The following is a 120540-nucleotide window of genomic DNA, read 5'->3' as shown; positions in this document are numbered from 1 at the left end:
TGCTATGTTTTATGCTATGCCTGTTTGTTTGTGGAACATTCGGGGATGAATGTTCTTAAGGGGGGAAGAATGTAATACCCGGCTAGATTCCGGCATCGGAATCTCTACCTTCCGGCGGAATCTCCGTTGGAATCTGGAGTTTCGGGGATGCCAGAGGCTTCTAGAGGGGTAAAATGTGTTTTCTCAAATGTCTTTACTGATTTTTGGGTTTAAATGGAAAAGAATTGAGTTTTGAAAAGGAAGAGACCAAGGAGACATTTGCCAGGTTCGACCGCCGAAAGTGAAGTTCGGCCGCCGAACATGGAAAGGCTTCGGGAGCGCCTTTGGCCTCCGAAAGTCTTGTTTGAACGAGCCAAGGTTCGGCCGCCGAAAGTCAAGTTCGGCCGCCGAACATGCATGAGTTTAGGGGGCACGTTAGGCTGCCGAAGGTCTTCGACCAGGCCACCTATAAAAGGCCCTCAGATCGGAAATGGGCGAGTTTTCTCCCCATTCTCGAGCTCAGGTGAGTTTATGCCTTCCTTTGGTCGTTTTCGTGTTTTCTCTACCCATCTCTCAAGTTTTTCATGACTTCTACCCTTGTGTTTGAAGATTTAAAGCTTAAAAGGGGTTTTGGGAGCTTGGAGCTTTGGAACTTGGATTCTCCACACCTCCGAGTTAGGGATTACACAACCCTCGATCTTCAAGAGGTAAGTGTAGATCCTTGCTTCCCTAGTGTTTTCATGAAGTTTTATGAAGGTTTTGATGGTTGAGTATGGGTAGATATGCATGTTTAGGTTTATGTGGGTTTTATGCCCAATGTATATTATGTGATGTTTGTGTTGAGGAGTTTATGTTAGTTTATGCTCCTTTATGCTTGTGGGAGTGAGTATGCATGTTTGGGAGAGAGTATGTGAGGATTTGGGTTGTTTTGATGGTTTTGGCCTATGTGGGTCATAAACTATCTAGGTATGTTTTGATGTTGTTTTTGGAGTTTAAACTAGTTGTTAAGCTCCTTTATGCATGGTTAAGTGTTTATGCCTGTTTTGGTTAAGTTGGGTGTTTGTTTTGGGGTGTTTGGAAGGTTTGGGAGGCTTGAATGCATGTGAAGCTGAGTTCTGCCCTTCTGGGAAGAACTCAGGTTCGGCCGCCGAAGGTGGTTTCGGCCGCCGAACCTGCCTTTGGATGCATGGTTTGGCCGCCTAACCTTGCCCCCGAAAGTTGAGTTTTGGCTTGAAAGCAGACTTTCGGCCGCCGAAGGAAGGATTCGGCCGCCGAAAGTGCCTGACTTTCGTCTCTGAAGTGGGACTTTCGGCCGCCGAAGGTGCCGCCGAAGGTGCCCGAGTTTCGTCTCTGGAGGGAGGGTTCGGCCGCCGAAGGTGCCGCCGAAAGTGCCCTGTCCAGCCGTTTCTTGGTTGTTTTCTATGCATGTTTTAGTGATGTTTAGAGGAGTTTTTGGGGGTATGTGTATGAGTTGTTTAGAGTATGTTTGGCACCTCATTCGAGTCCACCTGTGTAGGATCGGACCCGAGAGACCGAGGAGGCCAGTAGTGTTAGCTGTGCAGAGCAAGTTCAGCGTCTGCCAGAGGTGAGTAGAACTAACTAAATCTTTTATTTTATAAAATCAAATGCCTAAAGCATGTTCATGCATCATGATTATATGTAATAGGCTGATTGCACTAGTTTCACGAATATGGCGCATTGCATTATTTGATGTTGATTCAAGAGGTTTGGACCAAGGCGACTTCAATAGCCCATTTCTGTCATTGAGTCTTGGGTAAGTCCTTTGAGAGCCGGACAAGTACATATAGGAAAGTCCTGGTGAGCTCTCTGTGGATTTGGTACCCTGTCATGTATGTGAAAGTCTTGTGTGAGCTTCCTTGGGGGAGCCGGGCACCGACAGAGGGATTTTTGAGGTCATGTCTAATCCTTGAGAGTAAAGGATGCTAGCAAAGAAAGGAACTCTCAAAAACAGTCCGTGGGGAATATTTATTTGCATGAACCCCGAGACGGACAAGATACAGTTATGTGATTTCTTTGTGATATGATGCATTTCATGAGAGCATGTAATTAATGAACTGTTTTCTATGTTTCTACTCACTGGGCTTTTTAGCTCACCCCTCTCCCCTAACCCCAGTATTGCAGGTTTGAAGTCGATCGCGAAGTTCCAAGAGTTAAGGTTGTGCTTTTGTAATAGTTATAGATTAGTACTGTTAGTGTGGACATGATATAATGTAAACTGAGGTATAATGATTTGTAAGAGAATGTAATATAAAGTTAATTGGAGTTATGTTTATGGTTTAGTACTGTGCTTGGCCCTAAGACTTGGTTAGTCCCTGTTTAATACATGATGTATGTTATGTTTTAGATGTTGAGTTGTGTTGAACTAACTTGTGGCATGTGTTGTTTACCACGTTATGTTAATGGATGAGGACCCTAGAGGAGGTCTTATGTTTGTGGTTTGAGGCATGCACAGGTTAGGTTCTAGTTCTTTGGATGTAATCCCAGCTTGATGTATGTTATGTTGACCCAGCTAGAGTTTTGATGAGGGCTCTAGTAGGGGGTCCTTTTATGTTTCAGTTATGTTGCATACAGGTCGAGCTCGGTAATTACATCAGATGTTCCAGTTTTTATGTTAAAGTTTTGATCATGTATGGGATTTGACCAGGTGATAGGAGGTATGTTTGGCTTGCTACGGGTCCCGGCGGCCTTAAGCCGATCTGGATCCTAGCGCCGGTGGCGGTTCGGGCCGTTACAGAGGGGTATCAGTTCCCGGGCTGTTACACTATGGGTACACCACTTCCTAATAAACCCGGCTTCCTCTAACTTCTCTACCTCTTCCCTCGTAGCCTGCTACTTCTCCTTCCTGAAGACTCTATTTTTTTGTTTCACTGGCTTGGCTCCGAGGAGGATGTTTAGCTTGTGGCTCATTACTTCTGGATCAATCCCTAGCATATCCGAGGGCTTCCATACAAAGCTTGAGGCGTGCCTCCAGATTAGGGCCATCGCAACTTTTGGTTTTCTCCTAAACTCGAATTGATGCTGAAGACCTTATCACTTTCTTCTTTGGATAATGAGAAGGTTTCTAGCTTGTCCACAGGCTCAGTTCTGGTCTCCTTTTTTTCATTTCAAACCTTTACAACTTTGGACCTTATTTCTTCTGTTTGGGCACATTGTTCCTCCACTGTGGTTAGGTATACAGCTCTAGCCTCCTTCTGTCTTCCCTAAATGACTCTAACTCCTGCCTCTGTTGGAAACTTCATGGTCAGATACTGAATGCTGATCACTGCTTCAAAGTCATAGAGTATCAGTTTTTCCAGAATGGTGTTGTAGCTCAGAGGTAACTTGACCACCATAAATACAGCATAGTTGTAATACCCGGCTAGAGTCCGGCATTGGAATTCTGCTTTCCGGTGGAGTCCGGGATGTCAGACGTCTCTAGAAGGGTTAGATTTATGTTTTTCTATAATGTTTTGATATGTTCATTAAGTTTTATGCATAAGGAAATGAGTTTTTGAGTGAAATGAACCAAGGCAGAAAAGCCAGGTTCGGCCGCTGAAGTTGAGGTTCGGCCGCCGAACATGCATGGCTTTCGGTTTCACGTTTGGCCGCCGAAGGTGGTCTGGCCAGCCACCTATAAATGGCCCTCAGTCGGTTGAAGCGGTAAGATCATCGCTTCCTTTGTCTTCTGAGGTGAAACTCTGTCCTTTGTGAGTATTTCTTCATGTGTTCATTAAATCATGCAAAGATTTGATTAGTTTTCATGATTATTTGAAGGTTTTAAGTGAAAAACTCAAAGTTGTGAAGTTTGGAGAGTTTGAAGGCAAGTTGCCCCAAAACTCCACGTTAGGATCCTTCCTCTACTTGTTTTCAAGAGGTAAGTAAAGATCCTGAGCTTGTTTTAATGTTTTCTGAACGTTTTATGGGGTTTATGGAGAGAGTGGCATGAATAGGGTTTTTTGTGAGGTTTTGATGATTTTGTGTATAAAGCATGTTTGTGTGTTCTATGTTTTGTGTTGTTGGGGTTTTTAGGTAGTTTTGTACCCCTTTGAGCATATACATGAGTATATGCAAGTGGAGGAAGTGTGGTGTGCAGTTGGAGAGGGTTTTGGTGCGTTTTGGCGAGAGGCAGGGCAAGTTTTTTGCCCTGCTGATGAACTCAGGTTCGGCAGCCGAAGGTACATTCGGCCGCCGAACCCCTGAAGAGGTGTGAGGAGGTGGCTTCGGCTGCCCAAGCTTGCCCCAGAGCTTTTGGACTTTCGGCTCTGGAGGGAAGTTCGGCCGCCGAAGGTGCCGCCGAAGGTTAGAGACTTTCGTCTCTGGAGTGCCTTGTGGCCTCCGAAACTTGCCCCCGAAAGGGTTCGGCAGTCGAAAGTGGAAGTTCGGCCGCCGAAGGTGCTTGAGTTTCGTCTCTGGAGAGGACTTTCGGCCGCCGAAAGTATTCTGTCCAGCTTTCCTTTGCATGCTTTGCATGGATATTAGAGTGAGTTTAAGGGGATTCTTGGGGAGTTTAATAGAATTGTTCATAAGCTAGTTTGGTCCCTCATATGAGTCTATCTGTATAGGTACAGACCAGAGGAACCAGAGAGAGCAGCAGTGAGTACTGCTCCAGAGAGTATAGCAGGCTTGCTACGGGTTCTGGCGGCCTTAAGCCGACCTGAATCCTAGCGCCGGTGACGGTCCATTTTGGGGTCGTTACAATAGTGAGTCCGTGACAAGGGTGACTCCCCTAGGGTGAGGGCCACCTTTAATTTTCCTTCAACTGTATTGGAGTTCCCCCTATCCCTTTGATCGGAGCTCAATCTCTGACCAACTATTTTTCAGGTATCTTCATCTACTGGAAGACCCTGTAAGGTAGTAGATTTACTTTGCTGCCATCATCTACTAACACCTTTTGAACCCTGATGTTATGGATGACGGCCTCGATGACTAAGGTGTCGTCATGAGGCATCTACACTCCTTGCGCATCCTCCAGGAAAAAAGAGATAGTTACTGGAGAGTGATCGATGACTTGCATAACTTCGAGACCACTTTCGTCTTCATTTCTGCTTCTCTTCTTTCCCCTCCTACTCATACGACTCCCAGTTCCTCCTACAATCATGTTGATGGTCCCACTGAAGCCATCATTCATTGGTGCCCCAGTCTGTCTTCTGAGTCTCTCCCCAGCTGTATTCTGTTACTACCTCTGGCCCTCTGCTTCTTCATGAAATTTTGGAGGTGGCCTCTTTAATGATTCTTTCTATCTCATTTATCAGCTGGTCAAAGTCATTTGTGTCATGGCCATGAGTCATGTGGTATTGACAATATTTGTCCGGGTCTCTTCTGTTTGCTTCTCCTTTTATGGGCTTGGGCCATTGTATGAAGTCTTTGTCCTGGACTGCCACGAGCATTTTAGTTCTGGACATGTTCAGGGGAGTGATCTCGATAGGGAGCTGGAGTTGATAGGGTCTTTACTCCTTTCTCTCCCACTTGTGTTTGTTTAATGCCTCCGGTCCCCGATCTTGCCCCCTTTTCAGCTTGTCTTGTCTCTTGTCCACCCTGACCCGTCCTTGGTCTCTATCATCTTTAGCAAACCTGCTTGTAGTTAAGGTGTCGTGCTGCCTTATATATTTCTCTGCTCTTTTCATCAGCTTTGCTAAGGTGGTAGGGGGCTTCCTACATAATGACCCAAAGAACTTCGGGGAGGTAGTGCCCTTCTGCATAGCTTCTATAGTTATTCCTTCATCAAGATCGGATATCTACAAAGCTCAGAATTGAACCTAGCCACATACTCTCTTAAGGATTCGTTCCTTCTCTACCAAATAGTCTTTAAGTAGCTTGTCTTTCTCTTCGCAGGGACCCTAGTGATGAATCTGCTGATGAACACGTTGGCCAGATCGATGAAGCTCTTAATACTTCCTGCCTCCAAGCTGTTAAACCACGCCCGAGCTGGTCCTATTAGGATGACAGGAAAAACCTTGCACATCAAGACATCCGAGTAAGTTTGTAATTCTATGAATGTCTTGTAGTTCAAGACGTGCTTCCTAGGGTTTTTTGTCCCTAAGCCGCCATTGTTGGCATCGTGAACTTCTTGGGGATAGTCTCTTGCTGAACTCGTCTCACAAATGGTGATGAGGTTAGTAACAGGGGACTGCTGCTGTCTCGTGCTCCCAACTTCGTTAGTAGTTATTCTTTCAGCTATAGAATTGTGCTTGGCCCTAGTGTATGTTTATCCCTTTGCACATGATCATTTTATGTTTAGCTAAGCTTGGTGCATGGTAGTTTTCTATCTCTGTAGTTACTGTATGGTACCATAGTAGGTATCACTCTCTGAGTGCATACAGACAGAGCATGCATAGTTCCAGCTTAGTGTATGAGAAAGTTTTATAGAAAAGAAAGAGAAAAGTTTCAAGAAAAGAAAAGTTAGAAAAAAAAAAGTAACAGTTCAGTTTTAAGTGTAAGGTTGATCATGTATGGGATGTATCAGGTACACAGAGTTCACAGTAGGCTTACTACGGGTCCCGGCGGCCTTAAGCCGATCTGGATCCTAGTGCCGGTGGCGGTCCGGTAAGCGGGCTGTTACACATCCTTTCTAACTTCTGATCCACGTCTACGTCCTCCCTTCTGGGCCTCTTCTCTAGGCGGTAGTTTCTTTATAGATCTTCACTCTCCGACCTTTCCACTGGTTCGAAGGAATAGCTCTCAACCCCATCATTTTCGATGAGCTCTCTCACTACCCTACCTCTTGTTCTGGCTATCGGCTCATTTCTCTGAATGGCCTCTCCATCCCCGTCACCTGTTCTCTTACTGTTTTGTTAAAGGGCTTGATAGTTTAACGTAGGTTGGGGTTCATTGATGTTGACCCCTCAGTGGCTAGTGGTACGCTCAGTGGGGTGTTGAGCCCTCTTTGTTGCAGCATCTGGCCTAGCCAGTGAGTAGTGTTCTATAGCTGGAGAGCCATATTCTCAGCTCTTAGTCAAATAAGATAGTTCGGGGCATAGTTCCTGCTGAACTCGACGAGGGGTTAAATAACGTGGCTGGCTAGCTTACTGGAGCGGTCAGGTTAGAAAATGAGAACCGTGGTTCTTCCTAAGTTGAACTCGGGTTGTTTAGGGTGTTTTCAGTATAGTTTTTACCGTGATTAGGCATGTGGATCTCAGTGGGTGAAATGAGGATGAAAACTTCGGTAATGAAAAGATCTCATTCGTTTCCACAGACGACGCCACTTGATAAATAGTTTTACTCTTGCTCTATTATAAGGGTCTCTCAATACTTGATTTGAGGAAAAGATCTACAAAATAGAGAAATATGGTCAGGGGTCTAACGAGAATGCCTCGATGGAGACCCTTTTACGTTTAAGTCAGATTTATGAATTAGAATAATAATGACAGGCAAGAGACACAGAGAAATAAAAAATGGAAAAGAGAAAAAAAAGAAAAAAGAAGAAGCTGTCCTTAAAAAGAAAAAGCCCCATTTTCTTTTTACCTATTTCTCTCATTTTGTTAGGAACGTGAGAATATACCTTGATATATTTTTAGGTGAGTCCACACTTTAATTAAAATAAATTTATAATTTTTTATATATTATCAATAACCATCCACTTTTCTTTTTATATTTCTTAACAAAACTTTAGAAAAAACATACAAAAGAAAACTATAGTGCAAAATGTTTAGAAAAAAATATATTACAGGATTGAACACAGAGCGATTTACAATGATTTAAAGTTGCTAAGAATGAAAAAAGAGTTAGATTATGTTGACGAACATCTCATTTTTTTTTTTTTTACCTTTATTTGACTATAAATACTTTTTTTGAAAAAAAAGGTTGATTAGAAAAATAGATTCGAAATTACCTATAGCTTAAATTGTCAAATCTGACCCGATTTCTATATGGCTATCCAAATACTCCATTAGATTTTGAATTTTTTAACGACATATATGGAGATGGTACGTAGGTACACTTTTATTTGGGAGAATCAAATCAAGAGAGATCTTCTCAAGCATGCCCAACATGCGCATGCATTTTCCTCACATTTCTTTTTCAATGTTCTTTTTTCTATTTTCCCTTTTATTAAAGTTTTTCTTTTTAACATTGATTGCATACTGCACTTTGCAATGATAAGACGCAAAATATTTTAAAGGAAAAACTTAAAATTCAATTATTAAAAACGACAGTGTTAAAAAGGCTATATCACGAGACACTAGAAATAACCTATTAAGACTAAAATTCCTTTACATATATATTTTTAGTTTATTATAGTTTAACTAATAATTTAACATTAAATGATTAGTTTTTGATATTTTGAAATCCAGAAAAAAAGTTTATGTAATTTTACATGGAGAGAAAGACGCTCTTTCTCTTTTATTCATTTTCCTTTTGTCCGCTAGTGACGTCTAACAGTCTCTCTGCTACAGTGCCACATGTGTCTGTCACTCAAGTCTATACGTACGGACGTATTATACCCCTCTCTATGTCAGGCGGCCATTTAATTCTCTCGGCGTGCATGCGGGCAGAGCTGTGAAGTAACTAGTCCCGCTGTTCTTCTTTATGTCACATCACCGGGCTGGATTACCTTTTGCTGAATCTAGATTCGTGGTCGACCCGACCTGCCCCGTGTGCCTGGATCAAGACTTGAGATGCTGGATGAATCAGTTAAAAAGGGGGCTTCATAGGTTTTGGGCTAGCGTTGTTTTATTGAACCCGACCTTACCCAGAGTAGATAAGACCCGACGGTCATCAATTCTTAATATTAATTATTTAATTATTTGAAATTTTAACGATATATATATTTATATAATTTATATTGAATTTTCAGTTCAAAATATTCTCATATATAATTTTATTTTCATGTTAAAATATAATTAAAATATTTATATATTTGTATTAAAGAAAGTAACAATAGTACGGTATTCAATGAAACTAGAAAAAATGAGTAAATGAGGACTGTCTCTATTTTCACGAATGAATAGGAGGGTCTCTGGGACCCATGAATTCACTTTGTCAAAGGTTTGGAAGAGATTATCAACAAGACAATCATAAAATGTGAGTGGAAAAAATGAAAATGGGAGGTAATAACATAGGGCAGGTAGCTAGGGTTTTAGACTTTGAAGACTGAAGTGCCATTTATTTTAGTCGCTTTCTACTTTCTCTTGCACATTATTGCGGATTACAAAACAAAAAGCTTTAAGCATTTGGTTGCTCACAAAAATATAAGTATATGAGGTGATTCGAGTTCTAGATAACCAAATTCCTTGATGGTTTTACGAGAAACAGGGTCAAGTTTAGCCTTTTGGGCTCAAATGGGAGGAGGACCACCCTTGGCGAAAGTTGGAACAGTAGCATCAATCCCATGACCAAAGAGCACCAAATTAACAAGAAGAATTCGAATTCCAAGTTGAAAGCAAACTGAATCCGATCCTTGTCATCTACATGAGTATCCAGTACAAGGGCAAGCGCCAAAACAAGAAGACAAACGATTGTCAAGGAGAAAGAGCAACCGTTAGTGTTGGCCATTTCGCTAGCTATGTAGTTGATATCCATTGAATTATTTAGCTCGTATATGGGCACAGAACATGATCCCTATGGAAACCTGGGAATTATGAAAATCAGACAGACATGGAAAAATATGGGATGTTAATACGCTAATTAAGCACGCAACGGATGTAGTCCAGGCGTCCGTTACGTTGTGGTTAATCACTTCCTTCTAAATTCCAATTGATGTGGTTAACCCCTTCCTTCTAAATTCCAATTTCCAATTGATATGGCCAAAGTTATATCTGCTGATTATGAACATTGCTCTTGTAGGAGAAAATATGTATACATATCCTAAAATACATTTGGAAAATGTAAGCAGAAAATTATGAGTAATTCTCGATTGGAAAATCGAGCTAACAAAGCAGGGCCAATTTTCAGACTCTGTAACAAAATAATCATAAAGAAAATGCAACTAATCTAGGGACTTATTATTTTCCAGGGTGATTTCTCACTTAAGAGCATATCTAAATGAAGGTAAATGTATACGGTTTAATTATTTTTTTATATAAAATTCATCATAATTTTATATATATTTTGAATCCATAGATAGGTTTTTTCTATTTTTCAACATGCTCCTAAACTTTGTAAAAGCTTCTTGCAATGCGACCATTTGCACCATGGGGCAAAAAACCACCAGGCTCATATTCGCTACCAGTTCCATAGATTATCCTTAAAATCTCAAGTGGAGTGCGAGCATAGGAAAGTGAATTAGTATCGGCCGATAAGATGTTACTTTCAGTCATGTTCTCAGCTCCATATTCAAGAGGCACAATTAAACCTTCATCTTTAATCCCACACATGGCGAGCTCGTTCCTTAGACATGATATTTTATTAGTGAACTCTGCTACAGTAATATTGTAAGGATACACTTTCTCATAAGCTCTCTCATAAAGCAGCGCTCGAATCACTGCATCTTGCCCTGCCTCCACTCCCAACAGTGACGCAGCAAGCTAAAAAATAAAAAACAAGAGAAGTTAAATGTAAGCTAGAACATGTATATGAAGCTATGTATTTCAATTTTTCCCTTTTGGGTATGCTAGATATAGTATCTTACTCTTTTAGTAGGGTAGTATTTCAAGTTGGGAATGGTCCCAACATATCCTACCAGTCCCACATAAGGGAGAAGGTATGCTGCTAAGAAATAGTTGACTGTGCTAAGGTAAGGGTTAAATGGAGGGACCAATTTGTAGCCAATTGCTCTATCGAACACTTCCGCAAAATTTTGAGGGCTGAGATCATATAGAGGCCTTGGAAATCCACCAACCGTTGTTATAATAGCCCTGAAGCAAAATCACCCGTTATATGAACAAAGAATTAATATCGTAATCTACTGGAATTAAACAAATAACCGAGACAACCTGAGGTGGCCGATTTCTTGATAACCAAATTCCTCAACGATCTTACGAGAAACAAGATCAAGTTTGGCCTTTTGTGCTCCAATCGGCGGAGGACCTCCTTTGGCCAAAGCTGGAGCAATAGCATCGAGACCGCAACCAAGTGCACCAAACAAGAAGAATTCTGTTTCAAAAAATTCCAAGTTCAGAGCGAACTGAAGTTGATCCTTGTCATCAGCCTCTATCGGTCCACAGTAAGCATTAGCCAGCGCAAGTGCAGGAAACAGAGCAACAAGACAAACGAGAGCGAAGAATAAATAATATCGATTACCCATCTCGCTAAGGCGCTCAATCAAAATAGAAAACTGCCTCAGCTCACTGGTCTACATAGGTGCATGAATCGAGGAGTTGAGACTGATATTTAAGGACGTGTACTTTTTTCTCGTCGTAAGAAAATATACGGCGGGAATTACGCTACGTAAGCATGCATGGCATGCAAGGAAACGAATCCACATGTCGGTTAGGTTGTTACTGTAAGAACAAGTAACCTCTCCCCTTCCAGTTGTTGACGTTAGGTAACTAACGTAAGTGCTGATCTACTTGTAAATATCCTGCTTCAGAAGAAATACAAGACGGCCATGACCATCTCATTAAACAAATTCGTCGATTTTATCACCACTTCGACAGGTACATCGTAGCAAACATTTGATCGAGTTTTAGCAGGATTAATTAGAAGGTGTAATATTTATAGCAATCTTGGTGGGAAATTAAGCTAGTTTGTGCTTTAATTTCTGTAATTAGATAAAGGTTAATTAATGAATACGAGATTAATTGGACATGTATGAATTATATACAAGAGTCAAGATATCGTTAAACCCACATGGAGTTGGTACTCGAAAGTAATTGACCAACAACCACTGCAAAATTATAATATTTCGTACATAATTTAAATAATAATAATAATAATAATAATAATAATAATTGAATTTAATATAATATAATTTGGATTTATGTGGAGATTAGCTTCTAAATTATAAAAATTTTAGGTGAATGTTTGATACCATTATTATTTTTAATTTTTTTGCTTTCAATTAAGATGGAAATCATAATTATAATGATAATTTTAGTAGTATTAATTAAATAAATACTGAATTGATAAGGTTTCATACTGTCGTTTTGCTTATTTTAATTTGAGTTTGTGTCTAATTAACTGTCAACGTCAAAATATGAAATTACTTATATTTTAATTTAGTAAAATAAACATTTATGGACAACTACTATTAATATATAGGAAGCGACAAAATAGGCTTTCACTAGCTTATTTCATTTGGGTCAAGGTTGGTGCCTCCTTGTTGTGGCAAGTAATTACCATAAAGGGGAAAAAATTATTTAGTTCAACTCAAGAAATAAATAATTTATAGAATTTGAAAAAAATTATGAATAATTTTATAAAAATTTATTTAAATTTATTTTTATAAAATTATTTATGCGAAAAGCAAAAATTGATGTCACAGTACATACAAGAAAGAGAGATAAAACTCGAATTTGGACCTGAATTAAGCGCTATATCTTGGGGAACCAAACTATGATATAGTCGTGTTTCTTAATGTGTAGCAAGACTTGCATGGTCCCACAAAAAGAAAGCAGAATGTCTAAAAACTAAGAATTAGTTACTAAGTTTCGGTGAAATAGGCGGGCAAGCACTCCTCTGATTGGACGGACATGTACTAGTCCGTTGAATGGTTATGTATTGGGTTGAATTAGTTGTCAGGTTTAGATGGGATAGATATGTTGGAAATATTTTTTTATTCAAGTAATTTTTGTTTTTATTTTGTTATATATTATTCTTTTATAGAAAACAATATTATCTTTCTTCTTATATTTTATTAAAAAAAATAAAAATCAAATCTAAATCCGTCAACTCAATACATATATATATATATATTTTTTTTCATATCCATCTAACAGCTGGAGCAGGGACGTAGCCGCGGTGGGACACCTTTTTCTTTTTCTCCAAGACAACAAAGAAGCTCTAAACGAGGGTTATCCACCCTGCAATTATCCGACCAGCTCCAAAGGATTTGACATAGAAACCGATGATCTGAGATCCAGAAAAATAAGAATTTTACAATGTGTTCTGTAAAACTTCCAAACTTAAATTTAAAAGAGAGTATTTCTCATTTTATAGATTTCTTTTTGTCTGCTAGTGACGTGCCAAAAGAACGAGTACCAGTGGACCATCTGTCCCTGTCACGCTGATTCGGACGTACGTGGAAATCAAATCTCTGCCCCATGCGTAACGGCCTCTGATTCTCCTTAGACACGGATGGACGGATCTGCAAGATGAACGGATGGGTCTTACTATGGGTTTCTGATTGGGCCGGCTAGGCGAGGTCGGATGAAGGGAACAAGATTGGGCTGAAGAGGGACTCCCCTATGGAACTGGAGAATGAGCCATCCTAATTGAGGCGCGTCAGGAGGGAGCCCGACCTTACCATTTGAATGAACTAGACCTTATTCATACTAAGGGCTCGAAAATATCTGAGTAATGGGCCGATATCGTGGGCCTCGTCTCTGATGACCGCGAGATCTCTGATTCGGACGAAGAAATCTCGCGGTCACGAGAAACATTTTCTTGTAAACATTTCAAATAGTACAAAAAAAAATTAGTATACTACTCCAATAAATTAGTTTAATTTTATATTTTTTATGTTTTATGTTTTAAAATTTCAAATATGGAGTAATTCAGATCTGTCCCTATATTTGAAATTTTATATTTCTTCCATTTTTTTCCAATTAGTTTAAAAACCCAAACTTTTGACAATTTGTCAAGGTTTCCATAAATTTTATTTTTTATTTGAAATCACAGTTGGGAGAATATATTATTGATTATGTGATACTACAATAACTTATTATTATTATTATTATTATTAAATGTGACATATAAGCAAAATACAGTTAATTTAAAAAAATTAAATACTTACGTAGTTTTTATAATTTTATTTAAATTTTATAATTTTAATTATTTAATCTGAAACTTTTTAATTTTAATACTTTAATTTAAAATTAAAAGGTTTACGTAAATTTTATACAAATTTGAGCTCGTATTTAGGGAGGGCATAACTTTACTCGTGTAACGTGATACTCTATTTTTCTTTTTTAATTATCAAATATGAGATCTATTTGACACTTGTATAAACCTTGCAACATAAAAAAAAAAAAAAATTAATTAATGCTAATGTAATGTGTTAGCAGGTTTTGCTGACCTCCCGGTACAGATAATATCAATAATCTTAAAGAAAGGACAAGGTTTTTGTATGGGATTCGCAGCTATATTAGGACATACCAAACGATTTAGATACAAATATAATACGTCCGAGATTCAGTGAGGCAAGAAGATATAGACACGTAAACAAAAATTTAATTTTTAAAATTTAATTTATGAGATAATTAATTAATGGCTCTGATTAAGAGTCAGTAGGATTGATTCTTCTGATTCGAGGAGGTTGAAATTTTTAAAAAATGAAAGTTTTTTTAACTTGAAATGGATTAAAATTTATTTTTTAACGGGATTAATCTATAGATATTAATATCTTGACTATATATGAATATTTTGACAGATTGTAATCTATAGATATTAATCTGAGATAGATTAAAATTTATTTCTCAACGTGATTAATCTATGGATATTAATACCTTGACTATATACTTTGACTATATCAAGATATTTTGACGGATTGTCTTATTAGATACGATGATGGCATGCCGTAATAAATATGTCAGACGACTTATTAATGGTGAATAATCGACTAATAAATATTGAGTCGCTTTATTCATACTCTGTCCATCAGACACGTCTTTTCTATCAGTCTTATTTTTTTATCAACCTTACTTTTTTATCAGCCTTACTGTACGCGCAATTATAATCTTAAGGAGGCCTTGTACATTTTAAAATGGTCAATCTGCTTACTCTAAGCTCTAAGTATTAGTTAGGTCGATTTTGCTTATTTTGAATATTGATAAAGTCAGAGATGTAAGAAGTCTGGTATGCACACTATGTTAATCAAGCTTCTATTGCCCGCATCCTGATATGGGACTTTTCTAAGGAGGCTCTGTGCAATTTAAAATGGTCAATCTGCTTACTCTAAACTTTGAGTATTAGTGAGGTCGATTTGCTTATTTTGAATATTGATAAAGTCAGAGATGTAAGAAGTCTGTTCTGCGCACTATGTTAATCAAGCTTCTATTGCCCGCTCAGACTGAGTGTCTTGATATGGGACTTTTCTATTTCTCTTGTATACGTTGTCACGATCTCATTAGGATCGATCATTATTATGTTATCAACGCTCCACAAACACCCATATTCTGAAGGTCAAATTATTAGCAAACAACGGAAACAAAAGCAAAATCCTAAGAGTTTTGCAAAGCATATCCAACAAAAGTATGCATGATTTCCCATAAAATCGGGAGTTAATTAAGATGTGAAGACAGAGGATAGGGCTTATGAAAAGCTATTGACGAAAGTATATTTGAAAGAGAAAAATACATGGACTATTACTGCATGAATACACGCTTTGCACCATCCAAGGTGTTCTTGAGTAGCATTGCAACAGTCATTGGTCCTACACCACCTGGAACAGGGGTGATCCATCCAGCTACCTTACATGCTTCCTTGTAATCTACATCTCCCACTAGCCTATAGCCCGACTTCTTACTTGGGTCATCAATAGCATTTGTTCCAACATCAATAACTGCAGCTCCAGGTTTAATCCAGCTGCCCTTGATCTGAAAATTCAGATAATGAACTAAATCAAAAGATTCTCAACATCAAAGCCAACAAAATAAACATATTAGGAGCCGTAGACTAGTAGAAATTATGTTTGTAAAATGTTCCCAAGTAACAGATATATCAATCCATAATCTGGAATAAACAATGGCTCTGTTACAACTCACACGCAAAGGAATGCATACAAGAAGAGAACAGTTAATTCATAATGAAACTATAACTAAGCAAGCATGAATTCTAAGTGGTTACCATCATTGCTTGCCCAGCGGCTGCGATAATGATGTCAGCTCCACGAATGATCCTCTCTTGGTCATCAGAACGGGAATGGACAATGGTAACAGTAGCATCAGCTTTCAGAAGAAGCAGTGACACTGGTAATCCAACTATGTTGCTGCGACCAACAACAACAGCATTTTTTCCCTTTATGCTTATACCACTTCGCGAAAGAAGTTCCAGGCAACCCTGTAGGCAAAGAAGCTTATTAGAAAATATATGAATTTCTAAGTATCATTATGGAAGAAGGAAAGAAAAATTGATCACAGTAAAATGATTAAAAACATAATTAAATCAAAAGCATTTTAAGAAAAAATAAATTGCCTTGGGAGTACAGGGAACAAAAAGAGGTTCTCTGCCTTTCATAGCAAGTTTGCCAATGTTGAGAGGATGAAAACCATCCACATCCTTCTCAAGATGGATTTCACTCAAGACTTTCTCTTCGTTAATATGCTTTGGCAATGGCAGCTGAACCAATATTCCTGTTAATAGAACAGAATTGTTGCTTTAAAGAACTGAAAGTGTAGAATAAATGAATATTATGATAAACAGAAGCAAAGAAAGCTTGCTTGCAACTGGCCTATCAATTTTTTTTTCCACACTTAGGCTTAGTTTGTTTCATAAATATATTTTTCAGAAAAAAATTTTCCACATTTTTTGATATTTGAGGTATTCGAGAAAATTGGTTAATGTAAAGTATTTTCTTGGTCAAAAAATTACGCCAACTTTTAAGGAGAATGACTCTCTCTTCAAAAAAGAGGAAGTAATTTTTTGAATTTGGATAAGTTTATTAACACCATTAAACTTTCTATGCATAAATTTATATCTTCCTTTATTTTTTAATATTGCAACTAAACAATGGAAAATAATTTATTTTCTTGAAAAAAATTTTTTACTGGAAATATTTCTATATATATCGATTATTTTTCATGGAACAAACAGAGCCCATTGTTGAAACAAACAAATAGCACAAGTTCATTAGATACCAAAAAATAAATATGCAAGTAATTCCAAGGTTCTGAATTTGTTGCAGTGAGTTTCAAACTTTATTTCTCTCAAATGTATGAAGCAAGGTACTACAATGTTGAAATGGATGGCTGTTTTCCTACAGTTTGTAAACATGCATGTGCCTTCATATTATCATGAGAACATTAAAATATAACTTGTATGCTAACAGTTGCCCAAAGGTAAATACAGTTAACAGCAGACCAACCATGTATATAAGGATTTGCATTCAACTCATGGACCTTGCTGATCAGCTCAGCTTCAGATATTTGTTCTGGGAGGTCTATATCAAATGACTTTATACCAACTTCAGCACAAGCCTTTCTTTTCATATTTACATAGCTTTGAGAATCCTTTCTGTTGCCTACGATGACAACAGCCAATCCTGGAACCTAAGCAGATTGAAGGATGAAAAGCATTAAAATCCACGTTTCGCACGAAAAAGATATACAATTTTACCCACTACTTTGATAAATTTAGCATCATATTTCAGAAGCAAGGATCCCTCAGCAGATAGAGCAACACAAGTTTTATCCAACTCATTTCACAGTCTCTAAGTATACATGCGAAAAAAAATTCCAATCTATACAAATAATTACTAGGAATCTAAATAGACGGCAAAACTATGAGGCACAAATCAACAGATAAGGTATATTATTAGACGAAAATGAAAATCCCTATAATTGAAAATTAAAATTTCCAACTCTGCAGTGGATATGGCAACAACATTTTCTAATATCAAAATCAGAATCTTTTCATTCTTTCACAAAAAGAATAGGAATGGAAACATTTACATGGACTTGAATTCACCAGCGATCTGACTTACTGAAGGATGCTACTAAGAGTTCAGATACTAACAGGAAAATACCTTGCCGTATTTCTCAGAGAGTTGACGGACTTCGTCGGCGATTTCAGATCGGACGGTCTGGGCTATGGCCTTGCCGTCGATTATGGTGGCCTTGTGATCTGACGGTGACGCCATATGTAGAAATGGGTGTAGACGGCGTCGCTTAAGTGGTTGGTCTGTGACAAACAGTTACTCACAGACACGATAGGAGTTTAGCAAAGTGCTGTAGTACTGCAGATTCTCAGCAGCCTCACGTGTTCACAAATCAAAGCAACACTTCCTAGTTCCTATATCCCAATCCATAAAGGCACACACTTCGGTGACCAACAGACCTCAATTTACCCGAGAATAGTTGGACACGTGGATACCATTCATGTTAGGTAATTGTGTATCACCCGCACCCACCAACTGGACAGCGAATAGCAATAATAGGGGATACTGCTGGATAGCATCTCCATTATTATTATTATTATTATTATTTTTGTTTTATATATTATTTAAAAATTCATACATTTAACATAGTTGAAATAATATGAATTACATAGCATCAATCAACAGATAGAATAAACTTTTTTTTTCTTAATATAATTATTTTTACACTTTGTAATTAATAGTCTGATGCATTAACTTGTCAACCATTATATTGTATAAATTTAATTTAAAGTTAAAAGATATGGAGAAGTCAAGTGTGGCCCCAAGAGGCAAAGAACATCATAGTTCTGATGGGGTCTTCGGCGACATAGCTCCAGTTCCGTCTTTGGTTTTCGTTGGAAAACAGAAGACTGCAACTACTAGTACTAGTGTTTCCCTTCCCAACTACTCCGTTATTTCTCCCAGCATCACAAGCCTGTAGCTTGAGCTTCTCTGCAACTCCAAAGGTTCTCTTGGACTCATGGGTTAGAGAAGCATGATCGCCTGAGAGGCTATGAGGCTTCATCTTTGGTAGAGAAAATAAGTGGGTATTGTTTTTATGAAGAAGGGTGGGATTGTGGAGGTATTTATATACAAGAAAAAGGCATCTACAGGCTAAAAATAAATGGTGTCTTATCAATTATCTTGTCTAGTTCTGTTTTGATGGGCCTGAAATTCCTCTCTTATTGTGGAAGACAGATCAGCTTAGCTCTATATAATGGTGATATATGTTGTTATCCAACTATAGTTAAATACTTTTTTTAACATTTTTATTCTTATTTTCTTTTTAATTCATCATGTTTTACCCTTTTATTTTATTTTAGTTTTCTCTTATTGGCTATGATTTATGAGGTTTTATATGTTTATTAGATAAACAGAACACATTGGAAAGTGGCAGATGAGACTTTTTTTATATTATCCTCTAAATAATAAAAAAATAGCTCAAATAATGACTTGTCAATATATAGCGTGTCATTATATTAATAGTAAGTAAACAATTTGTTAAATTAAAAATAAAATCAGAAATGGGTAACAATTATTAATATATCATATAATCAAATTTTTAGGCTTTAAATAATTATGAGAGATATTCTTTTTAACTTTGTAGACAATAATTTTCTCTTATTTTTGCACTTTATTTGTCTTTATCTCTCTTGGCTGAACTCAATTTTCCTAATGGTTTCCTTTTATCTTTTCAACATTACAATAATAACCACTTATCTTCGAATTCACTTATCGTTTTTTTTAAATTCAAGTGACTAATTATTTTATTATTAATTGATTTGATTTCTATGAGAGATTCTTTATTTTTATAAATCAAACATATAGTTTAGCATTTTTACTTTAAATTTAGGGACTTGCACTCTGAAGATATATGAAATTGAGAAGCAGATGAGCTCCGCTCCGTCACTCTGTTAAAAATTAGGCATTGTTTGTTGAAGTCTAGGATTGCACATTTCTTAGGTCTGTTATCCCTTCAAATATTACTCAGAGAAAGGAAATTGAATTATAGGAGTTGTCGTTTTTGTTTTCAAATAACGGATGTTTAGTTGGCCGTAGAGCAGTAATATAGTTTAGTTGTTTCATTTTTATCTTAGAATTTGGATAGAACGGGTTCAGTTGGATTGAGAATTATTTATGATTTGGTTGAATTTATTTTTCTAAACTCTATTTATTTTAGATCCATATAGTGTATTTTTACTCTTGTATTCACAGTACAGTTGAAGAAAAAGATGCTTAAAAATTATGAAAGTTATTCTCAGAAAAAAAGGTAGGAATATAATAAATAAATGCAAAGGTTGGATGGCCATGCCACTTTAGAATCAGAATATGTTTTTTTGAAGGAGATTTTGGATTATTATTCCAAAATGCAGTTGCAGTTGATAGGATTAAAAGTTTAACTTCACAAAAGCAGCTACACCCATATATGCTTGTGTCCTTTCAATCATCAACTTTTTTCTTTTTTTTTTTTGCCTCTTTCTTACCTTCTTAACCTTAATTCAAATTAACGATTTTTACAACTCTACTTGTTATTTCATACTCCGTGCAATTAATTTTTCTTTTAATTTTGAGTTAATTATACTTTTTGGGCCAAGATACATGAAAAGTTGCTTTCAAAAAGATTGGGTTGGTCATCGAGGCTTAAGCCTAGTAGCCCATCTATGTCTCCTTGGGCCGCATGCGAATACGAAGATCGCCCGCTATTCTTCCCCGCCCTCGCGTTGCTTTTATACTGCATAAGATTCTCTTTAAATTCATCTTTTTCTTTTATAATGAACAGTCCGTCGTTTGTCGTCTCAGTTCATTTCATCACTTTCACATCAACTATATCCCCCCATCTTTATTTTCTCACTTCAATTCTTTCTTCTATCCCCAAAACGTGTGAAGGTGATTTTGAGCTTTTAAACCACTCCTCTCACTCACCAATTCTAAACTAAATCAAATATCATCTACTTTGCAACTGAAACTTTTTATCTTGTTAGTATAAAAAAAAGTGTATAAAATAAAATTTTAATTTTAATAATTTCTGAGATGTATGAGATTGGTCTCGTTGACTGGCCAAGTATTGGAATCGAAATAATAGAGCTTTTCTATAATCTGAAAAGGAGAAAATAATTAAAAAGGAGCATAATCCATTCCCATCTCTGAATATTCTACCAAGGATGGCCATAATATCCATTCCCATCTCTGAATATTTTCAAAGTAGCTAGGATATTGAGAGTCAGCATAATCAAATATCCTCAACAAAAGTAAGAATAAGATAGACTATATATATTCTCCATCCAGTAGGAAACATCACCATATATATTCCTCTTAAAAGAGATGGACATTTGTTTTTCTGTGAATATCGCCTTCACTAATTTAATTAATTTGAATTCTAAAATTTAGTTTCATTTCCTCTTGAGATATTTAACAGTCTAGACAACTGTAAAAAAGAACTGGCGACGTATAATTGGTCCCAATTAAAGCAGTACCCAGTATAAAGACTAAAAAGAGGAGGCAGAAAAAAGAAAAAGTAAAAACCTACCACCTTTTTCTATTGAAAGCTTGGCCCCCTCTGTTGATGTCCTTCACATTGAAAGCAAAAGACATGTACAGACATGTTTTAACCAAAGGGAAAGATTACAGTTTAGGAGGTAAGCATTTCCCAAAGGGAAAAAAAAACTCTGTAGATCAAATATCCATGCATTATTCCAAACAAATTTACGGAATTTCTCTTTCGGCATTCTCATCATGATCCATACACATCATTTTCCATGTCTCAAATAGAGAATATCATGAACAAAAATCTCCTTTACATATTAAACAGAGAAAAAGGAAGATTTTTTCCATTAAACCAGAAAATAACACTACAAGGCTATTTTTATATATATAAATATTTAAACAAAGACAAAATTGTATATTATATTAATGAAGCACCTGCAAATAACCCACTCAACCATTTTTTTAATCACTAAACTTACTGTAAATACAAGATTAACTATAATCCCTTAATTATCCTTCTTTCCTGCAATTGATTAGTGCGAGATAGATTAACTTTACGTACGTATACCAGTTTTCTCACATAACTGAGCACCCACCATCATTATCATAATCATGATCATCATGAATCATCCTATTGATTGGTTCAGATGGTGGAGGTGGTGGCACGTGCCTCTCAGGGTGAGAATACAGATGAGCTTGCATGGAAGGAGTATAGTACGACGCACTGGCACTAGGATATGCTGTGTTGTAGTTTACTCCATAAGCTGAAGGAGCTGCATAATACATTGGTAGATGATGTGGATATACGTGCTGATCTGGAAGTCTATAATCCACTGACGCCTTAGGTGGAGCTGGGTCTGTAATAGCCGCCGGAGATTTCCCGTCTGCTGGTGCGTCACCGGTACGATCACAACTGCTGTTACCATTATTAGGATTATTACCATTTTGCCCGCCTTTCTTCTTTTTCTTCTTTTTACCTCCATTTCCACCTCCGCCAGTAGCTGCAGCAGCGTTTTCTCCGCCACCGCCAGCCTTCTCGCCCTTGGCATCCACTGATTGGTCATCACCACTGCCACTTTTTGCGACGGTGTCAGGCTTTTCTTTTAGATTCTTTTGAACATCCTTGTCGCTATCATCATCAGCACCAACTTCCTTGCTATCTTTAGGATCTTGTGCTCCATTGCTTTTGGATTTTCCTGACTTGTTATCCTTCTCTGGCTTTTCAGGCCAAAGTTCTGCATGTTTCCCTGACTTTGCCAGTTTCTTGATAAGAGTCTCGGCGACGACATTGCCCGTCACGGTAACCTTATGCTGCTGAGAGTCGATCTGTGTCATATAAACACCTGGTAGCTCAAGGGATAACAAAGATTTATACACACGTTAACTAAAAGAAAGCTTAATGATCACAAAATATATGCAAAAGCAGAAAGAAAAGAATACCATCGACTCCCTGAAGAATTTTTCTGACTTTCTTCCTGCAGCCTTCGCAGTGGATTGAGACTTTCAAGACCCATGTCTACGAAGCAATAGAGAAAAAGGGATGAGTGATGAAAAGCAGCCAATAGACAGAGAGAGAGAGAGAGAGAGAGAGAGAGAGAGTAGATAATCACCTGGTATTTTAGCTGGTCTGGAGCCGCTTCAGCTGGTTTTGTTGCCATATGTGAAATAGAGAGCGAGAGAGAAGGCTGGTTGGTTGTGGTTGTAGCCGTCTATCGATATATTGGAAGTATATATATATTGCTAAGAGGAAGAGTATTATATACCAATGCTTTATTTCAGTGATACTGAGCGAGCAGCTCCTGTTTGAGTTTTATGAAAAAAAAATAAAGAGAACTGTAAAATTATAAATCAAATTTAAGGGTCGATTGTTTCCGAAAAATAATAGAAAATATTTTTTTTCAAAATAAATTAATTTTTATTGTCTAATTTTAATTTAAAAATAAAATATATTAATAAATTTATATATCACGTGATAATAAGATTGACAAAATGTATAAAATGATTTTTTTTAAAAAAAGTAAATTATTTTTTTAAAAAATAATTTAATTTAATTTTAATTTGAAAAATATTTTTTATTCACTAATTTTTTTAAATGTCTCAAATATTAAAAAATATAAAAAAAATATTTTTCTATAAAATAATTTTCCTGAAGCAAACGGAAACTAAGTTTAGGTTTCGAATATTTTACTATCATTCAATTTGATTATAATGTCTAACTTCAATCGTTTAAGTGAATTAAATAATATATTAGTATAATTGTATTCATAATTTGAAAAGTTTTTACAATAATTTCTATTGAATATATTGAACCTAAAGATAATTATTTATTTATTAAAATATTTTATTTAATATGATTAGTCATTAAATAATAATTAATTATTCTATTAATTAAGATGGATTCGATTAATTTCATATAAATAATTACGTAACGAATATACAGAATAGCTCGTTTATATTCTAATTTCTATTTATTTTTTTTAGTAGAGGATTGGAGTAGGGAGACTCAGAATCTTATTCTTACAGGTGGGTGATAAACTTTTATTTACTGGATTAAATCAGAATGAACATATTATAATTTCTAGTTAATTTTATATTATCCGTGAAAGGATGAAGTGAAACTGGTTTCGTCACAAAAACAAGTACTAAACTCGGTCGGCCTTTGGGTTATGCAAGTTTTTATGTGTTGTCTAGCAGGCTTCGTGTCTTTTTTTCTACAACAATTAAAGTGAAACTTTTCTATTAGCAAGATGGGCATTGAAACCTCCGTGGTTGTCGTAGCCAAGCAGCAAAGGAGAGTTGCCCTATTGTTTTCTGAAAGCAATGTCCCATTTACCCACATCTGTTTCTCATCTTTTCAACTTATTGTGCTACAAGTTGCAACCCAATCTCACTCTGGCTGCTACTCCAATTAGCTTTACCAATATTCAATTGGACAGAACCATTGCCTAGCTGGGGAAGAGTAAAACTTAAGAAAAAAATAAAAATTCAGTAACAAAAAGGACTGCATAAAGGCATAAAATAATTAGAAAAAAACAAGAGAATGAGTAGATGAAAGTTGAAACCAAAGACATTTGACAAATGACGAGCATAGATAAGACACATCACACTGGTCCCATTCTACTGAAACACCATCATTATGAAAGCAGTATAATGATATTGTACTAGGTAGAGAATTTATATGTAATTAAACTGAAACAATCTAATTAAACAATAATCAGATTCCTAATATTAATTAGCATAACCAAGAAATAACAATCTCACTACTTGATGTAAAATGCTCCTATTGTGGAAGCAAAAACCCAACATATTCCCTCCTTGACTGTTCAAAAAATCAGGCCATTCAGCTTTAGCCAGTACATAAAGTAGATCCCTTTAATTTAATGCAACACTATGGAGGACTTTTGGTACAGAATTATCATCTGTATCTTCAGTACTTCAACAATTTCTACATGACCTGTAAATTAGCACTAATACTAATATTGTAACATTTCTACGGGGTTCTCTCTCTCTTTTTTTTTCACCTGTTCTGTAACTAAAGACATGTAGTTGCTGCAAAGACTAGCTGCTACTGCTTCTTATTCTCATTCTTCTTTTCTGAAAGAAAAAAAGAGAGGAGGAAGAAGAAGAATTAGCTATAATGTATAGTGCTATAGTAACAAGAAGCAAAGCTTTAGTCACAAAATACCATACTATTTAGGTAACTCAAATATCAGATGCTGAAGCATGATTGAAAACATATAAAATAGTTAGCTTAATATATGTGCTCCCATAAAAAATTTAAAAAAAAAAACTCCTACACTTAGAATATGCTAATATACTTGTTTTTATAGAAGATACCATTAAATATACCCCCATTACTTTCTTTATATAGAGGGACAGGTAAGGAGGAAAGAGGAATCCTTCCCCCTCTCTTTCATTTCTTTTTCTCTTTCTAATCTTATCATAGCTACTCTTTATCAAAAAGTAATACTCTTTCTGATTTGAGAAAGATTTGAGTATTGGAGGATCTTCACCAGAAACCTCCCCAGTGGATCCCTAATAATTTTTTCTATGATTGCAAGTTCCTCCTAGCTAAAAGATCAAATCATGGGACTCCCTATTTGTTAGCCATAGTATTAAGTTTCATCAATGAGTTTGCATAGGGTAAATAACAGGTTTCTATCTGGACCTTAATAGTTTAAGGAGAAACATATGCACAATCAAATTTGCTGAATGATCACAAAACAAAACTCTGTAACATTGTTCTTTGAACTGCTTTCGTTAGAGAGATTAAAGTAAAAGCAAAAGGATAAGGGAAAGAAAAACACACCTTCAACCTTGATTGGATTAAAGAATGATTATGAACTGATAAGCATGTTGTATGCACAATATAAAATTATAGCCATCACGTACCAACTTTAATACCAAGCAGGACAAGCAGGCTTTTAATATGCAATATCTGGCATTTCATGTTTTCCAATTTTTTAGCTTTGAGGATAGCATATTTTCTAAAAGCTACATGCAAAAGCTATAATAAAGCCAATCCTGCTTATTTGCCACTTTGCATAAGCCAATGGCCTTCAATGTAGAGCTTATGTGGATTGTGACAACACTTGGCACTCACAGTAGCTCTTGCTTTAAGTTCTTTGTAAACTAGCCAGGATTAAAAAAATGTTCAGTATCATTAAAAATATCATGAAACAACCAAATCTATATAAGAAATCAATAAAATCTGAAGTCTATACGAATCTTAATGCAGTACACAACCTCATTGGAATAGATTTGGCTCACTATGGATTGGACCATACATAGAGTTTTCACTTTTTAATAGCCAATACAAAAGGTACTACCACACACCCCAAAAGTGAAAAACTCATATTCAGCTTGACCAATTGAAACAGCAGCTTAGATGTGGATGTGATTTTCAATAATAAAGAGAACAAGAATTTCAACTTAATGGGAAATGACTGCAGTGTAAATCATATGAGATTACAGCCTATAGAAAGTATATATGTTGAAGGAAAAGGTGAATCCAGAGATGTAATAATACTAAATATTGCAAATTTGAACTACAAACAGGCTATAAACAACATTGTGCTCCATGGAATCAAGAAAAGTGCATTTCTTCCTTATAAGATTAGTGCAACAGCAAAATGGAAAGAATCACAAGTAAAAGGCTAAAACAGAAAAAATCTCAATGAATTCCTCAACAGTCCTATCAGCTCTGGAGGGTTTTGTTTCCCCAGCAATATCCTATACCAAGAGACATTAGATTAGCGTATCCTCTGCTAGACTTTACATGATGCAAGATCAATTAGCTGAATCCTTATTCAGAGTTCACCAGGAAAAAAATTGTTAAAGCCTCCAAAATAACCATTCTCAACATCCCCTCAACAAAGCAATATTAGCTTTCTCATGAATAATCTAACTAGGAGTACATTTTACTTACAAAACTGAACTTGATCAATTCCTATGGATTTGACTTTTAGATAAGAAAGGCTTTTGTTAAGTAATAACTTCAAACATTTTTTTTTTCTTTTATTTGTCGAAGATAGTAACTTCAAACAAATTAGGGTGTTTAGTTTGTGAATATTACCATCGAAGAACAATTTGCAAATTATGAGAATACTCTGAAATTTTACTTTTCAAAAGATGAGATATGCTTGGAAGTGTCAAGCTCTACAAGCACAACATTCCCTATAAAGATATCTCATAAACTCCAATTGTAATGAAAACCAGAGCTCTGAAAACTGTCTTGAAAGTCAGAATTCAGCCCATGTCAAGGGCCCAGTAACCTGGAGTGATACTTTCAGAAACTGTATTTCCAACTCCTCTAGTGGACCTTAGTTTGCTTAATTTAGATCCACAGACATCTGAGCATTTCTACTAATTCTTTCATCCTCCTACTAACTGATTGTTTTTCTTGCCATGAGTCACTCAAGCTGAGTTTCAGCATCAATCCATACAACAATCTGGGCTTCGTCCATTTATCCATCTTGGCCTCAAACCTAATGCATTTATTTATTCTTTAATTTGAAGTGCCTTTCTTATCATGCAAAGCTTATAGAGTACAAAACTTCTGTTGTTGATCAAACACCAAACCACAATATCAGTATTGATTAAGACGTTGAAGTTTTGCAGGATCAGAGAATCCAATCTAGCCCAGTTTTGGCCTATCGGCTTCTCCATTAGCTAGCAATATATCTTCTCCACATGCTGCTATAACCTTATTCTAGCACCAGTATCTTTCTTCAGAACATCCTGCACATGGTACTAGATGCTAGTGTGATATAAAAGAGAGTTCCAGGATAGATGTGAAAAAAGGAAAAATTTCAGTAAGAAAACAGAATATGAATCAATAGACAAATTCAATGATCATAACGTTAAATTACCTCGCAGACATTCAAAAAATCTATTGAAAAATAATTAGCAGTCAGGTCTCACTTTTTCAGTAGTTCAAGATATCAGCAAACCAATTTCACTTGTCAGGGACAATATCTAGAGTCATTGTTTAGCCGAAAACGTAATAATATAATCTCAATATTCAATAACTCAGGGCATTTTTGTTAACCAAATTCCCTCCCAGCACCATTATCATAATTGTTGAGTTTCACATCTAGAGAATGCATAAATATGTAGAACTAACTAGTTAGTTCTAACCTTTTAGGAATGGCTGTGGAAGCCCAAATAAGCCCAATTTCACTTCAGCAACTCCTGCGACTGAGCTCATTCATTCACCTCCGTGGCTCCATCATCGATTCAAAAACTTTAATGACGCGATTACCTTCATAACCATTGATAAAAACACGGTTCAAATGCTTGCTTCCCGGTAGGTTCGCGCTTTGAAAAGACAGAATCTCTAAAAAGGACGAAGGACACCAGACGCCAGCAGCGCATCTGGTGTAGTGGTATCATAGTACCCTCCCACGGTACTGACCGGGGTTCGATTCCCCGGATGCGCATGCCTCTTTTTATTTTTGCCATTTTAGTTTTTGCTGCCCCAATAAAGTCGTCCTATTTAGCAGGATAAAGTTTTGCTCCGTCTAAGATTTGCAGCTTCTCTATGAACTCAAAGTCTTGCACTTTAACCATTCAGTGATGATACCTAACCCTCAGCTCAGCGTCACAGCTGAAAGAATCATTCTTCTTCTACAAAAATGCATTTCTCAGACTCAAATCCACCAAATCCAAGCCCAACTCATCCTCCATAAACTCCATTCTAACACCACTGTTGCTCATCATTTCATCACTGCTTGCCAGAATCTATCCCTCTTGCACTCCTCTCTCCCACGTTTCTTCTTTACCCACCTCCCTAAACCCCATGTTTTCATTTGTAATAATCTCTTAAGGGCCTTTTCTCACTGTCAAGTTCCTTATATTCCTTATTCAATATATTCCCACATGCATAACAACTCCATTCTTCCTAATAACTACACCTTCCCTTTTCTTCTCAAGTCCTTGTCCGACTTTAAGGATTTCAAACAAGCCCGATCGGTACATACCCATGTTATAAAATTTGGTCACTTAAATGATATTTATGTCCAGAACTCTTTGCTAAATGTCTATGCCTCATGTGGTCATATGGGGCTGTGTCGACAACTGTTCGATGAAATGCCTGATAAAGATGTTGTCTCGTGGACTGTTTTGATTATGGGGTATAGGAATGCTGGGGACTATGATGATGCGCTGATTGCTTTTGAGCAGATGCAATATGCGGGTTTAGTGCCTAATCATGTTACCATGGTGAATGTGTTGGGTGCTTGTGCAAGTTTTGGGGCCATTGAAATGGGTATTTGGATACATGATTTTATAAGGAGGAATAGGTGGGAGATAGATGTGATTTTAGGGACTTCTTTGATTGATATGTACATGAAATGCGGGAGAATTGATGAAGGTTTGAATGTGTTTAGAAGCATGAAAGAGAATAACATTTTTGCTTGGAATGCGGTTATTAAAGGACTAGCTTTTGCTAAATGTGGGCAGGAGGCTGTTCTGTGGTTGAATAGGATGGAGGAAGAAGGATTAAACCCGGATGAAGTCACTTTGGTGAATGTGCTTATTGCTTGCAGCCATGCAGGGATGGTCGATATGGGCAAACAGATATTTAGGTCATTGATCAATGGGAAATATGGATTTCCACCTAATGCCAAGCATTGTGCATGTATGGTTGACCTGTTTGCACGAGCTGGGCAACTTGATGAGGCTTTTAAATTCATCAGAGAAATGCCTTTTGAGCCTACAATTTCTATGTGGGGATCATTGCTGGCTGGCTGTCGAGCTCACAGAAACTTGGAATTAAGTGAATTTGTGGCTAAGAAGCTTGTGGAACTGGAGCCAGGGAATAGTGCTTATTATGTAGTTCTCTCTAACGTGTACTCAGAGATGGGTAGATGGACCGACGCTGCAGAAGTAAGGGAATTGATGAAGAAAAAGGGACTTAAGAAGGACTTGGGCTCTAGTTCTGTAGAATCCAAACCCAGGGATATGATCATGAATTACTAGTCCGAGAAGTTCCATTGTGTTTGAAGCTTGAATACATAGAAAGTGAAATCCCTTTTGTTGGGATGGATGTTTGATAGGCTCATTAAATGTGATCATGCTGGCTCCAGGATTGAACAATTGATAGAAAACGTTTTCTGGATCCTCTGGTTAACGGGTTTATGAATATAGGGAACGAGGGACTGATCTTATTTTCTAACTAATGCTGCCTTGCTGGCGAAACAACTTCTCTGAAGATCCTATTGATGTGTAAATCATTCTTTCCTACATAATTCTTAAACTCTTTGATGGATCTCTCAATTTAGGCTATTTTAATGTTTCCTGCTATACCTACCTTTTTATGACTTAATTTCCATAGTTCATCCAGTTCTTGTATTTTCCATAGTTCATTCACTTCTTGCGAGGTGGATAAGTGGAGATAGGTGTAGCAATTGCTCATCAGCTTAGTTCATTTGCCTAGCCATTATACTGTTCCAACAGTTCATCAAGCCTGTCATCTCTTTCCACAGGCTAACTTTCCTAGTTCAACAAGCAACAATGTCGTGTGTGTTCTCATTACTCACCCCAAATCTCCTAATTAATATTCAGCTGCAACGCAATCAAATTTTCTTTTGAGTTTGATTACATCAGATTCCATTGCAGGCACCAAATGTAACCCAGGTCTTAATGCTTGCACTTTTGTCATAGTAATTTGACAAGTTGTAGTTATGCTTTAATATACAGGAAACTTGGATGATAGAAATTAGTCATTACAGCTGCTTATTTACAGTAGCAAATGGTCCCATCAGTTGAAGGTCTACTTTTGAAAGTGTAATTGCATTGTCCAAAACAAAATTGGAGTATATGGCAACAACAGAAGTTATTAAGGAAGTATAAACTTATATAAAATGAGAGATATTTTTATAAAATAATTATTTTATAAAAATATATTAAATTAACAAAAATTAATTGTTAAAAATAAAATATATCTTTTTATAAATGAATATAAAAATTTGTATAAATAATTTTTATTTGTAAAAAAATTTAAAAATATTATATTTCTATATGTTTTCAATTATTATCAATTTTATGTTAATGTGATATTTATTTAATATAATTGAATATGAAAAATAATTTATTTTAAAAAGTTAAAATAAAATATAAATTTTTTTATATTATTTTGTTTTTAACAAAATGACGGGATGAGTTGCCATTCATTTTGGTTGTCATTTGAGATATGCATACAATGTGAGCTTATGATTAATGGGTTTGGGCCTTCTTTTCTTAATGGATTTGAAGATGGTCCAGGACGACTTAGTAGAATTTCTGGCCCACTTATATCTCGTTCATCGTTAATTGCATATCACAGTTAAAAGCTATTCATATAACGAAGACAAAATCACAATCAAGAAGGAAAGCAAAACCATTCAAATTGAGATATGATTAATATAATTTTGAACAATGATATTACCTCAAGTATCGAAAAAATTAACCATGTAGAAGAGAATTTTTTATTGGGTACAAATCCAACACATTAAAACCACAATTTTAGAAAAGCTAGCTAGCTAGCTAGCTCTTCAAATACTCGAGTCTTCAAGTTTCATTTCTCACCAAAAGTCATACCTTCTGCAGCTTTCTTGGAAGCTGGCCTGGATGAAATGTCCTCCCACCAAGCCTTCACATGGGGACGTTCATTTATGAGTGAAGCTGCAGCAGTTTTCATGAGATAATAAGTGTATGGAAGGTGGTGAAGATCAGCCAAGCTGTAGAAATCCCCTGCGAGGTACTTGGAGCTACTCAGCCTAGCTTCATATATGTCCAGCACCTTCCCTAGCTTCTCTAAGTTGGCGTCGATGATTGCTTGATCAGGGGAAACACCATTAAGCGGATCCACGAAAAATTGGTACACAATTGGAGCTATTGCAGGGTGGAACTGCTGGGATTCTACCTCCATCCATACCTTCACTAATGCAGCTTCTTGCAGGTTTTGGTGCCTTAATAGATCATAGCCAGTTTCCTTGTATTTTTCAGCTATGTATGCTGAGATTGCTCTAGATTCTGACCAACTCATTGATTATATATACTTAATAATCAGTTATTCAAGAAGGAAACACGAAATTTACTTAAGCTTACCAAATAAAGTGAGATCACCATCTTCAAGTACTGGGACCTGACCGAAGGGCTGCATGAAAAGTACACGCACTTATTAAAAAGTTGAAAACTGAACCAGAAGAAAACAAAACCAAGAAGAGAAAAACCCCAGCTTTGAGAACCTAATACAGGAGAAAACGAGAGGCAGCATATAAAGAACAAAGATAAACAGGAAAAATATTTAAATATAATAATTACGTACGTTCTTGGCTAGGAAATGGGGGTGCTTATGTTCGCCGGAGAAAAGATCAAGAGGGACGAGCTCAAAATCTACTTCTTTCTCATGGAGACAAATTATGACACGAGAGGTGTTTGTGGAAATGGCTGGTCCATGCAGCTTCAGTGCCATTATTGTGTTTCTGTGTAGACGAAAGAGAGGGAAGCCCTTCGCTCCTGTTTTATAGTGAAAATAGACTTCCCACTATAACCTAGCTTTTGATTTTTCATTCTTTTTGTTTAAATAAATATTTGCTTTGTTTAGCTACTTATCTTCAGTGACAAAACCGATGCTTCTGCAATCTGGTGCAATTTACCAACTGAAATTAAGGAATCCGATGCACCAGCTGCACTCTGACGAGTTCTGAATCGATTACCTGAGGTTTTAAATTTTCTTATTAGTCATTTATTTCATTTTCCCTTTAGAAGGTTTTTTGAATGCCCAATTATAAGTTATGAAATGTATAATATAATGAGATGATTGATCTATAATTTTATTTACAGAAAAAGAGAGTACTTGAATGAAAGATATGAACCACATGATCACAGAGCGGCATCATTGACCATTGTCGTCTAAATCACATGGGCGGTGGAACCCAAAAACTGTCAAAAAAGTAAATAAATAAAACCACAATTCCCAGTGCATTAATATTAAAATTGGTGGGTAAGGAGTAGAACCTTGAGATTTGCATCACATATGTGTCGCAGAATTTCAAGTAAACTTACCTTTTGTTTGTAGTCAAGGTTCAAGATTATGAGCTTACAATAATCAAGACTTAATCCACCATTAATCTCCAAGTATTTAATAAATCAATCATAGCGCCTCAATATTGATTGAAGAAATCTGAATATGATCTCATACTCAAAAGTCTTCAACTCGAGATTTGTTTCCAATAGAAATGTGGTAGTTTGGTGTGTACTCCTCCAAAGCTTAGACTTGGAGAAAATAGCCATAAGTTGTTACAGAATTCAGAGTGCCAAATGCAAAAGTCCAAGTTTAATATATCTGTCATGTCCGAAACAATATGCCTCACAGCTCACGTGCAATATTTGTCTGATTTCATCCAGAGCAGACCCCATATTTCCCTATATGAAAAATGGCAGGCATATAAAAGAAAGATAGATACACGAATGAAGTGACCATATATGTTCTACCACCACTCCTTGAGCAGTTGAAACAAAACAAACACATCCAATTTTCTTTGAAATTTAAATTTAGGAGAAAATATAATTGAAGTATCGAGTCTGCGCATTTTAATATTTAAAAACATGTAAATGTCAACTTCCTGTTAGTTTTTAATGTTTAGAGTTTTTTTTTTTTTTTTTGTTTTTTTGTTTTTACGGAGGGGGAGGGGGGATGGTGGGGGGTGGGGAAGGGGTGTTGCGACTGTATTGGCACGCCATTGGGGAAAAATTAGCAACAAAGACGACAAGCATCTGGGCTTGAAGAGGCCACTGACATAGAGAAGGAAAGCAATCGTGCGATGAGGAGGCAAGGAGCATATACTAGTGTATATGTAAAAGAGCAAGCGGGATCCAATGCCGCCAGGTGCAAATAATCAGAAAGGTGAGAGGATTTTGAGAGGATGAGGGTGAGGATTGAGAGGAAGGAAAACAAGAGATTGATTTGAGCTTCCGTTTGGAAATTAAAGATCCGTTATTTTCTTAAATTTTATACATTTTTTAATTTAAATAATTTATAAAAAAATAAAATTTTTATTTTTATTTTATCTAAAAAATTTACGACTACTTTAGATTATCACATAATAACATAATATTAATTTAGATAGGTTATCAAAGACGATACTTATATATATATATATATATGTATATATATATATGTATATATAATTGAATTTTAAAATAGACTTCAGAGAAATTGATATACATGTATATATAATTGAATTTTAAAATAGGCTTCAGAGAAATTGATAGGGGCACTCTTAGATTCATATAATTATGTCAAATGCATTTTTTAATTTGTATATTTATAACAAATAATATTCTTAATATGTTTTATTTTTATTTTTATTTTTAAATTATATTTTCATATTTATTATTACATATTAATAATATATAATAAAAAGTATTTAAATTTTTAATTTTTTTGTTATAATTAAATTTAATATTACATGAATTTATACTTAATTATTATTTTAAATTTAAAATTTTAAAAGAATATATTTTAGATATTAATATTCGCACACAGTGTGGATAAGCGAATAGGTTAACATAAATACTATGTCCATTTGAGCCTTGGTAATGCATATTTTATTGCATGATAAAAAAAAAATTTAACATAAAATAAACTTGCTCTTAAATGACAAAGCCTAAAAATTTAAAAGATTTTGCTGCAACACGCCCACTTCACCCTGGAATCGGAAGCTTATAACAAATTTCACCCACATCAGCCAGAAAATACGAATCCAGACGCTTCCTAAAGCAAAATCATGCCTCCCAACAAATTCTTGCTCGATTTGTAGAGAATGAAAATTATAGCGTAGTATCATATTAGTATATAATGCAAATTTTAGGGCATAATTGTTAAACAAAGATCATCTCCTCAATTTTTCTCTTTCTTCTTTTTCTTTTCCTTTTTTTCTTACATGCTTTACAAATGCATAGCTACATATTTACAACATGATGCGGCCATTTTTAGGATAAGTTAATTGGGGGGAAACACGGAAAAGAATATTAAAAAAAAAAAAAAGAAAGAGAAAAACAGTACACATTATATGCGCATCTCCAAGATACTGAAAATATACACGCCCTTTCAGAAGGTTGCTTCTGGCTTCAAGAAGTTGTGATATTCCAGTTGGGTCATCTCTCCGCCATTCACTGGGTCAAACTGACATCGATAGAAGCTGCAATCACAATCAATTCAAATCAAAATTAGCTCCACAATTTCATCCTCAAGAACATAATCTCACAAAGAATTAGAAAAGAATAAAGATGCAAAAGCACATTCATTAAGACAAATTCTTGCAAATCATGTTAGTTCCATGAATCTATCAGTGACCAAATAGAAAAAATCAAAATAAAACAATTTCAAAACAAAATTTACTGGGCAACTCTCAATTATTGTTTGAACTACCCCCCCCCCCCCCCCTCCTTCCTTTTCCTATGATCCCACAACCATCATTTCCATACCTTCCATCCAAGCCAAGAATTACCACTGTACTCTTTTGGTGACCAAATGCAACAACGTACTGAGAACCCTCAACTAAGCGAAACTGAGCCACTGACCACTCTGAACTGAAATACTTTGGCAAAACACCTGCAAGTGGGAAGCAATTTAAGATCCAAGGATAATACATTGATGACCATCAGTCATTACTAGTCCGCACTGTTCAGAATAAAATATACCATGGGTTATCCCTTTTTATCTTTATATATTGCAACATGGAGTTGAATACCTGTATTTGAATGTCAACGAGGCAATTTATTCCCTCCTCACCAGATGGGGAAAAGCAGCATATGCAACAAAAAAAATATCAATTTTGGCAATTGAAATAATCCCATTGAATATCAATTTTGGCTGACATTGTGCAGACAGAAGTACATATCTAAGCCTTCAGATGATAATCATGGTTGTGGATTTAAGGAAGGTATATTACAGGATATCAATTTTGGCAATTGAAATAATCCCATTGAATATCAATTTTGGACATTGTGCAGACAAAAGTACATATCTAAGCCTTCAGACGATAATCATGGTTGTGGATTTAAGGAAGGTATATTACAGGAAATTCCACCCGTAACTCAGTCACCAATAACATTAAAAAATGACATCATTATTTATAAATACTATGTGCTGACAGGGAGAATCAGTGATCTTACCTTTAAAGAAGGACAGAGATGAGCTAGGAGATGTAACTGCAGCATTATGATCAGGTGTATTTCGTGACTTGTCAGTCACTGGGGATCCAGGATTAATCTTAAGGCTGAAAACATGGACAGTACCCTTGTCACTTGAGACTGCCAGCCACTGGGCAGTTGAAGAGAATGCCAAACTATAAATTTCTGCTCTATCAGCACCCCTTCTTACCTGCAGTTGAATACTCATAACGTTTCAACAGATATGGAATTTCATGAACAGCATCATCCACAAAAAACTGAAACAATGAGACATATTATCTAACTTTCTATGTATTCAGCAAGTAGAAAGCCCAGACACTCGACCTTTCAGGAAGGGGGGCGCAAGCCAAGATAAAGATATGAAAATATCAGCAATATAAACTATCACAAAAAGCTGCCATTAGACCAAACCTCAAGATCTATTTGTTTAATCAAGGAGTCCAAAGTTCACTTCACAATTCCCATAGATAAAGCAAGAACACAGAAAGGAATTACAAACTTTCTCGTTCTCTAACCTTGAATAGCAGAAAAATGATTTCATTAATTCATGACAGTCAACACATTATTCCCAGGAGAAAAAAAAAGGATTCAAATTCATAACAAAATATGTGCCTCTATTTTGACTAATAAGAACAAGGGGATAGAGAGAGAGAGGCAGAGAGAAAGAAAATTGTATAAACCAACCAACATAAATATTTGTCTACCTAAATTAAGGTTTCTTTTTAGCTTGAATGTTGCGTAAGCGAATGACACCAAACATAGAGTCAATAAACCAATTGATGTTTGATGAACTAAAGCTTAACTAAAAGATGTATTAACAAGAGTACACAATTCAGCAAGTCTTTGACTACAAATCAGACAGTAAAAAATTCAAGCATTAAATATGGTAATTAGCTAGTCTAATAAGAACATAAATGTTCTCTCTATCCCAACTACTTTGATGCGACACAATATCCCTCTTTGGCGTAACCATCCTGAGAATAATTGTCGTAGATAGTGAACATGAACCAGTTTCAAGACTCAAATCCTCAAGCGTTATACCAAATTTGGCGGTATCAATGCTTTATCTCAGGACCTTCAAGAGCTATTAAAATTAAGCATCTCACAGATTCTAAATCCCATATATCTTATCACATCACAGAAAGTAATTATTTACCAGAAGGCCTCAGAAGGAACTAGGGTAAAATTCTCACAACAGCAAAATGGATGCTGAAAGCTGCGTGATGTTGCCAACATAGCAATTGCCAAAACAGTTAAAAGTCGCAAGGGGAGGAAATCTTGCCGTTGAAAAGAACTCCCAAATCTCTATGCATATAACGTGCCATAAAGTAGAACAACAAACTCTCAAATAAAACGCTTTACAGCATCTTACTGTTTCACGATGTAGAAATGATTATTGATCCTGAAATAGATGCTAAATATATTTTCCTAAATCAGGATTCATATATGACGATCTAATTCTGCCTTCTACCCTCACTTCTATTTAAGTTTCTATTGGTGGTCAGAAGCTTCAAACTGAAAGTTCAGCTCTTTCATCAATGATACAAGAAAAGTACTAAAAAATAAAAATAAAAACAATATACCTCTTGAAGCAGAGTACCATCAGCCGTGTTGAAAATTCTAACCAGAGTTCCCTTTGTGCTGGCAGTGGCAAGCAACTGCCCATCCTGCGTGAGAGCGAAACAGGCAATTCTCGAATCATGTGCCATAATAAACTTGGTCCGTTTCGACGCGTAATGCTCCACCCTAACCTGGCCCTTCTGCAACCCTGGACAAACCAACACCAATGAACCCGCCCCCTGCGACACTGCACAGAGCCCTTTGGGATTTGCAATCGTCTCAATCTGATGCAATAGCTTCAAATCCGCGAAATTATACACAAAAATCTTCTGCTCCAGGACCACAATAATTCTATCCCGTCTAAGCTTCACTGATCGAACCTCAGACCTGAACGAGAGCTCCCCGATGCAGCGGCTCTGATGGTCGTCCCAGATCATAACCTTGTTAGGAGGATACTGAGGGTCGGACCCACCGCCAACAAGGGCCAAAATATTACAACGGAAAAGCATCTCTACGACTCCGATCCCACCTCCGCCACGATCAAAGTCCCGGCGGAAGATCTCCCGGAAAGGATCACAGTTGTAGATGCGAAACCCGTGGTCCGTGGCCGCCGCGAAACATCCAAAATCTTGATTGAATGAAACGTGAAGTAGAGAAACAGTCGCCGGCGCGGAGGTGGACTCAGGTGGTGAAGACACAGACACAGACACAGGGGCACTATAACTGGGGGTAGGATTGACTGGAGTTAGCTGATCCGTAAGATGATCTTGAGGCATAATTGAAGAAAGCGAGTCGTAAGATTGGGATTGTGATACTGACTCGAGTCCTTCGGCGGCATCTTCCGGAGAGAGAAGATTACCGTTAGGGTTTGCATTTGGCCATGGAGGAGAATACGCGGAGAGAGTCGCCATTGATCGAGGATCTAAAATGAAGTTTGGATGACTTTGGGGCCGATTGTCCGATTGCGGAATGGACGAAGATAGTTATCATAAGCAGAGAGGAGATAAAATCGCGGAGAAAATACAGTACTGTCCCCGTTATTGGGAATAAATTTCTCGTGAAGGCTAAGATAAGGGCAGGGAGAGATTTGTCCTTAGATAAACTCGTTGTATTAAAATATTTAAATCAGAAATAAAAAGAAGGCAAAGCCAACGATATGCATTTATTCGTTGATTCAGGGACACGTATCGTATATGCGTTAGGCTGACTTGTGCTTCGTCCTCACGCAAAGTTTCTCTCGAAGTTCCAAATCCATCTTGTTCTCCTGATGGCTATTTCTTCATTTTCCTTTGGACCCAGCCACTGCTTCTTCTTCTTTTCAAAATTCAGGCTCCTCCACCACTAACCTTTATGCTCAGCAATTAAGCTGTTCTCATTCAGTCCATCGACGAATGACGATTCTTCTTCTTCTTTATAAAAATTTTATTCCCAACGGTAGTTTTTTTTTTACTGTTTTATTTTTTACATGATCATTATGTCAAAGTAAGGTACTTGGAAAATTTTTGCTAGTGAATAAACATTATACTAAATTAATTGGTAAGAGTTAAATATGATTTGTATATTAACTATATAACAAATTCAAAATAAAAATTATTAAATACAGTAGATTTATCATTATTGAAGGTAAATATTTTTAATGTATTAATTATATTTGAATAATTATTTAAAAATCAGAGTTAAGTCATTTTGTTTTAAAATCCACGCTGATTAAATTTAAATTATTTAAAAGTACGATTTAAAACAATGCACAAGTAACCCATATCCGACTCAATAAGAGTATTTGAATTAAAAATTTAGTGCAACTATTAAAAAATTTCATACTAAACAGCTACTCCATACTTGACTAGTAAAACCATCAATCAACTGTAGCTAATTTGATAAAATTGTTTATCATCAACTGCTACTGTTTCAAAATAAAAAGAACGCTTAATCCTTCTATATATATACAAGTGCACTATTATTTTTTATATTCTTTAATTTTTATTTATCAATGTTAATAATAAAATAATATATGATTTAAAAAATTTATATATTTGTTATAATAGCAAAACAAATTATATGATATATATCTTTAGGAATAATTTTTTCCATAACAACAATTGCTATATAAAAAATTTTCAAACTTTTAACATAAATCAACTACCATTACCATTAGTAATTAGTTATCAGCTGGACCTTCAAAATACTTTGTAAGATGACACATAGAGACAAAGAGGAGCATATAAAACATCTTTTTTAAACAAGATCGAGGATCAGAAAAATTGATTAACAACACCATGTCTCTCATCACTGGTTAGATAATGAGGTTTGAGACAACAGGTGATTTTATCACTAATTTTTAATTATTGCTTTCCTTCCAGACTTTGGAAAAATATGTAGATAGGATAACGCTATTGTCATTTCCCATCGCTTGAACCTCCTTCCTGTTCACACAAGCCCACTATCAATCTTCATTGGTTAAGTAATATAAATGATTTTAACTGAATAGCAACAAATAAAAATATAAATAAAATAAAATTGTAAAAATCATATAATTTCAATTGATTTGGTTGCCATTTCAATAATTCCGCTACCGTGCCGAGGAATTGCATTAAATACTTATCTTTGAAGGAACAACATGTTGTTCATACTTTTATCACAAGGAAAAACAAAGAAGCAAAGCTCCATGTAATTAATGGTTCTCTAATTAGATTTGAAAGAAGGTGTGTATCTATCTATGTGCATACCATGGAGGATGAATACAAATCAAGCTCCCAACCTCGAGGTCAACATCACCACAAATTCTTGGACTAAATATAACTGTTCCTTCCCTTTCTTTATCCACCAACTTTTGGGAGCCCTGCAGACATACACTTTTAATAAGTTGGAGAAACATAAAATGACAAGCAAATGCTAGCACATTCATCTAATTTTCATCCAGGGAAAGCAACAGTAACCACAAGTTTTATTGACAAGCACACAGAGCTCCTAATATAATCCATAGCATAGGCTTGTTATCACCAAGCAGAGGCATTATAGCGGGAATTGATGTTAGTAGAACATTTTAGGGAGGGGGTGCACGTGTACACCCTCTTTCCTTCCCCTTTGTACAAGACCACAAGTGGAACTCCAATCCTTCACAATTGTGAACAAAAAACATCAAGCATGTCTTCCTAAATGGAAAGTACTTTAAATGTGTGGAAACAGTAAAGTGCTGACAAATAGGCACTTATGTCCCTCCAATAGCTAGTCCAATCAACAAAGCGAGTGAAAGAAAGGAAAAGCCAGTGTTTCCTACTAGCCAGAGCCTCCAAAACAGAGCATGACTTGATAATGAATCCTATAATAGTCAGTCCAATGCTAAAATATTCCATATATGACTTGTCCCGAGTTTAGAGCACAACCTCTATATTGCTGCCAAACAAGCAGCGACAAACTGACAGCTTTGCTTCCAAGTATATTGAAAGGATCTTTACAACATTACAACGTGATTTATCTGCATCCAACATTTTCTAAAGCTAAGTACTGGGTTAAGAAATCCAGATGCAAAAAATCTATTGGTTATGATTGTAAATATATGCATGTCAATTGGAGGAGATGCATTAAGTACAAAAAGTAATACATAACCAGAAGGCTTTACCATTGGGGCTAGCTCCCATCTGTATTTTTTTCAGAAAATCCGTATCTCTTTCCTTTTCACTCTGCATGACCTGCTGCAACTTCCCAAACAATCCAATACTGCAAAATTGAGGAAGCAAAAAGTTCTGTTTCACTCAATATTTAGTCACACTTCAAATTTTGGTCACCAAAAGTTTGCCTTGTAATAGGATAAATGTATTTCCATCACTTACCCTGACAGTTTGGCAGCTGTGACAAGGGCCCCGTCATTGCTCAAAGAGGTAGCAGCTAATGCTTCCTGAAACCGATCTGCCACACTCTGCCCCTTCATCTCTGGGTTTGCAAGATTTAGGTTTGCATAATTGGCCTGAAAGATAGAAACTGAACAAGCAGTAGACAGTCTAGAACAAACAATTAGAAAGCAATTCAAGCCAAGGAATACCTCATCATCACTTGATGATCCAGTAATTACTTGCTCAGGTTTTTCTTCATCATCAATGTTTCTGTCACCCAATAGTGATATATTTTTCTTCCCCATTAACTGTGCCCTTTTTTTTCCTCTTGTTCTTCTAAACTGCAGTAAACACAGAATCAAACTGGGCGTATAAGGTTTGTTGAGGAGTAACTTATTGCTAATCAGAGAAAGCAAACCATTTTAGGATTTCCTCTTAGCTGAACATTCCTATCCTGAAGCCCATCTAATAGCTCAGTCATTGAATGCTCAACAATTCCATTCCCAAGAGCTTCATCAGCAGGTGCAATTATTAATGGCACTTCAGTTTGACCATGAAAATCTTCAAGAAACTCAAGGTTTGACTTTTCTACGGCTTCATCCTCAATTGGTTCCAGTTGTTCAGGTTCATCAAGAACCTTGGATGACATCACATCTTCATCCTTAGAAGTCAAAGGACGAGAGAGACCAACTTTATGTGACTTTATATGCAGAGAGAATTTTGGCTTAACTTTGTCTCTAACACCTGCAACCCATGAAGATACTCATCCAAACTACAAGAAAATCAACTCAAATAACAAAGCTTTTACCAAATCGATTAAGGTCAAACAACCAGCAGATTTAATTTCTACCCATATATAAAACATATATCTGGTATACAAGCAAGTTTGTAATTATCTATCTTAGCAACTGAATGTTACACAATCTGAATTAGTTGGGTTTGAATTATGACCTTGGCTATTTTCTGATAAGTTATTAAGTTTCCATGTGAAAGAAACCAGAGTCAGCTCATTAGGTGTAATGTAACCGGAATGTCTTACTTTGGTTCATTTCCCAGTTATATTCTTTACCAAACTATGTCTACCCAGGTTCATGGCTGTCTCACAACTCAAATAACATATGAAGTCAGAAACTTATGTTTTTCATTGATTTATAAAAAAGATAAAGACAAACTTTTGTTTTTCATATGATAAATAAAAAGCTAAGACAACTTATGCTTCATGCATTGATGCAAATGATACATACTTAACAAAAGCATATAAACAGTGAAAAAGCAAAGATCAACGATAAGCAGCAGTTATCAACTCAGAAAACTACCTTTACAAGATTTGTTCCCTCTGGAGAAGGCAGAAAAGGAAGACAAAGACTGTTTATTCAAATGGTTTAATGCCTTAGCTTCTTTACTTATCATGGACCATGTGCGGGCCTCATCTTGCTTTTCCCTTCTAAAACCATGGAGATTACTATCTTTGTTGAGCTTCCTATCACCACGTGTAATTGAATTTGCAAGTACATAATCATCCTGTTTAAACACACATCATATAGCTGTAAAAGAAGCATAATTAATTAGGCTCCATTTGTTTTATGGAAAATATTTTCCAAGGATAATTTAATTGTTCAGGCATTTGGTGTGCTCAGGAAAAAGAATAATAAGTAATTTTGTTAAAAAATCCCTGGAATAAGTTATTTTCTCTTAAACCAATAGAGCCCTAATACTGAAATGATTTCTAGATAATCGTATACCTCATCATCAGAGATGATTTCCTCATCCGGATGGTGCTTAGATTCCTTCCTTTGGGAAAAGGTTAAGCCACCGTTTTTGGGGAAATCAAGCATTTTAACCTTGTCTCCAGCAAAGAAGCTTGTTTGGTCCTGATCACAGCATCATCTAACATTATTCATTAAAATTTGACGTGAGAAGATTATTACTATAACTGAACCGTAACTGCACATGCCTCATGTGTTAAATTTCCAGCTTCCTTTTCCATACTTCCATCGTTCATTCCTGTGAAAATAAATATTTGTTAGAAGTCTTTCTGATGTTTGGTACCAAACAATAAGGAAAATAACTTGAATTCAGATTTAGAGAAGGCACTTGCTTAGTTTCATGTTTAATGCAACTTGTAACTGACTAATTTTATCAACAATATGATGAAAGCATACACCCCCTAGATGTCTTCAGATTGAAAAGGGGGCAAGAAAATAAAAAAATTAACTAACAAAATATTAAAAAATTGCATAATGGAATCAATAAACTAGATCACAAATATACCAAATTTAACTTGATACCTCTAAGTATCTCCAGTCGTGATTGAAGCAGCAATCCTTGCTGCAGATGTACAAAACCATAGTCAGAGTACAAATAAATATCAAGAAGAAAACTTAATAGCTCTGTTGGAAAACAAAAATTAAAACTAGTGCCGATGTGCACAAAATCTAGTTCAAGCTTATCAAAAGAACTCAAACTTCCGCGAAACCAAATTGAAGATTTAATTATATGCATTGCTTAACTGGAAATGCTGTGGTTAGGATCAAAATTGCAAAATCGGACAGAGAAATAGAAAGCTAAGCACTTGCCTCTTTCTCTGCATTCGTATTCAAAGAAAAGCAATTATCTGTCATATGGCCATTTAATTCCTCCTCATCTGTCATGTTATTACAGAAGCCAAAAATCGCTTAAAAAAAAAAACCTAACATAACACCGATTCATTCGATAAAGCTAAAATTACCAGAAATGCTCTGATCAGAATCCGAGTTCCCCTGAAACAGATAAACAATTAGCATGTAGTATTCCCAAAAAGGAAATAAAGTGAGAAGTTAGGTTCGGAAGGAGATTTTCACCGGAAAAACATTTTGCCGCCACATTTGGTATGAGCGATTATCACTGTAACTTTCGACAGCCCGCCGGCTAGAAACCCGAAACCGATAAATGCACTAGACAAACCCGATTGCCTTTCTGGGCCTCAATGCCTTCTACAATTGTTGGGCTCAACGATGAAGATACTAGAAAAGCGCGCATTACTACAGAACAGTCTACCTGGCATTAGGACTGAGGAGTTGAAGAAAAACTTAAATAATACGCGATACAGAGTAGCCAATCATATCATCGATTTGACCATGATAGTGATTGGCTAAATCAATCAAGTCGAGTATTAGACGGAAAGGATTCGATGTTAGAGTAGGGCTTACTGTAGTCCTTGTTTGCTCCGAGTCTTGCCAAAGAAGACTGCGAACCCGCGTAATTTTGAATTGAGGAAAAAGGGGAAAAGAAAACAAAAACCTGCTTTCTATATTCGGAGAAGAAGGCGGCGAGCTTTAAATATAATTAACAAAAAGTAGAGAAACAGTGACTGTGGCGCTCGCCGGCAGTGGTATGAAGAGGAAAGTCCTGAAGGGAAGCAATGGGAAGAGGAGGAAGAGCAGTAAAATGAAGGGCACTTTAGCAAAGCACTTGCAGGTTCAGCTAGGAGAAGTCTCCGTGCTTCCGTTCCAGTTCCAGCAATCGTCTTCTTCCACCACAGCGGTGTCTAATTCCTCTTCTCTCCTTCAGAACCTTCTAGACTCCGAAGCGTCCGATCCACAGCTCCATTACTTGAAGGAAAACCCCAGTATTGGCAACATCGATATCGATGAGAAAGATTTCATTCTAAGTCAGGATCTCTTCTGGTTTGTCTTTCTTCATTTTATACCAGATTTAAAATTTCTATGTTTTTATCCAGTTTTCTGATAAGGAATCAGTGTCGCTTTACACATTTTGTAGGATTGGTTAATTTCGCTTCCGAAGTTGAGGAACCTTATTGTATGTTCATGATTGTACAATGGCAATGTATGATTCCCTCGTACACCAAATTCCCGAATCAATTGTAAAGTCGAGATTATGTTTAGAGCTACTCAAATGCAAACCTGATTTTGTTTTATGATGCTACTTCTGATGGTTTTTGACATCAGATGTAACCCATTTGCGGCCCAAGACTGCTGTATGATTCATCGACATGCTTGCATATGCTTAAACTTAAAAATTAGACTGCTTGTGAGGAAAGTACCTCACTTTGTTCTTGTGGGTAATCTTATTATTCCAATAAGATGTCAGTGATATGTGGACATTTGAATTTATAATCTCGTAACAATATTCTAATTTGCCTTTTCCCCTCTTCATTATGGATGCAGCACTCCAGATTATATAACACCAGTGGATCAAATTTTGCTTAACAGCTTCGATTGCAATAAGGTTATTGTACTGAAGGATTGAAAATTATGCATCATTTGACATATGCTAATATCTCAAAAATTGAATTTCTCCACTTTGGTTGTTGCAGGAAAACGTATTATGCCCCGAATCACCAGAGAAGCTAAACACTATTAAAACCAAGAAACTTCGACAAGGTGAGATATAAGTTGCTCCTTTGAGCTTGAGATTTAATCATGGTCTTGATTAGCATGTAAATGCTTTTCAGATTTCAAAATTGTAAGCACGCTATTTTCATCTGTGCATTATATGGCAAACTTTGTGAGTTTTGACTCGTAAATATATGTCAAACTTTACTGAGTTTTCTTCACGTAGTTATCAGGTACTAATCATCTCCTCTTCTTCTGTCTTATTTGAAAATCCAATCTGCTGCCAGATGTTATCTCAGTCAATACTCTTACCCCTGCCTTGTCTGAGAATATAGAAAATTTGGAGATAGCTAGAGATGCGTTTTGTTCGGATGAACTGAAAATTGAGAAAACAACAGTACCTGGAACTCAGAAAAATTATGTATCACAATCTGCTGTTGCCTTGCGCTGTCGGGTTATGCCCCTTCCTTGCATTAAGAACCCATTTCTAATGCATGCTTCAGATGTGGATATAGATCCATTTGGCAATAAACGATCAAAATGTGCAGGTGCAGTCCTCGATCATAAGTGCAAGTTCTGCGTGCAAGAGTATTGTAACTTTTGTTTTCCTTTATTCTTCTTTCTTTCAGTGGAAAAGTTGTTGCACCATTGAAAGGTTGCAGGGATTTTAATCAATCAATGCTACAAACTACAGGTTTTTTCTCTGCAATTGTTCGTGGAGGTGGCCTTTCACGCTATCACTCTGATTTTCATGAGATGCAGGTATCCAACCAGGAAGCAAGGATTCTCAACTCTTTCAGAATCAACACCTTTTGGTTCTTGCATTAATTATTGTATTTTTGATTTCCTTTCTAGCAAATTGACAGTGGAAGCTTCAGCTGTGCGTTCAAAGTTTTGAAGAGAATTGATGGTTGCATGTATGCTGTGAAACACAGCACAAGGCAGTTACATCAGGATTCAGAGAGGTAAATACTTTTTTTTTAAAGATATGTCCATCATTTGTTCAATCAACTAGCTTAGGCATCCTGTTTGCATTTTTCAGGAGGAAAGCTTTGATGGAAGTTCAAGCTTTGGCAGCTTTAGGTTTGTATGTAACTATTATATGATTTGTGCATATTCTGCTTCGTATATTTGACACCAAAATTACTTTTCTTTGTGTTTTATGATTTTTCTCTTTATCTTTGTAGGACATCATGAAAACATTGTTGAATATTATTCGTCGTGGTTTGAAAATGAGCAAATATACATTCAGATGGAACTCTGTGATTGCAGCCTATCCATTCACAAATCTTCCAAATCATTCACAGAGGACGAAGTGTTAGAAGTCTTGCATCAGGTTAGCAGTTTTTGTAACATTTAAATGCATAATAATGGAATATTGGATTTTCATGTGGAGAACGTGTATAGGAGCACGAAGTCATTTTCTTATGAAAAATATTTCTAAACTCAATGGAACTTATTCTTCTCGTTTTGATGCAATTTGATACATTAAAAACAGAAAAAGATGATCTTTAGTTCTTGATCAATCTCCTCGCCTTCCTATGTAATTTCTGAAGCGGTTGCAAGAGGCCCAACTTCTCATGTTTACATGCAAGATTTCTAGGTTTTTTAGGCATCTTGAATACCTTGTATCATGAGCAAATTATTTTTATTCAATTTTAAGTGGAATTCAGAATTGTAGATATTTTATTTTTGAATATTGATATGGAATAATCTCAAATAAAACTGAATGGCAAAAAATAATTGACAATAACTAGTTTGGAATTAAGGTTTAGTTGTTTTTGTTATATGATACTATGGTTATTAGACAAAGAACTCTACAAGAAGAAAAGGGGAGGGAGAATCAGAAATGCATGATACTGTTTTCGTTATATTTCATTGCCTTCACTGTTATTAATGTAGTCTTCTGCATGTTTGATCGAACTATGAAGGAGGTCCACATTGTTACTATGAGCAGAAGTTAATTTTTTTACATGAGAAAGAAAATAAATAAAGTTTTTGTATTGTTCAAAATGATCTGAAAATGCTTTTGGCAATTTCCAATTTATCTAATTAGATGCGTTTTGATGTTGGACTTTTGACAGATTGCTAAGGCATTGCAGTTTATACATGAAAAAGGAATTGCTCACTTAGATGTAAAACCTGATAATATTTATGTCAAGAATGGTGTTTATAAACTTGGTGACTTTGGATGTGCAACGCTCCTAAATCAGAGCTTGCCAATTGAAGAGGGTGATGCACGTTATATGCCTCAAGGAATCCTGAATGTGAATTACAATCATCTCGACAAAGTTGATATCTTTTCCTTAGGAGCTGCTATTTATGAGCTTATTAGAGGATCACCTTTGCGCCAATCAGGATCTCAATTTCTTAACCTTAGGGAGGGAAAACTGCCACTTCTTCCTGGCCATTCATTGCAATTTCAGAACTTACTCAAGGTAGCATGCATATTTTCTTTTTTCATAATGCTTGTGACTTATTTGTTACCGTGGAAGTTGAATTTTTTTAGACGTGTTAAGCAGCATGTTTGGTGACAGCTACTCGCTTCATGATGTTAATCCGATGACTTGGTAATTTGATCAGGTCATGCTAGATCCAGACCCAGTTCAGAGGCCTTCTGCCAAAGAAATAATAGAAAACCCAATATTTGACAAGCTTCCGAGAAATCTCAGAATTTAATGGATTCTTAGCTGGATTCTTGGGACAGTAAGTTTTGCATATTTAAGGATAAGCTGTTGTATCTAAGAGAGAACTGCCAAGATACTGCATGGATAATTTTGTTACAACAGTTCCTTCAGTAAATGCATCAATTTTTCTAAGTAAATCTGCATTCTGGACTGGAGGTATGAAATTTAATGAAATTCCCTCTTTTTTTCTAGTAATCGGTGTATAAAATAGGGCAATGGAAAGTGAATCAAGCAGAAATAAGTATCAAATTAAAAATTGTTGAGAACTTGAGCTAATTATTAGTAAATACAGATATTGTTAGATAACTTTTGCTTCTCATCTGGTAAAGATCACCATTTGCTTACAACACAATCTCATTTCTTTAAGCCTGTTTGATAGAGAGAAAGGGAAGGAAAATGTATTAGTTAATGATATGTGCAGGGTACGTGAAATCTGTTGAAATTATTCTTATTATTAGAGATTGTTCAAATAATGAAAATCCTATAGAGCATCTGCTAGATTATTGAACTACTAATTAAATTTGGCTGAATACATATTTTACTACCTTACTTTTTCATAAAAAAGTTATTTCACTGGAGTAGGAAACCTAGCTAGCTGCTCAAAGATTGAAGCCAATTCTGCCAATGTATAATTTCCATGAGCCGTCGAATTTGATTTTTTTTTTTTTTTTTCCAAAGATTGTTAGCTGCTCTTTGAAATTGGCAATTATCATGCCGTGGAAGATTAGAATTTCGATTTTAGTTTTATTTCAGAAATTTATTATTGTCAAATTAATAACAGTATTAATTCACATACTTATGTTTTTTATTATAATAAAATTTTATTGTTAATGGCAACCTTGTAATGCAAGTGTAATTTCCAAATGGTATAATTCTTGTAAATCTCCGGGACACAGATTCATCGAATCCTTAGTTTGTGAAAATGACACACCTACACGTGTATTCTCGTGATTGGATATTAATTTTCAATATTTTATATAATTATTATACGTGTGTTTAATATATTATGAGATTTATATAGTAAATTTCTTCATAATTAGCTTTAAAAAAATATAATTATTATACCCAGAATGATTTCGTTGAATTTTTTTTTCCTGTGTGAAGTCCAAAGTCAATTATTGTATGTGAATTGAATAAATTCACTGCCCATTATATTAAATATTTATATGATTATTACATGAATTTTAACTAATTTTATATAAATAATTAATAATTTATTTTTATAGGAGAAGTAGACGCGTTTTAATGAAATTTAACATAATCAAAATTAAAATTAACACAAATAATATCTATAACCATAATTAAATATATAAAATACAAAAATCACACTCACAAATTTAATTTTAAATTTTATTCTTTTAATTTTTAATTTCTTATTTAAAAAAAAAAAAATACAAAAGTCAGTTAGTCAAATTGGAATACGTGAGAAGCGCATTCTTGTGAAGCAAAAGATGAAAGTGATGCACACGCTGCACGTGACGATGACAGTCCACACGTGAGCAACTTCAATAATTGCCGTGTTCTTTGGCAACTGCAAAAATAAGCGTTCACACTGTATTTGGAAATGTGAAAAATATAAGAAAGGAAATAACCAAAAAAAATATGGGGTATTTTTACTTTTTTTTTTTTAATTTGAAAAGAGAAGAAAAAATAAAGACAGAGAAGGAAATAATTTTTTAAATTATATTTTCTATAATTTAGAAAAAAAAATATGCTTTTATTTTAAATTTACATATATATTCATAAATAAATAATAAAAATAAAAAATATAAATATATAATTATTTTCCTCTCATCTTATCTCCCTTTCTCCTCTATAAAAATTTCCAAACAAAGTGGGTCAGTGTCAGTCTGTCACCCGTTTGCATGGCTTCTCTGTATATGACTACAACTTGTTTTCTCTCTATTACGCTTTTTGGCGAAGTGATGACTGATGCTGCTGAAGTGCCAAATGTCAACCCAAAGACTCGGGTGCACAGGATTTATGTACACTTTTAGATGTGTTTTAGCATATCCCTACGCCCACCAAATTAGAAAGCACACGTGTCCGTTCTGTCATCACAGCCTTGTAGGTTGCTGTACGAGTACTGGAAAATAGAGGGAAATTCTCACTTTTGTCTGTTTGGAATAGAAGAGGAAAACAGATAGAAATAAAAATAACGATTATTTATTTTCTTTTTAAATTCAAAAGAAGTAATAAATGGGAGATTTTTAATATTTAATTTTTAAATATTACTATTAGTGATAAATTATGTATTAATTTTAAGAAATTTATTAAAATATTTTTTTAATAAAATAATTCTTTCATTTAATTTTATTTATTTTTATCATTAAAAATATAATAAAAAATTAAATTATTTTTTTATTTTTTTCTTATTTTTTAAGAAGTATGAAAATGAAGGTTTATTTTATTAATAAAAATAAAAATAATATTTTAATAAATTTTTAAAAATATAGAAATTGAATTATTAAAAATAATAATATTCAAAAATTAAATAAGAGAATTTATTCAGTGTGAAATTAAATTTTAATTTTTTTTATTTTTTATTTATTTTTAACAAAAAAATAGAAAATTTATTTTATTAGTAAAAAAAATATTTTAATAATTTTTAAAAATATAAAATTAACTTATTAATAATAATAATACTAGAAAAAAAATAAATAATAAATCTTACATAATAATAATAATAATAATATATATAGAGAATTTTTTTAAAATATGTGAAATATGATATATATATATATATATATATATATATATATATATATATATATATATATATATATATATATTATTTAAATTGTTTTATTTGTTCTTATTGAGTAAAAATGTTATAATAACTTATAATGTAATGACAATATAGTAATTTTAATTATTTTTCCCTATTTCTATTTTTAATATAAAAAATAGTTTTATTATAAAAAATAGTTTTATTTTCATGTTCATTTTTTGCTCATCCAAATACTAAAGAGTATAATAAAGAAAATGAATTAAAATAAATATATTTTCTCTCATTTATTCTTCTTGTTCTCTTTTTAAATTATTCAAACATTATGTGTACGTATATTTTCGAAAAATTTTATTAGAGGCATAATTTATATACACTAAATTTTATTTAACGCATAATTATTAATATAAAAATTATAAATTTTAATGGTAATATTATTACAACAATTTATTGAAACACTAACAAAAATCACCAACAAATAAAAATTCATTAATAACAGTAACAAAAACACTAACAAATATTGTAAGACGAAGATTAAATCCGTTAGTAAGCAAATTAAGTACTAATGTACAGTGTCGTTGATAATAAATTCGTCAGTGAAGAAAACGGTTTGCATTTAGTATTATCTCTTACGGAAGTTATTCATTTGTGAATTTTAAATACAAAATAAATTCATCTCCTCATCCGCGTCTAGAAATTGTAAAATATGTAATTCCTAGCTGAAATTCCTTTCTTCTTTTTCATTTCTAAAATTTCTGTTAGTTTGCAATCCTTCACTGCGAGCGCTATCACCAGTCAAGTGCATCACCACCATCAACGCCATCACCAACATCACCGGTCAACTGCACTATCATCATCACCGCCATCACCAACGTCACAGATCAATTGCAAAGCCCTGGATTCTGGATTTCAGCAAAGTAATTAGGCTCTTCCATTATTCTCTCTCCAACGTTTCCTGCTGATGGAGTTTACTTGATTTCCATAAAAAGCTTGGGGTTGTTAAGAGCTTTGCAATTGTTATAAATGGTCTAATGCCAATAAATCTGTGACAGAGAGAAAATGAAAAAAAAAACGAGTAAGATATTGTAAGTTTTAAATATATTTTAAAACTGTTATATTAAATTAACATTATAAAAGATATTTTATTTTATATAATGATTAATTTGATTCTTATATATATAGTTGAATACTGTAAAAGGTAATGATGGATATATATGAAAATATAAAGATGATGAATAATATACAGGGTGATAGTGAATACATATGAAAGTATAAGGATGACGTTGTTTTTATATGATTTACTAACGGATTACTAACAAAATTTTCATTAATAATCTTAACGGAAAAAGTCCTTTTAAATAGAAAATAATATTATTTTTATTTAATAAAAATTTTGTTATAGCTAATAACAGATAATTCAGTCCGTTAATAAAATTTATGTTAAAAATTAATTATATCACTAACGAATATTTTGTCCGTTAGAGATAACAATAGAAAAATTCGTTATTGATCCGTTAATAATATTAAAGGATTTTAAAACCATTGATAAATAAATTATTAATAAATTTTTTTATAATCAATTTTGTCCGTCTAATCTGTTAATAAAATATTTTACTAATAAAATTTCATTATTTATTAACAAAAATTTTCATTAGTGATCCACACATCCAGCTAGGAGGCAGACTTGTGAAGACAGCCCTAACCCAAAACCCATGAAGTTTTCCTATCGGATCGGTCCAATTTCTTCAACCTTGATTTAATCCCACAGAACTGACTGGTTCACTCACAAGCCTAGATCCATCAATCACGAGCTCAACTCAATGACGTGATATGAGGAAAAATAGTAGGCCCAGTCACCTCGTCGCTCAGCCTGCAGGTGCGCCGGAGGGAATTAAATGATCGCCTAGCGCGGAGAGAACGTTTGATACTTTCGTACGTACGGACCTGCACAATAAAAACAGGTGTTACGGTAGCAGAAAGGCCGTTAGACCTCACTAGCAGATAAAGAAAAAATGAATAAAAAGAGAGAAACCTTTATCTCCGAAAAAGTTTACACAACACTTATAAATTCTATTTTCTGAATTTCAAAATATCAATCAATAATAATTAAAAATCTCAATAATTAAAAATCTCCTAGCTAGGACATACGATTTTCATCTACAGATGAAATGCAATTATTTATTAAAATTATATATTTATATTTATTTTCTTTAGAAAAATAATATGTTTCTGTGGAATTAAATTATTTTTATTAGGTCTTTAATTTAATACAAATGTCATAAAAATATGACTATTACTTTGCCATTGTCTTTAACTTAATAACTCAAAAAAAAAAAAAATTCTTGAACTTTGCAAAAGAAAAAATCTTTAAAAATTCAGTTTATAAGAAAATTGTTTATAAATTCAAACTAAATTTATGAACACACTAATTTATTTATTTATTTATCAAAATATTATAGACACATCAGATTTAAAAAGAAGGGTCCACGAACCATTAAAATATTTTAATGGAGTTTTACTCAACCATAGAATTTATAAATAATTAAAGACAGTGCAATTTTAATTATCAATTTAATGTTATATGAAAATAAATTGATTTTTTTTATAAATTATATACTTATTTGACAATTTTAATTAATTTTGTATAAATTTAAATATAAACTAATTTATATTTACTGTACTAAAAAATATTTTAAATAAAAGGAATGATATTTACAGTTAAGAGTTACTAATTTGGGTAAAATGTTAAAAAGTTTCCAGTAAAATCAAGATAAAATTATTATTTAGTTTGTATGATTACTAATTATTCTCTATATTTTTTAACATTCATTAAGTAAATTTTTATGGTTTTGAAAATTCAAATAAAATATTTATTTGGTTAAATTTTAGTAGTGTTACAATTAGTTTATACGATAAAGTGTAAAACTAATTTTAATAATGCTAAAATTTTATGGAATAATTTTTTTATTAAATTTTTAAAATTATAGGAAAATTATTTAAAATATATAAATTAATTAATTAAAATATTTATAAAATTATTCATATTAAGCTATTTTAACTAATAGAGTTTGATCACCGTTGAATTTTAAATGTCCGACATGAAATTTAAAATAGAAAAATTGAATTATTTAATTTTTTAGACAATAAGATATAGGAAAGTTATTTTTTAAGAATATTTATTGTAATTTCGTAGTCATTAGTATAATAATTTTATCTAAATATGTACTTATATATTTGACAAGACTTGACGTTGATAATTACCCTTAAAAAGAAAAAGTTTAGGAAAATAAAAACTATAAATTGTTAAAAAAAAAAAAAGAAAGTTAACGTACAAACTCAAATAATATTTTATTATAAGTAATAAAGAAAAATGAAGTTAAAGCTTGATTAAATGAGAGTAGAATATTGAATTAAGTGTTGATCGAATAATTCAATTTTATACATACGCATCCATATATTTTTATTTAATTTTAAATTAATATATAAAATTATAATAAATTTCCAGTTCAAAAAAAAATTATAATATATTTTTTAATTGCGTACATGTAAAAGTCAACGCATACCACAATTTTCCATTTTCATAAAGCCGACGTTCTTCTATTTCGTCTCATTTTCCAGTTTACACTTCTCCTCTCCGCTTCCATAAATATCTGGCTAACCCTCATCTCTATGCGCCCGAACCCCCACCCGTCCACACCGCCTTATATATATATATATATGTATATGTATATGTGCATTGGAAGCCAAACCACCAGAGTTTGACTCCTAATTAACATATCCTTTTACCCTTTTAGAATTTTGATCACTTCATCTTCTAACCAAAACGGAAGCTAAAATGACTGAAAATAGTAATATAGCAGCCCAAATTAGCATCAATACTGGAGAGAGTTCAGATCAATTCTCGAAGCCCCTCAGTGGAAAGAAACTTTCCTGGCAAAAGTTGCGCCGGAATGATTCTCTGGAAATCGAATCCAGCAAGTTCCCTGGACGTCAACTCCATGGCTCTAAGGTCTGTATATATCTGTCTGCTTGATTTTACTTGCACCACTTTAATTCTTCATTTCTCATTAAAAATATCCGTTGTTGCCGCCGTCTCTCCCACCGTTGACGTATATATATACATCTTATATTCATACTTTATATATATATATATATAATCTCTCTCTTTGAAGGCTGTGAGTTGGTCGGTTATCTTGCACTTGGCGTTCCAGAGCCTCGGGATAGTGTATGGAGATATCGGTACATCACCGCTGTACGTGTACTCGAGTACCTTCACTGATGGTATTCTCCACAACGATGATATATTGGGTGTACTCTCTTTGATTTTGTACACCATCACTCTTATCCCTCTCGTCAAGTACGTATTAATCGTCTTGCGTGCCACCGATAATGGCGATGGTTAGTAACTTCTTTATGTATTTTGTTTTGCTTTTCTTAATTTCTATTCAACTACATGAGTCTGAGCTTGGAGAAGATTGATTTTTTTTTTTTTTCTTAATTGTCAGAATAGCACGTGAAAAGGTTTATTAATATTTATGTTAGAGATCTCAATTTTCCTTCATAACTAATTAGAAAATAAGAATAATGATCATAACATGTTTAACATTTGCAGGAGGAACATTTGCTTTGTACTCGCTGATATGCAGATATGCTAAAGTGGGTCTAATCCCAAGCCAACAAGCTGAGGACCACGATGTTTCCAATTTCCAGCTAGAGTTGCCAAGCAAGCGTCTGCGGAGAGCAACAAAGCTGAAATCTAAGCTGGAAAACAGTAAATTTGCCAAGTTTTTTCTGCTCTTCGCTACCATGCTTGGTACTTCCATGGTCATCGGAGATGGGGTCCTTACTCCTTGCATTTCAGGTTATTTTTAACAATTTTTTAAAATAAATAATTACACAATAAATAAAAAAGTCGATGAAAGGAAAAAAAAAAGTCTTAGGGTGACTCAAGCAATGATATCAATTTGCCAGCATAAATGGTCCACCCGTATGTTGTTGGATGAAAATTATAGAATATAATGTAAAAGTTAGTTATAAATAAATAAATATATTAATTCTGAGTAAATCTGAGAGATTTAAAATTTTAACTTTTAATTTTTATTTTTGTAAAAAAAATTTAATAAATAAAAAAAATTAAATTTTATTATATATATATATAAATCGTCTTAATATCTCTTAATTTTATAATAAATCAGATTCACTAAAATTTTTAGTATATATTTTTTTAAGATTCACTTATTTTTAGTATATAATTTCTCTTGTTGAATATTTATTCAAAGGTGGGCTGGTTAAAGTCTTTCTTTGCTTGGAATCTCTAGCAACTTCGGAAAAAAAATTTAAAATTTCATCTCTCCGTATTGTCCAATTTTGACTGACGAATAATATGTTGCAGTTTTATCAGCGGTGGGAGGGATCAAGCAAGCCACTACAAAAATGACCGAGAGTACGTTAACCTAATTCCTTTATACATTCATTGTATGATGTTTGTGTTTTATATTTATAATTATTTATTTATTTATTTTTATAATTATTAAAAGGAAATGTTTAGATCCACCAAAGTGTATTTAATTTAGAATGTTTTAATCATATCAATCTTATGCTTGAATATGTTAATTTATTACTTTATTTATTTTTTTAATCTATTTTTTATTATTTTAAAATTATTATCATTTTTTACATTATAATAATATATAAATTAATTATTATAATTTTATTTTATTTAAAAAAACTCTTAAAATAATGTTTTTAAAATAAATATAATTAAAAGATTAATATATAAAAAAATAAAATGAATAAAAATTATAGGAGAAATAAAATAATTTTTTTAGCAAATTATGGAATCTTGATAAACTTAAAACCCAGATAATAAATAATGTTTTATTGTTTCAGTAGATTTAATTATTGGGAAATTATTAAATTTTACTTTCCTTGAGAGCATTTTCTTCGTCTCTCTTCCTTGGTCAATGGAGCCGCTGCAACATTGCTAGCTTGACGCAATTGAGCTATTACATAAGATTATTAATTATTAAATAGAAGGGAACCAACCAGCAGGTTAGTTTTACTTGAGTAATTTTAAAATTAATAAAGTCTTGAATTTTAATTTTTCACCTAAACCCAATTAATTAAAAAAAATTAAGTAGAATATTGCAAATAATTGAGGTACTCCCATTAAGCTTTTTCCTGTTTCGAGGGTTCCAACAAAACAATAAACCTAATTTGGCTTTGCTTAAATTTGAAAATTGACACTGAACATTTGATCTATTTATTTACTTAACAACAAATGTTTTAATAAAAATAACCTAGTATGTCCAAATCCAAGATTTCCACGGGCAACAATTGAATTAATAGAGTTGGGTTTATTTGAAATGTTTGAATACAGATATGATTGTTTGGATATCAGTAGCAATCTTGATCTCCCTGTTCATGGTTCAAAGATTCGGAACTGATAAAGTGGGCTACAGTTTTGCTCCAATCATTTGTGTTTGGTTCGCAATGAATTGTGGTATTGGCGTTTACAATTTCTTCAAATATGATCCTGCCGTTATCAAAGCTTTAAACCCAAAGTATATCATAGACTATTTCACGAGGAACAAAGATAAAGCATGGATTTCTCTTGGTGGCATCGTCCTTTCAATAACAGGTTTCTTCCTCCTCCTCCTACTATATATACCTCTGATGCATAATTTTTAACCGTTTACTGTTCTTGGAAATGCAGGAACTGAAGCCCTGTTTGCAGACGTTGGCCATTTCACTGTTCGATCAATTCAATTAAGTATGTGCACTGTGACATACCCAGCTCTTGTATGTGCATACTTTGGACAGGCTGCTTTCCTTAGAAAGCACAATGATCTTGTCTCGGATACCTTTTATGAATCCATACCAGGTTTGAGTCCATTGCTCTGTTTTGTCTTCATTTTCACTGCTTTCTCTTATTTCTACAATTTATGAACTACTTTGATCAAATCGACGCAGACCCTCTTTACTGGCCCATGTTTGTGGTGGCTGTGTTGTCTTCAATCATTGCAAGTCAAGCCATGATCTCTGGAACTTTTTCCATTATCCAGCAATCCCTCTCACTTGGATGCTTCCCTCGAGTGAAAATCGTGCACACATCCTCTAAATATGAAGGACAAGTCTATATTCCTGAAATCAATTACCTTCTTATGATTGCTTGCGTAGGAGTTACTCTTGGTTTTAGGAGTACAACCAAAATCAGCAATGCTTATGGTAAGCCACAATTTTAACATATTAATTATAGTCATTTCTCAACTATAACTTTAACCAAACCAATGAACCAACTGCTGCGTATGCAGGGATTGCTGTGGTGTTTGTGATGACTCTCACATCAGCCTTTCTAGTGTTGATCATGCTGATGATTTGGAAAACCAACATCCTTCTTGTAATTGCCTATGTGCTAACCATTGGCGTTGTGGAGCTCGTTTACTTAAGTTCTGTCCTTTACAAATTTGATCAAGGAGGATATCTACCTTTAGCCTTTGCTGCAGTTCTGATGACTATAATGTTTGTCTGGAATGATGTTTACCGAAGAAAGTACTATTATGAGCTTGAAAACAAGATTTCTCCTGATAAGTTGAAGGAGATTGCTGCTGAGACCAATTTTAGTAGACTTCCAGGACTTGCCATGTTCTACTCCGAGCTTGTTCATGGCATCCCTCCCATTTTCAAGCATTATGTGGCCAATGTGCCTGCACTTCACACAGTCCTTGTTTTTGTCTCCATCAAATCACTTCCCATTGGGAAGGTTCCAGTGGAAGAACGATTCCTTTTCCGCAGAGTAGAACCAATGGAGCTCAACGTGTTTCGTTGTGTAGCACGATATGGATACAAGGATGTGCGCAATTATCGCCATGAGCCCTTTGAGAGAATGTTGATTGAGAAATTGAAGGAGTTTGTGAGAGATGATTACTGGTTAAGGCAGGCGATTCTGAATAAGGGTGAGATTGCCAATGATCAAGAATCTGATAATGGACAAATTGATGAAAACAGAGATACAAAGCAAGAAGATTTAGAGGATTTGGATAACCAGATTGACATGATCGACAGAGCATGGTGTACCGGTGTTGTTCACTTGATCGGTGAGAATGAGGTGGTTGCCGGCGAAGGAGCAAATGTAGGCAAGAGAATTCTGATAGATTATGCATATAATTTCTTGAAAAGAAACTTGAGACAAAGTGAGAAGGTGTTTGATATTCCTCAGAAGCGCATGCTCAAAGTAGGTATGACTTACGAGCTTTAGCAAATGATAAGGTGATATACCTTAGAAGTAATAGAAGTTGTACTACGTAGAAGTTCGAACAAGTAAACAAACGGGAAGGCAAGTAACTGAAGAACAAAGCAGAAGTTCGATTCATGCATGTAGCCATTCTCTTTGTAAAAAATAAAACAAAATGTTATACATATATATATAGGTGTATTTATAAAGTTTGACTAACTACTATTAAAATAATAAATATTTTTAAATATTACGTAAATATATTTATTAATTACACGTAAATTTCTTATAACAGAGACAAGACTGTCATCAGAAAAACTCTCTAACATATGAATGAATTAAACAAGATCATAAAAATCGAAAATTATGTTATGTTGATTTTGAGCATCTCTCTAATGTAAGTACTTGAATTTCACCATGTTGAGGCATGCCTTAACAGTTTTCTATACAGCACGACAAACAACCTCAAATTCAATTAGAATAAAGGTTGAAACAAAATCAAAAGGATTGAGGGAATCGAACTAAGAACAAGTTAGCAATAAATCCTTGTAAACAATCATAGCAATAAGCCGTGAAAAGTTTATAAATAGGGATTAAACTAGATAATACACACAACCATTACTCTAACAACAGCCAAATCAGAAGACAAATCAGAGAAATTTTAAGCCCACACCGATATGAAACAACTAAAATCCCCCAGAAAACTGCATATTCTTCACACTTACAGTATCAATCTCTTCATGTAAGGCCAGAGATATATATAATCCTTGATGGAGCATCAAAATCGCCGGGAAAGAGAAGTGTTGCTTCTTTCAACCACTTGGAAATTCAACGAGGCAGCAGATTTCATCGGCAGATCACCTCTATAATCCAACGAATCGTCTCTTTCTTCATTGTTGCTTGGTCTATGGCTTCCTCTTTCTCCTTCCTGATCCCTGTATTTATATAAATACCTTTTCAGTGGCTCAGCATAGTCATCAAACCCTAGAGTAGCAAGAGCCCAGCAGATGTCGTCCCCATTTACTGTTTTTCGTTTTTCTTTATGACATTTATCGGATGCTTCGCCTGTGACGAAGCTTATGAACTCCGACACACATTCTTGCATGGTTTCTTTAGCTTCCTTGGATATTTTTGCATTCGGAGGCAGAATCTGCTTCATGATTCTCCCCACATTAGCTATTGGAAGCAGCTTGTCTTGCTCTTTTATGATGCTATCCTCACATGAAGCATTACAAGCTCCTGCAAAATTGTACTTTTGGCTTGCTATCTCTGAATTATTGCCTATGTTATCCACCATATCTCAATAAAGAGAGCAAACTAATTATATCTCGTTAAATACAAATTCAAACTAATATCGTAATAAATACAGATTCATAGTAAATCCCACATCATTGTACCTGAAAAAAACATTATTAGCATTAAGCTGGAAGGAATTAGTAGTCGTAGATAAAGAAAAGGACTAAAAGAGTAATTTTCATTTGAATATGATCCCCTTCTCTATTAGTTTATATTTGGTCCAATAAGTTTGAAACAAGCAAATGTTTAAATAATAATGTGAATTGAAGTTGTGGTGTGTTGATGGTGCACGTGTACATATGTACATACAACCAAATTAAGACCTAAAAAGAAGGAATTTAATTAATTTTATTAATTAAAAACCCTATATAGTGTTGGATTACCTACCTTAATTTTAATTACTTATTTAAATATATATATATTGAAGGTTTTCTTTAATAATTAAATATATGAATTACTTAAAAAAGCAGATGCTCATATATTTTAATTCCAATACAACATCTGTCATATCTAACACTCAAAGATTCTGACAAAAACAAAGTTGGTAGTGTAATTTGATGTATTTTTTTTATTAATAAAGAAAATCTAAGGTCATCTACTTGAAGACAAAAAATATTATAATTTAATTAAATACACCCTATTTCAAGGGAGCCGATCTAAAGATCAGACCATGTGCTGTACTAAACGACAACAAAACCCATAAAAAGAAGAGTTGCCAATGGTTAACACTGTGCAATCTCATTAATATTTTGTAATTAATGTTTAATTAGATTTATAATTAAGAATTCATGCTCTAACTCATAACTCTAACTCTAACTCTATCTCTAACTTAGCCGGCCTAAGTTTCAAAAAGATTTTTTTTTTTTTGAAACGTTTCTCGTCCATATATTGATGGATTCTTAGGCCTCCATTCAGCAATATTAATAATTATAATAGCCGTTACAATAGTAAATAATTATTTAAATAGTAATTAATATAAAAAATATTTTTTCATAAATTAGTGAATATTACTTTGAAATTAATTGTGGCAAGTAATATAGTTGCTCACTCTCTCGTAAAGACAGTTATTTTTAATACTAATCCATGTATTTAGAAGTCGTCTCGTAATTATTTTTATTTTATTTTCTTATTTTTAAGTTAGATATGTTTTAAAAATTTATTAATTTAAATTTAATTGAATATTGATGTTGTGTTTTTTTTAATATAATATTTTATTAAAAAGAAGAATTTAGAATTAAAATATCGTATATATATATTCGTTTTTAGGAAATTAAGGTTCAGACATATGCTGTTGTAGATATATTGTGAGAAATATTTAGGTTGTTAAGGAATATATCCCATTTCCATTTTCATATATTTAATTAAAATATCTAGGAATATATATATATATATAATTGGGCAGCATCTAATCTGTAATATGATTTGTGGTCCATATTTAGTAAACAATCACAAACTTCATTAAAGAAAATTGGCCTTAAAATCTTAATTAGAAACCCCTTTCTACCTTTAGTTGCTTTTTATATATATCATGTCATCCATATTCAACATAAACTTAATTTTATATAAAAATAAGTTTAATAACATGATTTAGCACTCAAACTCAATCTCACAAAATTTAAAAATTATATACATTCTATTTCTACAGGTTTTGTTGAGATTCCCCCTAAAAAAAATTCCCACCTGTAAGATGTTAGTGGGCATCTTAGCTGATCTAATAAAAAGATTTTGTGGATCTAACACTTTTAATTCAGTGGGGCTTTAGACCAATCCCACAAAGTCTACTCAGAAAGGGCCCAAAAAAAAAATATTTGTCTTTTGCTGTTTCCCCTTTGAGTTTGTTTAATCACATATAAATCATCGATAATTTTATAAAAATTTAATACACTTAATTTATTTTTTAATAATTTTTATATTTTAAATAAAAAAATTTAATTTTTTAATTATGAAATAAATCATACTAAGCGAAAGGATGAAAGATTTTTGTATTGTTTGTGTTATTCCCTGTGTGTAAAGAGATATTAAAATACTGGAAATTCAAGTTTGTTTATAGGATGCCTAATTATTTTTTACTAAAGTTAAACCTCAAGTCTTTTAAGATCCGAAGATAATTTTAATATCAATAAATTAAAATTTATTAATAAAAAAAAATCTTTTACTTATACAGTTTGAACATTTTTTATGAAAAAATATTAACAGAATCATCAAATCTTAAAATGTATTGGTGAGATTAAAATCATCCAATCCAAATGGCTAAGACATTTCAGTCCAGGGATCGAGTCTCCCAACTTCAGGGAATGCTGCGAACATTGTCAAAACTTTGATGAATAAATGTTGTTCTTGATCCTATACAAGTAACAGGAGAAGGGAAGGCGTTCGATTTTGGTTAGCTTTTTTTTGGCGTGGAGGGGAAAGGAAAGTTAAGTTACAATCAGAATCTAACCTCTCACTCGCATACAATTAATATGAACAATGCTGTTGAGCAGTTTGAGCAAATAAGGGACCTGGGGTTTGAATAAAATGCACAAATACTTCATCAAGATAAATGCTTCAAAGCCCAGCGTGTCGGCAGCTGGAACTGAACTGCCCCAGTTGCTGAACTTGAAAGCAAATTTCTTTTTTTATGGCATCAAATCAACTGAATTATTGCTCATCATTTGCAGACTGAAAATTGCGCTAGTTTTGACTCTGCTTGGTCTAATGCACAGTGGAAGCCGAAGAGGGCACAGGTAGCTGCTCCTGGAATAAGATTCTTCAAAAATTAACCCAGTGCCTGCCATCAAAATCAAATGTCATTCAAGCACATCATTATAATACCAAGATAAATCTCTCAGCATAATCCAGTTATTTGCTCTTGCAGGGAGAATCACAAACCCATTACACAAAAATCAAAGCCACATTTGCTGTGAAGTTCAATAAAAGAAGACGATAGCTCTACCTTTATAAATCATCATCCGTTGACTGATGGTATGGTCGTGACACCCCTACCCCAAACAGGGGGGAAGAAGGAAGAAAGAAAATGAAGCTCACGTTGTTGCTTAGCCTGATTGTATACAAACGTATAGCCACTGCAAATTATAAAAGAAAAGATTCAGAGACTCATTCCTGGTAGAATGGTAATCAATCCAATTAAATTCTCAAAGCTACTAGCAGTCCACAAACCTTCAAAGAAAACAACTCAGGCAACCTCATGTGGCTGCATCATTATTTTTTTGAATATACAACTTTTCGTAACTTTCTTGCTTGTCTATGTTAACAACAAAAAAATTGTCTGAACTGCAACTGTCAGAAGCTCCTGAAGACAAACTGCAGAAGTAAAGAAATTTTTTTAAAATTGATCATTTAATGATAAAATGGAAGGAAAGTAAAAGAGAGAGTAAAACAAAAGTAGACTACCTGAGACTGCCAAATCATTGCCATCTTTACACATATCCTGAACCAAGAAAGTTGGTGCAGTCTGCAATAGTAGAACTAAGATTCATTACAATGCCTGTATTTTTACAATCCCCATCCTTACAGGGTTCAGATGTCTCCAAACAAGTTGCCACTAACAAAATTAAAATGACAGCTAAACTAATTTCCGTCCGGAATAACCAATTGCCAGAAAGATAGCACACTCTGGTATGAGAATTCCACAACCCCAAGCCTGCTTATATTGGGGTTCTCTTAACTTTATTCACTTATTTCTTCAACCAAAGTCCTGCTTCACCACAGAACTGCCACTTCCTACAACCTCAGAATTATTTCTGGAGAAGTCGATGAATAAAATTTCCTTGTCACCAGTACAAAAATTTACCACAAGTATGGCCCTTGTCTGCATCAGAAAGCCCCTCAATTCTGACGAAAAATATACTCAAAATTCCAAATTCTTTCTGTATCATACACATGTACATAAAACACTGAATTGGCGAGATGGCAATGACCAGTCTTGCAGCAGAATAGACAGAAAGAACCAGGTCACAAATATCTAGGCTCTTCTATTTCCTCCCAAATTTGGTACAATCTCCACAACAACTGGACTCTTCAACGGCTAATAGCTTCAATTGCAAGCCGTACCAGACGTAGTAGTCCCTCTACATCTTGGAAATTAAAATCAAGAGCTGTTTTGATGGAAGAAATACCCTCTCTGCGCTGGGTTTCTCCTAAGCTTGCATTAGCCGCCGCAAAAGCAATCCGTGATTTTCTTGAGGCCTCCATTGCAAAATTTACATCCTGTGCCTGCAAAATAATAGCACTTGATGATTCCGATACTTATGAACACATAGATAGGAAGCAGACAAAGAAATACTGAATAGTGTAACATATAATGGCAGAGCTTTTACATGTTAGTTGGCACCAAATGAAGTTGCTAAAAACTGATTTTCAAAGCATATGACAAAAACCAGGTAATAAATATCACAATTTTGCATCTACTGCATGAAAAAGGCAAAGAGCAGGTAATTTCAGATTTTATCCTTCCTCATACCCATATGTGATGAAGGTCCTAAAGTGTAATTTCCATGTAGGAAGACTTATCTTAGCCAGGGTCTTTATATCTCATTCTCAAAGTTACATTCTTGGAAGAACTTACGCAACAAGGTCAAATAATTAACTGAAATCTCTTAATGGAATACAAATACACTTACAAAATTCAGCAACCGCACAAAATTCGGACGGTTTCGTGCAGCAACGACATGGCTTCCTGTCACTTGAGGGGAGCTAATACCTTTGGCTAAGAAAACCTTGTCCACTGTTGCTGGGTGGTTCAAGTTATCAACATCAGATGCAGAAGAAGAAGGTGACTCACCTGATAAAAATGCAACAAAAGAATGACATCACAACAAAACAAGTAGCCAAAGTAACAGGAAAGTTGCTGTTAGATGGGGAAAAAAGGAGAAAAGGCATTGAAGAACTTCAGTAGTTATGCATGACTAAAATACACACTTAAGGGCTATTTTACCACTTTAATTTTAGATAACAGAACACAGGTCCCAAGAAGACATATAATGTTAAAATAAATATTACTTCAATCACCTGGAGGAACTATTTGCAGGGCTGTCTGCAATTCTTGTCGATCTTTATTTGCACTGGTGTGTGAAGAATAAATTACCCTCATGTATGCCACCTCCATGCACTTATATGCCAGGGAAGCAGCAGCCATGTCTTTGGACTTCTCATATTCATGGGCACAAAACCTAAAAATATAGGCAAGTTTAGATAAAGGATGGCAGCAAGATTGCAAATGAATTGATGCATGAACCACATAAATAATATAACTCCAGAAGACAGAATGATTTTCGCTAGTCTTAGAAGATTCTAATCTATACTTCGGGGTAATTGAAAAACAAACTAATTACAGCAAAATATGATATAATAACATTGTAGAAGATTTTTTAGAATTGACAAAGGAAAAAAAATGTTGAACCAAGAGAGTGAGGGGGCTTTGGCGTAGCAGCCTTAACATGCCTACTTCAAGTAAAGTAAAAAACTCCGGTAGGAACGGCACTTACAACCTCAGGACTCAATATCATACAACAACATACAACTCAGGAATGGATAAATATAGGGTTTTCCAGATTTTGCTGCCAGTAGTAGTGATAACTTCAGCAACAAGAGCTGCCAATTTGCAAGATTACCAGTCACAACAAAGTAACTTCACACAGAAATATTTTGACTTACTCGCAGAGTTTTGCTGTACTACTGTATACTTGCATAGACTGAATCATTTCTCCAGTTTTCGCATTCTCACTGCTGCAAGTTTCCAACAGGGAGGCTCCATGAAGAAACTTGAGGGCTGCCTCAAAGTAAAGTTTTGTACTCTCAAGATTTGACCCAGCGTTCTGCTTAAAAAAAAGAAAGGATTACCAACTTTTGAAAGCAGTAGGGTAGACTAGAAAAAAAAAATGATAGTACCAAAACTAGAAAAACTAAAAACCTTAAGACGATCAGCCAGGTGTTTTAGATTTTTAGCTTCTTTTAGTGCATTAGTAGCAGCCTGACTGGAGGAATCCCTTTTAACTGGACTTGGGGCATCAAGATCCCTGCCCCTATGCCCATTTGATATGGGATCTCTTGAACTGTTGTGATGAATCCCATTTGTATGATCAATCTTTCTAATTTGTTTATGTGTCCTTGATGCATTATCACTTTCAGAGGCATTAATGACTGAAATTTTTGCTATGTTTCCTTTCTGAGATCCAGAAACTGGTAGAGGGCAGTGAGATGATGTGTCATTTTGACCACCTCCAGATGGAGGTAATGATGGTGACTTTCCTCTCCCAGAGACTGCCTCACAATCTAGCAGCAGACTCTGCTTTGGTGTAGAGGTTGCATCATGGCTAGGAACAGCTCGTGCTTTAATATCAGGACCATTGTGTCCCCGAAATTTAGACTGACTCCCTTTTTTACTGCTATCACTTGACAATAGCCCTGTGGAGTCCTTTTTAGCAACATATATGTCCTCATTTTCATCAGATCTGACACCAAGCTTCTCTTCAATCTTAACTTTGCCATCTGTTGGTTTTTTTTCACAGGAAGGTGCTTGCACATTAATCAATTCAGAATCTGTAACTTTGCTGTCAAGTTCAGAATTTGGATTTCGATTCTTATCTTTGGACCTTGATGAGGATCCCTTACCACATTTCCTTGGACGGGACCCATTCACATGATAATGATTCTCATGTTGTCTATCATTTTCATGCCGTCGATCTGCAGATGTAGTTTTACCAGGATATTGAGTGTCTTGGCCCAAATAATCTGCAGCACAATTTGCAGGGTGGTGGTTTGTGACATCAGGTGAAGGCACAATCAGATGTTTAGCTTTACCACCAGAAACACGAGTGAAGTCCTTTTCCTGAAAATCAAGGACAGAGGATTCAAGGGAACCATGACGAGCCACATCAAGAATTTTATCCTTTGCTGTCCCAGATCGATCGCTCCCACCATCATCTTCACCATCTGAGCATCTTCTTAGACCACCTAGGGCAAAAAAACCAGCATCAGTAGAGTCAACCTTCTCAGTGAAGTTCCTTTGTGCAGGCGTAAGCTTACCTGGCTTTGAAACTCTCAAAGGTGATGATGAAACTGATTCTACTGGAGACCCCTTCGTCTCCAGGAAATTGACTTTGGTTTTGTGGGAACCAGAAACCTTAGAAGAGCTAGAAGTAGCTGCCACAGAAGGATGCAGAGATCCAGAATCCTTTTTCAGAGAATCCACACCATCCAAGCTCCGTTGAGAAACAGTACTCCCAACATCTTTTCCTGGTTGCCGATTCTTTCTATGACTACTTTTTTTGTCCGATTTACTATTGCCTTTACTTGCACTGGACTCCTTTCCATCAGACCTGGATATCCTGGCTTTCTTCTCTTTCCTGAACTCATTCTCACTGAACTCCTCCTTGGCCTGGAGATTATGCCCTGTATTTGATAGGGTACCTTGATTAGCCTGGCCATCACAACTTCCCTTTACTTTCCTCTTTTTTCCAACTTCTCTATCAACCTGCTTTCCCATATCCATGGTCACATCATCCATAGAAATCGGAATTTCATCCTTTGGTTTTCTAGCAGAAACTTGTATCTGATCCATAGAAGAAGTGCGGCTATTGGTTTTAGGCATATTCTTTCCTGATGGCATACTAGGCAGACGATTACTTGAACTAGGACCTACTTTTTCAATTGTTACATGATGATCAGACATCCAATCTTGTGGCAATCCTTCAGTCTTCATTTTCTTTGAGGCCCTCAATATATCTTGCTCAAGATCCCTCTTGCCCTTCATCTTTGATTGCGTAGTATCACCTGTGCACATGTTTATCCACAACGTAAATTAAAAACTTCAAGAAAAGGAAATTCAAGAGGATAAACAGAAAACCCATTTCTAATATAATACCTCCATCAGAACAGTTGTCTGATACTTTATGCTTCTCTTTCTGCTTATGTTTGTACCTCTCTGCAGCCAAGTCATCAGACTTGCTCACTTTCAGAAAATCAGGTTCACTTACAAGAGGTTGGTTCTCATAATTTAAGCTTCCATTCATCAGTGATGACTGTATGCTCTTCTTTATAGGATTTGATAATGGAGCAGAAGCATCTCTGTAGGCCTTCTTCTTTCCAGCATCAGGCATGACATGCAAACTGAAGTCTTGGTGGTTCTGATCAAGCTGGTCACCAAATAAGGTTGCTTTGGATTTAACCCCACCAGGATTGATTTGCAGATTATTTTGACTTACTGGAGCAGGGATTTGGTTCAATGCCATAACAGCATTTGTTGTTTCTTCCTCAGTAAAACTACATCGATTCATACCAGGCCTAAAGCATATACAATTGAAACATCAAACTTTAGAGACACAGAGAGAGAGAGAGAGCTGCATTGAAATTAACATGCTTTTTCTAGCCACTCATCTGGATTGGCTATTTCATCAAGTTATCAATAGTCGAAAATATGATCTAAATGGATACTGGAAAAGAACTTACAGCCAATTAAGCATGCTACACAGCCACTTCTCCGGTAGGTCATTAGGGTTTTTACCAAGAGGAAGAAGCCGCCATTTCTGACACTTGTCACAACAGACCCAATTGTCTTCTGTTGCAGCAGGGGCTGTTGATGCAGGACCAACATCAGATATAGGGCCATTTCCAGAGCCAGGAGCAACTCTCAGAGTTGCTTTAGGATGCAGCTCAGATGTTGACAGCTTATTAATTTTCTTACCAATTGGTCTCTCCTTCAATGCATTATTAGAGAAACATGTACCTTTTTCACCCATGTCAGAATCCTTCTGCCTATCTTCAAAACCTATTTCCAATGGGCTCATCTGTTTTTCTTCTTGATCTAGTTCAATATCCCCAAAAAAGTCTCTATACCTATCCCCAGATTTTACAGCACTCTTTTGCGATTTTGAGTCTTCCAACTCCCCTTTACTACAGTCATCTGCATAAGCGCTCTTCTTCTTTTTGGCTACCAAAGAAGAGCCACCTGTCAAGCTATCTTTTAGTTTCTTTTTCCCCTCAGAAGATGAACGCTCCTTAACAGAAGGCAACTTGGTACCTACATGGGATGTAACTTTCTGATCAGCTTTCTTCTTGGGAGTGTCCATCAGTTCACAGCTTACAGCTTTCATACCCTTTGTAATATTTGAGTCACTTCTGACAGAGCCATAAGGTGTTTCCCCTTTTCGATTGCCATCTTTCCTAGGGTAGACACAAGCACTGTCAAGAGAACTAGCTTTATTGTCATCCCACAGCTTTCCAGCTGAAGTGGCTTTGGGATTCTCAACCCAGGCATCCTCATGTGTATATGACAACCCCGATGGCTCCTCCTTTGTTAGATCAGAAAATCCTTTGTCCCTCACCACAACCTTGTATGCTTCCCTGGAAATATTAGATTCCCTAATTCTGCCTTTTGCCGCATCAGTAACAGAATATGAATTGGAGAGAAGTGGAAGCTTTAGCGTGTTAGAAACAAGTTCCTCACAGGCCAAATTTTCAAGGTCCATTTCCTTCTTTGGGAGAATATCAATATCACTCCGAGAACCCTTCTTACTTTCTCTTTTTGATTCAGAAGATATTTCATTTCTCTCTAGCGACTTCATTTTCTTCTCTCCCAATATTTTTCCATCACCTTTTACAGAACCAGACCCATTAACTATGCTGCCATAATTTTCTATGCCAACTGTTCGGGCATGCAATAATCCACTGCCTTTGTGAAGCTTTTCCTTTTCTACCAAGTGAATTAACTCACCAGGAAGAGGTGATAGCAACACACCCCCATGAACAGGAAATGAAGTCGTCATCTGCTCCAACATAAAATCAAAATAAATATATCTTAATCTCTTCCTAAAACATAGGAAGAGGGAAAAAAGGACTGCAAAATTATGGGAAGACAACTCACCCGAAGAATATGAGCTGGAGATTCAAAAGGAGAATCTTGAGGTCCATGAGACATCCCTTCACTTCCAGAGGGGCTGTCATCTAGTGAGGAAGATGGTGACACATCAAGGCCAAGACCACTGTAGATTGCAGCATTTTTCTGTGTTGGCAAACTATCAGAACCCATTTTGATTCGAACCTTCAACAGTTTTTGGTCTGGTAAATTAGTAGATTTCCTGTTTACTGATTCATATCTCAGAGTATGTTCCTTGGCTTGATTATTGGACGACATGTCTGCTTCTTGTTTAACTGAAACAACCTTGGAGGATGATGCTTTTGATGCAGTCAGCGATGCTGCACTGGAAAAAGCAGGTTCCAGCCTTACTGATTGAGGCACAGTAGATGAAGGAACTGAACCATGACGGCTACCCTATTTAAGAAGAGAATATAAATAACTCAAGATAGAAACTCCAAAATTAACTAAAATATCCACAATACTGAAAATATATATCTACCTCGAGTTGTGAATTATTTGGAGATCTAGGCGAGTTGCAGTGCTGGACTTTTGGTGGTGTCCTTGGGTGAGACCAAACTGGAGAACGCTGATAGGCAGGTAAAAATGAACCATAACCACCAAACTTGGCCCCTGTTTGAAAGGTAAAGCCCTTGATAATCAATATCATGGCAGGGACACGAATAATTATATTTCTGCTGTTTTTAACTTACCCAAATTCTCTGCCGAAACTCCCCCTTCAAAATCTTTCTGAAAGTGTCCCAATACATCCTGAAGTTTTTCACCCTACAAAGTTCAAAGGAAAAAATAAAAAACAATACTAATTACCCATCACGAGGCACTTGGCTGATATAATATATATGTGTGTGTGTGTGTGTGTGTGTGTCTAGAACAAATACTGACAGAATACAACTGTACAACACGAACTGAAAGACCAGAGTTTAGATATAATGTTGTATGGCTAGTTACTATAACTTCAAGAGAAATCATGTTTCATAGTCCCACTATAAGATAGTTAAGAATGCTAGCTCTTAAGAGTCAAATCTAGGGAGTTGTAATTCAAATTATCGTAATGACGAGTCCTGAAATGAAAGCTAAAATTTCAAAGACACCTCACAAATTTGAAAAATGTTGAAGCTTTTGCATTACACAATCCATACAAGCATATTTGGCAAAATATAGACAACTAATTATATGCTCAGTCTCTTCGGTCTTTGGACTTGATATTGCATCTTGGATCAGTGCCACACTAACAAACCATTTGAACTTATAATTCAAGTCATTATAACACTAAGAAACCAAAATACAGATATTTCTCCAACCATCTGGTAGATCAGACAAAAATCACAGAAACATGTCAATGCTTATACAGCTAACAAAACCCCAGCATTGGAAAAAAATTTCATACTACCAATTTTGTCTCCATATCCGAACACATTCAGAATATGATGCATAATTTCCATTTATTCCCTCCTTTTGAACAGCAATAACATATTAATCAAATATAACCAACCTACACTCTGCATTGTAATCAATAAAAAAATAAGACTCAAAATCCCACGATATTCACAGTTCGGATCTCAAACATACCTTCCCAACAAAAAAGGAGAAAAAAAAAAAGTCAACATGTGATGTCTAACACAGCCAAAATCAAAATTCCACCAAAAATAAAAAGGAGAAGAAAATTACTTATCAAGGTTATTTAACGAGGAAAAAAAAATCTTACTATGTAAGAGAGAGCAATATCTGGGTCCATGCTTGCATCATAACCATCATCTTTGTTGTTATGGTCCGAGCAAGCCTCCCCTTCTTCAAGCTCAGTGTCCTCCATCTCTCTCCCAACGCCAAACCCTATCCCTAGCTCCTCAGTCGCATTTCTCCTCCCCAAAGAAATCATCAAACAAGAATAAACAATAATCTTAAAGGGGACAACCAATTAAGCTTACAAGCTCTGACCCATCTCTCAGCAAAACCGGGCCCGACCCATTTCATATGAACAAAAACCCACCGTGGATTTCCAATGAAACGATCACAATCAGACCCGATCACCAGTATTCGGATGGATACCACCGAACCAGAGATTGGAAATCAAAATTCCAGTAACTGAAGCAAATTTCCACTAAAAGATCTTTGGCAAACCCCGAATGATTTTCTGGGACCTGCAGATTTGCGGTCGCTTTGGTGCGATCTCTATAAGCTAGAATCAATTACCAGGAGGAGTCTCTCTCTCCGGTTTTTGGTGTGTACAGCAGCCGCGTTTTTTTTTTTTTTCTCCGTTATTTTATTTTTTCTTTTTTCTTTTGTAATAATTTTTAAAATTTTTATTTTTAAGTCCACAGAGAAACGGGCCGACCTAAGCATAAAGCCATAGACCGATTGAGAGTTTTATTTATTTACCTCATAAATTTTATTTTTTTTATATATTTTTATTTTTACTCTTTTAACTGCACAAGCTCTTCTGGAAGTGACAATGTCGTGCAGGGCCGCCCATAAGCGCGTGCAATTCACCTTCTCTCTCTATTTTAATTTGTAATTAAATTAGATTTACCCCTTTTCTTTTTGTCTGTCATGTGTCCTGCAACAATATCTTTCTTAATTAAGATTGAATAGTTTAATAATTGCGTTTTATTCAGATAATTTATTAATTAATAAAAATAAGTTATTACTTAAAACAATTGACAGAATGAGATGAACATTCTCTCAACTTTTCTTTTCCCGGAAAATCTCCTCATAAAGTAATATGGTGTTACAAAATGGTTTATAAAATAAATCAAAGTATACAATTTTAAACGATAAAATTTGTGTGATCACTATTTTTTTTCTATTATTATTTTTGGCTCAATTTTAATATGTCTTTAATAAGCATTTTTCTATTATTAATTTTAGCTTTTATTTTGATATGTATTCAATAAGCATTATTATTATTATTATTATTATTATTATTATTATTATTATTACACTAATTGGCATAAAACTTGCTTATATAATGAATGTTTGATGTTTTATAAATATAAGGTAATCTTAATAAGAATAAGTAGATCGAGCATAATTTGATTCAATCAAAGATAAATACATACTTCTACTACAATGGTTGACTCCCCTTATTCACACTGAAATTATAAATACGCATTTTAAAAATAAAATCGATATAATATGAATAAATAAACAGATAATCAATTAATCGACTCCATATTTATTAGCAAATTGCTCACCATTAATGAACGCTTCATATATTTCCTAAAAAATGTTTCTATTCGATTTAATGGGACGCGTCGCAAGATTACGATCAGAATGTATATACTTCTGATCCAATTCGACATTCTTAATTCTATCATAAAATTTTATATTTTTAAATTTAAAAAATTTTAATATACTCAAATTCAAACACTTAATTCTATTAATTCTTCAATCATCAATCTTGATATATTAATTTTTTTTAATTAATCTAACTTTTTATCAAGTATTTTCATCTCATCATCGTGCAATTGAATTATATATAATTGTTGTGGTATATTAAGGAGCCATTTTATATTAATTTAATTTTCATATTTTTACTCTTTTATTATAATAACATAAATAGTAACTAAGTAAAAAATTTTAATAATTAAAAGTTTCAATTTACTTTTGTCTAACACTTTTAAATAGGAGTGAGTTGCATGGGGTAATAAAGGCAATTTAAAGAGCGCGTGGCGGAAGGCGCCTAGAATTTCATCATGTGCCGAAATTCATTATCTTAAATGAAATCTTACCTTTCACAGTCTCTTTCTCTCTCTAGTTCGGATAATATTGGAATATTTTTCATAATTACATAAATTCCACATAAACATATTAATTTTTAAAAAAACAAAAAAAAAATTAACTGGCGAGGAAACAAACATCTCCTACTTCTGCTTGGCTTGGACTTGAGCTTGGTTGACCTGAACAGCTATATTTTTACAATGACCAAAATGTCCTCAGCGTTTGTGTGGCTCTAACAAAGAAAGGTTATATTTTTCGTCAACAACAAGGTATATTATTATTATTATTATTTAGGATTAGAACAAAAGAAATGTTGCCATGTGTCGACAACACGCTCGTTAATGTACTTTTGGTCTGTATTAATCTGATCACAGCCGTCCATTCTCACGTGATAGATTTTATATATAGAAAGAAGGGGTCAAAAAGATCTTGGAATGGTATAAGTAATATCCGATTGATATTATCCATTACTTAATTTTAAATTATTAATTAGTTTCAGAAAGGCAGAATTCCTATTTTGAAATTTATGTTAATATGAGTCCAACACAACACGTCACCATCAATTCTCTTATTTTAACTTAATTTGTTATAATTAAGATTTAAAATCAGATTAATTTATTAAATTATAATATGATTAAATTCAGATTTATCGGATTATTATTACACGTGTTTATATAAATTTGCATGTTTAACGTTTAATAGCATTTGGTTTTATTTTTTAATATTTTTTAGAAGGAAGTTTTTTTTTTCTTAAATGACAGCAAAATAAGAACATAAATGTTGTAGATAAGACTGATAATTGAAAATTGAAATTAGTATGTTATAATTCAAATATTTAATTTGATTTTAATAGGCATATAATTTTGCAAAGTCTTAATATTATATTTAATTATATATAATAAATAAATAAAACAACAAGAAATAAGTGAAAGTAGTATTTATTTTTAAATATACTCATTTATATATATAATTAATGACTGATAATTATATGAATATATATTTTTTTAGTTTCATTAAATAAATAATGAATTAGATATTAATTTACATGATAATAACTATATGAAATTATTTAAAAATTAAAATTAAATAAATAAAGAATTAGAATGGATTGAAATTGGACTGCATTCCACAAATAGGGTGAGAATGTTGCCTAATTATTATTATTATTTTTTTACCATTTTGGAATTTTGTTTTTTTTTTAAATAAGTAAAATTATTATAGCCATAGAAATTGTTGTGCCGGGATGACAAGAAACATGCAGGCAGGCAGTAATAGGCTGTAGGCGTAGCCAATCATGTCAAAATACGATCTTGTCTTTTCTCATGTGATTATGATTTATGAACTATGAGTTATGAACTTATGATGGATGGATGAAAACCTTTTTTTTTTTTTTAATTTTTTTTTCTTCACGTGTATATCTTCTTTTAATTTGTTATAATTCCTCAATTATTTTTTATTTATAATATTAGGGACATAAAAAATTATTCTAATTGTACTAATAATCTAATTAGTGATATAATTATCAATGACTCGTTGTTGGAATTTCGATTTCTAATTGTAGTGTCTTGTTCCTTCAATTTGGAATGATAAGGAAGGAGTTAGACTTGTGAATGCCAAATATTCTTGGAAAATAACACAATTTTATTATGTCAAAATTTAATTCAAATGGGAATTATTATCGTAAATATTATAATTATGTAAAAATATAATTTCTTTTAGTAATGGCCTTTTGAATATTCATGCACATAAAGTAATAAATTATAAATTAACAATAATGAGTTACAATCATCTAGATATTTTCATTTTTTTTTGTGTCGTATAAATTTTAATTAATTAACAATTTATATTTTTTCTGTAAAATAATACATTATTATTTGATTATTGGTTTGATGTTGTCCATGACAATTCTGTAATTTTAATATGAAAATTTATATAGTTTTACGTTTTAACTAAAAGATTTACCTCTTGGTATAATTATTTAATGTTTTGAAGTTCAAATAAAATTTTATCCAAACTGAAAATACAACAAAATTTTTTTTGCTAATATCACATTTAAACCAAATGTAGTTAAAAAAGACAAAATAATTCTTCAAACAACAATAAGGTCCTTTTTTATTTCTTTAAGAAAAAGGAATGAAATGGGTCCTACTATTTAATAATAATAATTTAAAAAAAAAAAAAAAACACATAGCACACTCTCTCTAATTTGATTTTCGATTTTAAAATTTAAATAATTACACCATTACTTTAAATACGAACGACAAAACATGCAAAACATTTATCATGAAAGTGCAGTGATAATTAAAAAGGTAATTTACATTATCACATCTCTGATTTCGAATGGAATCACACTTTACAATTTAAGAGGGAAGTAAGATATCAAATGCATACAGGGTTTTGATTGCGTCGGCTTAAATACAAATCAGTTTGCTGTCAATAGACGTCTTAAGAACGTTACTGGGAGAAAATTATATCCCACAAAACATCACATATCGCCAGCAATTTGCTTAGCAGCAATTCCTCCTCCACGGTGTTTTCCCCAGTTCAACAGCTCCGAGAGTTTGCGTAACAAGTGACGAAATGTTGCAAATTAATTAGCCTGCGGGAGCACCAACAGACCCTGCAAGTTCTTCCAGGAGTTCCTTCTGCTCCATGGCAGCACATGCCTGCAACAAACAAGCATTTTTTGGAGGCCGGGATGTTTGATTTATGGATATAACCAAACTGGAATCGGAAGAGAAGGTGCACGTAAAAAAATAAATACTGTATGAGAATAATTACCTGCACTGCATTTTCTATATTTCCCTCAAGAAAAGATGTAAGCTCAAAGTTCACCTTTAACCGATGGTCCGTCACTCTATTGTCCTAATTAAAGAAACATTTAATCGTCCATCACTAAACTCATCTCCACAACAGTATACCACAATCAAAGTTGGACAAGTCAATGTCCTGTTTCTTCTTTTTCTTTTTCTTTTTTCTTACTATTTCAGAGCCCATGCTCTTACCATATGAAGCTCAAACAAAAGTAATGAGAATGACAAAATACCTTGTAATTATATGTTCGAATCTTTTCTGCACGAGCACCCGTGCCAACCTGCATTTAAAAATATAACAGGGCATATTTCAGTCCAATAACTTATAATCATTTGATATGCATATGCCATTCCTATCACTCAAATTACATCCTGCAAATGGATACATGGAGGGGTAAAACACTAAGCTGACACTTGGAGCATATTAAAGAGAAAGAACAGAGGAAAAAAAATCCACGATAGCTACTAGTGCAATCTTGTAAATTTCTCATGTGATCTTCACCTCATGTGAATTCAAAGTAAGAAATACCTGTGATTTTCGTTGGTTCCTTATTGACTCTTGCTGCTCCCTTACTTTTATCTCATACCTGTTACAATATGATGTCTTATTATCAATTTAGCACAAAAAGAGAAATGATTAATCCAAATTGGTTAATTCCACATCCTAGTCTACCAATTCATAACTCATAAAAAGGTTAAAGGTTCACTAGCACAATGAGGAAACAGTTGCATGACTCATGAGAATATGGAATAAGAAAATAGATCCACTGATTTACATATAATATAGCTCATGTTGATAGAAGAATGGAAGAACACTACTGGGATGAAAAAAGAAATTATATGTGAATGGAAATATCAAGACTGGAAGAGATAAAGAGATACATGGAGTAGTTGATACTTACAGTTTTGCTCGCAGAAGCTGAAGAGCACGGGCTTTATTCTGAAGTTGTGTCCTTTCTTCAGTACAAAAAATGCGAATTCCAGTTGGTTTGTGGAAAAGATCAACAGCTGTTTCCACCTTGTTGACATTCTGCCCTGTAGGAGGTCATGCACAAGAAATGTGTAAACAGATGCCCCTTTCTGTCCCTTCTCTTGGGTGTGCATGTGGAGAGTGGGGATACAAGAACTGATTCACTTCATTCAAATATGAGCTATTCACTTCATTCAAATATGAGCTAACATCAGCTGCCCATTACATACCTCCAGCACCTCCAGACCTTGCTGTTGTAAGTTCAATATCCTTAGGATCAATTACCACTTCAACTTCATCTGCCTAAATCCAGAATAAACCATAAGCATCGGAACTGCCATGCAACCAATCAAACAATTGTAAAAAACTGAGACAGCAAGTGCTAATATCCGATTTTTCAAGTTCAGTTCAGTGACTTCAGTCCATCTCATTAGGATCAACATTAAGCATCTTCAGCCAAAAGGAAATAGTACTACAGTTTAAACCTATACCTTTGCGAGACTAAAAGTTCCAAAACTATATTAATCTCTCAAACATTTTGTAGAAAATGGCCACCTTTCACACCCTTCAAAGATTTAAAAATTATATACAACATTACAACTACAATAGCATATTTACCCTTTCTGTTTGCCCGGGGATGCATGGCTGTTTAGAGTTTGATCTCACTGTATCATTTGAAGGATGTTATAACACAGTTAAATTACCTTGGCTTCAGTACAATCAAGGTACACAAAACATGATGAAATGTCTCTGTTCATGCTTTGCCCAAAAGACATTACATGAATATCATTCAGATCCTAGATGTAGTGGAGATATGTTTAGGGAATCTGTCAAATATCCGTTACCTCAGGCATGATGGCTACTGTTGCAGTAGAAGTATGCACACGTCCCTGAGTTTCAGTTTGAGGAACACGCTGAACTCGATGTACACCAGACTCATATTTTAATTTGCTGTAAACACGACTCCCTTTTATCTCCATCACATAGGTTTTGTATCCACCTTTTTCAGCCTTAAATGGCAAAAATTTGCCAGTCAAAACATCAATGAAGGTAAAAAGGCTAAACATACTCGTGCTTAAATATCAATGAGATCTACCTCAGAACTTGAAACTAACGAGTACTTCCAAGAGTTTTGCTCGCTGTATTTCTGATACATACGGACCTTAGCATGGGGAAAATTGAAAAAAAAAAGTGTAGAATTTGCATCAGAGAATGATTGACTTCAAGAGAGAGATAGAGATAGAGAGACTTATTTGGAACAAGAAGAAAATAAAGTGAAGGCATGCAGGAGTCCCTTAATAGCAAACTCTACATTGGTATCGATCTTCATATTCATTTTTTGTGAAAATTTAGTTTAGCTTTAGGTAGAAACTGCATCAGTTTTAACAAATAACTGTATCCATAGCAATTCAGCAAGGTATCACTTCACAAAACTTTACTTTCAGCATATCCAGCTAACCGAGCACGCAATATTCATACTCCATCTAGAATGATGGTAAATAATAGAATCTTTCTTCTTTATGAATGGGAAGGGGGTGATTATGTTAGGATAAAGTGAATAATCATAATTTCAGAGCTCAAAATGAAGACAACATATTTGGCAGAACAAGAGAAGCATGTACCTACAAGATCACCAGCCCACATTCCAGCCTCGTCACCACCAGTTCCTGCCCTTACTGTGAATGAGGATAAAAAGTAAAAGTTAGTGAAAATATAAGAGACAAGCACCAAAATTAAGAGCACATGCAACTAAGCTCAATTCTTTGCTATGTAAATTAACAGGCTATGTAGACTAACCAACAAATTCATTATCTTAAACTATCAAAATTTATCATTTGGAGGATATAGTATATGTTTCAAGAATGTATTTCACAAATTCCAGACCAAGTTTTAGCATCAATAAAGTCATCAAGATGTAGGGAATCCAAGGTGAAACAGATACGATCTCTGTTTATATATAGTTTTGAAAAGTCCAGATAATATCAGAATTTTACTTAAAATCCTAGGCAAGAAATATTTACTAAATGCAACATAGCCCCATAGCCTCTTCTATACAAAATAACTCACAAAAAAGAGATAGATAATGGATTTATTAACTGGAAAAGGGACTACCAACCTTCAAGCATTATATTTCTTGCATCAAGAGGATCACTAGGCAGCAGTAGTACCTGTCAAACAGAAAATAAAATGATAAAACAAAAAATAAAAACAGGCAGTAAAATCAAATAAATAAAATTAAATGTCAAGAATGAGGAGTAAAGCATGTCAATTCAAATAGCAACTACAATGCTTAACGTAGAGTGTTCAAACTGAATGAAAGATTCACACAAGACCTAATTCTGGTCCAAGATGCCAGAATTGGAATAAGAAAAGCAGTACTGCTTGAAAACAAGAGAACAAATCATTTTGGACCACCCAATGTATAAAGAGAATGAATAAGTTGATATGAGAGAATTATAATATAGATATAACTAGAAAAGTCCAACTAAAAACCTTAAACTTCTCCTCGAGCTCTTTAATTTCACTGGACAAAGAGTCAATTTCATATGCTATCATCTCAGCCATATCTTCATCATTTCCTTCCTCTTTGGCTAAAGCTGCCATATTACAGGAAAAGGAAGGACTTATTTCAAAACCAACACACACACACACACGGGAAAAAAAGAAACAAGAAGAGTTTAAAAGAAGAAGCAAAGTGGAGGAACCTTTAGTTTCTTCTAACTGCTTCTCACAATCCTTGTATCTCCTATAAGTTGATACAACCTAGTTGCGCAAATAGACAAAAAAACTATAAACAACTGTATCCTAATGCTTTAACCAAGGCCTGAAAAGAAAAACAGAAAGATGAATTGCAATACTTCATCAAGCTCTGCCACGGATTGTGCCAGCTTTTGGTATTCGCTTGGATTTGAGACAACATCCGGATCAGCCAGCTTCACCTGCAATGCATCTCGTGTAAGCTAAAACTCAGTACATCAAGTATAATAAACTAATGATGCTGACACCCTGACACCAGAAGATATCATATGTCCATTTGGATATAGACTACCTAAAATAATTATTTCTTCACCTTCTCAAATATACCCTACTTCAAACACTTCACTAGTCAAACCCACAAAACTGTTGTCCACAAGAGCTCTACGGCTCTACCCAAATTTGGTTTCCTCATAATCCAAAATTAACTATGCGTGAAGTTATTCATTGAATCCCATGTCCACTGTACTCAAACAAAAAACAATACAGCCAAATTTTCATGCTCAGAGAAATTGAATTCCCACAAAACCTAGGTATCAAATGAAAGCGTACCGATAGTTCTTTCCAAGTCTTCTCTGCGGATTCCAGCTTCGTTATCAGATAAGGCTCCTGAAATTCATTTCAAACCAGAGATGTATTCAAATGCTTAACCTCCACACCATGAACCGATAATAATAACAATAACAATAGTAATAATAAGGCTCTTAAAATTTTTTTCCTTGCTTTTCTTATTCTCATCAATTACTCAATTTTCTCAGCAATGACCAACCAAATGGATAAAGCCCGTTCTTCCAAAATTTTTCGTTAACGTAAATCATACGCACCGCCATGCAAACGATTCTTGAATTTCTGCGAGTACGCAAGGGTCTAAGAAACACGCAACTTCTTCTGAATTGTAAGCAAAAGTGCTGTCTTGTTGGGCATTGATTGGGACGAGCAAGTATTCGAGCTGTTAAGCTCGTTGTTAAGCTACCCATGGTCGTCATGAAATTGTACCGAGTTCTGAGAAGAGCCGACCCACCTCAGACACTATAAGGTAGAAAAAGGAAGAAGAAGCTCTGGCCTCTGTAACTGATAAGGGCCCGTTTGGTGAAATGGGCTAATCTAGACTGAGCCTTGTTTACTGTATCCCGTGATCCGACTAGGGATATACTTCCCCCTTCTTGTTCCTTTTGGGTTGGTACAAAACCAATGTTTGCACATACTAATTTTATATTTTAAATACCTAACCTTATTTGTATTGTTAGGAAATAAAATAATATTTCTATAATTTTTATACAGTATTATTAAAAAAATAATAAACAATTTTAATTAATTAACAACAAAACTAATATAATTAAAACGTTAAAAAACTGTTTTATTTATTTGCTTAAAAAATAATTTTTAGGTTATTTTAGGTAATATTTAAAATTACCTTATTTAGATTTTCTTATGAATAAAAGGGTTTTTTTTTCCTTTTATAAAAATGGAATTTTTATGGTTTCGCATGTGTGGTTCCTAGTTCCCACAAGTACCGCGGCCGGTGATAGCCAATCTAATCCACATAAATAAAAGAAGAAGCATGCGCGTCATTTTATGATTGGGCCGACTTTTAGGAGTTCGTACTCAGAACATTTTTCCGCCATAAACTTGTTTTACAGAGTACCCCTCCCCCTCCTCACTCCCGGTAATTCTACAGAACACAACAATTTAATAAATAATATCATAATACGTAAAATAAAATAATAATAATAATAATATAAATAGAAAAAAAAAAATTAAAATTTTTTTTATTATGCATATCAAAATATAGATAATTTATCATACTAATTAGAAAATACTAAATGATATCTCATGTATTTTATCGATTACAGCCTTTTCTCTTCTTTCTTGTTAGCTTGTCAATTTTTCTTAGGGATATAAACGGGTAGGATACCCGCAAAATTGAGGAATCGAGGGTATCCAAATTGGAATTTGATTATATATAAAATTTTTGAACCCGTTTTAAATTCGTTTAGTATTTTAATTTTATTATCCGTATCAATTTTAAATCCGTTTAACAATATCCACATAATATTCAAACCGACCAAACTCGATTTTTTTTAATTCAATTTAATAATCAAATATCAATAATAAAAACCATAAGCAGAATCCATCTAGTATCAAAGCAGTGAACTGCTATAGAAAATAGAAAACAATGCATAACAGCATCAGATTAAATAACACCGACTACCAAAAATCCTTAAAAAGTCTATTCATAACAGTATCCAAATAATCAAATTAACAGTCCATAAATTCTAAAAATCTTTAATAGCAACTTTTAGTTCATACACTAGATTAATAGCCATAAATTTTAAAAATCAACAGTGTTACAGTAATTAAATAGCAAACCCAAACCTGAAGAGAATTCCAGTCAAAGGAGATGTCGCTGATGCCGACGGAGGAGAGGGAAGAGTTGTCTCCCACGAGGAAGTGAGAGATGTCGCCACTGGAGAGAAAAGATTTATCGTCAACTGGGGAGAGAAAAGAGACGTCGCCGATGCCGATTGGGCCGCCGACACTCGTCAATGAAGTGGGAAAGAGAGGCGTTAGATGAAAAGTGGAACTGTGGAAGATGTCACCGACTGGAGAGAGAAGGAGATATCACTGACTGGAGAGAGAAGATTTATCGTCGTCGCTGGGGAGAGAAAGGAAACGTCGCTGGTGCTTATTGGGCTGCTGCCAATCATCAGTGAAGTGGGGAGAGAGGAAAGGGAAACGGGGGAGAGAGCAGTATGATAATATGAAAAATGGAATGAGGGATTAGGATTAATTTTATTAGTATAGCTAATTAGGTTCCGGAAACCCGATCATCTAATCCCGAACCCTACCCGAATTCGAGACGGGTAAAATTTTTCAAACCCGAACCCGCCCAAATCCGTTTTATAAAATCTCAAATTCGTACTAATAAAAGTTTGGGCAAATTGGATACCCGTCAAAACCCGCCCGCCTCACATCCCTAATCTTCCTCTCTCTTTTTTGACAGCATATACACACTATTTGAATATTTCACATAAAATAATTGTAAAATAAAATCTCCTTAATTTCGGAGTAATACAATTTTTTAAATAATTATATTTAATAAAATATATATTAATTTTATATTTTAAAATACTTAATATTTTATAATTTTTTTAAATTATTATTTTGTTTATATATATCTATATAAATTCATTAATTAATTTTTTAATTTTAAAAAATAATATTTTAAAATTTTATTAATTAATTATTTCATTTATTTTAGTTATTAAATATTATAAAAAATTTAAAATACTCTATAGATAAATTAATTAATAAATTTTTAAAAAATTTAAAATATCAATTGATAAATTTTTTTAAGTAATGCAAAATTAAAAAATAAAATATTTAATAAAAAATTAAAAAATTAATTAATATATTTTTTAAAAAATATTAAAATATTTTAATATATTTTTTAAAATTAATTAACAAATAATTGAATTTTTTCGTATTATAAAGACTAAAAAATTATTTCTTTTTTTCAAATAGATATTGAAAGTTGGAGAGTACGACCTTATAACTTTCAAATTTATTAAGATACACTTACCATCGGATTAAATTTATGAGTATTTTTTTTTAATTTTAAAAACATATTATTCATATATGAAATTTTTTTAAATAAATTTTATATATGAATCTCTTAATTTTGATATAAATGGTTAATTTTAAATTAAATTACCAATAAATATATGTTATTTATTTTTTGTAAGTTATTAATATATTGAGTAAATGCATTGTTTATTATTACATGTTTGGAATATGAATTAATACTAAACATAAAAATTTAAACAAATATTTTTTTGCTCAATTAGCTTTTAATGCGAAGTTAGGTTGGATTTATTTTCTCAACATAATATTCAAACCTAGCCATATATCAGTATTAGGCCACTCATATACATTTCTGCTCGTGAATTTCATGCTGAATATACGTCTTTATCAGGAGTGAGTTTAAGCACCGAGTTGAATAAATTCATAAATTTCGCTCAATTATATATATTTTTTCTATTTGATTTTTATTTTTACAAAATTCAATTAATTTAATTTAATTTAATTTTAACAAAAAAAATCAATAAAATATAATTGAATTGATAAACAAAACTATGTTATTTATTTATGATAATATACCAAAATCATATTATAATCAAAATTAAAATATTTTAATTTAATTTTAAAATATAAAAAAATTATTAAAAAGCACGATGTATCAATTTAAATTAAACGGTTTCAATTTAAAATTATTTTTATTTAATTAGATCGATATTTATAAATATTAAAATTTTAAATTTTAATTTATTCAATTCAATTTTTAATTAAATTAATAATATATTTTATTTTTAAATAAGTAAATAAATGATAGATTAAAAATTTATATATATATATTTCCGTTTTAATTGAGAGAGATCTATATATTAGGTATATGTTGTAGCGGGTTAGACATCCAAATCTCACTTTCCAAATTTGTGAAGGAAAATCAAATTCATTATGGAACAGCTAACAACCAGGACAGTATTACCAACAAGTTTCATGCAAATTTTCCTCAGACTAAACTAACCCTACACCTTCCTTGGAACCCCAACATGCTAAAGGGGTAGTTTGGTAGTTACAATAAGCAGCAGTGTCGGTTACCCGTTTTCGCCAAAATTACCATTTCAGGGTACGGGAACAAGCCGATACAGTCGCAACAAAGAGCAAAAAAAACATAGAGAGAAGAAGTTGAAAAGAGAAAAAGTGAGCACAGGGAGAGAAATAAAGAGAAAAATCAGACATTGTCTGACCGTACGGTATTTGAGAGAGAGAGAGAGAGAGAGAGAGAGAGAGAGAGAGAGAGAGAGGAAAGGGGATTTGGAGAGAAAGCACAAACTCCAGTACTGTTGAGGCTTCTAAAAAATCATTGTCTTCTTCACTTAGATTAGTGTATTGTATTCACTGGATCGATCTCTGACGATCTTTGTACAACATTTTGATACAGTATCTGTAGAACGTTTTCTTCTTAGATTTACTGTAAAGTGTACAGAATCCTCTCCCTCATCCCCAAAAGATAACCCCGTTTCCATGGAGTTGTACGGTCGGAACCAAGCATGGAATGGGTCGCAATCGGGTCAGCAACCCGAATGGAGCCCCGCGGGAGGTGAAACAGGCCTAGAAGGTCAGTTCGTTTTTGCATTTTGGTTAAAATTCGTCGGCATTTGATATTCTCATTGGGCTTTTTCCATCCCTTGTGTTTTTAGGGTTTTGGAAATGTGAAGTAGCAATTAGGGTTTTGTCTTGATTTTATGGTTTCGTTGAGTGTAGAATCGATGTGGCGATTGGGGCTAGCCACCAGTGAATCATATCCGGAGAGGCCCGGCGTGCCCGACTGTGTGTACTATATGCGAACAGGGTTTTGTGGATATGGTAGCAGGTGCCGATATAATCACCCTCGAAATCGCGTTGGGGTAATGTTACTTGTATTTTAAATGTATTGGCATCAACAACTGATAGGTTTTCCATGTGGGTATTAGATTTTGCATGTAATTTTCTTTTCAATAGGCAATCACAAATTGTACTAGAATACAATGAAGAATGTGTATGTCTAGAGAGTGTTTTTATTTGATTCACTTAGGCGTCCATTTAAGTAAGGGGAGTTTTTATTTATATTTCTCATCAATCAAGTTATTTGTTGGTTTCTGAGACATTGCAAAAAGAAGAAAGCAAAATATTGTAATTTCATGGTTTAGTTTCTTTTGGTTTTCATGAACTATAAACTCACTCACACTAGGACAGGTAGTTTAATTTGGACACAGTGAAGTGGATGTTTGTCCTATTCAACTACACTACTGCAAAAACTATGCTTCAGATATTTAGTTATTGCCTTCTCATTAGCTTTAACCAGTAAAACACAAGCATACCTTTTCTCATAACTTTAATTTTCAAATGCTACTTAGGTTGAGGCAGCTGTAAGAGCTACTGGGGAGTATCCAGAACGTGTGGGAGAACCCCCTTGTCAGGTATGCTTGTTAATTGGGCACATATGCACTTGCAACAAACAGTGAGATAATTAGCATATTTTACTACTATTAATGTTTTGAAAAGAATTTTGCTAGTTGTATTATATCTTATTATTTCTTGCAGTTTTACTTGAAGACCGGAACCTGTAAATTTGGAGCATCTTGCAAGTTCCATCATCCGAAGCATGGAGGTGGATCCTTGAGCCATGTTCCTCTTAATACACATGGATACCCGTTACGACCGGTTTGAATTATCTTCTTTCACTATATATTAATCTTGGTTTCATAAATTCTCAAGGCAGTCACAAGACATTATTTTGTTCTCTCTTAAAGGGTGAGATAGAATGCTCCTACTATTTGAAAACGGGGCAATGCAAATTTGGTGTAACTTGTAAATTCCATCATCCTCAACCAGCTGGCTCATCGTTGCCAGAATCTGCACCCCAGTTTTATCAGCCGGTGCAGTCACCTTCAATTACTATACCTGACCAATATGGGGCAGCATCCACCAGTTTGAGGGTGAGGCCTCCGCTATTACATGGTTCATATGTGCAAGGGGCTTACGGTCCTGTGCTGCTTTCCCCTGGAGTGGTTCCTATTCCGGGTTGGAGTCCTTACTCGGTAATTTTACTGCATTATTTGCTTGAGCTGTTGCAAATTTATATGCATTTCTTATACTGCGTGTGGCTTCTTTGGTTCAGGCACCTGTAAGTCCTGCTCTGTCCCCTGGTGCACAGCCTGCAGTCGGGGCAACTTCTGTGTATGGTATAACACAATTATCTTCTTCAGCACCTACAGCTGGACCGTATCCCTTGCCCTCTTCTGTTGCTGGCCTCTCAAGTGGTACCCAGAAGGAACAGCATTTCCCTGAGAGACCTGGTGAACCTGAATGCCAGTACTACTTGAGGACTGGAGACTGTAAATTTGGATCATCTTGTAGATATCATCACCCTCGAGATCGGGTCTTGCCAAGAACAAATTGTGTCCTCAGCCCTCTTGGTCTTCCTTTACGTCCAGTACGTGAATTTATGCATTTTCTTCATTCATATAGCTATATATCTCAAACTACCAGCCCAAAGAGGACCCCTATGCCAAAGAAGTCAAAATAACATGGTTTCAAACCAAACAAAACCTCAAATTCCTATTCCTTTAGGGAGGCAGTGGGACCCTCTTCCTTGCATAACAAAAGGTGCTCTGCAATATTTACTCTCTGTTATGCCTGTAAGACATGATATGTGAAGCAATGCTCAGAGCACTTTCCATTGTTGCTTTTTGGTTCCTGTTTCTTGTTCCTGTGTTTTTATTTATAAACTACATCCAAATTTCAAATGTTTTCAGTGTGTTTGAACTTTTATGCCTGTATTGTACACTGAGATTAATGATTCAACCAAAGGAAAAAAAAAAATCAAAAGAGGGTGCATATGTAACACTTTATTTCAATTTTTTTCTCTTGAAGGTAAACTTGGAAGTTATTACCATTATAAGCCATTTTATTGTCCATTTCAATACTCGGAATACATATATAGAACTTTGGAAAATTGATTTTGCTGCTGACATGGAATTTATGTGTCAGTCGGGATGGATGGATGCAAAGTTGCAAACAAGTATTTTAATATTTTCAGGTTTGGCTATTAGGAAGATCAAATTTAGAGTGTGGTGACAACTGACAAATTCTGCAATACTCACATGGACCAAGGGTTTAAAGGTTCTGGAATACTAGAGAGATGAAAAATGGATACATAGTTCAGAGTTAGGACAGAGGACAAAGAAAATATGTTTTGATTGATTATCATTGGTTCTGTGGTGTCAGAGAATTTTCTTTTCCCATCTTTCTGTTTGTGTATGTGTATGTGTCACCCTCCTTCCCTCCCTCCCTCCCTCCCTCCCTCCCTACCTCATTCATGATGCATCTAAAATATTTATTCAACTGAATGTCTTAGTTTCACTTTTGACATTATTCCTGGCATGACTTTTAATTGGCAAAGTAGAGACAATATGGTGGGCTGCACACCAAGTCTCTTAAGTCTGCTCATGTAACTGTATGTGTCATATGCATCTGTGCTTACCAGTATATCCTGTGATCTCATTTTTTTTTTGTGAAGAAACCTGTGAATCGCCTTCTTTCTCTCACTCTCTTTCTAAATGATCTGTTATTTTGTACACAGTTTTGATGCATTTTCTATGCTACCTTTTAAACTTTTGTTAAATATGATGCATATTGTTGTAAACAGGGAATTCAACCTTGTTCCTTCTACTTGAGAAATGGGAACTGCAAATTTGGGGCCACGTGCAAATTTGATCACCCGACAGGATCAATAAGATACAGTCCATCAGCATCATCTCTTATCGATATGCCAGTTGCTCCATATCCAGTTGGGTCTTTGCTTGCTACTTTGGCCCCTTCATCCTCTTCTTCTGAATTGCGACCTGAACTGATTGGAGTGGCAAAAAAGGATCCTTATTTGAACAGAATTCCTTCTACTGGAAACACATCAAGCAGTTCAGTTGGGTTGATGTTCTCCCAGACTGGGTCTGTTCCACTTTCTGAGTTGCAACATTCAAGTCAAAGTTCTGTACCGTTAACCAGTGGCAGAAGTACAAGACAAGGTGGTGAGGTTCGTCATTCAAGTTGAGGTAGAACCCCAAAGTCACCATTCATTATCTAGTGCATGTGATTTCATTACTCTGTGTAAAGGTCTATCATCCATTTTGGTTTCTGCTCATGCTAGGACTGGTCGTTTTTATTCTCATATCATCTATCTACTCATTTATATTATCTCAAATAAGCTTCAGTCATAATCTCTATCTGAACTTCTCTACAAAGGTTGGAAATAATTTGTGTCAGGCTAGCCCACAACCTTCTCTCTATTGGTCTTTGTATACTTTGATTGTGATCCCTTTTTGTGATGGAAGGAATTGGTGAATCCATCTTCCCTCCCTCCCTTCTCCCCCAACACACACATTTAGTAGTCAGCCATCTCTCTCTTTCTCTCTCATACATAGTTTTCGCTGGAAAATTTGGGGCAAATATCCAGTTCTGTAGTTTTAGAACACACTATTTGATCTGAGAGGAGTTAGAAGGTATTCAATTTGCCTGCTTTAGGGCAGTGATGGGCTAATGTTTTGAAGACTACAATTAGGTATATGGGATTGCAGCCAAAATTTGACACCAAGATGTCACTGTGAAGCTCTTCAGGCTTAGTTATTGGTGGGATGGAGATGTCCTTTGAATGTAAAATATCTGTATTTGTCTGCACTGTTTCAATTTATATTAGACATTGCGGAAAGTTGAGTTACTTCCTTCTTTGTTATGGCCAAGATTGCTGTGGAGTTTCAGGTTGCATATTGACCATATTCTGAATTAATTGATCTCGACTAATTGTTCCTGTAGCAGTCATGTATACGGTATACTTGATCTTCAATCCACTTTCTGCTTTATCCAATCACACCTGGATGTAAGAACTTCATATTACAAGAGAGAAAAATTCTTCTTCTTCTTCCTTCAAATGTTTTTTTTCTTTATTTTTTTCCCGGAATGTAGCTAAAGTTAACTCCATAAATACGAATCTCATTGCTTTTTCTTTTTCTTTCATCACCTGCCTTCACATCCCGTGCCTTTAATTTTTTATTCCCTTGCCTTGCATAAACCGAGTCTGATGTTCAAGGTTCACTTAATTCACTTTTTCCTTAGTCAAAGCTCACTTAATTACACTAAAAACCCCAAAATAAGCATGACTATTTACACCCCAAATTCAGGAAATCATTATTTGTATATTCTTTTTAAAGGGTGTACTAATTTCATATTAAGTAAATATATTTCACTTGAATTTATTAAAAATTAATTAAAATTGATATAATAAATATATAAATGGAAATAATGTTATTAAACTCATTTTTCATGCAATATCCAAGTTGTAGTAAGTACTTGTTGGATGTGGTATTTGATTCCTATCAACATTAAGCAACTTATATCAATTTAATTATTAATTTTATTTGAAAGAAATTCGGTCAATTACCGAGTTCATGGGATGGGACGTTAAACGAAAATGCCCGAGATTGCTCTACGAGTCTCCTGAAACAGAGATGTAGAATTGATTTCTAGAATTTACGACGTTTGTAGTGGAAAATACTTTCAACTCTTTCCCAAGTATCCAACAGGGAGAATCACCGTGAAGTCTTTAGCGTTTGCTATAATTTATGGATTTGCTCGTTAAACAATCCACAATGGTGGAACTGCCACTAGCTCAAAGAGTAATTTTATGGAGTTCTGTTCGGGCAACTTGGTGGCTCGTTCCCTGTAGAAATAGGGAGATTGTGCTTAGCCCAGATTCACCCATGCACCTATGCTAGCTTCCCCAATATTACTGGTATATTGACATGCAATGCAATGCAAAGCAGTAGAGAAGCAAATGCCCTCATATCATTGTCTTGTTGGTAGGAGTTAAATAAAAATGGTGGGCTCACATGTTCTCTCTTCACCATAATGCTAACCACAACCTTTGCATTTCTCACCTGCACTAATCATTCAATGCCTCTTTTCATTTTCCCTTCATTATGTAAATTTCCTTTTCCTTTTTACTTCCCCCTTTTCAAATCCATGCTTGACCCCCATCTCCCCAAAAAAAAAGCCTTTTAGAATTTGATAGTCCAAGGATTTGGAACCCCTTCAGATGATTAAAAAAAAAAAAACTGGAAGTTATTAGTACAATAAGGTTTCCTGTGTATAACTCACCCACCTCCTACTAGTAGGCCAATCTTTCTCCTTGTCCAGAACAAGCTGTTCTTGGTCCACAATGCCATTTTTTTATATTATCCCATGTTAAAAGGCAAAGGATGAGGAAGAGAAAGCTGATACATTTATGTAGCTACTCAAATATTTTTCCCATCTCATGCCACCTTTCTTGAGGCAACACCCATTATTAATTCTTTAAGTGGCCGCCTCATCATTTGCTTTGTTTTTTTTTTTTTTTTTTTTTCTAATTAAAATTTTTAAAAAATTTACTATTTAATCTCTAAATATTTTTATTATTAACAAATTAATCATTACATATCTTTATCTATTATTTCCGTTAATAAAATAATATTTTCATCTTCTTTTCTATTAAAAATAAATAAAAAATAAAAAATAAAAAATAAAATTTTTAAAATTTAATTTTGCGGCTCCCCTTCTTCCTAGATAATCCAATTTCTTCTTCTCTTATTTCTTCTTCCTCTTCAATAATTCAATTTCTTCTTCTACATTATCTTCCTCCATGACTCAATTTTTAAAATTCAATTTTTTTACTTTATTTTTATTTTCAATGATCTAATTTTTAAAATTTAATTTTTTTTTTCTTTTTCGATAACTTAATTTTTAAAATTTAATTTTTTACGAAAAAAAATCTAATATTTTGATATATTTTTAAGGGTAGTAATAAATGAAATTAAAGGGAAAAACTATTTTATTGACAGACAAAAAATATAAGAATGTTTTAATAAATTTTTAAAAATATAAAAAAATGACAATATCTAATATCTAAATAGTAAACTTCTCTAATTTTTTTTTAAATTTTATAAAAAATGTTATTTCATTTGTTTTTAATTGATTAAAAAATAACTTTTAGACAAAACATAGGAAGAATTGTATATTACTTTCATGGGCTTTTCCAAAACCCAAGTGAAAGCTATTATCATTCGTGTCAAGTAAAGTGGACTTCATGAAGAAACATATGAACACCTTGTGACAAAATGACAACGGCATGGCCAGAAAACATGGGAATTTGGTGTTTCTTGACAGATTTAGTCCCAAATTTAAGGTGATATACTGCTGTTGGGTTCAACAAAAAGTGCAAATTTCAATAAAAATCTTCATCAAGATTTAATGCAAAAATCATAGGATGCTAATAAGCCAAAGGTGGAGGAATTTGAAAACTGTTTCAGTTAAAAGGAATTAAAAGATATATAAAAAAAAATAAAAAAGAAAGGAAGCACGCCCAACAAATTTAGGAAAAGCAAAGGATGAAATTATACAGACCATAGGATTAGCAAAGCCTTTTTAGTACGTAGGTTAGGTGTCATAACTCATACAGCCGCATCAGAAAAAGCAAGAATTGATGGGATCATCATCACCACCTGATCGTGCAATCTCAGGCTATCATTAACCCAACAGTCATCTCCCCGATGGCAATCCTGGTAATTATGACAACTGCATCATGTTTCTGCCAAGGCCAAGTGATCTCCTATAATCCATTCTTCAAGTAGGCAGACATAAATATGCAATTTCAACTCATACTTAAGTATTTTTATTTTGTATTCTGGACTAAAATAAGCATACATTAAGCAGAGGCATTGTGTTTCTCATCATAGCATTGAAATCCAACTCATACTCCTAATCTCAACTTTAACAATGCTTTACACATAATACAGAATTAAACTAAGCTAATCTTTATGTGGGTAGCTTTCACTAGCCATGATTACATCCCCCAAAAGCGTTGCAATCCTTCAGGAATCCTGCAAATTTTCTCAATGCAAAAACCGTGTAAAAAAGGGGGCAAACTGCACTGCTCATCTCTCACTCGTCTCCACCTTTCACCGAAAAGTGCAAGCACACAAACACACTCCCTTGACTTTACATTAACTTATATTATAAACACTCATTAAAGTATATTTCAAAGCCATTACCAATCCTTGATCTTGCACGGATTCATGTGACTTTCACCTCTCCCTTGTTCATCCTGCTTTCTCTTTCACCATAGAAAAAGAGAGAAGCAAATGATAAATCTTCTTTTGTTAGAAACAGTTTGGATTCTTTGAACAGGAGAAACTTGGTAGTGGGTGGTGCAGCATTTTTCAGAAAGAAAATCATTTGAAGCTGAATTTTTGGAAGAGATGGGTGTTGTTACTGTTGCCGAACTGAAGCCAAGCATATCTGGGAAGAGATCGTTTCGTCCAAGTTCCAGTATAAGGCATGCCACCGAATGGTAATCTTTAACTTGTGATTTCTAGCTCTTTGTCTAACCAGCATTCATGATTTTGGGTTGGTTTTATATGCATTGAAATTGCATATTTATGTCTGCCTACTTGAAGAATTAACATTACTGAATTAGTAGTTGCAATCATGAAATTCAGAATTTTATTGTATTTCTTTAATGGATTCCCAGGCAATGGAATTTTGGCCACATCTTTGAGTTAAAAAATTATTTTTTAACAATAAAAAATCATGCATGACTGTGAATGCAAATGATTAATTCCAAATAAGAGGTTTTAGAATAAATTTTCTTTCACTTTGTGGCCAAGTGTAAGACAATGGATTTCTTTAAAACATAGATTCAAAATTGAATCATGTTATTGTTTATTTTGAAAATTTTGGTTATGATTACTCAGAAGAAGAATCAGGTGGAAGCTATAGGCTAAAGAACATTAATTTTATGTGTTAAAAAAAAAAGAAAAGAAAAAAGAAAGGCAGATCTTTCTGTGAGAGGAATTTATACAGCATTCCTTAAAATCCCCAACAACAGCAAGCCATGTTGGTAGGTCCAAGCAAAATTTGTGGGTTTCAGTATCTGATAATCCTGAGTCACTCACAACTGCTCTTAATTAATAGAAGAAAACTACACTTCATCAATTCCTTCCAAAAGAGCTAGCAAAGAGTATGACAGATCTATCCTGTGACCTTGACATTGCTAATTTTCCACTTAAAAGGACAATGCCATGAGGCTTATCATATGCATTCTTATCTTGAATTATCAATCAACATTGTCAACTGCCATAAATGTTCTGCCCTCTCAATAATTCAAGTGTTTTTTTTCTTCTTTTTACTATTGATAGGCCTTAAACTCGTACGGAAAAGTTTGTACTAGAGTTCATTTGATCATGACAAACCATCACACCTAACTGATTTAATGTTCTGCTGTGTGTGTCAAACACTTTCATTTGATCAAACAGTTGAGATTTGAGGTTGTTTGAATATAATCATTTCTTATCTAACAAATCTGAAGGGATCTGCAATTTCTCCTAATTATAGTATCTCCATAACTCAGTAAGATTTCCAAATTGTGTAAATTGCAAAAGCAGAATTTAAAGGGATTTGTAAATTGTAACCTTATTGCCTACTGTACTGATTGGCCACTTATTGTGTAATAATTGAGTCTGTCATTTTTCCCACCTGGGCCATCTGTGTCTCATTCAGAAAATCAAGATGGATCACGTTGTCCATAAGTTTGAGGTGGTCTCTTTATGGTTTATGGTAGAACGCCCCTATACGATCTCTTTTAAAGTCATTGTGTGGTCTATTGATGTATTTAGAGTACTCTTGAATCTTGAGTTGTATTTAGAAATAAATGGTTTCAAAAATGGGAGTTCAGGTCTACAGTAGAACCTCCTATGTGGTCTCTAAATTATTGGCTATGACAAATATGTATGCTTCATTTATTTTTTGCTATCTTTTGGAATTTTCTTGTCTCTTTGTAGTTCCATTTCAATCATTCTACCATCTTGCAGGCCGATTTCTGACGTTTCTAGTGATCTCACTATTGAAATTGGAGCGTCAAGCTTTGCACTTCACAAGGTAAGCAAGTTTAGTTACATGTATTTGTGTGTAGTAGATTAGAATCCAAAAACAAGAGCTCCTTTAACTTGTCTTCAGAGATTTTGTAACTCGAATCAAATGGATCTTTTCTTGATTAGAAACCTTAATTGCATGGTTCAAATTATTTTGTAGTTCCCTCTTGTTTCTCGGAGTGGAAGAATTCGGAAACTGTTGTTGGAAGCAAAAGATTCTAAAGTTTCACACATCAATATACCTGCTGTACCCGGTGGAGCAGAAGCCTTTGAGCTTGCTGCAAAATTCTGCTATGGTGTAAATGTTGAGATCACACAATCAAATGTTGCTATGCTATTGTGTACAGCTCATTTCCTTGAAATGACAGAAGATTTTGCAGAGAAAAACCTGGAAGCTCGAGGTGAAGCTTACCTAAAGGAGATGGTGCTCCCTAACATATCGAGTTCAATATCTGTTCTTCATCGCTGTGAAGCACTTTTGCCTGTATCAGAAGAGATCAACTTAGTTGGCAGACTTATCAATGCAATTGCAAGCAATGCGTGCAAAGAGCAACTAACCTCTGGCTTGCTAAAACTTGACCATAACTTCCCAGCGAAGCAAGCAAACATGGAGCCAGAAACACCAGCAGACTGGTGGGGCAAATCACTCACAGTGCTCAATCTTGATTTCTTCCAACGAGTTTTATCTGCAGTAAAATCAAAGGGTTTGAAACAAGATATGATCAGCAAAATTTTGATAAATTATGCCCATAATTCTCTTCAAGGCCTCGTCGTAAGAGATCCTCATTTTGTGAAAGGAAGTCTCCTAGATATGGAGCTGCAGAAGAAACAAAGGGTCATTGTTGAAGCAATAGTTAGCTTACTACCAACTCAGTCAAGGAAGAGTCCAGTCCCAATGGCCTTTCTTTCCAGTTTGTTGAAGACCGCAATAGCATCATCAACAACGACTTCTTGCAGATCAGATTTGGAGAGGAGGATTGGTCTTCAACTAGATCAGGCAATCCTTGAAGACATCCTAATCCCAGCAAATTCACATGGAAACAGCCACAGCACCATGTATGACACAGATTCAATCTTTAGGATCTTCTCCATGTTTCTCAACTTAGATGAGGATGATGAGGAAGACAATCACTTGCGGGATGAAAGTGAGATGGTTTATGATTTTGACAGCCCTGGATCTCCCAAGCAGAGCTCAATTCTTAAGGTATCAAAGTTACTGGATAACTATCTTGCAGAAGTTGCACTAGACTCTAACTTGATGCCCTCAAAGTTCATAGCACTTGCAGAGCTACTTCCAGACCATGCTCGTATAGTCAGTGATGGGTTGTACAGAGCTGTTGATATCTTCCTCAAAGTTAGTAACTTTACCCTTACTGTCTCTTCCTTGATTCTTTAGTAAGTTAAGATTAATTTGTTGCTTTGTGCATCTACGTTACAGGTTCATCCAAACATTAAAGATTCTGAGAGGTACAGACTCTGCAAGACAATAGACTGTCAGAAATTATCTCAGGAAGCCTGCAGCCATGCCGCTCAAAACGAAAGGTTACCCGTACAGATGGCAGTCCAAGTGCTATATTTCGAGCAGATAAGGCTGAGGAATGCAATGAATGGAGGGCACAATCAGTTTTTCTTCGGAGCAATAAACGGTCAATTCCCTCAACGTTCCGGCAGTGGTGCAGGAAGTGGGGCTATCTCTCCAAGAGACAATTATGCATCAGTAAGAAGAGAGAACCGAGAGTTGAAGCTTGAAGTTGCACGAATGAGGATGAGACTTACAGATCTTGAAAAGGATCACGTGTCAATGAAACAAGAGCTTGTAAAGACTCATCCTGCAAATAAGCTGTTCAAATCATTCACAAAAAAATTAAGCAAGCTGAATTCTTTATTCAGAACAAACGGTCTTAAGCCAATTGGGGGTAAGGCAAACTCTGAAACAAGATTCTTGTTTCAGAAAAGGCGGCGTAATTCTGTTTCCTGACTGTAAATGAACATGTGTGTACTATAATAAAGTAACCTAAAAAAGAGTGTACAGAAACAAGTGTAGTGTGGTTTTATCGAATGTCTGCTGTCTAGTGCTAGTACTTGTAGTAATTCAGCTTGGTGGGTTTTGTAGTGTTCATCCGAATTTACCATGTTTGATTACAGAGACTGCTCCCTTCGTTTCCTTTTAATGCAAGGCAGGGACTCTTATCAGATTATTCTATTATGAAATACCATGTCTAGACAACAATTTCTACCGCAAAATTTCTTATAGAACAAGGCAAAAAGGATCCATATTGTTTTCAAGTAATTCTCCTGTGCCCGTAGAGAGAAATTCTTATAAGAATTTGGCCATGAAGTGCAGTCAATAAGGACTCCATGGCCCAATGGATAAGGCGCTGGTCTACGGAACCAGAGATTCTGGGTTCGATCCCCAGTGGAGTCGGTCTTTTTTTGTTAAAAATCTTTTCGACAAATTCCTAATAGAACACTTCAAGACACTTGGGTCGTTCCTCGGTGCTACAAACACTGATTCAGTTATTTAAGCAAAGCCATCTCTCGTCTGGGTGACGGTCCTTCAATGTCATCGTGCGTCGACGGCGCATGAGAGGTAGGATAAAGAGATAGAGATGCGCGTATCTTTATCTGGGTTTGGAAATGCGTTGCCGTTTTCGAGAATCTTTAGGTGAAAATTTTATACTTTATTTCTTTTGCTGGCATTTCTTATCCTTTTCTAGTTTATCCAATTAGGGTTTTTTGTTTTCTCGGAGGATGATAACATTCGTTGAATAATCAATCATTTTTATTTTCCAGTATCGATTTCCTTGAGAAATTGGTTAATCTTAGAATTAGAAGTTGGAGGATTACCTTCAGTTGCTTATAGGGCTCAGTTGGGGAAGAATTCTTTTATAGACGAATTTATAGGTTGTTTTTCTTTTCCTTCAATTTTACCAAAATTGTTGATACATGATTGGATAGAGTTCTTGTTGACATGTGACTAATCAGGTCCGCCCAATTGATATGCAATTGAACACTTCTCATCAAGGTTATCACGAATCGATGCTGACTAGTTAGCCATAGTTTTAGTTGAACAGTAACATTCCTAGGTTTCAAGAATTCGGATGTGCCATCTTCGTATCAGTCGCCAATGGAAGTTATAGCCCATCACCTCGTTTAAGTGGTGGATCAATGATATGATATTTTGTGGGATTAGCACCTCTGTGAACTTGTATACTGAATATATTTAGCAGTTTCCTTTCCAGGAGTTGGTTGAGTTATGCATTTGGGATTATCTTATTTGTACAACTTTTACGTCTACATTTTTTTAAAAATATTTTAATGAACTTCTAATCAGTTTCTGTTTCCCAATGCATAGGCAGCTTGAGCAAGAGATGGAAACTGTGGTCAAGATTCTACAGCCTGGACCATTGGGAATAGTGGAACACAAGTTCTCTGCGGAGGAGATATGCAAGGCAAATGCTACAGTTCGTGGGGCAGTTGAGAATTGGCGAAGAAATGCAAATCTAGAGTACAGAAGTGACATCCTAAAAGATTTTGTTCATGTGAAGGCGTAATTGCCTCATTGTGTTCATGGATGATAGAATGATTAACATTCTTACAGATTTTGAAGCCCATCTCAGTCCGTTGTCAAAACATTTTCCCCTTCAATAGCCCACTAAACAAATTTTACATTCTAGGTTGGGCTTGGATTTTCCAGTATGACCATTTATGATCCTTTTGTTATGATTTCACTGATGGAGAGAATGCAATTTTTTTTTTTCATTTAGTTTTGTCACATGAACCACCCACTTAAAAGTGATACATCTTTGACCAGGCCTTCTTGTTTACAATGATGGATGTTTAATCACGCTAGTATACATTAGTCATTAGTGCATGATATGAAAGAGTTGTGTTTGTGGGTCTTTCTGAATGACCCATCTAGTGGATCCACCCAAGATGGACAATACCGCTTAGGATGCTATGCTGGAGGTGGACGATTCCCGGCAGTTATGTTGGTGAAGACTCTGGGGGACCCTTGCAGGACGACCTTATTTGGTTTGGCTTTGGTTAATGTGGAGCAATTGCTTCATGTGAACGCAAGAAAAGGACTTCTGGGCTGAGTGGGCTGGCAAACGAACCCGTAATTAGTCCCTACCCTACAGATAATTAATGGGTTCTTCCATAACCATAAGAATCCAAGCTAAGCGGTAATTGCTTTAGAGGTTTCGTTGCACTGGACGGGACCATCGGTCCATGAGGTAAATAGGAGTCGTAGCTTGTTTATTAAGGTTCATCGACAAGCAAAAACGACTATTTTTTTTTAACTATTATTTGATTTGCAGTTTCTACTTTGCTTATGTTTGCATGTATTGATTGATAAAGCAGATTGAGGTGATCGATGTTTCACTTGTAAAAATTCTCATGCTTTTCCGGATACAATGCGAATGGGCATGGAACTTGCTTTGAAGATCGTTAATCGTTAATCGTTAATCAGTCACTTGGTGCAGAACAGTGAAAATTCTCCCAAAATTATCATTCCAAGAATAGGATAACAAACCAAAATCAGAATCCAAGAGAATGCGACTCTTCTGGCCTAAAAAAGACAAAACGACGTACTCCTCTTTGCTTAGACCTCTTTAACTCTCCCTTGCTATTCATGCCCGCTCCGCTTAAAACTTGTAATTTATTCTCCATAATCTTAACAATGATCTAACACAGAATTCCCTTTATTGATTCAAGGGTGGTCACGGCAATTTGCAAGCAACGCGTGTTTGGCAGTTTCTGTCACTTATTGTGGTTGCTGTGCACCACTTATCCAGGCTGCTGCTGCTGCTGCTGCAGCTGCTTCTTCTTCTTCTTCTTCTTTTTCCTTTTTTTTGTTCCTCCTTTCTCGAGGAATGACAATCTGGATTGCGAATTGAGGTGATGAATTTCTCCTCGAGTTTTTCATTAATTCCTCATCATTAACTTAAAAAATTCCAGTATTGAAAAGGGTGTAACAGTGCATGAGACTTTTGTGAAGAATGAAAAATTTTACACTTTTCTTTAGTGTCCCATGTAGTTAACTTTTCTAAGCTGTTAAGCACGTTCTCTGGAGGCCTTCGATTATGATTTTTGGATATTAAATATAGATATGCACAGCTTTAATCTGGATAAGGCTAGTGTTCTTGGCTAATGATAAACATAGGTAATTGAGAGGTTGGATATTAAGAATTGCACAGTTCTCATTAGTTTATGACCTGTGAAGGGATATAATTTGGTGGAGAATAGGATAAGTGGATAAGACAGGTTTATCTGAAGAAGAGAAGTCAATCAGGAAGGAAATTAGCAGTCGAAGGTTTCATGCCAAGGAGCTAAAGAGTTCCAAGTACATAAGGCATTATATAGCCACTGGAGTTTGTATAAATGATTGCGTATTGGTTGTTGCAAGAAATGTTCAATTTGTTTGCCTGTTCTGGAATAGAAAATCTTTCCTTTCTTGGAGCACTTTGGCAGAGAGCCCTGTCTGCAATGGTTGCCAAATGCATACACACAAACGTCCGAGTCTTAGAAAATGTTGAGCTACAAGTATAGTGTATCTTTATTAGAGACATAAGTACAACATCTTCAACTTAGTTTAACAGAAAAGAGTGTGATCATATGCCCAAAAAAAAAAAAAAAAGCAAGTGAATATATTTGAGCTAGGGCCAGTATCAAAAGCCGCACCTATTATGGTTTTATGCTAGTAACAGGCACTAAATCCATATACCTCCTGCATTAATAAGCAAAGGGATGAGCTGGCTCTGGACGTGGAGGCTCATCACTTGCTTTTCACCACCAATCAATTTTTGCCCAATAAACACAGCTGGTACACTTGGTTGACACCCCTGCTGCACCAGTGTTCTTTCAATTTGCTCGCCATTTGGGATTCTGTCAAGCTCGTAAACTGTCGGATTGGCTCCAAATCCACATATGAGTGACTTAATGGAGTGACTCATGCAACAAGAACTCTTGCTGAAAATCACCACCGGCTTTTCCTTAACCAACTCGTTCACCGCATCCATTGCTAGTAACTAAGGATTGGAATTGGCAGTGTGAGTATGTTAATACTAAGTGGGGCTTTGCTACGAGAAACTTCAACAGCTGTGAAGGCCTATTTATACAGGCCATTGAGAGAGAGAAGTGAATAGTGCAGGTCGGCGAATGGAATATGGAGGACGAAAGAATAAGCTGTTCTAGAGACGTGTCATAATTCCCTCATTGTGTTACATGATTACTTGATGCAGTCTTGTCCATCTGCATTTCTTGAATGTCAACTTGCATTCTAAGAGAATAAACTAGCAAGGACGTGTCAATCATCACAATATAACATAAAAATTACAAATTAAAATCCAAAAAATTATGTTATTTTCATGTTATATTTAATGAAAGACATTTACTATTTTTTTTTATATACCATCTGGTATTCAAAACACATTCGCTCCCTCCAACTTTTAAAGGTGCTCTTAAGAGAGAAGAATTGTGTCAATCCCATCTTTGGAACATTTATTAAATTTTCTAATGTTAAAGGATATGACTGTTGCTACTAATTTGGTAATTGGAGTTTTCTACTTCTTTCTTTTTTCCTTTTGGAGTTGTGTTCTGCCTGTATTTCAATGTCAGAGAACCTCTGTTTCCATCTATTTTTTTTTTAAATTGTATCGACGGGGTTTGAACTCAGAGATCTCTCACCAAATGAGTTAAAAAAGCACATTGATTGTATTTATTTTTGAGCATCTACTGCTGAGGTGGAGAAAGAATAGGGGATATCCAATAGGACTTGGTTGTTTCTTTTCATCCCCATGGCAATAACATTCGCTTGAGCTCAATTCAAGAAAACCGAAAGCTCACAGTAGTGATGCCTTTTAAAAGGCAATCTGGCCTTAATTGCAGGCAAAGGGGGACAAACTCAGCTCACCAAAGGCCGTACAAGAAGGAGAAGCAGATAAGAGATACCTTGAACCCCACTTCATGCACTATCTATTTCTAGACATTGCTCAACCTGCAAATATATATGTATATATATATTCTCATCATCAAACACAGGGGTTAGTGCTTCTAATAAATTATTATTTATCGTTATCATCATCTTAATTATTCTTGATGCAAAAGAAATACCCTTTTTTATTTATTTATTTTTCTTTGGAATTTGAGGTTGGATTCCAAATTCAGTTGGTCTGGTAGCCCAAAATAGTAAGAGCAATTCATGATCAAATCTTTCCGACTATTTTAGTAAAAGTTATTACATACAACTTTTTGAAGATGAAATATATATTAGCAGTGGCATGCAGATGTTTTGTATATATATATATGGATAAATGGCTTGAGTTGAGGCGAAGGGCCAGTTATGGTTGGTGGGCAAATATCACCCGACTCATCGTTTGTGCTGTGCTTAAATATGTATTCGCACGCAGACAGCGATAGACTATTTATCCACTGAATCTTTGCCTTTATGATCATGTTTAATCTTATCTTCCTTGCGTATATATTCTAAAATGCAGCAGTAAATCCATTTTTAATTTATTTTCTAAGAAATATATATATTATAAATTTTACATCTCTAAAATTTTTCAACGACATTAATTGAGAAGATATTGTCAACTTTGATGAAGATATCGTTACAAAAATAGATTGATAACAACTTTAAATAAGTTGTGAGAATAGAAAATAAAGAATTTAAAATTTTCTAAATGTTTATATTGTGAGAAATTTTAATTTAAATGTAAAATTTTTTAGATGAATATTTAAAAGAATTTTAATTAATATATTATATTATAAATAAAAAAATTTAGTTTGTAAATGTGTTTAATTGAGATAAAAATTATGCTACAACAAATATTATTTTTATTATTTTTTATTTAAATATATTTGTACTTATGTGAAAAGGTGTTTTAAATTTCGATCGAATTTCTTTTAAAAAATTAGAAAATTATTATTTATAATTTTCTTGATTTTGTTGTGCTCAGAAAGAGTATTGTTATAATCTTGCAGTAAATATAGTAGAAATAATTAATTTTTAAAAAACTTTTTTTTTTCTTTCACCACTTAAATTCAGTTTAAACGTCTCTTTTGGTAATAGATATTAAATTAGATAAATCTAAAACTAGGAATGCAATGTCGGATCCTGGCATCACAGATATGGATTAGATTATGGTTGTTGAGTGTATTAGTGTTTGGGTTGATAGAGAAATCCTTCGGTTAATTTAGAAATTGAAGATAAACGTACGTCAGGCTAATTCTAATTCTAATTCTTGTTCATTTGAAATGTCATTTCATTCAAGTACGAGATGTCTTGTTTTCCTTATAAATATTCTCATATATCAAGGATAAAAAAAATTTATTCTCTAAATCTTGTGATGAGATTGCTCGCCCTATATCCTTATCAAACATGCAGGAATCTTTAATTTTATTTCATTCTTTTTTCGTTCATCACGTGGTTTCCTTTTTCCTTATTTGTTTCAGGATTATTTTTTTTTAATAAATATTAATTTTCCTGGTAATACTTTTATTTTTAATTTATATTTTAATTCGCATTCACATATTTAATCAATAATAAATATATCTAAATGAATCTGAAATATCTTAAATTTTACTCACTAAAAACAACTTATATTTTAATTTATAAGTAAAATAATTTTATATATAATTTATAATAAATAAATTTGTATGTAAATATTTGATTTAATAACTATAAATTCATTCTCATATAGGTTTGGGTCTCTATAACTTTATCCATCCTCCAAAATTATTATTATTTCTATTTTATAATTTTTATTTAATTATTCTAAAATAATATATAAATTTTATTTTATTTTATTTTTAAAAAATTTTTCAAAATATTTTTTAAATTTAATGTATTTAAAATAAATATAATTAAAAAATTATATTTCTTATGAATATATATATATATACTTTCAATTATTAATTTAGCTATAGGAATTTAATTGATGAGTTGTTAGTTTGTAAAAAACATTAATTATTTCATCCACTTGTCGAAAATCGAGTTTTTCCAGTAAAAAAAAATGTGCAGAAAAATTTCTCACATCTGTGAATAATTTATGTTGATAAATGTTTTTTTTTCATTTTTCAATATATAATACTAACTATTTTATAATTTTTATTTGTTATTACACTTTCAAATAAGTAATAATTACTTCACCATATAATTATTTTTCAAGTTAATTAGTTATGAGTTCAACATATATATATATAACTAAATAATAAATAAATGATTTCATTAATATAAATAATTATTATATTTCTATATAAGAAAATAAAATGAGATTAAATTGACCTTATTTTCAACATGTAACAACGGACGGAATCAAAGATTCACTTATTTTGATGTGCTTTCATATTCCAAAAGTATTAGTATTTTTCATTGAATAAGCTGTTTACCAATTCAACTCAAAGGAAACAAAATTAATTAATTTTTAAACTGCTTTGCTTTATTTATTGAAATTAATGGGTAGATAAATAAAATATTTTCTTTAAAGAAAGAAAGAGAGAGAGAGAGAGAAAGGATGAGTGAATATTAATGGCTTTCATTTCCTTCCCACCGTATCTCTGGTTTGCATTCAATCCGTCCCCATTTCTTTTGCATAAACAAAATATAAGTCCATATTTACACCCTAGCTAATTAACCTATTTATTTGCAATGAAGTAGAAAAAGTCAAGTTTTAAACCCTAATGTAATGAAATTGTGAAGAGATGCTTGCCTGTCTGTCTGCTACTTAAACCATATTAATTACACTGCAGCATATATAATATTAATAAAGGTAACTCTACTTTTTATTTATAAAGTTAAAAACCACTAACTTATATAACATAAGAGGAGTTAACTCTGCATTCCCTGGCCTAGCTAGCCAGCTAAAATAAGTTCACTAGTTTCAAGTTAATAAAGAGCCTAGACTCTATAGCCTTCTACTCAAAACAGCAGCAGGGGGAAGGAGAAACAAAGGACACCATTATTCGACCTTAATTAATTCATTTGCATCAATCAACATTGCAGTAGAGCTCCTGCTGGTAAGAAAATGGCTAATCATTCCAGACCCATATGGCACCAGCCCTCTTTAGCAATGGGCCTAACTGGTTCTTCAGCAGTAAGCTCATGACTTGCCTGTCACCACCCACACACTCGCCCCCTATGAATACTGCTGGTAAGTTCTGGCACCCTAGCTGCTGCAATGCTCTTTCAATTTGCTGGCCGTTCGGAATTTGATCAAGCTCATAGATTGTAGGATTTGCTCCAAATCCAAGTATCAGTGTCTTAATGGAGTGGCACATGTCACAGGTGCTCCTGCTGAAGATCACCAGTGGTCTCTCTGCAACCATTCTTGTCACTGCGTCCATGGCTAGATAGATGGATGAAACAGTTGAAGTTGGCAATCGGCCAAGTTAAGTTTTGTAAGAGAACTTGAAGGCTCGAATTTGCTGGTGAGGGACTTGAAACCCTTGCTGTCCTATTTATACAGGCTACAAGGTGGCGGTAGATGTGTGTTCTTTCTAGATATATGATCATTGTTATTAGGATAGAATATCAGCAGAAAAAAAAAAGAATATATAAAATGCCAACGTGTGTCACAGATATTATTCCCCAAGTACCCTTGACGATTTCTGATATGGACATTTCAGTATTAGAAAATTTTTAGATTCCTAGGGACACTTGTGTCCTTGTAGCTAGTGAGCTATCCCATTTGTCCTCTTTCTTTCTTTTCTTTTGTGTTTTTTTTTTGGCACTAATGAGTTATTCTGGATTAAAGCATTTTTCAAAATATCTTTCAAGGAAATCAGAATTTCAAGTTAAACGTAAGATGCTGATTAATAAAATGAGACTTTATTAAATTTTACAAAAGAGAATAGATAAAATTTCGTCAAATTGATCAATTTGTCCTGACATATAATCATATCTTGGAGAATATTAATTAGTGTAAGAAGATGAAATTAATCTGCTCAAACTTAACAAGATTAGTATATAATTGGGTTGGCATTTGAAATCTCACTATAGGGATTAATGATTCAGAAAATCAAATCCCTTTTCCTGTGAAAACCTCAAATGGAGAATGTGGAGCCGAGCATCTGCATGCGAAGTGTAGAGAGGATTTGGGTTTATCCAATGGGTAGCTTTTTTATTATTTTTCAAAAAAAAAACACGAAAGTAAGATTCCCATATGTAGAATGCAAGAAAACCGAAAGGTGACAGGACGAGAGAAAAAAAGAAAGAAAGAAAAGGTGAAATCTGTAAAGGAAAGATGCTTCTCAGTAGAAAAGTGATGGACCCTTGTTATTAACAAATCAACACCACGTAAGGTCCGTACATGGAGGCGGCCGTTTCTGTAGAGATGTACACTTTGCTTTGCTCAAATATTTCAGATATTCCCTTGCGTACTTATTAATGCAGATCACTGCTTAAGCTTACTTAATTGGTCGGTCAATAGTAGAGTTTGCCTTCCAAAATTGGCTTAAGACCCCTGGAATATGCGGCTGCCTTTTCTTTTTTTTTTTTTTTTTTATCATCTATTTTCTGAATAAGATAATTTATTAACTTGTCGTTTTGCCATTGATTTAATTAGCTGTTAGAGAGAAATCCCACTTGAGAGTTGGATTATTTGTGGGAACCTAATTATAAATATAATAATGGATTAAAGAAAATGGTTAGCTTGGGCTAGATGCTTAAAAAAGGGTGCTCACTTTTTCATAAATAAAAAGAAAAAGTGAAGAGAGGGTAATAATATTCTGGAAAATGCAGGATGATCTTAAAAATCAATCAATTTCAAGCTTTCTTTATTCGTTCATGGCTTCTGTAAACGCGTCACCAAGTTGAATCACATATACACTTGACGCATCTGTTCTTTTCTTCTTTATTAGGAGGAGGAGGAGAAGAATGTCGAAATTATATGCGTATATCTTCAAGGAATCATAGGCACAAAATGAGATCGATATGGCTGTGTTCTTATTCCCCACCAAAAACAAAACAATCACCATGAAAGTACGTACACGTACGATCCATCTGCTAGCTTTTTGATTAAAATGGCTCATGACGAAGCCAAGGGCCATCTATATATATTTGTTTGACGCTAGCTAGGGTTTTCATTTGATCGCTAAAAAAATGAAGAATGGGAGCTAGCCATGAATTAATGCTGTGATGAAAATTCCTTTCTCAAAAAGAAAAGAAAAGAAAAGAAAAGAAAAGAAAAGAAAAGAATAGGGAATATTTACAAATAGAATTGCTTTCAAATATTATGCAAAGTGGGATACAGAGAGATCGAGAAAGACAATTGGAGGAATAATTTTTTAACTTTATAGTGGTGTCTAGAAATTGGATAATAAAGCTGCCTGCGAGGTCGGTTCCTCGCATCGCACATGCAATTTTATTGCATGGCTATGCTTTTCTATAGTCGTCACTCTTCTTACTTGTAAAATAATTATTTCCCAGTTGAAGTTTTTAGAAACTATTAATCATTTGGTTTTAATTATGTAAAATGAATCAATATCATTCTTGTTTAAATTGGATTTATATATATACAAAGCATAAATTTTATGTATATGGATGAATCCACGTCAAAAAAATTCGGAGCATATATATATCTAATCTTGAGAGCATAAGGAGTTGTTTTCTACTTTTACTTTGATCATCACGTGTGGTTATCGTCTTTGTGCATGATGTGAACAATATTCAACGGGGCTTTTTTCTTTTCTTTTCTTTTCTTAAATAAATGGAAGTGAATTACACGACCAGTTACATAGAATGTATGAATGTGAAAGTTGCAATATTATAATAGAAATCCAGGAATAAGATCCACTAAGCAATGGGTTTCCATAAGGATAGAAGTCGTGTGATAATTTGTGTATATATATATATATATATTATAATACATATAATTGTTATTATTATTATTTTTTTTAATCTTATTTGTATAAATAGTAAATTCTCCCTTTGTAATAACCTGATATTGAAGTTTTAAGTCACATTTCAAAAATACCTCATAAACTCGATTGATTGAGAAATGTTATTTTGTCCTTCTTGAAAGATGTACGAATTATGCACTTTCCACCGTGTAGATAGAGGTTCTAACGTTTTGTATTCATCATCCGTAAAAAAGTTTATGAATAGTCAAGTCGGTGTGGATAATCCGAAGTCTTATTCGGCTGATCTGAAGATTTATTTTGTCTAATCGGTTTATTTTAGTAGAATTTTATTTAAGAATAGCAAACTCTAGTTTCCTTAAGAAATGATTCTTGCACATAATCTAATTTACTTTTCAAAAGCACCAGTGTTTGAGGTTCTCTACTACAAAATTTAACAGGGAAGTCTGTCCAAAAAAATTGAGCAATCCAGGTTCCTGGAAGCTCTCTTTCACCACATCTAAGAGGAGCCTCATGAAAAGGTCTTTCATCAATCTCGTGATCAATACTAGGCTATTGATATATGATATCAATTGCATTGGAAAATGGAATCATTGCATGGAACTGCAAGAACCACTGTAAAGCTAGCTCCTCCATTTCTAATTGCCCAGAACAAATCTTCTCCTCTACATTCTTTGTCATCAACATTAACAAGTCACAATTTGAAGAAAATCTCCCTAAATTACAAATTAACCAAAGATTATGAGGATAAACGAGTGCATTCTTTCCGACTGCCATTACTTCCTCTTCGTACACAGATGCCCACCAGGCCACTTATTCTTCCAATTAGGAAAAAGAAAAAAGAAATGAAAATAATAAACCATCTTTAAGTCGTGTAATTAATTTTGGATAATCAAGTCCGACACCATTCATCCAACTTGGACTTGGTTTTGCTTCACATCCCTACAAAGTAATTCTCAAGGGCTTTTTGACCCATTGGTGGATAGACTACAATCATTAATCAAATTACAGAATTTTCGTTACTCTGCATTTTAAATCATTCCATACTTAATATCTCTTACAATTACATTTTAATATCTAAAGATGCTACTTTCCCCTGCACATGTGATGATTCATACAATACTTATCATAAACCCCAACAAAGGCTTTCAGTATACGCCTGAAGCTAGCTGGTGTAAATTTTCAAATTTCTTTTTTCAAAAAGAATATATACGTTTTAAATTAACATGCGGCCGACCTTTCATATTCATATAATTCAGTTGCTAAATGGGAAATGGGGCAGTTACAATTATAATTTATACACTTTAGATATTGCATGGTTATATGTTTAAGTCACTAAAATTTTGATTCTCATCCGTGAACATATCCATTGGATTTATCCTAATCCGTCATCAGCAACTCCATCATGAATTTTCTGCAGATGCTAATACTAAAATAATACAGCTTTAATTTAAAGCTCCAGATTGTCTATTCTCTCGCAACAATACAGAAAAATAGACCCGCGTTGCAAAAAAGTAAATCTTCGCTGGTGATATGACGGTGCCTACCTGATCAAGTTCGGCACCACAGAATTATAATGCTCCCCGAGCCCAAATGCATGTTTATGGTATGACAATAGTATGCTTCCGTTGGATGAATCAGTGCCACCATCAGATTTATACTCTTTCCCCATCTCCACATCTGGGAAGGAACCTGAATATATCATGATAGGTCTCCTGAGGCAGTGAATTAAGGCCCCCAGCTCTAGTTGCCCACCCCAGGCTGACGTACACTCCACTTCTTTACAGTAATGCTCAAATCTCTCTGCTAGTGAATTATCAGAATCTCCTTCCATCATATTTTCTGATAGGAAAAAGGGAAGGAATTCTGATGCATGTTCTCTCATATAAGCAGCCACCATGTTCCGAAGGTCTTGGTATGTATAGGGAGAAGAACCTCCAGAGAGGACAGCTAGCTGATTTTCAATTGCTCTGTAAAGACAGTGCCCATCTGGTTTTATTTCATTAACTGTCAATCCAAGAGGTTCAAGCTTAGCTTTCAATTTGTCATTTTCAATCATTCTATCACTTACAAGGTTGCTCTGCTCTTCTTGAATTCGTCGCTCCCTTTCAACCTCTTGCTGGGCTCTTTTTCCCCTTTTCTTTGCACCCTTACTGACTTTAAAATTTTCTGGTTGGTTTGTAAAAGAAACACCAGCTATAGCTTTGACCAAATTGTCAAGATCGCTTTTCTCATTTCCATTACTGCTGCTGCTGTAGCCTAATGAAGCAAGTTCTTTAGAATGTTTTTCTTTCAGCTCAGTAGAAAGTTGAGAGATCTTCTCTTCAACCTGCTTTTTTTTAGCCTTTTGTTCAGCCTTGCTACCTTTTGCTGCAGCCTTTTTCAGTTCAATTTCTTTGTTCTGCAGTTGTGCTATCTCCTTTCTGCATTCATAATTTTAGACACGAGCCATGATGTGAAGAAGCAATGCAGAGGAATGCCACTCTTATAAAATACATTTTTCCCATAAAACATTTGCTGTAAGTTATAATTAAATCTAATACGAACATTAAACTGCAGCATCATTTTAAAAGGTATAGAATACCTGCAGAACATTGAAAAGTAAAAGTTTTTGAAGAGAAATTAGAAGATTTCTTAAATACTTCCATCTCCATTACAACGCTGAAAACGATGCGGTCATACTGAACCACCTACTAGTACAGTTGTACATCTCAATGTATCCATAATTACAGAAAAGGAGAAAGAACTAGTTATGATAAATAGCAGCAAACACTGGAATCTGCACATAAGTAAATGGAGAGACAATAATAGGTTTCAAAGTCAATTTGTATACCTGTGCCTAGATAGCACTTCATCACGAGTTTCTTTTTTGATTTGAGATGCAGTCGCTGGCATGGCTTCAGACGGTTTCTCCTCTATTTCCTGTGTAGCCATCAGGTGATCACCTGAATCAAGGTAGTAAGAATTCAGGGTGTGAGTAAAATCCTTGCTAAGCAGACATGAGTTTAGGAATGCAGAGACTGCGAACAAGAAAAATAAGCAAAAAGATGAAAGTACCCCGAATAAGTAAACTAGAGAAAAGAACACTCGTAAAAACTTCTTTATAGGAAAAAATTTTATGTTCACTTCCAACTTCCTCCTAACCTTGGAGCTATATTCCACCTAGCATGAATTCTCACATAATGTTTTCCCAAGACCAAGAGTTGTCCACACATAAACTTGCTAAGATGTATCATGAAACATGTGAGATGTCATGCTACCACTTAATTATCACTTGTAAAGCATTGGATGCACATAGCCGCTCTCATAACAGAAATCATCTGCCCGGAGGACGTGAGCATCTATAGCTAATTTCTTCATTTGTTATATGATTAAGTAATGCAGAAACGCACAGAAACATAAAGCTCAACCCACGTATGCCCTTAGCTTTTAAACACAAAAATTTATCCACAAAAAAGTCATAATCGATTGAATGAAAGCAAATAATATCATCAGTCTGATAAGATCATTCTACATCTTAAGAAAACATAAGAACACCAAAATTAGGAAATTAAGTAAGATTAGCAAAATCAATTAACCAAATTAGGTGATGGGTAACATTTTAGTGCACCTAATTGTCAATTCCCAATTTCACTTAGACAAACAAGCAAGCAAGTGATAAATCATCCCAAATACCCATCAACCGAATCAAACTTCAAAGAGGCAAATAACAATTTTCATATAATCTGCATTTGGATGTCAATAATAATAATAATAATAATAAAAGAAAGCGGAAGTAGAATCAAAAGGTCACTCTAATTCATCATATTTCATTCAGTAAATAACAGTGACGAATCAACATAGGCTTTAGAAATAAATTATACAATACCTCATGCCACGAAAAAAAAAATAGAAAGAAAAGAACTCGCCTACTTCTATTATACTTTCCGTTGCTTTCTCACCAAATCAAACGAGGGGAAAACAATAGCAGCAACTGGATGAATAAGCGAGAGAGAGAGAACGTGAGAAAACAGTTTTGCTCTAGCCTGTAGGGTTTACGCGTGAAATCTACAAAATCTGAATGAACAAGGAATCTTGCGATCCACCTCTGTCTCCGTTCTTGTTTGATTTATGTGCCTCTAGAGTTATGGCCCAATTATTTACCACGGCTCAATCCGATCCAAGATGGCCCATCTTGTTTTATAGCAAAAACCCAAGACCCAAATGATAATAAACAAAGACTCACTTTTTCTTTTTCTTTTTTCTGCGAAATGAAGGAGCTGTAATTTAATTTATTCTAAAGTTTTATTTGGTTTAAATATATTATTTTTTAAAAAATTTATGAAATAATTTAATTAAATTAAAATAAATAAATTACTTTCCTTTTATTTATATATAAAAAAAACTCTTCTGCTTATAATTTTCTGGGCAATTACTTCCTTTATCTCTTTTTTTAACACTCCTTGCCTTTTTTTTTTTTTAATATTTGGACTAAAAAAAATTGGCCAATCAATTTTAAAATTGTATGTCAAACACACAAATCATGTTACCATTAAACCAAAATTTTAAAATTTCGCATCATTAATTGAATTTACTAATTCAAAAAATGTAATTGATATTCATTGATAAGTCCCTCGTAATATTGTGATATGTGATGATCTGAGATCCAATAGAATATGGTTTTACAAGGATTTTTGTATTGAAAAATAAACTTAAACTTTCTGGGGAGGGGTTCCCCTTTTATCCATTTCGCTATGCTTGCTGGTGACGTGTAAAGGCCTCTCCATGATTGGGACACGCGTCTCTGACATACAGATTCGGGCGTACGAGGGTATCAGCCGTCTGCTCCATGCGTAACGGCCTCTGATTCTCCTCGTGCGTACGCTCGAGCGGATCTGCTAGGTTGTCTGAGTATGGCTCTGGATACTGGGCTGGGCCGAGAGTCGGGCCGGACGTTGAGCCTGAGAGGAGAGGGCCTGCTGGTCGCGGACTGGGCTGATCTGAGTGAAGAAGCTTGGTTGAGCCCGGCCTTGAAGGTTGAATGGGCCAGGCTTGTTGTGCATATCAGGTGCGTGGGCCTCTACGTTATGGGCCTTTGGCTGTGGTCAAGCCCCTGATCTGGGGTGAAGAAATCCAGCGGTCATCAATTGCCCCTTCACCTTCTCGGTAGTTATTGCTCCCACTGCCGAGGGGGTGAATATCAAGAACCATTATGACCGCGCCTGTTCGTGTTCAGGTGCCTTAATAACATCCTTTCATCTTTCCGTCGTTGTGCAGTTTCCGAATCCTATCTGCTCTTTCCCCTTTCTGGCTTTTCTCCATTCTTCGTGTTCTTTGCTGTCTTTGCTTTCCTGTCATCATTATCTGGGCATGTCCTTTCTTTCCTTTTCCATGACTATCTTTTAAAATTCTGACACCGTTAGCTTAGAGTCTAGCATAGCTCTGCCCCGTGCTAAGACCTCAGGCTCCGGGTATATATCAACGCTAACTTTTCTTCATTCTCAAATCCTCTGCTGGAACAAGAGGTTCTTCCTTTCCGTTTCTCTGTCTGCTTCTTTCCTCCAGCGAGATTGTTCTGATTGTTCTGTTTTATCTGCAAAGGATCCATTTGACGCCTTCTTCAAACGGAATGAGGTGAGCTTGAGTTTGTATTGCTTTGTTGCCCCAGAGGTTTGTCTTAATCTTGCTTTTATCATCTTGATGGAGAATTGTTTCTGACTTGTCTTTGTTTTGAAACTTTTTGCAGTACCTGAGATAAGAATGGGTCAGTTCAAAATTCTTGAAAATTTGATGTTACCTCTAAGGAGTCTGGACGGTGCTTTGGAGATCCTTCTGGTAGGGCGGCCGATGGGTGGGACTATTCGGCAAACTGCTGAGACTGTTTTACCCAGGTCGTCTTGTAACAGCCCGCTTACCGGACCATCACCGGCACTAGGATCCAGATCGGCTTAAGGCCGCCGGGACCCGTAGTAAGCCACCTGTAAACTCTGTGCACCTGATAAATCCCATACATGATCACACTTAAACTTAAAACTGTTTCTTTCTTTGCTTGACTATCTTTTCTTTTCTTGAAACTTTTCTCATCAACTAAGCCTGGACTATGCATGCTCTGTCTGTATGCACTCGAAGAGTGATACCTGCTATGGTACCATACAGTAACTACAGAGATAGAAATACTACCATGCACCAAGCCTAGCTCATCATACATTATCTCAATCATAAAAGGATCATGTACAAAGGGATAAACATACACTAGGGCCAAGCACAATACTCTAATACGCTATATAACTTGCTTTTACATCATTTCTATACATTACATAAACTCTGTACTGTACATCATTATCATGTCCACTATTCTATACTAGTCCATATGCCTTTACCCTTGCTTTCTCTTTCTCTTTCTCTTCTCTGAGGCCCTGAAAAATGGGGTTAGGGAGAGGGATGAGCTACTAAAGCCCAGTGAGCGGAAACCATAAAAACATTTAAAACATGCTATCATATGATGCATCACTGCACAAACATTTCACATCTCGGATTGGACATGATCCCAAAACTCCCTCTGTCAGTGCCCGGCCCCCAAAGGAGCTCACACAGGTCTTTCACTAACTACTCATGGTGCCCGACCCTATAAGGGCTCTCACAGGACTCATCCAAGGTAAATGCCCGGCCCCAAAGGAGCTCACACAGGACATACAATAATGACAGACTTATGGGCTATTGAGATCGCCTCGGTCCAATCCACATATACAAGTAATAATGCAATGCATCAACTTGATGAATACTAATGCAAAGCATCCTACATAAACATGGCATTCATGATGCATGAATCATGCTAAAACAGTTCTTAACTTTTAAAATAAAGTTCTGTTCCACTCACCTCTGTCAACTGCTGGGCAGTCTCTGTAACTCTAACTCTGTGGGCCTCCTTGGTCTCTCGGGTCCGCACCTACACAGGTGGACTCAAATGAGGACCAAACTTACTTAAACATAACTCTTAATATCTCCCCAAAACCCCTCTAAAACATCATAGGCATGCATGGAAAAATGGGCAAAAGAAGGCTGGACTGGGCACTTTCGGCGGCTGGTTCGGCGGCCGAAACCTCCCTCCAGAGACGAAACTCATGCATGTTCGGCGGCACCTTCGGCGGCCGAAAGTCTCGTCCAGAGACGAAACTCATGCACTTTCGGCGGCCGAACTCCCTCTTTCGGCGGCCGAAAGTCTCTTTCTCACCCAAAAGCCTAGCTTTCGGGGGCAAGGTTTGGCAGCCGAAACTGCCTCCACAAGGGGTTCGGCGGCCGAACCTTGCTTCGGCGGCCGAACCTGGATTCTCCAGAAAGGCAGAATCCGAGCACAACTTATGCTCTCAGCCTCCAAAAACCTATAAAACACCCATAACATGCATACCAACACTTCTCAACTAGCACATAACATATCTCATGCATATAGGGGTCTCTAAACTAACTCAAACCCCTAAAACAACATCAAATAGCATATGCTCAACATATGCTCAACTCAAAGCTCCACCAACAACTAACCCATAAAACTCTCTAAAAACTCTTAAAACTTACTGTAAACATAAGGGGAGGTGAGGATCCATGCTTACCTCTTGAAGAACGAGAGGATTGCTGGTCCCAACTTGGAGATGTGGTGGAAAACTACTCAAAGTCTCCAAGTTGCTCAACTTTGCTTCCTTTTGCTCAAATCTCTAAAACAAAGCTAAAAACATGTTAAAACATGCAAGATTTGAGGAAAACATGAGAAACACACCAAGGAGAGCTTGAACCTACCTTTGACCCAAAAACAGAGTGTTTAACACTCAAGTCTCGGGCAAAGGGGCTTTTGTGGTGGCCAACCGACTCTTCCTTCGGCGGCCTAACGTGCATGCAAAACCATGCAACTTTCGGCGGCCGAACTTCACCTTCGGCGGCCGAACCTGGCTTTTGTCCCCTTGGCCTTTTCATTTCAAAACTCAATTGGCTTAACTCAAAACATGCAAACATGATAAAAACACTTAAAAACATCTTAAAAACCTTTCTTATACCCTTAGGGCAAGCTCCGACATCCTCGAATCCCGACTTCCAACGGAAAATCCGCCGGAACGTAGGAATTCCGATACCGGGGTCTAGCCGGGTATTACACGTCTGGCCGGCCTCCTCCTCTGTTTGTTGTCCGGGCTCCAAAGAGGTTCTGGGCTGTTGGGGAGTTTGCTCTAACTTTGCCTTCCCTCAAGAGGGAGAAAGAAATTTCTCCGATGCCCCTGTTATCTTCTTTTGATATAAATGGAAGTGGCGAGAAAGATCAGCTTATTGTTCCCATTGATGTGAAGTACCAGTATTATGCGAGACCGAGATCTGCTGCACTCAGTCAAGCTTCTGGCGATGCCTTCAGATGTATGCTTTGTGATCTCTTCGGTGCCGTAACTCGAAGACTTATGTTTTTCATGTGTGGTGCACGGCCGACATATAATATCCGAGCTTGTCCGAATGTACCGTGCATCACACTTGGGTAACCGAACGTTTACCTAGGAGAACAATGAGAAATACTTATGGGAATCAACTTGTTCAGTTCCCCTATAATAACGAGACAAAGCTCAGCCGACCTGTAGAGCTCGCTTTCCGTACTAGGATAGTCCTCGGAATTAAGACTAAGATAGTAGAGCAGATGTCAGTGATGTAAACGTAGATGATGATGTATGTGGTTATGTAAATCCTTTAAGGATAGTCTTTCATCTCGTAGTGTAGGCCTTTGTAACATGCTGTAATATACTTGTCTTTTAATGAAATTCTTGTTTTTTGCTCATACTTGTTCTTTCTCTGTCATGGATGAAGTACTGATACTGCTTTTCGTCGTAGCTTTAGTCAACAAACTTTTGTTTCATTTTTTCCGAGCTGAACTGACCACATTTCGCGAACTCTTGCTTTTAGTCGATGAGCCGAGCTCCGGGCCTACTTAACCAACTGACGGTTGGTTTACTTTTCCGAGCTTGACTAATCGACCCGTGAGATCGGTCTTTACTTGATGGATTGAGCTTTAAGCCTCCTTTAGCCGACCGAGCTCTAAAGTTATGTTTTCCGAGCTGGACTAATCCGACCTGTGAGCTCGGTCTTTAATCCTTGAGTTGATTTCTGCGCTCTCAGCTTTGTATGTTTCCGAGGTGCCCTTATCGCCTCTTTCCGATCTCGCAGCCTTTGTTCAATAACGATAAGTCAAATCTTATATCTTTTTAAACGATGAGCAAGTCTGACCTTTATCATGCTCCCATTTGCTTGTACTTTTGAGTCTTTTCATGACTTGCCCCTCTGTTTCCTTGGTATTTACCATGGAGGTGGTGAAGTGGTGAATTTTGCAGGTTGAGTTGTTCTTGCGGGCTAAGTTGGGCTTGTATTATGTAGGTGGCGAATGGGCTTTTGGTTGATGGGCTGTAATCACGGATCTGGCCCTTGACGGATGTGGAGAAGCCCAACGATCATCTTTTTTGCCCCTTTACCTTCTCACCGGTTATTTATCTAACCGTTGAGAGGGTAAACTTTGAGAGTAATTAATGATCGCGCCGCTCCAAGACAAAACTGTTCAGATCCACGTTCCGTCTCATTATTGCCTTTCATCTCGAATTCCTTCTGTCTTCTGAAGAAACTAGCTCTTTTCTGCTCTCTGTCTTCCTGCAACTCCTTCTGCATTTTTCACCCCATTGTGTTCTCAGGTACGCTTCCTTGTTCTTCCATGGCCAGTTCAAAGCTTCCCGATATTGTTAACCTTGAGTCGCATATTACACCCTCCAACATAACTAAGTATATTCCCCAAAGATTTTTAGATGCTCCGTTGTATTTCATTCGAGCTCCTTTTTCAAATGAAAGGATAGTCCTTCCTTACCCTCCCCCTCCGGGTTTGGTGGATCCCCAAGAGGGTCGTCGTATAGTGTTTTTCTTGAAACAGAGAGAATTCGGTCTACCGTTTCCTTTTACCCCTTTCTTTATTGAGGTCTTTGAATATTTCGGGGTGACTCCTCGGATGCTATCCCCAAACTCCATTTTGTTCATGTCCTGTTTTGAGTCTATCTGCCTGAGTTGGGGTTTTACACCCACGGTCTGTCTGTTTGTCACTTTTTTCTGTCTGGTTAGGGCGGTTCAAAATTTCTATTATTTTTCCCCCCGTACTGGGTTATCTCTTTTCACGGGGTACAAGGACTCCATAAAGGGATGGGTGGAGAACTTCCTTGTGGCGGAGTTAAAATTAGGGTCCGCCCGAACGTGGGAGGTGGATCTAAGTTGGGGGGAGATCTTTCCGGGTTGCAACGAGCTGCCCCAATTAAGTCTTATTGAGCAGGTCGGGCTGCTTCGACTGACTTCCGTTGATAGGAAGTATGACGTCGAGAAGTGTATGTTCGCGTCCAATCTTAGGGATATCCGGGACACGGGTATAATGCCTTGTCTGACTATTCTGTTTCTTCTTTGCTCATACTATCGGAAAGTATGCTGATTCTTTATAATTTCGTTTCTTTTGCAGCTTCTGAGGTAAAAATGGATGACACCAAGTTCCCTAAGAACTTTGTCCTGTCTCGGGATAATATGCATGCCATTTTCGATGCCTTTGGGGATGGGCGTTCAGTGACTGAGATTGCTGCGGAGATGGTTCAAACTGCTTCCTCCAAGAAGGTTAGCCGACCTCCCGCCAAAGCTTCTTCTAGAGCTTCAAAGCCAAGCTCTCGCAGCACCAAGTCATCTCGGCTGTCTAGCCGAGGTGGATCGAGCTCAACTTCGAGGCCTTCTAAAGGGTCTGGATCTACTCCCGCCTCCTCAGAGGTCGTGAGGGAGGCCTCCCTAGCTATTGTGGAGCAGACCCAAGGTGCTGAACAAGTGGAGCAGGGTATTGCCCATTCTCCTGAAAGGGTATTAGGGGGAAAGTCTAAGTCCCCTGTTGCTAAAGATAAGGAGGCCTCTGGGACAGGGCTGGAGATCGTCCTTATAGAGGACCCAATTCCAGAGGTTTCTACCCGAGATGCGCCTGCCCCTGTGAGGACTGAACCTGAGGGTTCTGAGGGCATTCCATCAAAGACCGGGGACAAGCGTCCAGCCCCCCCTGGAATATCTGCCCCATCTCCTGCTCGGAAGAAATCCCGGGCTACCGCAGGATCTTCTCTAGCTCTTCCTTCCATTGGGAAGGGGAAAAGTGTTCCTGTCGAGCCTTTGTTGTCTTCTTCTGACAACTCTCTGAACGCGTCGGATATTACTCCTGAATCTCCGGCTAGTGCTGTTGCTGACCTTCTCAGAGAGCGAATGTTCAGCGGAACTACAGAGGCTTCGGATCCTCGTCTTCTTGCCCTGACTGGTCTCTTAGCCAGTTCTACCAATGAGCAAGTGTCCTTCCGATCTCGCTCTCGTGAGGAGCTCGGGTCTTTGATTAGAGAGATGCTTCTGATGGTAAGTTATTTTTTCACCTCTCTTTAGGTTTGCTTCGTTTCTTTTTCTGACAGTTGTTCTTCCTTTTTAGGCGACGGGCCTCTTTATGGAGGTGGATGCTCGTGATCGCTCCCTCCAGGAGTCTGTAGACCGCCGGATTGAGGAGGCGCGTCTGGAAGAGAACTTATCTGCAACCAGTGACGCAAGGGGTAATCTGGTAGCTGCTCGAGAGCAAATCCAGTCCCTCCAAGTGGAGCTGCATTCGGCGCTAGAGGCCCTTAAAAAGGCTGATGAGAAGGCGGCTGAGATAGCAGGGCATACCAAGTCTTTAGAAGCAGAGCTGTCTCAGACTCGCGAAGTTCTCAAAGTGTCTGATGAGAGGGCAGCTGCCTTGGAGGTTCGCTACGAAGGAGTTTTAAAGCAGCTGTCTTCTATGACAGAGGCCCTTAGCGAAAGGGATGAGGCCGTGAGGCAAAAAGCTGAGGTCCAGCAACAATATGGGGCCTTAAAGGCTGATTTTGAAGAGCTTCAAGCTCAGCTGAAGGAAGTGAAGGCTCAGGAGGAAATGGCCCTAGCTCGGGTGAAGGTCCTTGAGCAGGAATTGAGTACGAGCTCTGATCATATCAGAGACCTGGCTTCATCGGCTGAAGAGTTCAACCTTCGCTACCAACAACTCAACCATGAAGTCAGGACCCTGGAACGTAAGTGTTTAGCCTTGCTCCAGGTAGTAAAACATGTTGAGAACAAGGCTTCGCTGGTGCGTGAACAATGTATAGTGGAGTATCAGGAGTCTGACGAGCTGAAAAAGAAGATCGAACAGGCCTGTGAGGCTCATCTTCAGGACTACAAAGATTCTTCTGAGTTTAAGGAATTTGTAGCTGAGGCCTGTGAGGAACATCTCGATGAATATAAAGCTTCTGGTGAAATGAAATCGGCTATTCTTAAGAAAGCCTTCCGTATGTATGTGACCGGCTACAATCGCGGCTTAAGAGAAGCCAGACATGCTCCTGATACTCCTTTGGCCGAGCTTCGCAGGTACGAAGTGGACTCAGATGGCGAGCCAGTGTTGTATGGGGAGGATGATTTCCCTATGCCCCGAGGAGATTGCCGGAGGGACATATGCCGACCAGC

The 120540-nt window shown here is 35.2% G+C and overlaps 17 protein-coding genes, 2 non-coding genes and 1 pseudogene across 36 annotated transcripts; 7 read left to right on the top strand and 13 right to left on the bottom strand.

Moving 5' to 3' along the window:
• Positions 1-9048: 9048 nt before the first annotated feature.
• LOC110627774 (desiccation-related protein PCC13-62) lies at positions 9049-11223 on the bottom strand. Its single transcript, XM_021774139.2, has 3 exons — positions 10848-11223; positions 10544-10769; positions 9049-10439 (listed from the first exon to the last, which is right to left on the bottom strand). Exons 1-3 carry the CDS (start codon positions 11156-11158, stop codon positions 10065-10067), a joined length of 912 nt encoding a protein of 303 aa, XP_021629831.1. The 5' UTR covers positions 11159-11223; the 3' UTR covers positions 9049-10064.
• Positions 11224-15254: 4031 nt separating this feature from the next.
• On the bottom strand, positions 15255-18382 carry LOC110612422 (bifunctional protein FolD 2). The gene is made up of 5 exons (XM_021753208.2): positions 17756-18382; positions 17096-17279; positions 16207-16364; positions 15859-16071; positions 15255-15608 (listed from the first exon to the last, which is right to left on the bottom strand). Exons 1-5 carry the CDS (start codon positions 17867-17869, stop codon positions 15378-15380), a joined length of 900 nt encoding a protein of 299 aa, XP_021608900.1. The 5' UTR covers positions 17870-18382; the 3' UTR covers positions 15255-15377.
• Positions 18383-21447: 3065 nt separating this feature from the next.
• LOC110621401 (heavy metal-associated isoprenylated plant protein 35) lies at positions 21448-22899 on the bottom strand. The gene is made up of 3 exons (XM_021765684.2): positions 22741-22899; positions 22571-22646; positions 21448-22473 (listed from the first exon to the last, which is right to left on the bottom strand). Exons 1-3 carry the CDS (start codon positions 22786-22788, stop codon positions 21707-21709), a joined length of 891 nt encoding a protein of 296 aa, XP_021621376.1. The 5' UTR covers positions 22789-22899; the 3' UTR covers positions 21448-21706.
• A 3882-nt stretch (positions 22900-26781) lies between these two features.
• On the bottom strand, positions 26782-27839 carry LOC110610707 (annotated as a pseudogene).
• On the top strand, positions 27717-29933 carry LOC110620184 (pentatricopeptide repeat-containing protein At5g66520). Its single transcript, XM_021763813.2, has one exon. It carries the CDS (start codon positions 28208-28210, stop codon positions 29609-29611), a length of 1404 nt encoding a protein of 467 aa, XP_021619505.1. The 5' UTR covers positions 27717-28207; the 3' UTR covers positions 29612-29933.
• Positions 28001-28071, top strand: TRNAG-CCC. Its single transcript has one exon. It is a non-coding gene; the product is annotated as a tRNA-Gly (tRNA).
• Positions 29934-31000: 1067 nt separating the features above from the next.
• Positions 31001-33650, bottom strand: LOC110629145 (glutathione S-transferase F13). The gene is made up of 5 exons (XM_043950529.1): positions 32681-33650; positions 32472-32557; positions 31941-32331; positions 31721-31769; positions 31001-31645 (listed from the first exon to the last, which is right to left on the bottom strand). Exons 3-5 carry the CDS (start codon positions 32085-32087, stop codon positions 31188-31190), a joined length of 654 nt encoding a protein of 217 aa, XP_043806464.1. The 5' UTR covers positions 32088-32331; positions 32472-32557; positions 32681-33650; the 3' UTR covers positions 31001-31187.
• Positions 33651-34512: 862 nt separating this feature from the next.
• On the bottom strand, positions 34513-38461 carry LOC110612402 (autophagy-related protein 18a). Of its 3 annotated transcripts, none has more exons than XM_021753180.2 (4): positions 37396-38453; positions 35795-36002; positions 35105-35231; positions 34513-34818 (listed from the first exon to the last, which is right to left on the bottom strand). In XM_021753180.2, the coding sequence occupies exons 1-4, from the start codon at positions 38281-38283 to the stop codon at positions 34728-34730; spliced, it is 1314 nt and encodes a 437-aa protein (XP_021608872.1). In that variant the 5' UTR covers positions 38284-38453; the 3' UTR covers positions 34513-34727. The 3 variants fall into 3 exon arrangements, with proteins under 3 accessions (XP_021608872.1, XP_021608888.1, XP_021608881.1); XM_021753189.2 differs by lacking the exon at positions 34513-34818 and adding an exon at positions 35321-35370 and having other exon boundaries at positions 37396-38461; XM_021753196.2 differs by lacking the exon at positions 35105-35231 and having other exon boundaries at positions 37396-38460.
• Positions 38462-39587: 1126 nt separating this feature from the next.
• On the bottom strand, positions 39588-44182 carry LOC110612347. 6 transcript variants are annotated; one of them, XM_021753147.2, is made up of 14 exons: positions 44043-44182; positions 43931-43961; positions 43779-43846; positions 43491-43530; positions 43157-43206; positions 42945-43073; positions 42519-42723; positions 41621-41946; positions 41412-41543; positions 41203-41336; positions 40992-41089; positions 40756-40847; positions 40099-40211; positions 39588-39795 (listed from the first exon to the last, which is right to left on the bottom strand). In XM_021753147.2, the coding sequence occupies exons 1-14, from the start codon at positions 44064-44066 to the stop codon at positions 39711-39713; spliced, it is 1527 nt and encodes a 508-aa protein (XP_021608839.1). In that variant the 5' UTR covers positions 44067-44182; the 3' UTR covers positions 39588-39710. The 6 variants fall into 6 exon arrangements, with proteins under 6 accessions (XP_021608839.1, XP_021608816.1, XP_021608833.1 ...); XM_021753124.2 differs by having other exon boundaries at positions 41203-41543; XM_021753141.2 differs by having other exon boundaries at positions 41203-41543; positions 43779-43786.
• A 392-nt stretch (positions 44183-44574) lies between these two features.
• On the top strand, positions 44575-48418 carry LOC110612392 (wee1-like protein kinase). Of its 3 annotated transcripts, none has more exons than XM_043961590.1 (11): positions 44729-44851; positions 44962-45027; positions 45369-45429; positions 45518-45584; positions 45824-46084; positions 46231-46298; positions 46392-46501; positions 46579-46619; positions 46724-46872; positions 47621-47974; positions 48120-48418. In XM_043961590.1, the coding sequence occupies exons 2-11, from the start codon at positions 45020-45022 to the stop codon at positions 48213-48215; spliced, it is 1215 nt and encodes a 404-aa protein (XP_043817525.1). In that variant the 5' UTR covers positions 44729-44851; positions 44962-45019; the 3' UTR covers positions 48216-48418. The 3 variants fall into 3 exon arrangements, with proteins under 3 accessions (XP_021608860.1, XP_043817525.1, XP_043817524.1); XM_043961589.1 differs by having other exon boundaries at positions 44733-44867; XM_021753168.2 differs by lacking the exon at positions 44962-45027 and having other exon boundaries at positions 44575-44867.
• Positions 48419-54616: 6198 nt separating this feature from the next.
• On the top strand, positions 54617-59443 carry LOC110617258 (potassium transporter 5). The gene is made up of 8 exons (XM_021759936.2): positions 54617-54960; positions 55124-55349; positions 55564-55812; positions 56344-56394; positions 57331-57591; positions 57667-57834; positions 57924-58178; positions 58265-59443. Exons 1-8 carry the CDS (start codon positions 54787-54789, stop codon positions 59206-59208), a joined length of 2328 nt encoding a protein of 775 aa, XP_021615628.1. The 5' UTR covers positions 54617-54786; the 3' UTR covers positions 59209-59443.
• A 273-nt stretch (positions 59444-59716) lies between these two features.
• On the bottom strand, positions 59717-60688 carry LOC110623525 (nuclear transcription factor Y subunit B-4). The gene has a single exon (XM_021768511.2). The coding sequence runs from the start codon at positions 60479-60481 to the stop codon at positions 59963-59965; it is 519 nt and encodes a 172-aa protein (XP_021624203.1). The 5' UTR covers positions 60482-60688; the 3' UTR covers positions 59717-59962.
• A 2087-nt stretch (positions 60689-62775) lies between these two features.
• On the bottom strand, positions 62776-72615 carry LOC110612336 (cysteine-tryptophan domain-containing zinc finger protein 7). Of its 3 annotated transcripts, XM_021753105.2 has the most exons (15): positions 72060-72615; positions 71047-71119; positions 70836-70966; positions 70343-70750; positions 68929-70244; positions 68345-68763; positions 67507-68253; positions 66392-67434; positions 66136-66296; positions 65491-65651; positions 65103-65263; positions 63874-64695; positions 63640-63783; positions 63416-63545; positions 62776-63250 (listed from the first exon to the last, which is right to left on the bottom strand). In XM_021753105.2, exons 1-12 carry the CDS (start codon positions 72228-72230, stop codon positions 64501-64503), a joined length of 4986 nt encoding a protein of 1661 aa, XP_021608797.1. In that variant the 5' UTR covers positions 72231-72615; the 3' UTR covers positions 62776-63250; positions 63416-63545; positions 63640-63783; positions 63874-64500. The 3 variants fall into 3 exon arrangements, with proteins under 3 accessions (XP_021608797.1, XP_021608788.1, XP_043817514.1); XM_021753096.2 differs by having other exon boundaries at positions 66392-68253; XM_043961579.1 differs by having other exon boundaries at positions 66392-68253; positions 70343-70745; positions 72060-72198.
• Positions 72616-76348: 3733 nt separating this feature from the next.
• LOC110612323 (peptide chain release factor APG3, chloroplastic) lies at positions 76349-81720 on the bottom strand. Its single transcript, XM_021753079.2, has 15 exons — positions 81433-81720; positions 81161-81217; positions 80713-80793; positions 80560-80617; positions 80348-80451; positions 79971-80022; positions 79481-79530; positions 78951-79016; positions 78700-78864; positions 78085-78157; positions 77787-77919; positions 77414-77471; positions 77118-77165; positions 76853-76936; positions 76349-76737 (listed from the first exon to the last, which is right to left on the bottom strand). Exons 1-15 carry the CDS (start codon positions 81592-81594, stop codon positions 76666-76668), a joined length of 1263 nt encoding a protein of 420 aa, XP_021608771.1. The 5' UTR covers positions 81595-81720; the 3' UTR covers positions 76349-76665.
• Positions 81721-85308: 3588 nt separating this feature from the next.
• LOC110612288 (zinc finger CCCH domain-containing protein 32) lies at positions 85309-90138 on the top strand. Its single transcript, XM_021753034.2, has 7 exons — positions 85309-85790; positions 85937-86079; positions 86569-86631; positions 86756-86875; positions 86965-87252; positions 87333-87647; positions 88863-90138. Exons 1-7 carry the CDS (start codon positions 85697-85699, stop codon positions 89262-89264), a joined length of 1425 nt encoding a protein of 474 aa, XP_021608726.1. The 5' UTR covers positions 85309-85696; the 3' UTR covers positions 89265-90138.
• A 2650-nt stretch (positions 90139-92788) lies between these two features.
• LOC110612268 (BTB/POZ domain-containing protein At1g03010) lies at positions 92789-98931 on the top strand. 4 transcript variants are annotated; one of them, XM_043961567.1, is made up of 5 exons: positions 92789-93590; positions 95080-95176; positions 95330-96523; positions 96608-97834; positions 98525-98931. In XM_043961567.1, the coding sequence occupies exons 1-4, from the start codon at positions 93499-93501 to the stop codon at positions 97145-97147; spliced, it is 1923 nt and encodes a 640-aa protein (XP_043817502.1). In that variant the 5' UTR covers positions 92789-93498; the 3' UTR covers positions 97148-97834; positions 98525-98931. The 4 variants fall into 4 exon arrangements, with proteins under 4 accessions (XP_043817502.1, XP_021608699.1, XP_043817491.1 ...); XM_021753007.2 differs by having other exon boundaries at positions 92791-93590; positions 95110-95176; positions 96608-97759; XM_043961556.1 differs by having other exon boundaries at positions 92791-93590; positions 95110-95176.
• On the top strand, positions 97522-97594 carry TRNAR-ACG. The gene has a single exon. It is a non-coding gene; the product is annotated as a tRNA-Arg (tRNA).
• Positions 98932-100109: 1178 nt separating the features above from the next.
• On the bottom strand, positions 100110-101267 carry LOC110612295 (monothiol glutaredoxin-S1). The gene has a single exon (XM_021753046.2). The coding sequence runs from the start codon at positions 101190-101192 to the stop codon at positions 100884-100886; it is 309 nt and encodes a 102-aa protein (XP_021608738.1). The 5' UTR covers positions 101193-101267; the 3' UTR covers positions 100110-100883.
• A 3664-nt stretch (positions 101268-104931) lies between these two features.
• LOC110626586 (monothiol glutaredoxin-S6) lies at positions 104932-105631 on the bottom strand. The gene has a single exon (XM_021772592.2). It carries the CDS (start codon positions 105517-105519, stop codon positions 105205-105207), a length of 315 nt encoding a protein of 104 aa, XP_021628284.1. The 5' UTR covers positions 105520-105631; the 3' UTR covers positions 104932-105204.
• A 3711-nt stretch (positions 105632-109342) lies between these two features.
• Positions 109343-112116, bottom strand: LOC110612242 (OVARIAN TUMOR DOMAIN-containing deubiquitinating enzyme 5). 4 transcript variants are annotated; one of them, XM_021752990.2, is made up of 3 exons: positions 111975-112116; positions 110867-110978; positions 109343-110456 (listed from the first exon to the last, which is right to left on the bottom strand). In XM_021752990.2, the coding sequence occupies exons 2-3, from the start codon at positions 110965-110967 to the stop codon at positions 109577-109579; spliced, it is 981 nt and encodes a 326-aa protein (XP_021608682.1). In that variant the 5' UTR covers positions 110968-110978; positions 111975-112116; the 3' UTR covers positions 109343-109576. The 4 variants fall into 4 exon arrangements, with proteins under 4 accessions (XP_021608682.1, XP_021608667.1, XP_021608674.1 ...); XM_021752975.2 differs by having other exon boundaries at positions 111942-112114; XM_021752982.2 differs by having other exon boundaries at positions 111946-112114.
• Between the last annotated feature and the right edge of the window lie 8424 nt (positions 112117-120540).

Source organism: Manihot esculenta, chromosome 1 (genome assembly GCF_001659605.2).
Source record: "Manihot esculenta cultivar AM560-2 chromosome 1, M.esculenta_v8, whole genome shotgun sequence".
Taxonomy (NCBI): domain Eukaryota; kingdom Viridiplantae; phylum Streptophyta; class Magnoliopsida; order Malpighiales; family Euphorbiaceae; genus Manihot; species Manihot esculenta.
Note: the sequence above shows the minus strand (reverse complement) of the source record. Positions and strands in the feature narration are given on the sequence as shown.

Bases quoted from the DNA above. Each gene is read 5' to 3' on its own strand.
- LOC110617258 (XM_021759936.2), top strand. From the start codon at position 54,787: ATGACTGAAAATAGTAATATAGCAGCCCAAATTAGCATCAATACTGGA. The intron at 55,350-55,563 runs GTTAGTAACTTC...TAACATTTGCAG, and splicing joins TGCCACCGATAATGGCGATG to GAGGAACATTTGCTTTGTAC. The intron at 56,395-57,330 runs GTACGTTAACCT...GTTTGAATACAG, and splicing joins CACTACAAAAATGACCGAGA to ATATGATTGTTTGGATATCA.
- LOC110612295 (XM_021753046.2), bottom strand. From the start codon at position 101,192: ATGGATGCGGTGAACGAGTTGGTTAAGGAAAAGCCGGTGGTGATTTTC.
- LOC110612422 (XM_021753208.2), bottom strand. From the start codon at position 17,869: ATGGCGTCACCGTCAGATCACAAGGCCACCATAATCGACGGCAAGGCC. The intron at 16,072-16,206 runs GCAATTTATTTT...CTTTGCCTACAG, and splicing joins TTGTTCCCTGTACTCCCAAG to GGTTGCCTGGAACTTCTTTC. The intron at 15,609-15,858 runs GTAACCACTTAG...CTGAATTTTCAG, and splicing joins CCGCTGGGCAAGCAATGATG to ATCAAGGGCAGCTGGATTAA.
- LOC110612347 (XM_021753124.2), bottom strand. From the start codon at position 44,066: ATGTGGCGGCAAAATGTTTTTCCG. The intron at 43,962-44,042 runs GTGAAAATCTCC...TATCTGTTTCAG, and splicing joins GGCGGCAAAATGTTTTTCCG to GGGAACTCGGATTCTGATCA. The intron at 41,947-42,518 runs GTAGTTTTCTGA...CATGGGTTGCAG, and splicing joins AGGGAACAAATCTTGTAAAG to GTGTTAGAGACAAAGTTAAG.
- LOC110612323 (XM_021753079.2), bottom strand. From the start codon at position 81,594: ATGACGACCATGGGTAGCTTAACAACGAGCTTAACAGCTCGAATACTT. The intron at 79,017-79,480 runs GTAGGTACATGC...CCCCATGCTAAG, and splicing joins GAATGTGGGCTGGTGATCTT to GTCCGTATGTATCAGAAATA. The intron at 76,937-77,117 runs GTATTTTGTCAT...TTCTTTAATTAG, and splicing joins TTCGAACATATAATTACAAG to GACAATAGAGTGACGGACCA.
- LOC110626586 (XM_021772592.2), bottom strand. From the start codon at position 105,519: ATGGACGCAGTGACAAGAATGGTTGCAGAGAGACCACTGGTGATCTTC.
- LOC110623525 (XM_021768511.2), bottom strand. From the start codon at position 60,481: ATGGTGGATAACATAGGCAATAATTCAGAGATAGCAAGCCAAAAGTAC.
- LOC110620184 (XM_021763813.2), top strand. From the start codon at position 28,208: ATGATACCTAACCCTCAGCTCAGCGTCACAGCTGAAAGAATCATTCTT.
- LOC110612268 (XM_043961567.1), top strand. From the start codon at position 93,499: ATGGGTGTTGTTACTGTTGCCGAACTGAAGCCAAGCATATCTGGGAAG. The intron at 93,591-95,079 runs GTAATCTTTAAC...GTCTCTTTGTAG, and splicing joins ATAAGGCATGCCACCGAATG to TTCCATTTCAATCATTCTAC. The intron at 95,177-95,329 runs GTAAGCAAGTTT...ATTATTTTGTAG, and splicing joins CAAGCTTTGCACTTCACAAG to TTCCCTCTTGTTTCTCGGAG.
- LOC110629145 (XM_043950529.1), bottom strand. From the start codon at position 32,087: ATGGCACTGAAGCTGCATGGACCAGCCATTTCCACAAACACCTCTCGT. The intron at 31,770-31,940 runs GTACGTAATTAT...CTTTTCATGCAG, and splicing joins CCCATTTCCTAGCCAAGAAC to CCCTTCGGTCAGGTCCCAGT. The intron at 31,646-31,720 runs GTAAGCTTAAGT...TGAGTTGGTCAG, and splicing joins TGGTGATCTCACTTTATTTG to AATCTAGAGCAATCTCAGCA.
- LOC110612392 (XM_021753168.2), top strand. From the start codon at position 44,575: ATGAAGAGGAAAGTCCTGAAGGGAAGCAATGGGAAGAGGAGGAAGAGC. The intron at 46,502-46,578 runs GTAAATACTTTT...TGCATTTTTCAG, and splicing joins TTACATCAGGATTCAGAGAG to GAGGAAAGCTTTGATGGAAG. The intron at 47,975-48,119 runs GTAGCATGCATA...TAATTTGATCAG, and splicing joins AATTTCAGAACTTACTCAAG to GTCATGCTAGATCCAGACCC.
- LOC110621401 (XM_021765684.2), bottom strand. From the start codon at position 22,788: ATGGCAACAAAACCAGCTGAAGCGGCTCCAGACCAGCTAAAATACCAG. The intron at 22,647-22,740 runs GTGATTATCTAC...ATTGCTTCGTAG, and splicing joins CAGACCAGCTAAAATACCAG to ACATGGGTCTTGAAAGTCTC. The intron at 22,474-22,570 runs GTATTCTTTTCT...TTGAGCTACCAG, and splicing joins AATTCTTCAGGGAGTCGATG to GTGTTTATATGACACAGATC.
- LOC110612288 (XM_021753034.2), top strand. From the start codon at position 85,697: ATGGAGTTGTACGGTCGGAACCAAGCATGGAATGGGTCGCAATCGGGT. The intron at 86,080-86,568 runs GTAATGTTACTT...AATGCTACTTAG, and splicing joins ACCCTCGAAATCGCGTTGGG to GTTGAGGCAGCTGTAAGAGC. The intron at 86,632-86,755 runs GTATGCTTGTTA...TATTTCTTGCAG, and splicing joins TGGGAGAACCCCCTTGTCAG to TTTTACTTGAAGACCGGAAC.
- LOC110612336 (XM_021753096.2), bottom strand. From the start codon at position 72,230: ATGATTTCTTTGGGGAGGAGAAATGCGACTGAGGAGCTAGGGATAGGG. The intron at 70,751-70,835 runs GTAGATATATAT...CTTCTTAAATAG, and splicing joins CAAATAATTCACAACTCGAG to GGTAGCCGTCATGGTTCAGT. The intron at 68,764-68,928 runs GTAAGTTCTTTT...TATATGCTTTAG, and splicing joins TGTAGCATGCTTAATTGGCT to GCCTGGTATGAATCGATGTA.
- LOC110612242 (XM_021752990.2), bottom strand. From the start codon at position 110,967: ATGGCTACACAGGAAATAGAGGAGAAACCGTCTGAAGCCATGCCAGCG. The intron at 110,457-110,866 runs GTATACAAATTG...TTATGAATGCAG, and splicing joins GAAGTGCTATCTAGGCACAG to AAAGGAGATAGCACAACTGC.
- LOC110612402 (XM_021753180.2), bottom strand. From the start codon at position 38,283: ATGGCGACTCTCTCCGCGTATTCTCCTCCATGGCCAAATGCAAACCCT. The intron at 35,232-35,794 runs GTAAGATCACTG...TCCCACTTGCAG, and splicing joins ATCTCTGTCCTTCTTTAAAG to GTGTTTTGCCAAAGTATTTC. The intron at 34,819-35,104 runs GTATGGAAATGA...TTGTGATTGCAG, and splicing joins ATTCTTGGCTTGGATGGAAG to CTTCTATCGATGTCAGTTTG.
- LOC110627774 (XM_021774139.2), bottom strand. From the start codon at position 11,158: ATGGGTAATCGATATTATTTATTCTTCGCTCTCGTTTGTCTTGTTGCT. The intron at 10,770-10,847 runs GTTGTCTCGGTT...ATTTTGCTTCAG, and splicing joins CAAGAAATCGGCCACCTCAG to GGCTATTATAACAACGGTTG. The intron at 10,440-10,543 runs GTAAGATACTAT...TTTATTTTTTAG, and splicing joins AATACTACCCTACTAAAAGA to CTTGCTGCGTCACTGTTGGG.